General features: G+C 41.9%; 3 protein-coding genes, 3 long non-coding RNA genes and 2 pseudogenes across 6 annotated transcripts; 4 read left to right on the top strand and 4 right to left on the bottom strand.

The window, feature by feature from the left end:
• Window positions 1–18933: 18933 nt before the first annotated feature.
• Window positions 18934–19577, bottom strand: LOC115679344 (uncharacterized). Its single transcript, XR_004005495.2, has 3 exons — window positions 19430–19577; window positions 19244–19309; window positions 18934–19027 (listed from the first exon to the last, which is right to left on the bottom strand). It is a non-coding gene; the product is annotated as an uncharacterized LOC115679344 (long non-coding RNA).
• Window positions 19578–20304: 727 nt separating this feature from the next.
• On the top strand, window positions 20305–21819 carry LOC115679357 (AAA-ATPase At5g57480-like; annotated as a pseudogene).
• A 17354-nt stretch (window positions 21820–39173) lies between these two features.
• On the top strand, window positions 39174–40978 carry LOC115668313 (AAA-ATPase At5g57480-like). The gene has a single exon (XM_030589777.2). It carries the CDS (start codon window positions 39179–39181, stop codon window positions 40709–40711), a length of 1533 nt encoding a protein of 510 aa, XP_030445637.2. The 5' UTR covers window positions 39174–39178; the 3' UTR covers window positions 40712–40978.
• A 9600-nt stretch (window positions 40979–50578) lies between these two features.
• LOC130138038 (uncharacterized) lies at window positions 50579–52937 on the bottom strand. Its single transcript, XR_008816464.1, has 2 exons — window positions 51519–52937; window positions 50579–50914 (listed from the first exon to the last, which is right to left on the bottom strand). It is a non-coding gene; the product is annotated as an uncharacterized LOC130138038 (long non-coding RNA).
• A 1416-nt stretch (window positions 52938–54353) lies between these two features.
• LOC130137943 (AAA-ATPase At5g57480-like) lies at window positions 54354–114538 on the top strand. Its single transcript, XM_056310629.1, has 2 exons — window positions 54354–55988; window positions 114137–114538. The coding sequence occupies exons 1-2, from the start codon at window positions 54570–54572 to the stop codon at window positions 114281–114283; spliced, it is 1566 nt and encodes a 521-aa protein (XP_056166604.1). The 5' UTR covers window positions 54354–54569; the 3' UTR covers window positions 114284–114538.
• On the bottom strand, window positions 77991–79716 carry LOC115666857 (uncharacterized). The gene is made up of 2 exons (XR_008816388.1): window positions 79532–79716; window positions 77991–78542 (listed from the first exon to the last, which is right to left on the bottom strand). It is a non-coding gene; the product is annotated as an uncharacterized LOC115666857 (long non-coding RNA).
• LOC115666858 (pentatricopeptide repeat-containing protein At4g20740-like) lies at window positions 79726–81904 on the bottom strand (annotated as a pseudogene).
• LOC115679356 (AAA-ATPase At5g57480-like) lies at window positions 88120–88950 on the top strand. The gene has a single exon (XM_030602946.2). The coding sequence runs from the start codon at window positions 88123–88125 to the stop codon at window positions 88948–88950; it is 828 nt and encodes a 275-aa protein (XP_030458806.1). The 5' UTR covers window positions 88120–88122.
• Window positions 114539–144179: the final 29641 nt, after the last annotated feature.

Genomic DNA, 144179 nt, shown 5'->3' with positions numbered 1-144179 from the left:
AAGTCATTGACGAGTAAACACCTCATCACGGGTAAATGCAAACACCACTCAAATGGAATTAAGATCGCCGCCATTCATGCCCAGAGAGGGGCGACCGGCGCTCTTATGTTACGGGCAAAGCAAGTTCCGTTGTGCAAATCCTATGTACAAGTAATCGGTAAGCTAAAGAATTTGGTAATGTTGACACGGCCACAAAAAAGACCATTATACACTAACATTGGTTGACAGGATCTGAAGATATGGACAAAATGTGGATGAATCCATCAAGCACAAAATATATGAAGGAAGGGAGCAACTCTAATACTGGACCTGATACTCTTCTTAAAACAAATCAACACATAAATGCAAACAACACCCGCGCGACATACCTTGATAAAGCTGAGAGATGAGATGAGTTGCTGGTGATGGTGGCTTGAGATGGCAATGGAACTGGATCAGCAAAGCTGGAGCCGCTGGGAAGTCCGGCAACGTCTGTAGGCGAGTATAAAGAAATAACTTCGAAGAGTCCCGAATTTTCGTTCTCTTGGGAATCTCGTCGAGTACCTCATCGACACCTCTGGAAGACTCTGTACCGGTGACGACCGAAGATGTTTGATCGCGAATCAGGTCACTCCACTTCGCAACCTGGACGAGCAACAACAGATGTATAATCAAAATCGCGGCTAAAACATCTCTGGAATCGCAACAGAGGAAGAGGAGGAGCAGCAACGGAGTTTGTTTTTTTAGCTCCCTCCCCTGTTTTTGGCGTTCCCCTAGCGTGCCTGATTCTCCCTCTGCCCAACGGAGGAGACGATGCGCCAAGCTGCTCTATGCGAGTCTGATTACGTCCTTGTAGGCCACAGAGAGGAGGTTCCACTCCTCGACGGTGAGTTTGGCGGCCGGTTCGACAGCTTTTGCATCAACTGGACCATCTCTTTGTACCGCTCGGCTTAGTCGGCGAACTTCGCTAGGTACACGTACTGGTCCATGCTCGGGCTTCTCCGGTGCCGCCATCACGACTCTGACTCACTGAGTAGCTGCGGTCACATCGATCATTAGAGACTAGATAGTGGTGGAACAGAGAGAGGGATTTCCTCGGCCCTATTTTTATAATTATTTTTTATTTGTATGAAAAATGCATGCTTGACTAGCGGGCGAAAATTCAGGTATCAATATGCTTTCCAATAGTCAGGGCAATTCAATCTTCAAAGAAATGAAAATTAATCAAAGAATAACGTTCACATCTCTAATTAATGGAATATGTTAACTAGAAGTCCTAAATCTTGTCACGAAACTGCAATTGAGTCCTAAAACTTGCAAAAAGTACAATTAAATCCTAAAACTTGAAAATTTTGTTCAAATGAGTCATAAAGTTAACACCGTCAAACTTGCTAACGGAAAATGCTGACGTGGCTTATTTTAATATTTTCTCTCTCCTACGTGGCAATAACGTGGTTAAAGTATGAAACATAAGATTGAAATAACGTCGTTTTGGCTCAAATTTGATTTTTAATACTAATTTTATTAAATTAACTTTTTTTTTTAAAAAAAAGAAGAAGAAGGAGGAGGATAGGCGGGGAGGGAGGGCTTACCCTCCCCGCTGCCGCTGCCCCACCATCATTGGGAGGGGTCGGCGAGGGTAGGGGGACAGTAGACGACGGGTCGCGGCCCTGCCCCAGATCGGCCAAGGGTCGCCGGCCCTCGCCCAAACTTGGCCAATCTGGGACAGGGCCGATAACCCCGCCTGCCGTTCCCCCACCCTCGCCGTCCCCTCCCGGTGATGGTGGGGCGGCGGCGGCAACGAGGGTGGGGGGGGGGGGGGGGGGGGGTTTCCTCCTCCTCCACTTTTTTTTTATTATTTAAATTTTAGCTTATTTTTAAAATTTAATTTAAATAAATTAATATTAAAAAAATAATAAAAAGGCCACGTTAGTGCCACATTGGATAGAAAAAACAATTAAAAAAAGCCACGTTTGCATTTTCCGTTAGCCAAATTGGACAGTGTTAACTTTAAGACTCAATTGAACAAATTTGATAAGTTTTAGGAGTTTTTGCAAGTGTTAGGACTCAATTGTACTTTCGTGATAAGTTTTAGGACTTTTAGTAAATATATCCCTGAGATAATTGATCAAGTCACATTACGTAAGTGAAGAATAAAGTAGAAAATAGAATTTCTGTATATTTTTGTGTGTCTAATACTGATGATATATGAGCTTATTTATAGGCTGTTCTAGATAACTATCTAAAGTAACAAAATATTACAATATCAAATAAGATCAAGTATAATCAATCAGGGAGAATTGATATCTCTAATATTATCAATCAGGGAAGATCGATATCTTTAACATTATCAATCAAGGAAGATTGATATCTCTAATATATATATATCTCTAATATCCCCCCTCAAACTCAAGGTGACATAAAAGAGGTCAACTGAAGTTTGGAAAAAAGATCTTGAAAATGCCCAAGTGGATGTGCCTTAGTGAAAACCTTTGTCGTTTGATCAACCGATGTAATGGGAGCAAGACGAGCAAGATGAACAATACGTGAGAGTGTATGAAATGACAATCTATTTCAATATACTTGGTATGCTCTTGGAAAATATCATTATGTGCTATTTGGATAGCACTTCGGTTATCACAATAAATGGTCGTTCCACCATTTTGACGGACTCCTATGTCTTCCAATAACCACCACAACCATAGTAATTTTGATATTGTATCAGTAAGAGCACGATATTCTGCTTCAGTACTTGATCGAGCGATAGTAGTCTGTGTCTTGCTTCGCCAGGAAATAAGAGACTTTCCTAAAAAGAAGCAGTAGCCTATAGTAGATCGACGATCAAGACGATCGCCAGCTCAGTCAACATCAGAATAAGCTGTCAACTCTAAGGTTGAGTTAGCAGAAAAGTGAAGACTGTGAAATAAGGCACCCTTGACATAGCGAAGAATTCGAAGAACAGCAGCAAAGTGAGTCATTCACAGCACAATCAAATATTGACTTACGATATGAACATCATAAGCAATGTCAGGGCGAGTAACAGTGAGGTATACAAGACTGCCAACCAGCTATCGATAAAGTGTAGGATTTGGAAAAGGAGTTCCATCTTTGTCATCAAATTTGGCATTAGTCTCAATGGGAGTTGTAGCAGTTTTGTTATCAGTAAGACCAGCTCGAGAAAGAAGTTCAGTGGCATATTTTGCTTGAGAAAGATAATAGCCAAAGGAATATGACGTAACCTCCAAACCTAGAAAGTAACTGAGCCGTCCGAGATCCTTCATTTCAAACTGTTGACTTAAATACTGCTCAAGTTTCATAACACCATTATGATCATCGCCAGTAATAACCATGTTATCTACATATAATAGTAGCAGAATATCCCCACAAGATGTTTGTTGCACAAAAAGTGTATTGTCATAGGGACTGGATGTAAAACCAAGACGTTCCATGGTGGAACTAAACTTAAAATACCATGCACGAAGAGCCTGCTTCAGTCCATATAATGTACAGCGTAGGCAACACACTTTATTAGGAGTGTGAGTATATCCAAGAGGAGGCTCCATATAGACTTCTTTAGTGAGATCACCATTGAGAAATGCATTTTTGACATCCATTTGAAACAAAGGCCAACGCCTAATAGCAGCAAAAACAAGGAGGCTACGAACAGAAGTAAGACGTGCAACTGGAGCAAACGTCTCATCATAGTCAATGCCATACTCCTAAGTGAAACCTTTTGTCACTAGTCTAGCTTTGTAGCGTTCAACTGTACCATCTGCCTTTGTTTTGATCTTGTGCACCCATTTACAACCTATAGCCGACTTTTCAGGAGGCAAATCAACCAAATTCCAAGTATGAGATTTTTCTAATACTTTCAACTCATCCGCCATTGCTTGCTACCAAAGAGGATTAGTACGAGCTTCTCTATATGTGCGAGGCTCGTGAAAAGAAGCAATTGTAGAATAACAGTGAAAATCACGAAGCCGAACAGAAGGTTGACTTACACGGGTGGAACAAAGAACAGGAGAAGAAGAATCCGCGGATGGCACAGACATGTCAAGATCTGCTGAAGTGGGATTTCCAAAAATACGTGCATCAAGATTAGGAGAGGTCAATTCCAAAGAGGAAGATTTGATCGTGTCATCTTTTGGAAATAGATCTACAGAAGGATTGGCGAAGAAATGAACAGTTGAAACAGTTGGGGAGAATTCAAAAGGACAAAGGGACGAAAACATCTTATGTTCCCAGAAGGTAATATGACAAGACACACGAAGACGATTAGAGATAGGATCCCAATATCTATACCTTTTATGCTCAATGTCATATCCAAGGAAGCAACATAGACGAGTACGAGGTTCAAACTTCGTGCTTTCATTAGGGAAAAGATGTACAAAACATGCATTACCAAAAACTCAAAGTAGACTGTAATTGGGAACACTGTCTTGCAAATGCTCGTAAGGAGAATAGGTGACGGAATACGATTGATAGTATATACATCAGTATGATAGGCCTCTCCCCAAACTGTTCTGGACAATATGTTGAGATTAGAAGAGTTCGTATGATATCTAAGATATGTCTGTGTTTACACTCTGCTCGACTATTTTTGTGACATCCCGAATTTCGGCCCATTTTTGGGATTTATAAAACGTGTAATTCGTCAGTGCGCTTATAATAGAATCTCGCCCGGGAACTGATCACTCTCGGGTTCTTGTTTTTAAAATAGAGATTTCGCTATAATCGCACTCGATCGAATTTGGCCGTTATTTAGACTCCAAAACTTGGCAGTCGATTTTCGGGAGTTTCGGGACGAAATAAATTGGACGGTGTCGATATTGTTGTGGCCAGCGTCGAGATTGTCAGGAATAGTGGAAAAGTGAATTTTCGACCGGGTACGAATTTGGGCTAGTAGACCTCCGTCGTTATAGTTTGGTTTAATTAATTTGGCCTTTGTCCCTTATTATATTCGAGGGTTATTTTGGACCGGTAGATCGTTTTCGATTTTGAATTTGGGCCATCGGATCGCAATTAATATTTGAATGAAGTTTATTTTCTTTTATATATATATATATATATATATATATATATATATCTCTCTCTCTCTCTCTCTCTCTCTCTCTCTCTCTCTCTCTCTCTCTCTCTCTCTCTCTCTCTCTCCTCTGCGCGCCCCACTTCCGCGCACGTTTCCTTCCCTGCTTGCGTCCCATCTGCCCATACCCATGCAGACCAACCTCCTGACATTCTCTCTCCTCCTTTCTCTTTTTCTTTTCTTCCTTCTCTTCTCTTTCTTCTTCTCTTCCTTCTCCTTCGCCGCGTCTGGTTCTGCTTCGCCTCCACTTCTGCTCGCCCAGCCGACGCCTCCCGAGCCCGCCTGACCGCCGAACGACGCAGCCGTCGCCAGCAAGCTCGGACGCCGTCGCGCCGACCACCAGCCGCCGCCCCGGATGTCCTCTTCTCCTTCCTTGCTGCTGCTGCCCGTGCGTCTTCTGCTCTTGGCTTCTACTTCGGTTCTGCTCGCCGTCGACCAGCACCGCCGTGCTTTGCCACCGCCGTCCTCCTCGCGCCGTCGTCGCGCCGCCAGCGCGCAGCAGCTGCTCGACGCCGCTTCCTCCCTCCTTCCGAGCGCCCAGAGCTCGGCTGTCGCCGCTCGCCGCCGCATCCGGCGAGTCCCACCGCCGTCCAACCAGCTCCCCAGCACCGCCCCGACACCTGGACGTCGCCGCCGTTCTTTATTCTTTGCCCGGCGAGACCCTTCCCTCTTTCCCCGTTTTTCTCTCCCCGAAGCCTTCCCCCCCGTCTCGGACTTCTTCCCGCCACCGTCGCCCGTCGCGCCCGGCCGCCGCTGTTCGCCGGTGCCGTCGCCGTGGGCCGCCATCCCTCTCACCCCAGCCGGCAACCCCCCTCCTCTCCTCTCCGCCCCGTGAGCCTCCTCCCCCTCTCTCCCTCTCTGTTTTGGCCGTGAGAGGCCTTCCGCTGGAGGAGCTCCGCCGTCGCCGTTACTATTCCGGCGCGAACCTGCTGCCTCGCCCAGCTGTCCAGCCGCCCCATTTCTTCCCCTCTCTCTGGCCGTGTCCCTTCCCCCTCCCTAAGCCGCGGAATCGTCTAGTCCGTCGCCGCGCGTTCGCCGGAGTTGCGGCTGAGCCGAGGCTACTGCCGTTGCTGTTCCGGTCCCCCTCGCTACCCTTGCGCGGCTTGTTCTCGCTTAGGCCCGAGGTAAGCGACTCCCTAAACTCCGTCTAGGACTTTGGGTATTATTTGACTCGTTTAGGGGTTTATTAGTGCGGATTAAGGACTAATTTGGTGGCTGATCGTATGAGCTATTCATGGCTGGATTAGTTGGTGATTTATGATGGTTTAGAGGCTTGTTTAGTGGCCGTTATTGGCTGAGTCAATTGCTGGTTCGGCGGGATGATGTTGGTGAATCTATTGAGCGGAATGTGGGTTAAAATGTGTGGGAAATGGCGAGCGTTGTGACGGTCGAATGTTGCTTGATTAGCGGGCTGATTTAGTGCCCAATGTGTGTGTGACAATGGCTGATTTATGGGCGTATTGTGGCTGGTTTTAGGACTGAGTTAGGGTTTGTCATGAGCCGTGATAATGGCTAGTCCGAGGGATTGTTAATGAACAAGCTTTGGAGTGGAATTGTAGGATATATTGTGTCGGTGTAGCGTGCTAAGTGTGGCTAATGATTGCTTGATTTATGGATTGATTCCATGTTTGAAATTGGGTGCTCAAGTGATGTTTTGATGACAAAGTAGTTGCCATCCTTCGGATGACCGCTTGTTGGTGCGCAAGCGTGAATTTAATTGGTGGGATCGTGGCTATTTTTAATGTGCTAGTATGGTGAATTGCATTGTGGTTGTCTGGACACACTTGGGTGATATTTGAACGTGTGAATGCCATGAAATTGATTGAATTATGTGGCGTGTATGCTTGACAAGCCCGGATTGATCGGAGGGCTGCCAACCTGAGGGGTGTTGACCCGGGTTGTGAGAAAGGACTTGTGGGGTGTTGACCCGGGTCGTGTGAAAGTTTGTTTTTGAAAGGTCCTGTGGGGTGTTGACCCGGGACAGAGCCCGGATTGATCGGAGGGCTGACCTGTGGGGTGTTGACCCGGGTCGTGTGAAAGTTTGTTTTTGAAAGGTCCTGTGGGGTATTGACCCGGGATAGAGCCCGGATTGATCGGAGGGCTGACTTGTGGGGTGTTGACCCGGGTCGTGTGAAAGTTGGATGGATGCGCATGTGAAATGTGTTTGGGTTGAATTGGATGAACGTACGTGTGTATGGCGCTCGAATGATTTTGATGTGTTCATTGACTATTATTGCATTATTATGATTTGACTAAGGTGCAGTGTGGGCATGTGATTGGATGGCGAGGTAAGTCCATTTATGTGAATTATATATATGTAATCGGGTAGATTGCATGCTGAACTTGTCTGGGTACGCTTTGGCCTATGCGGGGTTTAGGGGTCTGCTTATTGAGATTTATCTCATTCCCGTTGTTAAACATTTTCAGGTTTTGGAAATGACGGTTAGTCGTCGCGTGCGGTCCAGAGACCAGGAGTACTTGGGCATTTGATGCCCGTTCATCTTTTGGATACCCCTTTTGTGTATAGTGAAGTAGGCCACCCAACCGTCGCCTCCTTTTGTTAAATGTGGCCTTGAAGCTAGTAACCTAGATTTAATGTTGTAAGTGACTGTCAGTTTTATAACATGCGTTTGTTGATTTGTGCCTATGCTATCCCGTTGTCATTGTCTTTTGTCTGGGTTGTTTCTATTTCGCTTCCGCTTGCCTTTATCGTTGGGTGTTTCGTTTGGGTTGGCGACGCGTCCTGGGACGTCGCATTCAATGATTGACCATCGAGGGGTGTCGCGAGCCCGTTGGGGTTCGGGGCGTGACATCCCTGTTGATTTGGTATCAAAGCAAGGTCAGCTCGAACCAAGATGGTCGAAACCTGGAGCGATAAGGAGCGATGACTTTGGGGTAGCCAGTTAGGGAGACTCGTGTGCCATGCGTACCCCAGACCGTGTGATTGTGATTGTGATTGCTGAGTGATGATATGCAATGGCATGTGAAATGCAGGTGCGTCGGGACTTGAGGTAAGTGCGTGAAACCTGTTGGTTGTGATTGAGTGATGTTGGTGATTTCTTTGCTCGCTTTGTGAATTGTGGTTGTGATTTGGTGTCATGGATGATTGGTTGGTGCTAAGTGAATTATTGTTTTGATTCACCGCCTAGGGCTTTAGACTGATATAGTTGGCCTAGGTCTTTAATTCCCGAGGGGAATTATAGCAGGTAAGTGGGTGGTGTGAACCCTGTGAGTATGAGTAGCCGAGGAAGGGGTCGAGGTCGAAGTCGTGTAGGTCCGCAAGTTGGAGTTGCAGAGGATCTCAGAATGGATGGAATTTTGAGGGCACTCGAGGAAGTTGAAATTTTAATGGGAAGGTAGACTGAGGAGTGAAATGCGACTGTTGCTACTGATGTTGAGGCCGCTGTTGCCGCCGCCAATGGAAATAACGGGAATCTTGGACATAATGGAAATGTTGGGAATTAAGGTCCAGAGCAAGTTAATGCAAACAGATAAATGCATTAGTTGGTTGGAGAATTTTTGAAATTTAAACCTGCAAGGTTTGATGGGAAGAGGTGACCCTGAGACTACATTACTTAGGATAGAGGACTTAGAAAAAAAAAAAAAAAAGGAGGGGGTGGCTTTTGAGGTATTCGGGTGCACTGATGAGGAAAAAGTGACCCTGGCTATATATCAACTCTAGGGAAATGCAAGTGATTGGTAAGAGGACCCTCGAAGTAGAATATTTCAGAGGGCATATTTTCAAGCTGGGGTGTCATTATTGAGGCCTTCAATAGGAAGTACTTTTTGGAGAGTGCGCGAGGACAGAAAATGACATAATTTCTTCGGCTTCACTAAAATCGGATGTCAGTCGATCAGTACGAGGTCGAATTTGTAAGGTTGCCTAAGTACGCACCAAGGATGGTCAAGGACCATGTGGATAGGACAAGGAGGTTTCGGGATGGATTGGAACCGGAATTCCGCAATCAGTTAGTACTTTTGAGTTTTAAGGGATTACAATGAGTTGTATGAGAGAGCCCGATGGTTGACATGGATATGAGTGAAAGGGCTGCCGTTTCTGGATCGCGGTACGCGCCGGCTAGGGATAATAGGAACTTTGGAAAGAAGCCTATGACAGAGAATCGGAGATTTGTTCCTCTAGTAAGAAAGAACTCTGGAAAGCCGAACTACTACTCCAACGCCGCATGTCGGTCTTGTGGAAAGGGGCATAGGAATGGCCATTACCAAGGTAGAAGTGGAGTATGTTGTGGATGTGGACAGTAAGGTCACCAAGTTGGAAATTGTTGGACCGACAGGTTAGGTCACTAATGCAATTGCAGCGACCGCAGAAAGGACATTAAGCAAGAGTTGCCCCGCAGATTAATCAGAATCGGCTAAGGACGTAAGGAAAAGTGTATGTTGTGGCTGAGATGGAAGCGAAGGATGTGCCTTGAAAGTCTAGATGCGTTATGAGATGGTATTTGGTACAATAAGAGATGATTTTGAAGTTATTACTTGAATGATCATGTACGACGTATTATCACTTATGGTGAATAGGTGTAATCGACTTAAGGATTTCTAAATTACTGACGATATTCTTGGACGAGTTGGGAAGGATGAGTGTTGCTTAGAGATTTCAGATTTTGTAAAGAACAGGAGCGATTGTTTTTAGGAGACCGTTGGATTGAAATTGGATGGATTGAGTTTTGTCATTGAGGTGTAGAAAGATAACTATATTATGATTAACTCGTTGGTTAAGGAGCCAAGGCTATAGGACATAGCCATGGTGTGCAATTTCCCGATGTCTTTCCTTAGGAATTGCCGGGATTGCCCCCTGATAAAGAAGTGGGGTTGTGATTGAGTTAGCCCTAAAGACGGAACCGATCTCGAAAGCGCCTTATAAGATGTCGCTGTCAGAATTGAAGGAATTAAAGGTTTAAATATAAGAGTTATTGGATAAAGGTTTCATTCGTCCGGGTGCGTCTCCATGGGGAACGCCAGTATTATTCGTGAGGAAGAAGGATGGGTTGTTGAGGTTGTGCATTGATTATAGACAGCTGAATCAGGTGACCATTAAGAATAAGTACCCGTTGTCAAGGATAGATGACCTATTTGATCAGTTATAGGAGGCGTCGATATTTTCAAAGATCGACTTGAGGACCGGCTATCCCCAATTGAGAATTAAGGAAGAGGGTGTGCCAGAGACGGTATTCAGGACGAGAAATGGGCACTGTGAGTACGGTGATGCCGTTTGGACTCACTAACGCCCCTGCTGCCTTTATGGATTTAATGAATCGGGTATTCAAGGAATTTCTGGATCAATTGGCAATTGCGTTTATAGATGATATCTGGGTATACTCGAAGAGTCCCGCTGAGCATAAGTTAAATTTGGAAAAGGTCCTACGGACTTTAAGGGAACATGTACTCTACGTTAAGTTCAGTAAATACAAGTTTTGGCTTCGTCGAGTGGCATTTTTAGGACAGGTGATATACGGGGAAGGAATTATAGTGGACCCGACAAAGATCGAGGCTATCATGAATTGTCTGAGGCCGACAACCGTAACCGAGGTTCGGAGTTTCTTGGGTTTAGCGGGTTATTACCGACGTTTCGTGGAAAGGTTTTCGGCATTGGCAATGCCGCTGACGCGGTTACCCAAAAAAAAAAAAAAAGGAAACCGGACTTTCAGGTATTCAAGGATGGGATTTTGAAGTTCCGTGGAACGGCATGAAAGTGGACGTAGCCACGCACGTGGCCAAGTGTTTAACATGTCAGTAAGTGAAGGTGTAACATTGCAAGCCGGGTGGAATGTTGCAGCCACTGGAAATTCCCGAGTGGAAATGGGAACACATCACGATGGACTTTGTAATGGGATTACCGAGAAGTCAAAGGGATCATGATTCGATTTGAGTGATAGTTGATCGGTTGACAAAGTCAGCACATTTTCTACCGGTGTGAAAGGATTTCGCCTTGGAAAGGTATGCCGATTTGTATGTGCGACATGTAGTCCGTCTTCATGGAGTACCAGTGACGATCACTTCAGACCGTGATCCTAAATTTACTGCCGCCTTTTGGAAAAGTCTTCATACGACATTAGGAACGAGATTACAGTTTAGCACGGCCTATCATCCCCAGACGGATGGCCAGTCTGAAAGGACAATTCAGACTTTGGAAGACATGCTGCGAGCGTGTGTGTTGGATTTTAAGGGTGGTTGGGAGGAACAACTACATTTGGGTGAATTCGCCTACTATAATAGCTACCAGCAGAATATCATAATGACACAATTTGAAGCGCTATATAGCAGAGTTTGCGGAACATCGGTTTGTTGGAATGAAGTGAGTGAAAGAAGCATCACGAGTCCCAAGTTAGTTCAGCAGATAGTCGAAATGGTCAACGTGATTTGAGAGCACCATGGAACCGAAGGTGCAGCATGGGAAAGCAAAGAGTTGATGCGACACCAATACCCCCATTTGTTTGAATAGTTGGGTTAGATTGTAAATTTCGAGGACGAAATTTTTGTAAGGGGGGAAGAGTTGTGACATCCCGAATTTCGGCCCATTTTTGGGATTTATAAAACGTGTAATTCGTCAGTGCGCTTATAATAGAATCTCGCCCGGGAACTGATCACTCTCGGGTTCTTGTTTTTAAAATAGAGATTTCGCTATAATCGCACTCGATCGAATTTGGCCGTTATTTAGACTCCAAAACTTGGCAATCGATTTTCGAGAGTTTCGGGACGAAATAAATTGGACGGTGTCGATATTGTTGTGGCCAGCGTCGAGATTGTCAGGAATAGTGGAAAAGTGAATTTTCGACCGGGTACGAATTGGGCTAGTAGACGTCCCTCGTTATAGTTTGGTTTAATTAATTTGGCCTTTGTCCCTTATTATATTCGAGGGTTATTTTGGACCGGTAAATCGTTTTCGATTTTGAATTTGGGCCATCGGATCGCAATTAATATTTGAATGAAGTTTATTTTCTTTTATATATATATATATATATCTCTCTCTCTCTCTCTCCTCTGCGCGCCCCACTTCCGTGCACGTTTCCTTCCCTGCTTGCGTCCCATCTGCCCATACCCATGCAGACCAACCTCCTGACATTCTCTCTCCTCCTTTCTCTTTTTCTTTTCTTCCTTCTCTTCTCTTTCTTCTTCTCTTCCTTCTCCTTCGCCGCGTCTGGTTCTGCTTCGCCTCCACTTCTGCTCGCCCAGCCGACGGCTCCCGAGCCCGCCTGACCGCCGAGCACCGCAGCCGTCGCCAGCAAGCTCGGACGCCGTCGCGCCGGCCACCAGCCGCCGCCCCGGCTGTCCTCTTCTCCTTCCTTGCTGCTGCTGCCCGTGCGTCTTCTGCTCTTGGCTTCTGCTTCGGTTCTGCTCGCCGGCGACCAGCACCGCCGTGCTTTGCCACAGCCGTCCTCCTCGCGCTGTCGTCGCGCCGCCACGCCGCGCGGCAGCTCCGCCGACGCTGCCTTCCTCCCTTCCCGAGCGCCCGAGCTCGGCTCGTCGCCGCTCGCCGCCGCATCCGGCGAGTCCCACCGCCATCCAGCCAGCTCCCCAGCACCGCCCCGACACCTGGACGTCGCCGCCGTTCTTTGCTCTTTGCTCCGCAAGACCCCGGTTCCCCCTTTCCCCCCGTTTTTCTCTCCCCGAAGCCTTCCCCTATTCCCGGACTTCTTCCCGCCTGCCGCTCGCCGCCGCGCCCGGCCGTCGCTGCTCGCGGTTGCCGTCGCCGTGGGCTCCGCCATCCCTCTCACCCCAGCCGGCAACCCCCCTCCTCTCCTCTCCGCCCCGTGAGCCTCGTCCCCCTCTCTCCCTCTCTATTTTGGCCGTGAGAGGCCTTCCGCTGGAGGAGCTCCGCCGTCGCCGTTACTGTTCCAGCGCGGACCTGCCGCCTCGCCCAGCTGTCCAGCCGCCCCATTTCTTCCCCTCTCTCTGGCCGTGTCCCGTCCCCCTCCCTAAGCCGCGGAATCGTCTAGTCCGTCGCCGCGCGTTCGCCGGAGTTGCGGCTGAGCCGAAACTGCTGCCGTTGCTGTTCCGGTCCCCCTCGCCACCCTTGCGCGGCTTGTTCTCGCTTAGGCCTGAGGTAAGCGACTCCCTAAACTCCGTCTATGACTTTGGGTATTATTTGACTCGTTTAGGGGTTTATTAGTGCAGATTAAGGACTAATTTGGTGGCTGATCGTATGAGCTGTTCATGGCTGGATTAGTTGGTGATTTATGATGGTTTAGAGGCTTGTTTAGTGGCCGTTATTGGCTGAGTCAATTGCTGGTTCGGCGGGATGATGTTGGTGAATCTATTAAGCGGAATGTGGGTTAAAATGTGTGGGAAATGGCGAGCGTTGTGACGGTCGAATGTTGCTTGATTAGCGGGCTGATTTAGTGCCCAATGTGTGTGTGACAATGGCTGATTTATGGGCGTATTGTGGCTGGTTTTAGGACTGAGTTAGGGTTTGTCATGAGCCGTGATAATGACTAGTCCGAGGGATTGTTAATGAACAAGCTTTGGAGTGGAATTGTAGGATATATTATGTCGGTGTAGCGTGCTAAGTATGGCTAATGATTGCTTGATTTATGGATTGATTCCATGTTTGAAATTGGGTGCTCAAGTGATGTTTTGATGACAAAGTAGTTGCCATCCTTCGGATGACCGCTTGTTGGTGCGCAAGCGTGAATTTAATTGGTGGGATCGTGGCTATTTTTAATGTGCTAGTATGGTGAATTGCATTGTGGTTGTCTGGACACACTTGGGTGATATTTGAACGTGTGAATGCCATGAAATTGATTGAATTATGTGGCGTGTATGCTTGACAAGCCCGGATTGATCGGAAGGCTGCCAACCTGAGGGGTGTTGACCCAGGTTGTGAGAAAGGACCTGTGGGGTATTGACCCGGGTCGTGTGAAAGTTTGTTTTTGAAAGGTCATGTGGGGTGTTGACCGGGACGAGCCCGGATTGATCGGAGGGCGACACTGGGGTGTTGACCCGGGTCGTGTGAAAGTTTATTTTTGAAAGGTCCTGTGGGGTGTTGACCCGGGATAGAGCCCGGATTGATCGGAGGGCTGACCTGTGGGGTGTTGACCCGGGTCGTGTGAAAGTTGGATGGATGCGCATGTGAAATGTGTTTGGGTTGAATTGGATGAACGTACGTGTGTATGGCGCTCGAATGATTTTGATGTGTTCATTGACTATTATTGCATTATTATGATTTGACTAAGGTGCAGTGTGGGCATGTGATTGGATGGCGAGGTAAGTCCATTTATGTGAATTATATATATGTAATCGGGTAGATTGCATGCTGAACTTGTCTGGGTACGCTTTGGCCTATGCGGGGTTTAGGGGTCTGCTTATTGAGATTTATCTCATTCCCGTTGTTAAACATTTTCAGGTTTTGGAAATGACGGTTAGTCGTCGCGTGCGGTCCAGAGACCAGGAGTACTTGGGCATTTGATGCCCGTTCATCTTTTGGATACCCCCTTTTGTGTATAGTGAAGTAGGCCACCCAACCGTCGCCCCCTTTTGTTAAATGTGGCCTTGAAGTTAGTAACCCAGATTTAATGTTGTAAGTGACTGTCAGTTTTATAACATGCGCTTGTTGATTTATGCCTATGCTATCCCGTTGTCATTGTCTTTTGTCTGGGTTGTTTCTATTTCGCTTCCGCTTGCCTTTATCGTTGGGTGTTTCGTTTGGGTCGGCGACGCGTCCTGGGACGTCGCATTCAATGATTGACCATCGAGGGGTGTCGCGAGCCCGTTGGGGTTCGGGGCGTGACAATTTTGATGAGAAGTTCTTGGACAAGAACGATGAATGACAGTACCATTCTGAGAAAGAATTCTAAGGAACTCTCTGTCCCTATATTCCATGGCATTATTAGTACGAAAAACCTTGATATCACGAGAAATTTATGTTTTGATCATGGCAGCAAAGTTACCATAGATCTGAGTAAGTTCATATCGATTCTTCATAAGATATAGCCATGTAAAACGAGAATAATCATCCACAAAAATCACAAAGTAATGAGATCCACCCATAGTGAGAGTAGGAGATGGTCCCCAAATATTTGAAAGAATGAGATCAAATGGAGTATAAGAGACATATTCACTAATATCGCATGGTAAAGCATGATGTTTTCCCAATTTACAAGGCAAGCAATCAAAAGTTTTATCGTCAACGGAACCTAAATGACCACTTAAAATCAAAGGACTTAATCTAGAATAAGAAGGATGACCCAAACGAGAATGCCAAGTTTCAGATGATACTGTAGCAGCACAACTAATGAAGGAATTGAGAAGCTTTAAGGAAACAAGTTCAAACAAGTGACCCAATTTACGGCCTGCCCCAATTGTTTGTCCTGTCCATGGGTCCTGCACACGACAACCATTCGAAAAGAAATGAATGTCAAAACCAAGTTCACATAGCTGTCCCATATATATCAAGTTTAATGAGAGTTTGGGAACCATAAATGTATCGGGCAAGGATAATGTGGATGTCAAAATGTTCCCTGTATGACTAACTATCATCTTAGAGTTATCGGTTGTATGAATAATAGGTGCTTATGAAGTGTATGATTTTGACTTGAATAAATGGGAGTTTGAGGTCATGTGATTACAACAGGCAGAATCAAAGAACCACAAATTTGAAGTATCTGGGGTGACTGATAGAGCAAAAGGACCAGAATTACCAGATTCTTGAATAATAGAACGAACTGTGGACTGAAGATCATCTAATGATAGAGTGACAAATGAACTGTTAGAGGAATCATCTATGGTAGCAGCAGCAGTGGATGAGCGGCGTGCATGCGGACTCTAAATTGGGATCGGTTATTTGTTCCCATAGGTTGTTTAGATTGTAACTGATAACAATTGGAAGCACGATGACCAGGTCGACGACAGTGCGCACAATAAGGCTTGCGCCATGAGGAGTAACCAGAAGTTGCAAGTACTGCACTTGTAGGAGTGGAGACTGATAGAGTTGCACGTTGCACCTTTAAAGTAGCCAGTCGAGTTTCCTCAGTCAATAATTTTGAAACAATTGCTTGAAGTTGAGGTAAAGGATCCCGATGTAGAAGTGATGCTCTCACATATTCAAACTCATCATTAAGAGCCATAAAAAATTGCATCACACTCATACGATCACGATATTCAGCAAACTTATAGGCATCAACAGTCGACTCCCAAGTTGGCTCAGATAAAGCTAGTTGATCCCATATAGCGTGCATGGAAGATAGAAAGTCGTTAATAGACTTACCTGTCTCTTGATACATGCGATGTAAATTCCCTAATAATTGATATTGATGAGCAATGTCCGAAGTGGAATAACGACTAGCAAGAAGATCACAGGCTTCCTTTTCTATATTTAGGCGACCGAACTGAAGTTTGATAGATAGAATCGAAGTATTTCGAAACCATGTGAGTATCTGATGATTCTCAATCCCCCACTCCTCCATACGTTCAGCAAATTTATCATCATTCTCATCAGGAGCCTAAATAGGCTCATAATATGTCTAGTGACATAATGCCATAGTTTACGTCCCCTTAGAAAACTTGATATTTCTTGAGCCCATAAAATATAGTTGGATTAATTCAAGATGGTCTGAATGGGCATCGAGACTTTTAATTTTTTCATGATATGCAATATACTAGTATAACCCAGTAAATTCTATCATGAATTCGAGGAAAACTAATACTTGCAAGGCTGATATGGAGAAATTAAGCCCAAAAATAGATTCATAACGTTGAAATACCTCAGGAACCGGTTTGAAAACAACAAGAACTGGTCGAAAAAGTGGACGAACCCGAGACGTGGCCACCTTTCCAAAAGAACAAAACAACACGCACATGTCAACATTTTCATATCCTGCTTACTAAATGCTTGCTCTAGTCGTGTGACTTGTGTCCACCCTCCTGCGTATTTTGATTGAATGAGATGAATTCACTAATTGGCTAGACAAAGATTATACATAGAACATACGAGCTTTATTTCCAATTTTTATAACAAGACACGTGTTCGGAGAATTTTATATTAGACACCGATATGTGTTCTCATTTGTCCATAAACGCCACAATTTACCAACAAAGCAAAAATCCCCATATGTTTCGGGCGGATCAAATTGCTTATTCATTTTCATTTCTAAGCAAAAAAAAGAAAGAAAAAGAAAACTGAGAAAATTAACTTAAAGAAAAGAAAAGGAGAACAAGAAAAGGACAAATTACTTTCCCCGTGGGGAGCGAAAGCGGAGGTTTTCGTTTGGAGATCTCTGGGGTGTGGAAGAAGGTAACGATCGAGAAGAGTGGGAGGGTGTGTGAGTTTTTCTCAGGGTGGATGATGATGGATTGGGTATTTATTTATTGAACGGAAGGAAAGTTGACGGAGAGTCGTCCACAACACAATCAATGTTGTGCATGGAGTGTATATATATGGAGAGAAGAGGCCATGCATGCAGGTCCGACTTCAAAGAGAGCAGCACACCACCACCCCCCCACATGTTTAGATTTGAGAGAGAGAAGGGACACCATCATTGGACTCAGCAAAGTGCCCAATGATACGATGACTGCGATGACTCGGATCTTTTTCTCCAGATCTGAGTGATGTAACTCTTCCCCTCTACTGCTGCGGAGGCAGGACTTCGAGCTAGGGGTGAATATGGTTTCATGTCCTGAAATCTGAGAATCAGATCGGTAGAAATCTGTTGATTTTGAATTTCAAGATATGCAGGGTAGGTTTTAATTTCTAAAAATTGAGGAATCTATTTCGACGGATAGATCCTAGATTCTAGGTAGGTGGAACCTGAAACCTGAAACTTTAAATAATTTTGTGTTTTTCTTGATCGATGTTTTCGCGCGATCCTGCGGTATTCCATGACATCCGATGATGAGCGTATAATCTGAAACCACTAGTCTGAACCTTCATTTTATGGTTAAGACTTTTACTTTGTTAATGTTTCATATTATTCGCATGTCTAAATATAAGTTGTAGTAATTGAATTGTAGCAGCAAGTGGTGGTCATGAAAGGTGATGATTCACGGTAATTGTTCAATTAATAATACGGGTGAAATCAGAGTAGACCCTGGAACCGACCCTGAAACCCGTGACAAGTTAGCTTCTAAGTTTCAAGGTATATAGATTAGCTTTCAGGTTCCAAAAAATGAGGAACCTGTTCTCACGGATAGGTTCCAAATTTTAGGTAGAATCTGTACGGAACTTGGAATCGCTCACCTTTATTCCGAATGGTGAAATCTGGTTGATTTGGAAAAATTAATTAGTCGAAAAGAGAGAGCATAAAGGAAAAAAAGAAATAAGAAAAGAAGAGGTTCTCGGAAGAATCGCTCCTATCACTCGAATCAAAAAAACATATTTACATAAGAACGTTTTCGCAAACGGTGAAAATTTATTTCTGGCTCCTTTATTTTCGTGAACGAAACAAGCGACCATTTTTCAAAAAATATTTTCTAAAGACAATAACGTTTTTTCGCGAAATAAACACACTCAAAATTATAATTCTTCATATCGCCCGTCAATTAAATCCCGATTAAGGAAGGGATATACGCAAACGATCTCGCGTGGTCCATTGCTTGCAACAGGGTGCATCTGCATCGAGAAGAGTAGAAATTGGTTATTTGGTTATGATAGGGACGTGTGCGCAGGAATGTTCCAGCGATTCTTCATACTATGGCAGGGTAAAGTCATCAAAACGGATCGCAAATTCATATTTTAACTAGGGGTGTCAATGGGTCGGGTCGGGTCGGGCTTCATGATATCCGACCCGACCCAACCCGAGACCCTGTTCAGCATATATTCCAAGAATATGATCGGGTCGGGTCGGTCCGTCCGGGTCGGGTTTAGGGTCACAACTGATGCGCTTCTTCGCTCGACAGTCCCCTCCCAGTTCGCCCATCAATTTGATTTGCAACGACGTCTCCCTCCACCAACGAATCCCTCGTCTTCACATCCTTTGCTGCTTCAGCATCCTCTATTATCTCTCCGTCTTCCACCTTCAATTTCAAGCAAGCGCATACATTTGCTTATCAGGAAACGGGCAATAATACAAACTAAGATTCACGCAAAGCAAGCAAATTGACTACACAACACCATCTCTCTCACCTAACCAGCAAGTACATCCACTTAAAGCAAAAAAACTGTTAAACACCCTCTTCTCTTTCCTTGATAATTTGATGACCGAACCCAAAAAAAAGGAGAAAAACACGAACCTTGACGACAGCAGACAAGAGGCGGCGCTTGGCAGGAGGCTGATCTTCGTTCTCAGTCCTATCGGCCTGAAGACCAAAACCCAGAGCCAGAATCTCAGCAACCCAAGTAACAATCCAAAACCACAAGCTCAAAAACACAAACCGAAGCCGAAAAGGGCAGATGAAAGATATTCTAATTCGTCTTACAGGGCGAACGAAACCACGTTGCCGAGCTCCATTGGCGGCCACGTTACGAGGGCCGGCACCAGGAAATCTCCCTCTGCGAAGGCCCCTCGGGTCGCGAAGCCTCTCCGTTATCTGCTCCCACACAACCCCACAAACACAGAACACCCAAAACACCAATCATCCACACCGAATCCCCCGTCTCTCCCCGCGCCATCTTCAGGTCCTCCTCCTCCTGATCCGCTGTCGGCCCTAGGGCTCCTCTGGAGTCCGGGTCGCGGGGCGAGACCCGTCGCCGGGGCCGCTGGCGCGAGCTGTCGCGGCGGTCGTCGTAGCAATCGTACGAGGGGCTGGGGCTGCGGCAGCGGCGATCGGGCTCGCGGCGGTCGTAGGAGTCGTAGGAGGGGCTGCGGCGGCGCTCGGCGGAGCGGTCCGATTCGGGGGTGTGGCGGCCGTTCTCGCCATGGGAACGGTCCCGGCGACCGGAGACGCCGCCGGAGTACGGACCTCCCATCTTCGGCTTCGGAGGAGGACGGGATTCGGAGCGGCGGCTTCGTGGCAAATAACAGAGATGTAACAGAGAGAGCGAAGGGGGGGAGAGAGAAGAGATTCACGGCCGCCAGAGAGAGACGAGAGCAAGGGGGAGAAAAGAAGGGTTATATTTGGTGCCGGCCCGGCCCGATCCTAATGAATACCCATATTTAAAATTCATACCCAGAGAAAATAAGATCTGATCTTAAAATATCCTAAAATTTCGGGTCGGATCGGACCGGGTCAACTCGGGCTTTTTTGACGCCCCTAATTTTAACCCGTATTAATTATAGTGGATTATAAACTGACCACTTCAATTGCGAAATGTGATTCATAACGAGTTGTAAAATGAAAAAGGCTTAAAACAGATGGGTTTAAGCAGGTCTGGGTTGAACTCGCTTTTCAACCCACATCCAACACGTCTTAGCCCACCTCCAGCTCAGACGTCTCAGGCTGTTGACATCACCGAGATCGACGACGCCAACACCAACGAGCTCTACAACTCCGGTCCAGCTCTACCTCAGCTCCTTCGTCTCCGCCTCCGGCAGCTGCCTCTCCCTCACCCATGCCGTCAGTTCCAGCGCCACCACTTTCGGCCTCTCAAACAACGACTGCATCAATGACGTCTTTGACGGTGTTGCCATCCGGTGGGAGCACGTGGTGACGCAGCACCAGTCCCAGAACTTCTCGCAGCGGCCCCTCCCCGACGAGAAGCGCGGCTTTCAGGCTCCAGATCAGGAAGCGCGACAAGGGCCTCATCCTCGACTCCTACCTCGACTACATCATCGACAATGCCAACGACATCCGCCACAAGAACCAAGAACGCCTCCTTTATACTAATTTGCACGGCGGGTCGCTCGATTCTCGTGGCCACCCTTGGGAATCGGTGCCGTTCAAGCATTCGAGCACCTTCGACACGCTGGCCATGGTTCCGGAGAGGAAGAGGGACATCATGGAGGACCTCCGCGACTTTACGGCCGGGCAGGCCTTCTACCAGCGGACGGGCCATGCCTGGAAGCGGGGCTACCTGCTCTATGGCCCGCCCGGGACAGGGAAATCGAGCATGATCGCCGCGATGGCCAATCTCCTCGGCTATGACATCTACGACCTCAAGCTGACCGAGGTGCACTCCAACTCCGAGCTCCGGAAGCTCCTCATGAAGACCAGCTCCAAGTCCATCATCGTCATCGAGGACATTGACTGCTCCGTCAATCTGTCGAACAGGTCGAAGGCACCCCACGCCTCCGTGGCCCGGGGCTACTACGACCTGGGCAGCCCTGACACCCCGCGCGGCGGCGGCAGAGTCAGGAACAACAACACGATCACACCCTCGGGCCTGCTCAACTTCACCGACGGCCTGAGGTCGTGCTGCGGGAGCGAGAGGATCTTCGTGTTCGCCACCAACCACATCGAGAAGCTCGACCCGGCATTGCTCCGGAGCGGCCGGATGGACATGCACATCTACATGAGCTACTGCTCGTACCCGGCGCTCAAAATCCTGCTCTGGAACTACCTGGGTGCGAGGTTGAGGACCTCGGCGCGACCGCGGCAGCGGCGAGGGAGCTCCGAGAGGTGGTCAAGAAGGCCAAGATGACGCCGGCAGACATAAGCGAGGTCCTGATCAAGAACCGGATGAACAAGGAGAGAGCGGTGGGGGAGCTGCTGGAGGTGTTGAAGGCGAGAGCGGAGAGGAACGAGAAGTACGGAGGAGGGATGAGGGAGGAGTGCGAGCTGAACCGGGTGGTGGTGGAGGAGGAGGAGGAGGAGGAGCAAGAGAAGCAAGAGAAGAGGGCTCTGGTTCTGGAGAGCCCCAAGGGAGCGACTGTGACGACGAATCTTCCAAGAAGGGGGAGGATAATGAAGCGAAGAAGAAAGCAAAATAAGAGGGAAACAAATCAATTTGTCCCTTTTTTTTCATCTTCTTTTCCACTCCTATTTTCTCTTTTTTTTCTCTCTCCTTTTTTTTTGGGGGCTTAGAAATGAAAAATGGAGCAGCAATTTTATCTGTCGGGAACAATGGTGATTTTGCTTCGTGACATGTGAGGGCAAATTGGTAAATTTCAATTTTTAAAAGCTCCGAATTCGTGTCTTATTATGGAATTTTTTTTTGGTCGGATGTCTTTTTGTGGAATTAAAGCTCGGATGACTCAGCAAAAATTATAAAAATTAGAAATAAATTTCGTACGACATGTTGACTTTATCCACTTTCGTGGGTTGTGCGTTTGTTTGTTCTTTATGAGATGGCCGGCCGGGCACATGATCCTATGTGTGGTTTTTTTTTTTTTTTTCTGTTTTTGGTCAAACTATGTTCGGTGTTAGGCGCGCAGCTTTTTGGAGATGTTGCAAACGTGCATAATGTGATTTTGGGTCGAAAATCTTAACTTAAGGAAAAGTAATTTTTTTAATTAATTCTTGCAAGCGTTGTTCACCATTGCTTTGGTCACAGACGGAAGGTATTGCCTATGTTCTGCTCACAGTCACGAGCAAAAAGATCGAGCAAGGTGCACGCATTTTTTTTCTTTCTTTCTCTCTTTTAAAAATATTTTCCATAAATTCCGTTCTTTATTTTTGTGGCGCCATTTATTCCTGCACTTTATTATTATGCTTATTAATTGAGATCTGTCTCAGACATTTTTCAGATTGTCTAAAAAAGATGAAAGCTTTTTCTTTTTTTTTTTTTAAAGAAGAAAAAAACACAAGCCCTTATGGCCTGTGCGCCAAGGCAGATAATCCCAGTTAGAAGAAGATGGTGAGCAGTGTGGGACTGGGTCGCGCCGCCATCATCAACGAAGAAGAAGAAGATCGATTGATTTCGAGCGAATCCAAGAATCTCGAGCATTTGGTCGACCAGCGGACGCGAGATCACATGTGACGTGCGCGTGCATCCAATAACGGACAAGGCGGGCCTAGCTTTTTGCCTTCTCTCCCGTATGGTGATGAACGACTGCTTTCGCTCCTGCATCCCCTTCCTAAGTGATGATTTTGGCGACGGGTGCTCTCAAGACCCACCTAATTCAGCAAACCCGAATCGAAGGAATTTACCGTCCAATTATGCGACCCCGGGTCATTGAGTACGGGCCGCCCTTCTCGGTCCCAAAATTTTTCACTCCAACTGCACTTACGTTGGGCGGATCGCCTTTCTCAGTCCTGAAATTTTTCTTCTCGGTTTCATTGGGTTACTGCCTCGGTCTGCAACAATGCAACATGGGGTCGGCTCTCTGACTGAGAACCCCGGCCGAATCACAACCACGTTGGTTCAGTCCGATAATTCCTGTGGCTCTACTTTGTAAGCCGTCTAGAGTAGAAATCGAGCCTCACGTCTCACATCTCATGCGCATGCTCATGTGATCTCATGTCCACCGGTCCCCCCCAGATGCTCGAGATGCTTGGATTCGCTCGAAAGTAACCGGGATTTTTCTCGGAGATTTAATTACCCTTTAAAGAGGGATGCGCCCGGCCTGGGCTTTTAAAGGGGGGAAAAAGGGGAGGTCATAATAGGATTTTGGGGGGACGTGATTTAAATGTTCACATCTCACGCCCATTTACCTTGTGGCGAATGGCTTCAAACGGCACGTGAGTGCGTATCACATGTGGACCGTATGACCGATCTCTCCCCGTTGGGGAAGGGGGGGGTTCGTAAAAGGTGTACCAAAACATAATTTGCCCTCACGGGTAAGGGTAATCGGTTTCAGACCTGAAATCCGAAACCGACCCTGTTATAATTAGGTCTTAATTTTTAGAACTTAAAACCTACTCTGTGTTGTTCAGGATCCTGTTTTGGAACCTACTTTATTTTTTCGGTCCGGTTACAGGATCTACTTGAGAATCCCTTTTTTTTTGTTTTCCTTTTTTTGGTTTCATTTATTCCGAAGTAGCAAATAGGAAAATTTATAACTCAAATCAAAGGTTATCAGTTTGACTATGCAAACAATCTTAAGTATTCATACAAAAGAGTATTATCTTAGTCTCAATAATTTAATGGACATGATAAAACAACATAAGTTCCAGTTGGATATTTAGTTTTTTCGTTACTGAACAAAAAATTTTGTGAAAAGGGAAATTGCTTCTTATAATGATTACAAGCCCTTGAGTTAGACTATCGGCAAATAATGATCACCTCCCTTATCCTTTTATGATAGTATATTTTAAATTCTGGCCATATAAAATTACAAATTGACCTCCATATAAAACCAGTCTGGATTGATTTTCACTTGGAACCGGAGACCGGATCGGTTCTAACCGGTTCCCAAAAAATGGAACCGGCTCAAATGAGAACCGATCCCTAGATCTGTTTTCCGGGTGGGCTGGTCCGATTTCAGTGTAAATCCGATTCGGTTACACACCCTTATTCACGGGCCTCGTAAAAGGTGTACCCAAAACGTATCGGTAATTGCGAGCTAAAATTCAAAGACGGATCCCCACGGACCCCCCGTGAGGGCAAAAGTACGTTCAGGTACGCGTTTTGGTACTTGCGGGCGAGGGCCCAACGCTAAAATTCAAAGGGCGGGTTCCCACGAACCCCTCCTTCCCCTATAAATCGAAGTAGGACCCGTTTGTCCCAGAAAAAAAAAAAAAAAACCAAATCCCCATTTCTCTTTCTCACCCTCCCACTCTCCAGAAAAATCTCAAACTTTTGAATCACGCAGAAAGCCACGAAATAAGAAATGTCTCCGAGTCTTGCAGAAGTGGCTTCCATTCTGGCATTCGTGGCCGCTCTCCTTGGCACCATCAACTCCGTCCTGGGCATCCTGCAGGCGGTGGCCCGCCGGAGCTCCGGTTCGCCGCCCTCGAGCTCCTGACCCTGGCCCTCCGCTGCTTCTCTCCTCCTACTGCTACTACGACATCACCGAGATCGACAGCGTCAACACCAACGAGCTCTACAACGCCGTCCAGCTCTACCTCAGCTCCTTCGTCTCGGCCTCCGGTAGCCGCCTCCCCCTCATCGTCATCAAGGACATCGACTGCTTGATCAATCTGTCGAACCGGTCCAAGGTGCCCCAAGCCGCCGCACCTCAGAGCTACAACTACCCCGGCGCGCCTGATGCCATGTGCGGCGGTGAGGATGGGAACAACAACACCATCACCTTCTCGGAGCTGCTCAACTTCCCCGATGGCCTGTGGTCGTGCTTCGGGGGTGAGAGGATCTTCGTATTCACCACCAACCACATTGAGAAGCTCGACCCAGCATTGCTCCAGAGCAGCCGGACGGACATGCACATCTGCATGAGCTAATATTAAACGCTTTGCACTCGTGTCTTACTATAAAAACAGAAAGGCTAAATACCACAAAAAATCCCACGGTGACACAAATACTTTTGATTTTTTTTGTCGCCAAAAACCCTAAATTTGCCTGGGCACAAATACCCCCAACTTCTTTTATGTCATGAAAATTTATACACGTGTGATATATATATATCATTTATTACAATTCCATAAAAGGTATATTTGTCACACTGGTATAAAGTTAGAGTTTTTTATGACACAATTTTCTCGGGGGTATTTGTGTCACAATGGACCATTTAAGGGTTTAAGTGACAAAAGAAAAGTTTGGGACATTTATATCACAATTGGCATAATTTGGAATTTTCTTACGGTACTAACCAGATAAAAATGAAGCTAGCTTATCGACTTGATTTGTTCTTTTGGATGGGGGGCCGCATCCCATGTTGTGTTAGGTGCAGCTTGTGGAGATGTTGCAGTGTGCATTATGTGATTATAGGTCAATAATCTTATTAAGAAAAGAATTCTGCTCCTGTATCTTAATTAAGGGAATGTTATTTCTTAGTTAATTTTCATTGCTTTGAAGATCAAATTGCCCCTACTTTCTTTGGAAAGATGATAAGAGATTTCATTCTACACCTAACTAATGGGAAGTACGTTCACACATGAATTTTTGCCGACATGTCAAGATACATTTTTCTTTGTAGAAATAGAAATTAGTAGTAAAATAACAAAAAACTTTATAATAAATAAAAATCAAATAAACAAATAAATAAATAACAAATAAAAAATGATGAATAAAATACCAACCTCACCGGCCCAGCGAACCAAAAACCCATGAAATTTGAGATGGAGCCCGGCCCATATATATATATATATATCTCTCTCTCTCTCTCTCTCTCTCTCTCTCTCTCTCTCTCTCTCTCTCTCTCTCTCTCTCTCTCTCTCTCTCTCTCTCTCTCTCTCTCTCTCTCTCTCTCTCTCTCTCTCTCTCACCATAACACATAGGGCCAAGCATATATCGTATTGTTAATTTATTGCTGATTTTGAAAGAAAATTTTCTACTATATGAAATATGAGATTGGAAACACCGTGAACATTTTACCCTCAATTAAAATAGATTATTGAAAAAAAAAATATTACAAATAAAATACGTCAAAAAGCAAAATTACCCCTGTTTGTGCTAAAAGTTTGCCAATTTAGTCCATCTAATTGAGAAAGGTACATAAACAATTAAAGAAAGGATAAATCGAAGTTATTGGATGTTTTATGGAAAGCAAGACTTCAAATGAAATTTAACAAAAAATCGTTTTGTTAAAAAGTGCATCCAGGCGTTTGTAAGTAATAACTGAAGAAAAGGACAAAACCTACAAAACAAAACAAAAAAACCCTAAACCTGCTCCCTTCGCTAAACTAATCAACACATAAATGCAAACAACATGCGCGCGAGATTCCTTGATACAGCCGAGAGACGAGATGAGTTGCTGGTGATGGTGGAAACCGAGAGTAGTGTGTGGTAATAGAGAGAGAGAGAGAGAGTCACGGCAATGAACGAAGCCTGAACGAGCAAACAACAGATGTATAATCAAAATCGCGGCTAAAACATACCTGGAATCGTAACAGAGGAAGAGGTTCAAGTTGCGGCCGAGGAGGAGGAACAGCAGCGCTGGAACCGGAGCATCGCCGGAACCGGAGCATCACCGGAGAAGATCGATGCGGAGCGATAGAAACTTCATGAGTTTTTGATTCACTGGGTCGATGAGGCTTAAGCTCTTCGGGCTGGACTGGAGTGAGAGGCCAAACCAGGCCGAGCTTGTGGATCTGGACTAATGGGCTGCACTTAATGAATGGGCTGATCCGATGGGCTTGGTGTGTCATTCGTCGTTTCTTATTTGTTTATTTTATTTATTCATCATTCCGTGCCTTATGCCCTAGCCCCCCGAGCCCGCATCCGTAAAAGCTGGGCTCGGGTCGCCGACGCTCGAGCTCTAATCCCCAGCACTTGGGAGCGGGTCCGCGAAAGCTATGCGTGAGTTCTCGGCGCTTGGACTCGGGTCCTTGATTAATGAGACGTTCGTTCTTATGAAAATATTATTTTAAAAAAATTACTTTTTTATTCAAAAATAGAATTTTGAATTATTTTTCCTTTTTCTCTTTCTTCTTGTTTCTTCCTTGGCCAGTCATGGCCACAGGTGAGTCTTGAGCTCGCTAGATTCCGGTAAGCTTGCCAGATTCGATGAGCTGGAGCCTCGCCCAAGGCTCCACTTCGCAAGTTGTCGGTCGCCATGGCCGGTGATCGGAAAAAGATAGAAAGAAAAGAAATAATAAATTTAAGAAAATAATTTTAAAAATTCGATTTTTTTGATATTTTTTCCCACGAAAATCTATTTTCCATGCCAAACAACAAAAAATATTTTCTAGCTTATTTTCATATTTCAGCTAAACACTGGATATTATTGTCATTTTCCAGACAAATGACTTACTGAAAAATAATTTTAAAAAATATCACACTTTTCATGAAACGAACGGAGCCGTGACCAAAGAACAACGTTCACGTCTCGAAAACCTAATTGACCAATACTCACACAAGGTACATTGCATGTCTCCAAAAGCTAATTGACCAATACTCACACAAGGTACATTGCACGTCTCCAAAAGCTGTCCCTAACACAACATGGAGATGGGACCACCCCGTCTAGAAGAACAAAACAACACGCGCATGTCGACATTTTCATATCCTACTTTGATAAATGCTTGCTCTAGTCACGTGACTTGTGTTCGGTCACATGAATTTTACGTTGGGATATCAAATTATAAATATGAACTCATATTTCGACCCTCCTGCGTATTTTGATTGGCTAGACAAATATTCTACACAGAACATCGAAAACCGTAACCGAAATTTCACATTACCAAACTAAAAATTCTCAAACTCATATGTCGCACGAGCTTTATTTCTACCTTTTATGATAAGAAATGCGTTCGAAGTGTTTTATATTAGACATCGAAATGTGTTTTCATTTGTCCATAAACCCCACAATTTACCAATCTACTCTCACAAATCACAAATCCCCATCTGTTTCGGACGGACCAAATTGCTCATTCAATTTCATTTCTAAGCCAAAAAAAGAAAACTGAGAAAATGACACAAGTAGTCCTTCAACTTTGGCCCAATAGGTAATTTGATCTTTGAACTGTTAATTTATTTAATGTGGTCCATGAACTTTAACCCAATGTGCAATGTGGTCCTTGAATTTTTAATTTGTTTAATGTCATCTTTGAACTTTTGATACTTATTAAATTTAGTCCCTGAACTATACAAAAATATTGAATGTAGTCTTTCCATTAATTCATGTTTAGAGACTTTATTGAACATTTTCATATAGTTTAGGGACTCAATTGAACATGTATCAAAAGTTCAAGGATCACATTTAACAAATTAAAAGTTCAGGAACCACGTTGAATATTAGGTTAAAATTTAGGGACTATATTGAATAGATTAAAAGTTTATGGACTACATTGTATATTGAACAAAAGTTTAGGGACTATTTATGTCATTATCCCAAAAGAAAACTGAGAAAATGAACTTAAAAAAAAAGAGCAAGAAAAGGACAAATTGATTCTTCCCTCTCATTTTGCCTTCTTCTCCGCTTCATCATCCTCCTATGTCTTCCACGATTATGCCTAAAAGGTAAGTGATAACTAAAGCCCCGTTTGGGTTAGCATTTTCAAGGGGCTTTTGAGACTAAAAGCCCCTTGGGGAAATGCTATGGCGTTTGGCAAGCATTCCTAATGGGCTCAACGCTCAAAGCTCAAAGCTGATCCGGATCAGCTTTAGGCTTTCAGCATTTGCCAAATGTTGAAACCAATTTTTTTCTTCCCAAACTACCCTTACTAATTCTTCATTATTCCGATTTTGCCCCTCGTTGTTACTGTTCATCTTCTTTGCACGAGAGCAGCCGGCTAGAGCTGGCGATGCCAGTTCGGGACGGCGAAGGGCCGGCGAGATCGCATGACCTCGGTGAAGGCCGCCTGAGGTTGCTCAACCCTCATCGGGGGTCGCTCGACCTCGGGCAATGGCCGCCGGCGCCAGATCTGGCTCGCCGGCGGCTGTAGCCCTTCGCTGGCTCCGGGGAAGGGTAAGATTTTTCAATAAAAAAAATCCTAAAGCCCTTTGCAAAAAAAGATTTGCCAAACACTACTTGGGCTAAATTAGTTTCACAATGGATATTTTACCAAACGCAATTTACATTTCCTTAAGGGGCTTTAACCTAAATGTATTTGCATTCTCCCAAGACTCGTTTGCAAACTTGAACCAAACGAGCCCTAACAGAGGCATCTGAGTCATCAAGAGAAGAAGGTGTAATAGGAGAGCTTACCTCAGGAATATTCTTAGGAGAGAGGTCGTTGAGTACTGAAGAGTGAAGGGTTTAGCAATTTGTGTATAATCATTGTTAATTCGTACTATTTCCCCAACTTTCTGCTTAGTGTCCTGCACAATGTCAATTTTATTTTCCTCAGTAACCACTGCTTTACTTTTTTCACTCACTAGACTGCCAGGTTGTCCAGTTTCGATTTGTAGTAGAGTGTCTTCGGATACAACACAATCCCACCAATTCTTCCTTTCAACTAGTATCTCCCCCTGAAATGAAGAATTGGATGCTGGTGACAAGAAAAAAACTTTCTGATTCCATGAAGGTTACTTCCATGGTGACATAGGTACGCTTGGTAACAGGATTGTAACATCGATATCTCTCTTTCTATGTGCCATAGCCCAAAAAAATACGATGAATTACGCAAGGGTCAAGCTTAGTATGTTGATTTTTTTGGAGATGAACAAAACCAACACATCCGAAAACTTGAGGAGGAATCAACAAAACAGAGGGCAGAGAAACATGGTTGGAAAGGACTTGTAATGGAGTCTTGAAATTCAACACCTTTGAAGGCATACGTTTCAATAGATGTACTGCTGTGACCACAACATCATCCAAGTATCTATTCGGTACATGTGCACCAATCAATAATGTACAAGCAATTTTTAAGTTATATCTATTTTTCCGTTCGGCAACTCCATTCTGTTGAGGTGTTTGAGTGTAGGAGGTTTCATGAATAAGACCATGATTCTTGAAGTAATTTTGAAATTTCTTATTAACATACTCTCCACCGTTGTTAGAACGAAGAATTCGAGTTTTAGCTAAAAACCGAGTCTAAATCATAACATGAAAAGTTCGGAACACGCCCAACTTCATCTTTGTGTTTCAGCAAGTATAACTAAGTCATTCGAGTACAATCGTCAGCAAATGTCTCAAACCAACGAATTCCGGAAATAGTAGTAATTGGAGAAGGTCCCTAAATATCAAAATGAATTAACACAAAGGGAATGTCACTTTTATGCAAGCTTATTGGGCAAGGTACATGATGACTTTTAGCCATAATGCAAGTTTCACATTTAAAAGCCAAATTCTGTAAGTTGGAAAATAAATCAGGAAATAAGTGCTTCATATAACTGAATGACGAATGTCCTAAACGACGACGCCATAGCCAAATCTGGCTCTCCTTGATACTAGTTGAGTATTGCATGTTGTTTGCTTTACCAAGACTAAAATCATCCATGTAGTATAACCCCCCTCTTTTAGTACCATGTCCAATGATCTCCTTTGTAAGATTATCGTGAAAAAGACAAAAAGTAGGATAAATTAGAGCAACACAATTTAGCTGTTCAGTGGCTTGGCCTACAAATATCAATTTATTTGAGAGAGATAGAACCATCAAAGTATTAGATAAGGAGAAAGAGGGTGAGAGAGCAACAGTCTCAACTCCTGTAATAAGCTATACGACCCCTTTAGCATTGGCGATACTACTTCGTCTTGGTTCAGTAATCTTGACAAATTCATTTGAGCTGAAAGTCATGTGGTCAATTGCCCCCAAGTCAACAATCCAACCAATGTAATTATCCTGATTGGAACTAGGCAATGCATAGTCATGATTACCTTGATCACTGAGAGTAGTTGAATCACTTGACGGTTCCACTTGTGGAATTAAAGATAAGTGAGGTTTTGCATTTACCAAAGAAGCTCGTCCCAACCCGTTATTATCATCTTTCCGTGCCTTGAGTTCTTTCCAACATTCTGGGTACCCATGTAACTTAAAGCAAGCTTCACGAGTATGCTTCATGTTCCCACAGTGTGTACAGCCTCCTTTCGACTGTGCCTTGGCCTCTAAGGTTGTATTTATCTTTCCACCTCCTGAAGGGGAAGAATCGGTTTTGAACATTTGGAGCATCGGTAGTCGTTGAGGTTCCGTCTTGACTCCTTTAGAGGCCATGGCAGCGGTATGTGTAAGTTCCGTGCCCAACATTATAATTGCTTGTCTTACATCCTCCTTTCGGACATGAGCATAAGCTTGTACAATCATAGGGAATGGTCGAATCTGAAGCACATCAGCCCGTATTTTATCAAGACGATCATCTAACCCATCAAGAAAAATATAGACTCCATCTTCCTGTAGAGCCGAGTTATACCTCTCTATATTAGTAGGACATTCCATCGGGTTAGGGCGACAGAAATCAATTTCTCTCCATAAACCTTGAAGACTATTATAATATGTTTCAGTGGGCCCTTCGGCTTGTCTCATTCTAGTCACACGTCTTTTCAAATCATACACTTGACAGGTGTCGTTCCATAAAAAAAATAGTTGTAGCAATTGAATTGCATACCATTTTTTTGGTTGGAAAACGAATAAAATTGCTTAGCAGGGCCAGGTCCGTGGAATTAATCAACCATCATTTCACAATTGCCATTTTAGTTCTCCATTTCTAAAAGGTTGGATATGTTGGTTGAGGCTGTGGAAAGTCCTTGTTGATATATCCAAATTTGCCTTTGCCAGAGACATACATCTCAACAACTTGGGACCATAAGGCAAAGTTGGTGCCATCCAACTTAATGCCAATCTGTGCAGCGGAAGAATCATTGTTTGACGCCTGGGTTTGAGTTTGATTTTGGGTCAAGACTTATGTCATTTGGGTCTCTAAGTCATCAAGGATGGCAATTGTTGAAGGACCATTGCCTTGTTATTGGTGCCCCACTAAATCAATTGTTTCTGCCATAGTTTCTAATCAGGTCTGGTTCCTCCTTTTTCTAATCTTTGGATCGTGGTCTGATCATAGCAGAAAACCCTAGGATCTTTACTCTTATACCATGATGAACAGAGAAGTTTTTCTCTCTATTTTTTTTCTGAATGAATACAAAAAACATGTAGAGTTGTATGGAAAAAAAACTACCATAAAAACTATTCTAGGCTATGCACTATCTTAGGTTAAGAATATAGTTGATCCTCAAAATAAAGACATTACACAATACAATTTTAGCAACTAATCAGCCCTATAATTTCTCCAATTAGTCTTAATTGACAACTCATGCCAACCATGACTAAGAGAGGCACTGCGTGACCGAGAGAGTTTGTGAATGAGAGGGAAAATCTATCTATTAGAGTTTGTGAAGTTGTGAATGAGAGGCGTGAGTTTGTGAATGATAAAGGGAAAATCTATCTAATTAGGGTTTGTAAGATATATATATATATATATATATAACCGATCCGGTCTGGATGGGTGGGTCCACACCAAAAACCGGGAACTGGATCGATTTTCACCGATTCCAATTTTATTGAATCGGAAATTCGGTTTGATTCGGGCAATTCCTTTTGTTCACCCCTTGTATAGATTCCAGAGGTGTTGATGAGGTACTTAGTTACATTTTATCTTTAAACTTAACAAGCAAGATTAGCATGTAAGTTTGACATACATTCACCGCTACTCTATCTAGCAAACCCAAACCCCACGAGCGCGCAACATCCTGCAATGGTCATTATGATGCGATGTCCCAGAATGCGTCGCCTACCCAACATTTTATCTTTTGATTACACATGCTGAAGCTAAACAAAGATTCACCCAGACAATAACAATAAACAAGGATAGATAGGAAAACGGTTTACAACATTGAAATCAAAACACCATTTTAACATTTACTTGATTAACCCTGGGAACATTTTTTACAAGCCCATTTCGGGCATTTCCATAAAAGTCTACAAAAAGATGTCAGGCTGGGGTCAATCTACTTCACCAAAAGTCAGCTTCCAGGCACCCCGAGCCATATTGGGTGTATCAACATGCTAAGGGCCTGAAAAATGTTTAACAATCACAAATGAGATAAAAATCTCAATAAGTTAACGCCTAAGCCCCGTTTAAAAGGCCAACTCACCTCGGGGGTCCTTAATCACGCGACCATGCACTAGACATAAATCATTAACCAATCACAGGCATCATTACCTTGCCTTGGCACGCATATTATGCATAACATAGATAGTCATATGTCACAGCGATGCATCAAACATATCACATACCCAAATAATGTAATGAGATTTCCCATGCATCAATGCATCACAGTCGCGCGTGTCTCGATTGTAAGGCAAAATCCACTTGGGCATGTCTCATACCATGCCTAGCAGTTTCTACCCCATAATCAAACACTATGCATCACACGTATTTCATTTGTTACGACCCTTCTTGGCCACTGCACATCAAGCGATACGCAGCGAGATGGCAGTCTTCCGGCATAATCGAGCATCGTCCTGCCCCGTCGGGCACGACAACGTCAAATGATACACAGAATGACGGCATTTCAATACGGCAGCATCAAACGATACACAGTAAGATGGTATCCCGTAAGGAGCATCGGATCCACCCTCGGGCCGCGATCCGGCATCTAGAGTATCTGCAATCCAGATAATCTCCAGGCATCCGATAAATCAAGTATTGTTAAGCGATCTATAGCAAGACCTCGATAAATCAAGTATCGTCAAGCGATCTACAGTAAGACGGCTCCAACATGTGACCACACGAGCACACAAGCATTCAGGCCAATTCTTATTTTTTTCATTTAGCTAATGCATCCATGAATCGTGCTCACATCAATGCCACACAACAATAACAAGTGGTCACACATGCAAACGGTCAATCAACTTTGTAAATCTCATTTTAAAACATGAATTTACAAAAGCATTCAACATCGGATCACAGCCAAATAAACATTATTGAAAAGTTAGGTAATTATGGTTACTGTCTCTATTAGGCCGAAAATCGAAAGCCAAAGATTTCAAGTAAAGACCGGCAGATTATGGAATTCTAGTAAAATTGGACAGATTTGCATGATTTGGGAAATCAACTTCAAAAGCATAGCAAATGGTTTCCAAAAATTATAAAATTTGAATATGTTATAAAAAAGACCTTCACAAATATTTTCCATGAAGAACACAATCCCAAAATCCTTATACAAAGATCACTTTTGATGGCTTGAAAACAATCCAGAACTGGTCCGTCGGAACAGAGGGAACCGAACCACAAGAAATACTCGTTTTACAAACAACCCAAATCCTTTCAAAACACTTTGAAATTTTTATACGCTGTAGACATGGATTTCGTTTATAATCTTGTGAAGGAAGTATGGTCGAAATCGAACTGAAAATTTTTATAAAAATCTGAGAAGGCACGAAGGTCACGGAATCTACAGTATAACAGTTCTGATTCGGTAAGAAATTGGACCTTCGTGTATCCCATTTGAGCTCAGAAAAATCTGAAATTTAAGTATGTTATAGATCAAGATCTTGTGAACAACTTTGATGAGGGACACTTTTCAAGATTCTAACCACAAAAGGCTCTATAAAAATGGAAAAACAGAGACGTACAGTAAAATCAGTTCTGAATTCAAGACAAAAACTCCAAGAAACGCCTTCAACTTTGAGATCCACCACTTCTCAGCCATGAAAATACCACACCAAGAGTTCAAATCATATCCAACATCTATTTCAACTTAGTTCAGCAATCAAGACTCACCAATGCTCATTCTATAAGTATAAACACACTAAAACAATAACTAGCTAAACTACCCTACGCAAGTTAAACATTCTAATCGAGGGATTAGATGTTAACTTACTCGTCTAAAAACGACGACAACACGAGGACAACGGCAACGACATGAGTTGTCCGTGGTGGCCTCGGCTTGACACGGCAAGCGGCAAACGACGGTGAATGGCACACGACGATCCATGGGGCTCAAGGGTGATGGCGTGAGGATGAGGAGAGAGTGGCGTGGGAACTCTCTCTCTCTCTCTTTCTCCCTATTTATAATAGCCCAAGCAAAGAAAAGACAAAATAGAATCATTACCAAATCTTCCTTCATTAATGGCTAGATGTGGCCATCATTACCAAATCTTCTTAAAATCTTAACCATTAATGAATATGAGTCAAAAGTCATGATGAAATGATCTTGAAAATCTTGGTCATTAATGAAATGATCTTGAAAATCTTTGCATTAATAAATAAGAGCCAAAATATCATCATGAAATGCCATTAATAACTTGATGTTGGAAATCTTTGCATTAATGATAATGGACAAAATAACATGATGAGATGCCCCTAAAGTCCTATGGCCATTAATGCATGTCATGATGGTGGTGCCTCCAAAATCTAACTAATTAATGCAAGTCATGATAAAGGAGACCTCAAAGTCCAAGTTCCATCCAACGGTCAAGATCAAGCCTTGCTCTCCAAGTTCCATCCAACGGCCAAGATTTAATCTAACAAAGAGGTTTCTAGAAAGGCAAGTTAGCAAATAATTTTCGATGGCCAATTTGTAAAAATTATGAGGCGACGTCCTATAGTTCGGGTGTGATATCCTTGAGCACTCGACACGCAACATCAGATCATAATTTGTGGCTGAAATCAATCAATCGCAACTATAGTTTATCTCGAACTAATGGGCGGCTGCTAGAAATAAATTCTTCGATAGCCTTTCCCCTTTGGTTAGCATTCCCTGGGTGATCAGGCCAAAGCGAGAATTAACTAATAGAGCGTCGATGAAATCACTATTTCATAAATCACCAAATTTGATCGAATTTTCAGGATATCACAGTGAGACTTGTTTTATATAGAGAGAAATGGGTGAGTGGAGAAAATTGGGTCCCTTTTGCTTGTTGATTGAACTTTTCCTTCGAACGCGGGGCTTAAGTGGGGTTGGGAGAGCTTGTCAGCATGCAGGTGACGATGTTGTGATTGAACTTTGCTTGATGATATAGAATCTACATATTGCAAAATTGAGGATCTCCCAACCCCAACTCCCCACTAACCTATTTGAGGCCGGTTAGAAGAAGTCAAGTAAAACACGGGCCATAAATATCGGGGAGTGAGGACTTGATTATGCTATAATCTATTAGCATTTAAATTTGGTACCCTTTCTCGTTATTTTGAAAAAAACATTGGTAGTGTAATTTTGTCCTTTTTTAATCCCTACGAACATCCATGCATGGCAACTTGCACAAGAATATTCATCAATCACACAACGACATGATATTAAGATGTACGGTAATAAAAGACGTAATGGAAGATGCGAAAAGTAAAATCATGTATAGTGTTGGATAAAAAATATACACTGCCACGATGTTAAGCCTCGGGCAGGACCCCGTGAAGTAAGCTCTAATCTAAACATGCAACTATCTCTAATCTAAATGATGTAAACTTCCTAACTTAAAGACGATCATGGAACACTAGTAAAAAACAGAGTATAACGAAACATGAATCAATCGAAGCTGTGACATACAACTCTAAACTAAATGCAACTTTCATTTTATTATCATTTTATTTATCTTTTTTTATTCATGGTAAAAATGGTTTAAAGCCTAATTATCCTGATTGCATATCGGAAAGTCATAACCTCAATGCTATGCTTAAAATCAATTCAAATGCAATGCAATCGTGTGGATATGGCTTAAATTAATACAAACACGTAATGAGGCCGGCCCAGAACCATCGAGACCACTTAAGGTCACCACGGAACACCATCCGAAGTGTTTCAACCGCTCCCCACCAAAACTGAAACCACCATGACCCGGCGGTCAAAACCGAGTCATTCATGGTTCGGCGATCAAACCCGAACCAAAGGGGGTCTAGCATTTGGTAGGTCGGCTCCTGAGCCTTCATTTGTCAAACTCTTAATTGCCGGGTCCAAGGTCATTAAAACTTTGATGCCTCTAGTTTATATGTCCAGAAGAAATTTGACAGAAAAAGACATGAATACGAAACATCGGGATATCGAAACGATAGCGTTTTCTTCTTCTAATGAGGGGTCGAATCTTGACGTCATTGGCGAATTCGATTCTTAGATGATTTTCTTAGAAAATACATGTTTGGGCTCACCGGCGTAATTCAAGTGTCGACATGGCCTTTTTGATAACATTCGGAGGGCATTGTTACGTTGGACGCCTCTGCCGACCTTTGCATCTTATAAAAAGAAACAAAAAAAAGTGTCACAGTCTTCAATAATTGAACTATCGGTACGGTGTTACAGACCAATTTGGCAACGTTCGTCCTCGATTGATTATTAATTTTTGGCGTGCGGATCACTCCCTTTATTTCATTTTTTAGTCTACGAAAGGAGTGACGACAAAGCAAATCTCACATCGTAATACCAAAACGTCCAATGATTTGGGCTTTCGGACGAACGACGGTCTTTTTATTTATTCACTAAATAACTTATTTTTATTTATTCTCTCATTGCCCGATTTCTCTTTAACGTCTTCCTCTTTATATATTAGATTCTCTTTTTCTCCTCTCATTGTCTTATGGCATTTTCATATCAGCGTAAAAAGGAAATAAAATCTTATGATTTATTTCTAGAGCTAATACCACGAAAAACGTTAAACTGATACAACCGTAACAAATTTACTCAAGCTAATTTTTTTACTACAAAAAATTCCAAACCAGTACGCCTATGATAATTTTACATTCCGTTAAATTTTATCATCAAATTTTTTAATTAGATGACGCATGACAGCTGATGGATGTATCGATTTGGATTTTTACTTTCTGTTTGTCATAGGTGTACCAGCTTGTGATTTTTTGTAATATTAATTCAATTTAACGGAGGGTAAATTTATCACAAATGTACCGGTTTGGGGTTTTTGATGGTCAAAAAATTAATTTGGGGTAAATTTATTGCAGATGGACAAGTTTGGGGTTTTTGGTACTCAAAAAATTAATTTTTGGTAAATTCGTCATTTATGTACCGGTTTGAGATTTTTCGTGGTATTAACCCTTATTTCTACCAACGATTGAAAATGTCCTTTTTTTTTTTCTTTTTGGGGTTTAACTTGTGTTGACTTACAAAAAAGAAAGATTGAGGATTAACCAAAAGAAAAAAAAACAATCTTTGGCCCTTTGCTATTGAATAGTTCTTCCAAATGGGAGCTTAACTTCCTACGATGTCCGTGCGAGTTGGGTGCAGTAAAGTAGCCGCTGCGACAAATTACTAAGCATCAACATAGAAGTACGATATCTTAAAGCCTAATAATTCTCTAAAAGAAATTCAGCTATAAAAAATAAGTCTCAATTTTATTCGGAACTTTCATTTATCTAAAAAAACTATTAATTTTCATTCGATGTTTCGAATCCACCTCCTTTGCATTGCCATCTAAGATCGTCCTTAATTGTCGCAATTGCACGTTAGCAATAAGTCCCGCATCTCTTGCTGACATGAAATTTTCGTCATCGTGTACTGTCCTATCTTTTGGTGTCTTTCCTCTTTCTCTCGGTTTTTTTCATTTTCTTTCTATACCCTCACCCCTCCATCTTCTTTGCCCTCATGCCTCCTCCATCTTATTTTCTTATCCGGTAAATGCCATAAATAATTTTTAAACTTTAGCCGAATATTTAATGTGATTTCTGAATTTTAAATTTATTTAATATGATTCACAAATTTTTAGTACATGCTTAATTTATTCTTTAGACTATGAAAATTCATATTATTCCATTAATTAAAGTCGAAGACTACCGCGTGTAAGTATGTGAGCCACACATTTTTCTTTCATTGAAACACCACAAACCACGACCACTCCCCTCTATAAATATCTTCCTTTCCTCATAAAAAACTCACTCCCGATTCTTGCTACACCCTGAGATCAAACAGAACGGCAGAAATGAACGAGTCGTGGACATCTCTGGTCTCCCTTCTGGGCATCCTGGCCCTCTGCCAGAGCCGCATCCAGGAGGTGATCCCCACGGAGCTCCGGCTCGCCTTCCACAATTTCCTCAAGCGGGCCCTCCGCTGCTTCTCCTCCAGCTGCCACTTCGACATCGCCGATACGGACGGCGTCAACACCAACGAGCTCTACAACGCCGTCCAGCTCTACCTCAGCTCCTTTGTCTCTGGCTCCGGCTCTGCCAGCCGCCTCTCCCTCACCCGCGCCCGCAACTCCAGCGCCACCACCTTCGGCCTCTCCAACAACGACTGCATCGCCGACGTCTTTGACGGTGTTGCCGTCCAGTGGGAGCACGAGGTGACGCAGCGCCAGTCCCAGACACCCTCGTGGCGGACCCTCCCCTACGAGAAACGTAGCTTCAAGCTCCAGATCAGGAAACGCAACAAGGACCTCATCCTCAACTCCTACCTGGACTATATCATGAGCAAGGCCAATGACATCCGCCGCAACAACCAAGAACGCCTCATTTATACTAATCCACGCAACGATTCCCCGGGCCGCCCTTGGGAATCGGTGCCGTTCAAACACCCAAGCACCTTCGACACGTTGGCCATGGACCCGGAGAAGAAGAGGGACATCATGGAGGACCTCCGCGACTTTGCGGCAGGGCAGGCCTTCTACCAGCGGACCGGCCGGGCCTGGAAGCGGGGCTACCTGCTCTACGGCCCACCTGGGACAGGGAAATCCAGCATGATCGCCGCGATGGCCAATTTCCTCGGCTATGACATCTACGACCTCGAGCTGACCGAGGTGCCCTCCAACTCCGAGCTCCGGAAGCTCCTCATGAAGACCAGCTCCAAGTCCATCATCGTCATCGAGGACATCGACTGCTCAGTCAATCTTTCAAACAGGTTGAGGGCGCCCAAAGCCCCCGCGCCTCGGAGCTACTCGGACCCTGGTGCCCCTGACGCTGAGTCCGGCGGCAAGGAAGGAAACAACAACACGATCACCCTATCGGGACTGCTCAACTTCACGGACGGCCTGTGGTCGTGCTGCGGGAGCGAGAGGATCTTTGTGTTCACCACCAACCACATCGACAAGCTCGACCCGGCGTTGCTCCGGAGTGGCCGGATGGACATGCACATCTACATGAGCTACTGCTCTTACCCGGCGCTCGAGATCCTGCTTCGGAACTACCTGGGTTGCGAGGCCAAGGACATCGGCGAGGCGGCGGCGAGGGAGCTCCGAGAGGTGGTCGAGAAGGCCAAGATGACGCCGGCTGACATAAGCGAAGTCCTGATCAAGAACAGAAGGAACAAGGAGAAAGCGGTGAGCGAACTGCTGGAGGTGTTGAAGGCGAGAGCAGAGAGGAATGAGAAGTACGGAGGGTTGAGAGAGGAGTGCGAGCTGAACGAGGTCGAAGAAGAGGAGGAAGAGAAGAGGGCACTGGAGAGCCCCAAAGAAGGGAGCGACAGTGAGGACGATTCTTGCAAGAAAGTGGAGGATGATGAAGAGAAGAAGGCAAAATGAGAGGGAAAACTAATTTGGCCTTTTCTTTTCAAACCCTCCAGATTCGTGTCTTATTATATGGATTAAAGCTCGTATGACTCAGCAAAATTGTAAAAAAAATAGGAATTAAGCTCATACGACATATTGAGTTTATCCACTATTGTGGTTCTGTGTTGTTTTGTTCATTTGGATGGCCGGCCACGTCCCATCTCGTGTTAGGCGCGCCTTTTGGAGGTGCTGCAATGTTCATAATGTGATTTTGGGTGAATTATCTTGTTAATAAAAGAATTCTGCTGTATGGAAAAGTACAAGTGAAAGTAACACAATGTGTTAGTCAAATTGCTTCACGTGCCATTAAAAGGGTCGCGGCCCTCGCTTGATCGGCAAAGGTCACTGGCCATTGCCAAGGTCCTCATGACCCGCGGAGCGAAGAAGATACATAGGAGAAAAAAAAGAAAGAAAATAAAAGGAAAAAAAAGGAAATATTCAATTACTTTAAAATAATAATTGAAAAACGTCTTTTGCAAAACAAGTGTCATGTCTCGTTGAATTTTCGGCACTCGTGGTAAGCATTTTTTTAAATTTATGGCACTAAAATGAACCTTTTTAAAAAATTTATAGACATTTAAGTGATCAAAAAAAATTTAAGGTATTCAAGTAAACGCAGTACAGAAATTACGCAAGCGAAAGGAAAGTCCTACTTAACAGTCTTTGTATAGGAACTTGTCTTGCTTGCGGTAAAAACATCTTCAGGCACGTTCATGGCATAGCATTGTATTTTGCATGTTTTATTTACATTTTTAAATCATAAAAAATCTCGTGCCATATTTTGCATTAGGAAATTGCATATTCTTTTCTCATTAGAAGTCGGAAGTAATATTCATTCTTCGTGTTTAACCATAGTCAAACAAAAAATATTTTTATTGTTTAAGAAAATTTTAAGATATAAATTGCTATCAACGATGAAAATATTTTCCATTAACTAATTATTTCAAGCAATACAAGCCATCATTTTTTGGAAAATATTTTCCAAATCATTCAATTTTCGCGAAACAAACAGAGCTCGAGGGAACTTGACAATTTGGAAAACATTTTTCAAAAAATGATGTCTTGTTTTGCTTATAAAAAATCGATGAACAATTTTTTTTTATTGTGTATGAAAATGTTTAGACATAAATTATTGTCGATAATGAAAATATTTTTCATTGACTAATTATTTTAAGCAATATAAGTAATTATTTTTAGAAAAATACTTTTCAAATAATTTATTTTTCGCGAAATAAGTGAAGGCTAAAAATCCGGCTTTCCATGTTGTAAAACACTCTCTCAACAACATATGCAATCCAATGCTTTTGTCTTCATTGTGGTGGAGAAGCATTTGTAGACTCGTAAGCCAAGTCCTAACATCTCCCTCATAAGAACTTGGCCTGCACTTAGTCCAATATTTCCAACATCAACTTGTATTCTTAGATGTAGATGGACCAACATCTGGATGAACATCGTTACTTCCAGGCAGCTATAAAACATATTTGTGTTATATCCAAACATAACCATGATAAAGAAGACACCCAGACTTTTAAGGGCTTGGAAAGCTTCGAATCTTTATGCCTTCTTTTAATTTTTATTTCTTTAAGTTTTACACATGGATAATAAGTTGTGACAATTTTTTAACTTATTAGATGAATGGGGAAAATACCAAAAAAGTTCTAAACCTATTGCATCTGTGCTAATTCAGTTCTAAACATTTCAATTGTGTCAATTGAGTTATAAACATTTTCACATTTTTTCGGCTTACATGTCACAGCCGATGTCTACGTTAGCGCTTTCCAATCAAAATTGACTAGATTGACTCAATTGGCAAAATGTGAAAATATTTAAGAAACAATTGGCACAATTGAAATGTTTGTGATTCAATTGGCACAAATGTAATAGATTTAGGACTTTTTTGGTAATTGTCTCTCACATAACAAACTTATGTACATTTTAAAGAAATTAATTATTTACAAATTGGCTTCATATACTTATCTTTTTTTGGCGGTTTTATTTAGTAAGAGTGGTTTCACCTTTTGCAGAAGAAATACGTTCGATTAGATAATTTTAAATAAAACTTCTAATTAGAAGCAAAAATGAGACTTATTTTATATAGAGAGAAATAGGTGAGTAGAGAAAATTGGGTCCATATTGCTAATTGATTGAACTTTTCCCACAATTGCGGGGCTCCAGTGGGGGTTGGGAGAGCTTGTCAGCGTGCAGGTGATGGGGGAAGAACAGCAGAAGTGCCAAAAATTGTGTACAGAGCTCACTTTGGTGCCAAAAGTTTCATTTGGATCACTTAAGTGCCAAAAGTTTACGCCGGCGATCACTTAAGTGCCAAATCGGAGAAAAAATAATCACTTAAGTGCCAACGACGAGAAATTCCGACCAAATTTAATACGTGACTTTTATATTTAAATTTTAATGACACGTGACATTTCCACGTGTATAATTCAATTTTTTAAATATTTTTTTCTGATTTTTTTCTTTCTTTTCTTTTTTCTTTTTTCATTTCTTTTTTCTTCTACCATGGCCGGTGGCCGGAGGCCAGCCACCGGCCATGGCCGGCCTCGCCGGTCGTCGTCTTCCTCCGGGCGAGGCCCGGCCTCGCCGGATCTGACGAGGCGAGCCCTCGCCGGGGCTCGCCCTGCCCAGGCGAGGTCTGTGTGACGGCGAGGGTCGGCGAGGGCGAAGCTCGCCATGGCTGGGCAAGCTCTGCCCTCGCCGCCACTGGGCGAGCTCGGCGTCGCCCAGCTCACCCAGCGGTGGCGAGGGCAGAGCTCGCCCAGCCATGGCGAGCTCCGCCCTCACCAGTCCTCGACAGTGCTGACGAGGGCGAGCCTCGCTGTCGCGCAGCCACGGCGAGGCTCAACCTCGCCAGACCTGGGCGAGGTCGCCGTGGCCGGGCGAGCTCGACCTCGCCCAGAACTGGCGAGGTTGAGCTTTGCCGTCGCACCGCGGCGAGGCTCAACCTCGCTAGATCTGGGCGAGGTCGCCCTCGCCGGCCGCTCGCCATGGCCGGGCGAGCTCGACATCGCCCAGATCTGGCGAGCTGGGCGACGCCGAGCTCGCCCAACGGCAGCGAGGGCAGAGCTCGCCCAGCCATGGCGAGCTCCGCCCTCGCCGGCCCTCGCCGTCGCACAGCCGTGGCGAGGCTGGGCGAGGTCGCCTCGCCTTGCCCGGCGACGGCGAGCCTCCCCAGTGGACCTCGTCGGCAAGCTTCCCCCTGGCCGGACTGGCCAGGGGGAAGAAGGAAAAGAAAAAAAAAAGAGAAAGGAAAAAAAATCCAAAAAAAATATTAAAATATTGACACCGGCGAGGTCGGCCCTCGCCGAGGCCATGGCGACCTCGACGGGCCTTGCCTGGAAGAAGGCGACGCCCGGCGAGGCCGGCCATGGCCGGTGGCCGGATGCCGGCCATCGGAAATAAGAAGAAAGAAAAGAAAAAAAAAAGAAAAGAAAGGAAAAAAGAAAGAAAAGGAAAAAAAAAAGAAATGTCACATCAGCCTCCGACGAGCCACATCAGCTTGAGAAATTAATAAAAAAATGTTAAGTCGGATTTCCGGCGAAGTGGCACTTAAGTGATCGTTTTTCACAACTTTTGGCACTTAAGTAATCCGATTGAAACTTTTGGCACCAAAGTGAGCTCCGTACATAACTTTTGGCACTTCTACCGTTCTTCCCCCTGCAGGTGACGATGTTGTGATTGAACTTTCCTTAATGATAATAAAATCTAAATATTGCAAAATCGAGGCGCTCTCTCTCCCTATATTTATTAAGGGTAATATCATGAAAAATTTCAAATTTGTATATTTGTAATAAATTTATCTTAAATTAATTTTTTGACCAAGAAAAATCCAAACTGGTACACCTGTGATAATTTTATCCGGAACTAATTTTTTGACCACAAAAAACCCTAAAATGATACACCTGTGACAAATTTACCCTCTATTAGTTTTCGTTAAATTTTACTGTCAAATTGTTGAGTTTGTAGTAGTTGACGAGTATATCAATTTTGGGTTTTACCCATTTGTTTGTCACAAGTTTATTAATTTTTGGTTTTTCATGATATTAATACCATTTAACGGAGGGTAAATTTGTCACAAGTGTACCGATTTGGAGATTTTGGTGATCAAAAAATTTGTTCGGAGTAAATTTGTCAAGTGTACCAATTTTGGATTTTTTGTGGTCAAAAAGTTAATTCGGGATAAAATTATCACCTGTGTACCAGTTTTAGGTTTTCAGTGATAAAAAAATTAGTTCGAAATAAAATTATCATAAGTGTACCAATTTTGAATTTTTCGTGGCATTAACCTTATTTATTATTTATTTATGCCACGTCGCTAAAACTGCAAAATTCAATAGACCTCCTCCACCTAATCTCATAAAAATTTCATCCAAGATGTTAGTGGCCTAGTGATTCATGACTATATTTTCCAACTAACAAGCTTAGGAGGTCGAACACCGCTCGCAGTAGTAATGCGCGATTATCATGCCGATCAATAAGTTTCTGGACCTCTAGGGCTTCCGTGCCTTTTTGACAACATTCAAAGGGCATTATTTAAGTTGGTCCCGTCTCCCAACTCTTTTATTTTATAAAAAGGAAAATAAAAGTAGCACAATCCTCAATAATTGAACTATCACTACGGTGTGATAGACCGATTTCGCACCATTCATACTCAATCAATTATTAATTTTCGCGTGTGGTCAAACCTTGTTGCCATTTTTCTTCGTTTTTATTATTACTCGAAAGATGTGACCATCAAAACATCGTAATATCAAACGACAATCCCGTATAGAATGCAAATTATTTTGATTTTTTGTTCAATTATTGATGTTGAAAAGGAAGTCCAACATGCAGCCAACCTATCTATCACCACAATCTTCGACTTCTTCTTTTGTCTTTTTCGGAAAATTTATAGGAAAAAAACAATCAAAAACTCCAAATTAGAAAAAATTCCAAATAAAAGCCTGAAATGCTCTCATTTTTTCAAATAAGGGCATGAAATGAATCTTGTTTCAAAAAAAGCGCCTGAAGTGGTCATAGCAGTTTCAAATAAGGGTCTGATCTCGTCAGCTGGCTAAATATTTCGACTGATGAAGGGCATTTTCGTCCAAAGACAATTTTACCTAAATTTTAGTTAAATTAGCTTAAAAATTAAGAAAACTACATCTTAAAAAGAAAAAAAAATACAGGCGGGGTTTTTTTTCTTCTGTGCATTTTCTTTTCTTTTTTTAAAGTTTTAGCTTTTTTCTTCTTTTTTGAGTTTATCTTTTTTATGAATTTTTTTTAGATTTTTTAAACTAATTTAATTAAGATTTTGTATAAAAATTCGGATTCAGATAAAAAAAACAATGTCGTTTATAACTTTAGTTAACCTTAACGCGATGCAAGACACTACGTGAGAGAGATAAAATATTACAAAAAACAATAATGTCAGCAATTCTGTTAGTCAAATTGGACGGAGTTAGCAGAATTATTCGATTTTTACAAAATGAAGTCCTTGACCGGGGCCTGCAAGCCCTCGCTAGCCACTGGCGAGGGTCACCTTGTCCAAGTCCTCGCTAGCAACGAGCGAGGCGACCCTCCCCTAGATCTGGTAAGAGCCAACCTTGCCTGTAGCCGGCAAGGGTCGCCCAGGCGAGGCCCGCCCTCGCCTGTGACTTTCGAGGGCGGCCTCTCCCGCTCTTTTATTTTATATAAAGGAAAATAAAAGTAGCACAATCTTCAATAATTGAACTATCACTATGGTGTGATAGATCGATTTCGCACCGCTCATCCTCAATCAATTATTAATTTTTGCGCATGTGGTCAAACATTGTTCCCATTTTTCTTTCTTTTTTATCACACGAAAGATGTGACTGTCAAAATATCGCAATACTAAACGACAATCTCGTATAGAATGCAAATTATTTTGATTATTCGTTCAATTATTGATGTTGAAAAGGAAGTCCGACATGCAGCCAACCTATCTGTCACCACAATCGTGGACTTCTTGGAAATTTTTTTGAGAAAAACCTACAAAAAAACTTAAAACTATGCCTATTGTGACACATTTACCTTAATTTTTTTTGTATCATAAAAAAATCTCAAATTATCCATATGACACATTCACCCTCCGTTAAATGAGCACCATTAAAAATCCTATGTCAGCACAACGAAATGCAAACGGCGCTAGCCTTGCACTCATGTGGATTAAACAAAAGACTCCCTTGGATATTAACAAAACTATGCCATGCTCTTCATCTCTTTCTCATTCCTCTAGCGTCATGATTTGGTGTTAAAATATATCTCGAGTTTGAGTTCGATAGACAAAACCTGATCCGAGATTAATTATTATTTGTGATCTAAATATTCCGAATTGGATATTTTGCTGACGTTCGAAATCGAGCAAAGCGAAAATATGAATTTCGGAATTTGGAATTTAAAATAATAATTATTCCTTCTTGGTTGATATCTCTTGTTGGAATTCAAGTTGGAAAAGGAAAGCAGAAAGAATAATTTCCCGTGGAAGTCACTGCCAAAGTTTCTCTATCTGAAGAGGAAAGTTCATCAAGTTTGACTGGCTGACCAAATCTTTTGGACGCTGGACGGGGGTTACTTTCTCCCTGAATATCTTTTTGTTTATTTTCGAATTAATAAACAAAATGAGTGGACCCATAACGCTGTACCTAACGTTGTACCCTATCTATCCCTTTTGGCCTTTTTGTACCCGCACTAAAAATGGGGGGACCCATAACTTTCTCTCCTTCTTCCTCCACCTCTCACCACACCAGAGAGAAAGGGACAGGGAATATCATGACTCGTATTTTATCAGTTCTCTATTTTCTAGCATATTAATAAAGAAAAAATTCTAAAAAAGAGGCCGAATTATAGTTATTTTCTTAAATAAAGGCCTGAAGTGAATACTGTACCAAATAAGGATCTAAAGTGGCCAAATCGTGTCAAATAAAGGCATAAAATGATCAAATTGTCTCAAAAAAAGACCTTTGGCCGGCTAGTAACTATTCCGTTGCTGGAAAAGGGGTAATTTAGTCAAAAACATTATAAGTATATTTTTTATTTTTTATTTTACTTTATTTTCTTTTTATTTTCCTTTTTCTTTTTCCTTTTTTCTTCTTCCCTCCTAGCCTTTACTACGCCTGGCCAGCGACCTCCGCTGGCTTTAGGCGAGGTTGCCCAATGCCAGCGCAGGCGAGGGGCGCCCTCACTTGGGCTAGCGAGGGTCGCCCCCACCGACGTTGGGCGAGGGTTGCCTTGCTTGGGCTGAGTGGGCAAGGGCGACCCTCGCCCTGGCCTGGCCTCGCCAGCCCAGGCGAGGCCAAGGGTTGCCCTCGCCGGCGTCGGGCGACGATCTCCTCGCTTGGGCTAGCCTCACCCTTTCAGACGTCGGGCGAGGGCGGCCTTGCCTGAGGGTGGCGGAAGTCACCGGCCAGGTGCAGTAAAGACTGGGAGGGTAGAGAGGAAAAAAATAAAGAAAAGGAAAAGAAAAGGACGAGGAAAAGAAAAAAAAATAGAAAAAGAAAAAAAAAGAAAAAAATTAAAAGTAGAAAATACCCTTTGGCCAGTGAGGTTAGGTCCTTATTTAAAACTGATATGGCCACTTCATGCCCTTTTTTGAGACAAGATTCACTTCAGGCCTTATTTGAGAAAATGAGGGCACTTCAAGCCCTTATTTGAGAAAATAACTCCACTTCGAGTTCCTTTTTGGAATTTTCCCTTTTAATAAATGCATCATATAACATGTCTAATATAATGGAAACGCACCTTGTTGATTTTTTTTAATATTAAAAAATACAAGACTAAAAGAAATTTTTTTTTGGGTGAAGATCAATTTAGGAGGGAGGTTACCCCCATACGAAGGCCAGGGCATACCACTAGTTTAAAAGGTTTTATAGTGGATTTACACATTAGCTACTAAAAGGGACTGCTGGTAGCGGAGTTCGAAACTAGGCATAGTGTGCAAAGAGATCGAATCTTACCAATTGAGCCTACCCACTTTGGCAGACTAAATAAATTAACTTTTGCTTTTGATTTTTTATTTGATTAAAATTTTACGGGTTCGTGCATTTTGACTCTTTAAGTGGGAAATTTATTAAATTTTCATAGTATTCAAATATCGACACATAAATTCACGTGTTATATATATTCTTATGATTGACCGAAATTTGAATAACAATTAGGTTTTCACGGGAAAGCAAAAAAAATGATGGGCTTTTGATAATTGTAACCACTGTATTCGTTGATATTTTCTGTATTTCAATATCAAGGTGTTCGAAATTAAACCAAAGTCAAATTATAAATGCTGAAAAAGTAAACTAAAATTTAAGAGCGAGAAAAGCAATTCCAAGAACACAATGTGCAACGTAAAGGCTTTGTCTCTTCCTTCAAAAACACAGCAAATAACCAAGTAAATGAATTTGCAATCTCATTCAACATATGCACAGCCAAACGGAGTATTATTCCAATTGTGATTAACCCCAACAAAAGATGCACGTATCATGTTATAGTTGTTAGTATGATACGTGGTGTCAAAAATCATCACATCATCGAAACATTTCCAATCAAATTTGGACAAACTATTTCTCAAAAATAGATTTGTCAATCTACCATTTTGATCTACTTATACAGTATAAAAAAAAACATTGGATTTTGCATTTGCATGCATTAAAAATGATTCTAAAGACTCTGACAATCTCCCACACTTATATTATTTGATCTTTTAGTCTACAAAAACTTTTGACAATCGCGCATGATGAAATCCAAGTTTTGGTTTGTGAAGAACTTATATTCCATAGCAACCCCCCCCCCACCAAAGTATTAGGAATCATTATTCCATATTTTATCAAGTGCTTTTGATGTTCCGATAGAAATTTATAATTGGGAACATACTTCTATGAATGTCATTCTCAAACTTAAATATGACAAAAGCAGGATAACCACCTCTAACTTTAACTTTAAGTCTTTCATATTTTTTTCTTGATCAGATGAGTTCACAGAATACCTCTCAAAATTACACGCAAAAGTCTGTCGAGTTATTACTCCTTTGCTGTTTTTTCTAATCTAAGCCTTCCTCACTCCAAATTCGTTGCCTATTGCATAGACTAATGTTTATGATATGCTTCAAGGCCACTTGCAAAACTCATTCCTACTATAAGGATGTGTTCGTTTGCGGAAAAATATTTTCCGCGTTTTCCGGTGTTCCGGGGTGGAAAATATTTTCCGTGGGAAAACATTTTCCTTCCCCACCCCCAAATCCTTCATTGTTTTGGGGAAAATGATTTCCTCTTTTCACAAAGAGGAAATCATTTTCCCCCAAATTGAAGGCAAAATTGCCCATAGGAGGGAAAATATTTTCCGTGAGAGAGGAAGTTGATCGCCGGTCACCACCGTTGGCTGCCGGTCGATGGCCGCCCGCCGCCGCCCGCCGCCGCCCGGCCGCCCGCCGCCACGGCCGGCCGCCGCGCCGCGGCGGTCGCCGCTTGCCGGGTTGCGGCCGCCGCCCGCCGCCGCCGCCGCCCGTCGCCGGCCGCCGCCGCCGCCGTAGCCGGTCGCCGGCCGCCGCCGCGCGCCGCCGGTAGCCGGTCGCCGGCCGCCGCCCGCCGCCTTGTCGCCGGTGAAAAATATTTTCCGAAACTTTTTCATATTGATCGCTGAACACTGGAAAATTATATTCCGGGAAAACATTTTCCAGGAAAATGACTTCCGGGAAAATATTTTCCAAAAGGAAAATATTTTCCGCCAAACGAACGGAGCCTAAATTCAAAATCTTTTTCTAAATAACGGATTACATGTGCTAGATGGGCAATTTCATATATAATGCAAGCAAAGAAAAAAAAGTAATTAACATTGTACTTTACAAGCAAAATAATATATCATCCATTTCTAGAGAAAGCAAGTATCTTTCGCACAGTATAAGTTCAGGATGACTTATTTAGCCCTCGGATAACCTTATACGGGCGAAGTAACTAACTAACCACGAGCGAACCTTTGTTAGCCAGAGTTTTTGTAGTTGAATCGAGGACAGACTCCACGAGATGGAGCAATGGAGCACCAGCAATCGAGGGCACGGCCTAATCGAGGACTAACCTTCTTGCTCAGCCTTCGCGAGCACAAACGCCATGACAGCGGGGCTCCTAGAGGAAAAGCCACCGATGGGGCTTTGGAGGCGGAGGCGAGCATTTTCTTAATCTGCAAATCAAGATATCTTCGATGAAAAAGAGGTTTCATGTCCATCTACACAAATTAATGGCAGGAACCACACCATGAGTCCCCATGTCAAATAACCGGAACAGTATGTATCTAGACAATACAAGAAATTGAACAGGAGGCCTGTTGAATTTAGTGCAAAATGACAAAAAATGGAACCTAGAAAACAGCACAAGACATATGAATGGAAACAAAAAATCTACGAAGGTAGAAACATCATAGGCCAAATTAAACATCCGAAGCAATAAAGGTGGGTCAACATGTCAACAATTTCACATAAAAATTTTGGGAAGACAAATCAAGGACAGGGATTTGTGGGAGACGGAAAAGCATATCAAAAAGTTGGACAATTCTTCAGAGCCAGGATAGAATAACCATCTACGGAGACTAGACTGAGGTCACCGACATAAAAAACTGCATTGTTTATCGATACCTGACAAACAATAAAGGGCTCTATTCTACTTAGGTGAATGCATCTGCAATTCTGCACCATACAATGTATAATAACAATCATCTAGAAGAAAGGCTAGCAGCTGTGAAACGGAGCAAGGATGAAAACTTCTTCAATTGCCAAAGGGTGTGATACCAGTAAGTGAGCACTCTCGGTCTCAAAGCTCATCAGGTTGAGCTTGCCACTCTTCCCTATACATCTGCAACAGCCTTCTCCGACTGTTAAAGGAGAAAAAGAGTTAAAGTAGTTCCCAAGACAAACTTCGCAGACGAAGACCTTGAGTGCACAATATAAGAGCAAAGACTCAAATCATCCCCATCATAAGTTTGAGCCAGCTCTGCTCTAACTTCACCCTCCAATCTGGCAAACGATTCCTTTTCGAGTGCTTCTTGGGCCTCTGCAGCCTAAAATGAGAACGAGAGACAACCAGCCAAAAAATCAACCAGAATAAAGCTTGTGAAGTCAAAATAGGAAAGATATGAAGAATTGACACCTTGCTCTCAACTTCTAAAAATTCATTAACAAGTTCCTCTAATCGCCCAGCGACCGGCACGGGCTCTCGGAAGAGTCGTAGCCACCAATGGGGCTCCCGGAGGCGACGTGCAGGAGGCAGATTGAGTTTGGGAGAGAGAGAGAGAGGGGCAAATTTTGCTAAAAAAGGGAAGAGAGAGTATATCTTCAACGAAGGGAGAGAGGACGCAAAGTGAATTTTGAAAAAAAATATGAAGGCAGAGAGAGTGCGTCTTCAATGAAGAGAGAGGACCCAGAAGTTCGGAGAAAATATTAGGTACCACAGTGATGCCATGTCGGATGTGCACAGTCCATTCAGCGTTGGACACGTGTCGTCACGGGCCGACTGCCAGAAAATTTTTCAAACTCATTGCTTTGGCGGCGTCTCTCTCTCTCTCTCTCCTTCACGGCATCTCTCTCCCTCCCTTGTCTGAGAAAAGCGACGCGCTCTCTTCCCTTTCTCTCTCTCCTTCTCGAGTCGCATTCAGCTCTGCAACTCTCCATCCCTCCTGCTCGGACTCTCGACGAAGCTCTGCAACTCTTTGTCCCTCCCGCCCGACTTGCAATTCAGCTCTACAACTCTCCATAAGTCTCTCGCTCTCCCTCCCGACTCGCATTCGGCCCTGCAACTCTCCATCGTTCCCGCTCAATCTCAACCTCCCGCTCGATCTCACCTCCTCGATTTCAAAAGTCAAGGCCTTCGACAACACCTGCTCTCGTGGCAATGGCATCTTCGCTCAAGACTTCAGGTAACCATGGGGACGAGCTCAAAGCTCAAGTGGCCATTGCCACGAGCTCGAGCGGCCAAGGCGACCCAAGCTCCGGGTTTGAGGTCGAGCTCCGTGGCCAAAGCAGCCATGAGCCTTGGGCTTGAGCTCAAGCCATGGTGGACGCAAGAGGAAAGAAAAAAAAGTAAGTGCTAAACAGAAAGAGAGAGAGGAGAGAGAGGAGGGACGAATCTGAAAAGAGAGAGAAAGAAAGAGCAGAGAGAAGAAATCTGAAATTTTCTGAAATGTGGGCTCGCGACACGTGCCCATCGCTGTATAGACTAGCGCACATCCCACGTGAAATCATCGTGGTACCTAATATTTTCTTGGAAGTTTTTATGAAAAAAGAGGAGAAAATTACCAATTCAGTCCTCAACCTATTGCATTTGTGCCAATTTAGTCCTAAATTTTTCAATTTGGCCAATTCAGTCCTAAACCTTTTGCAAACCAGTCAATTCAGTCCTTTTGGGCGGCTGGCGCTGACATGGCCGTCGGCCGGCTGACGTGGCGCCGACGGCGTCCACGTGACAATATTTTAATATTTTTTTCGAATTTTTTTCTTTTCCTTCTATCCCTGGCCTGTTCGGCCAGGGGGGAGGCTCGCCGGCGAGGCGGAGCTCGCCCTGCCATGGCGAGCTTCGCCTCGCCAGATCTGGGCGAGGGCGGAGCTCGCCCAGCCATGGCGAGCTCCGCCTCGCCAGATCCTAGCGAGGGCAGAGCTCGCCCATCCATGGCGAGCTGGGCCCTCGCTGCTCGCCCAGCTCGCCATGGTTGGGCGAGCTCCGCCTCGCCGGAGCTGGGCGAGGCGGAGCTCGCTTGGCCGGGCGAGCTCCGCCTCGCCTAGATCTCGGCGAGGCGGAGCTCGCCATGGCGGGCGAGCTCCGCCTTGCCGGAGCTGGGCGAGGGTCGCCCATCGGTGGCGAGGCGGAGCTCGCCTTGGTTGGGCGAGCTCCGCCCTCGCCCAGCGTTGGCGAGGGCCCAGCTCGCCTCGCCGGAGCTGGGCCCTCGTCGGCGAGCCTCCCCCCTGACTGGATAGGCAAGGGGGAGAAGGAAAAGAAAAAAATTCAAAAAGAATAATAAAAAAATATTAAAATATTGCCACGTGAACGCCGCCCGGCGCCACGCAGCCGGCCGGCGGCCATGTCAGCGCCGGTCGGCCAAAATGACTGAATTGGCTGGTTTGCAAAAGGTTTAGGACTGAATTGGTCAAATTAAAAGGTTTAGGACTGAATTGGCACAAATGCAATAGGTTGAAGACTGAATTGATAATTTTCCCGAAAAAAGAGAAAGGGATCCAAAATATGTGGCGCCACGTGTCATTTATTGAATGATTCGGCCCATGGTGCCGGGAAGGGGCCGGACCACCTAATATTTTCTGGTATCTAAACGTCAGAGTCCACAACCCGAATCTTCTTTCCTCGGACAAAACTCACTCAATCCCATAATAGAATACAACAGGCCAAAAAGTTCCTGCAAAACTCGAAACCCAATACCCAACCGGGCCCCAAATCTCTCTCTCTATCTAAAATCTCAAAACTCCGAAACCCGTATCTTTTCTTGTTGTTATCTTCACCAGCTGTCCTGTTTTTTACCTTCTACTTAAAAAGGAAACATTATTTTAGCCTGTGCCCATCCCTCTTATCCCCAAAACCCTGAACCAACCATTCTTTCTCTCTATTTCTCTCTCATGTTTTCTTAAGACTGTTTTTGCTTTCTTCTCTCTTTTTCTCTCTATAAATAATCTGACACCCATTTGTCCCATCTTCCTCAGACAAACTCACTTCCCGAAAACCCAAATCCCCAATCTCTCCCTCACCCTCCAGGAAATTCCCACTCTCCTTCATCGTCTCCTCCTTCTACGCCCAGACATCTCCAGAAAAACATCTCAACTTCGACACTCACACACAGAATGGCAGAAATGAAGGAGTCTTGGACATCTCTGGCCTCCTTCCTGGGCATCCTGGCCTTCTGCCAGACCCTCCTCCAGGTGGTGTTCCCGCCGGAGCTCCGGTTCGCCTCCCTCAAGTTCCTCAACCGGGCCCTCGGCTGCTGCTCCTCCTACTGCTACTTCGACATCACCGAGATGGACAGAGACAACACCAACGAGCTCTACAACTCCGTCCAACTCTACCTCAGCTCCTTCGTCTCCGCCTCCTGCAGCCGCCTCTCTCTCACCCGCCCCCGCAACTCCAGCGCCACCACCTTCGGCCTCTCCCACAACGACTGCATCAACGACGTCTTTGACGGCGTTGCGGTCCAGTGGGAGCACGTGGTGACGCAGCGTCAGTCCCAGACCTCGTGGCGGTCCCTCCCCGACGAGCAGCGCAGCTTCACGCTCCGGATCAGGAAGCGCGACAAGGACCTCATCCTCGACTCCTACCTGGACTACATCACGGACAAGTCCAACGACATCCGCCGAAACAACCAAGAACGCCTCATTTATACTAATTCGGTGCTCAATTGTCGTAGCCGCCCTTGGGAATCCGTACCGTTCAAACACCCGAGCACCTTTGACACGTTGGCCATGGATCCGGAGAGGAAGAGGGACATCATGGAGGACCTCCGTGACTTCGCAGTCGGGCAGGCCTTCTACCAGCAGACGGGCCGTGCCTGGAAGCGGGGCTACCTGCTCTACGGTCCGCCCGGGACTGGAAAATCCAGCATGATCGCCGCCATGGCCAATTTCCTCCGCTATGACATCTACGACCTCGAGCTGACCGAGGTGCCCTCCAACTCCGAGCTCCGGAAGCTCCTCATGAAGACCAGCTCCAAGTCCATCATCGTCATTGAGGATATTGACTGCTCGGTCAATTTGTTGAACAGGTCGAAGGAGCCCAAAGCCGCGGAGCCTCGGAGCTACTACGACCCTGGTTCGCCTGATGCTGCGTGCGGCGGCAAGGACGGGAATAACAAAACGATCACCCTCTCAGGGCTGCTCAACTTCACGGACGGCCTGTGGTCGTGCTGCGGGAGCGAGAGGATCTTCGTGTTCACCACCAACCACATCGACAAGCTCGACCCGGCATTGCTCCGGAGCGGTCGGATGGACATGCACATCTACATGAGCTACTGCTCGTACCCAGCGCTCAAGATCCTGCTCCGGAACTACCTGGGCAGCGAGGACGAGGACCTCGGCAAGGCGGCGGTGAGCGAGCTCCGGGAGGCGGTCGAGAATGCCCAGATGACGCCGGCGGACATAAGCGAAGTCCTGATCAAGAACCGGAGGAACAAGGAGAAAGCGGTGAGCGAGTTGCTGGAGGTGTTGCAGGCGAGAGCGGAGAGGAACGAGAAGTACGGAGGGCTGAGGGAGGAGTGCGGGCTGAACGGGGTGGCGGTGGAGGAGGAAGAAGAGGAGCAAGAGAAGAGGGCTCTGGAGGAGCCCCAAAGAAGCGAGCGACTGTGACAGACGACTCTTGCAAGAAAGTGGAGGATGATGAAAGCGAAAAAGGCAGAATGAGGGAAAACAAATTGGTAAAAAGATGGGGTTGGACCAATGAGAACACGTATGGGTGTCTAGTATGTTTTTTTTTGGTCGAAATATGGTGTCTAATATTAAACGCTCCGAATTCGTGTCTTATTATGAAAATATATGTAAACCTCGTGCGACATCCCATGTTGTGTTAGGTGCAGCTTTTGGAGATGTGCAATGAGCATAATGTGATTTTAGGTCAATTATCTTATTAAAAAAAGAATTCTGCTCTTTTATCTTAGTTAAGGGGACGTTACCGACCAAAAAAAAAAAGTTAATTAAGGGGATGTTATTTCTTAATTAATTTTTTTTATTCTTTCAAGATCAAATTGTCCCTTCTTTCGCATGAAATCGCATTTTATATTCTTTATAAGATGAGAGATTTCATTTTACACCTGACTAATGGGAAGTATGTCGACACCTAATTCTTGTCGCAAGTCAAGTATTTATTTTTTTGTAAAGAGAAACAATAAAAGAACAAATAAAATGATAATTAGAGAAAATAAATAAATAACAAATAAGAAATCATGAAAAAAAACACAAAAGATTAAGAACAAACTCTATTTGGATTTCTCTTCTCATGTCCAGTACTGATCCTCCACCGCTGCGCCTCTTCCTCCGACTGGTCCACCACTAATCACTTTGGTCTCTGATTCCGTCGCCACGCATCGATCTTCTCTGACAACTTTTCAGTTCCGATGTTGTTCCTCCTCCTCCTTGGCTGCAACTTCGACCTCTTCCTCTGTTACGATTCTAGAGATGTTTTGGCCGTGATTATGATTATAAATCAATTGTTGCTCGTTCAGGTTGCGAAGTGGACTTCCTCTAGGGTCTTTAGGGGTTTAAATTAAGCATTGTATTACATATCTAGGTGTGAGAAATCTCTCATACTCATATTTACTATTGTGAATCACAAGTGAATGTGAAATGAAAAGCCTTTGAGGCTAGGGGTGATCGGTTCCCACCCAAAAACTGAAAACTGCTAATACCTAATTTTTAGCTCATTTTTTAAATTTTTTTAAAAATTACAAAATTAGGATTAAGAACCTTGACCAAGCTTAGGAACCTATTTCTAAACCAAAAATAAATTTTTTCAAATTTTCCTGAATTTTTTCTTAATTTCTTTTAGTCAAAATAATAGAGAAAATCAAGAAAAATAGCAAATGGAGTCCAAAAATTCCATAAAAATAGTCATTAGTCTTATTTTAAATCCAATTTCATTAATACAGCATCAATTTTATAAAATTTTAATTTGGAATGTGCTTTTCCCAAAATTGGATAAAAACAAGCCCAAATTGAATCAAAAATTCAATTCAGTCATTTCTAGTCATTTGTAGGCTATAGTGTCTTCACGACAAACGATTCTGGAACCTTGAATTACATAATAGTCAGTCCAATTGAACAATTACCAAATAAATCGAAAAGTCCCAAAATTCAATTGAAAATTAGGAATTTTTAGCCCAAATTAGGGATTATGATCAATTTGAAATTGTCGAACCTTGAGACCATAATTTCTAGGGTTAATCAGTCATGGGTAATCCAATTTTGGCATCATTTTTTCTCAATCAGGTTATTTAGGTACTGGATTGAATAAAACCCTAGTGATCCGGATTTTAAAATTTGAGAATTTTTGGTTTAATTGTGACATAATTTAGGGCAAATCTCATATTTTGATGCAAAATGTGCCAAGGAATTCAATTTTGAGGTTTAATATGAAAAAATTAGGTCAAAATCAGGCTTAATTTGCGATTTTAGACTAACCCGGGTCTGCCGAGTCAGCCAAGTCAACCCGACCCGACCCAAGTCGGTCTCCTTCCTTACCTGACTCGCCCAGAACGTGATAAAATCCAGAAAAATATCTCCGGCCCCGCCACTTCACTGATTCAATCCGATCAAAATAGCACGTGTTAAACTCCGATTCCAGCTGGTGTCTGTCGCGACCTAAAAAAAAAAATCGGGTTTTCGATCTTAGGCTAATGGATTACTAGATCAATTAAATTAACTAACCTAGCTCGAGTTCTCCCAAACTCTACCAAATCGCAACTTAGGTCCAATTGTGAGCATGCAAATATTTTCAATGGGAGTCGCCACTAATCATTTAAGATAGGTTGATTAGAAACCTAAATAAAATAGCGGGAGTACTATTTTATTTCTGCGAATCAGAAATTATAAATTCGGGGACTTGGTTACGCTAGATTCCCTAATGTCCTTTCGGTACCAATTTCAAGAGAAATACTCAATTGGACAATTTTGATAAATCCTGACTTAGAGTTCAAAGGTGCAGAAATTTTCTTTTTTGATTTTTTATTTATTTAAATGAAAGCTAACCTATATGTAATGACGTGCAAAAATTGACATGTGATTAATGCAACCTAACATGCAAACTATATGTCATGCGACGACGTGATTTATTTCTAATGACGGGCATATTATTTTTTTTTGTATTTTTTCTTTAATGAAATTCGGAATTAAAAATGCCAATTATCTAAACATGCAATTTTAAACTAAAGAAATTAACCTATTCTAGAGTAATCTTTTTGGCATTTTTTTTAATCAAAATTCGAAATTAAAATCAAGTAAAAAAATATAACCGCTAAATCTTTCGAATTAAGTTTCGATCTGAAGCCTGACAGATCGATCCTAAAATTCGAAATACCCGCTATGGAAATAACTCTATCTAAAGCCTGATAGATAGATTTATTTTCACGTGTGCGGTTGCGGATTAGGAAATTTTCCTAATCGATCAAATCTTGAAAAAATTTAGATATCTCAAATATCTTGGATATATTCAAAGGATTTTGAAAATTTTAGATTCTATCCAAATTTGATAAGTAATAGATATCTAAGATTTAAAAAAAAAGAGGAAATAAATCCTAATTGAAATATGCCTATTATTCAAATATGCAAAATTAGATATCAATCAGCACAAATTAGGCAACAAAATATTCAAATTAAATCGGGATAAGATAATTACCTGATTTGCAGATTTGTTTCCAAATTTGAACCGGTGATGGACAAACTCGAACGGCGGCCGGCGGTGGATTCGCGGTATGGTCAGCCGCGGTAATGATCGACACCTAGGGACCGACAACAGCAAAGAGATATCGACCTACGTTGGTGAGGGGAATCGTCAATGATAGACTGACTAATTGGCCGCAACTTCAACAAAACTTCCAGAGAAAATAATGCTCAGGGAATAAGCAACAACGACCAGAAGACCAGCAAGTATCAAAGAAACCAATCGTAGAGTAATAAGTGATCTCCGAGGAACACTAGAGATATCGTAGTGCAGGGACTAGCTCGTTTGATCGTCGGCTTTGCAGGTTCGGCAACAAAGGTTCGCTGGTGCTGATCGCGTGGGCTAGCTAACACCGAAAACAGCAGGCTATCGGGTGTCGAGGCTCTTTCACGAATGCCGCATCGCCATTGATGAAGAGCCACAGCACGCCAAAGTGATTGGAACTTCTGTGGACGACCGAAAAAAAACTTTGTTGTATCTCCAGACCAAGAAAAAGAGAGCCCCCCCTCTCTTTTGTCTTTTCTTCCTTCGATCGTGGCTGCCAAGGGGAGGTGCAGCTCCTCTCTCCTTCTCTCTCGTGGCTTTGTGTTTCAATTACGTAGCTCCGACTTCTCCGAATTTCTGTTCTCCGAAAGTTCTGAGACCCCCTTTAATTATGACACATAACGATATATTTATAATGTAAACCTAGGTCAATTAGCCGGGTTTTCTAGTCCTAATGGGCTTAGGCTTGAGCTTAGGCTTTAATTATCATTTAATTTCAAGTGGGCTGAATTAATGTGAGCTTTTATTTAATTAAGCATAATGGGCTAATTTAAGCTCAAATTAAGACAACCAAGCCCTTCTGACTTGTAATTTTCGGCCCTTGCCTTTCGAGTGAGCCGAGTCTCGTTCGATGTCCGAGCTCAATTTACATGACGAATTCTAAGCTCGCTTGCCACCGCCAATCCGATGCGGAATGCAATTAATCTATATGAACCTAAACTATATGCTATGCAATTTTAATATTTTTGTTTAGGGGTTAAAATTTAATCCCTAATTTTCTATGCAATTAACCACTAAATGATGCGCCGAAATTTAGGTGTCAACAGCGTCGGAGATTCGTTACAATCGATTCAGAGGTCGGTGATAACCAACTTTGGGCGGGAAAACGAGCTACAAAAAGGAGAAGGAACATTATCAAACGCAGACGAACTGCTCGAGAGAATTCTAGAGAGAAGAGAGAGAGTTAGGGAGAGAAAGAGAGAGGAATCAGAGAGAGTAGGGAGTTGAGGTCCATTGATCGAGTGTCCGGTGCCGACGGACAGAACGGTGCTGGTGAATCGATCGTTCAAGGAGGACCTCCTCCTCAGACAATCAGTACAAGATTGATCGTGAACCCCTGAAAACAAGTCTTGGTCGGAGAATCTCGAGCTTTCCTGAGGAAACAGCAGTCGTCCCCCTGAAGAATAAGTCTCGAAGAATCATCCTAAAGCCTTCATCAAGATCAGAATTTCCAATTTGTGCTTCGTAAAAGAAGGTAAAGTTCAATCCTACACACGGTCTAGCGAAAATCCAAAATATATGTTTAGGCTTCATTATGCTTTATCATGCGAATTTCTTTTTGATTTTGAGTTTCTGGATGTTCAAAAGCTGATTCTGATCTCAAGTTTTTCATCGTTTGATTACATTTTCGATCGAAAAACCTCCCTAAACCGAGTCGGTCGTCCATTGAACCCCATCGTCGGAGCAGCCCTTACCTCACTGGAGCGTTTCTATGGTCTTAGGCCATCCAAGTTAGACATTTATGATCTTATTTCATGCTCTGATGGTTATTTGAATCGGTTTAGACGGCTAGGACGTTCTATAGGTTGACCTGAGCAAATAATCAATTTGTTTAGGTCAATGATGGTTTAGGATATTCAGATCGGTTTTTCGCCGGCCGGTATTGGTCCGGCGGCCAATTAGTAAGCTGAGGCTAATAGGAGGTGATATGAACTATATATTGAACTAATCGAAACGGTAAAAAGGTCACCAGAGGCTCATCAATGGCGAGCTCAAACCGGCGGTCTTAAGAACCCAAACACAGAATCGTGCCCACCACCTATTCAGCGCAATGCAGCAGCGAGCAAAGGGGCAAAACGGTGTCGTTTTGGCACCGTGCTCGCCGGGAAAGGCGACCAACATCGATGGCGACCGGTTCGGCTTGGCCAAACCGGTCTAAACTGGCTCAACCCGGTTCGATCTCATCGGCGGCAAAATTTAAAAAATAAAAAATTAGGAAAAATTTAGAAAATAAGAAAAACCCAAAAATCATATGAAAATTCTAGAAAAACATAAAAAAATAGAAAATTCATAAAATTCATAAAAAAAAATTAGAAAAATTCTAGAAAAATATAAAAAAATAAAAAAATTGAGAAAATTCATAAAAAAATTAGAAAAGTTCAGAAAATTTATAAAAAAATAGAAAATTCAAAAAAATCCTAAAAAAATTAAAAAAATCATAAAAATTTCAGAAAATTGATAAAAATTTGAAAATTCTAGAAAAACCATAAAAATATTAAAATTTTGGAAATTCCAGAAATACAAAAAAAAAAGTAAAAAAAATAGCTCTTGGGAAAATAGATTTTCAAAAAAAAATAAAAAATTCACAAAATTCATAAAATGACCCAAAAACATTGTGGCCAACCTTTGCAAGTGAAATTAGAATTTTTAGAGGTGCCTATACGGCATTTTTAGAAAATCCTTAGGTTAGGGGTTTTTGCCCCTAAAAAACCTAAACCCTAAAACAATACATATCATTGAATGAATAAGCCTTTAGGGCTTTACTAGGATTTGGGTGTTTTGAATTGATTTTCATTTTAAAGACCCAAATTAGGATTGTTTTGTTTGATTGCAATTGATTGTGCTGCTTATATTGATTGATTGAGTTCCCACTATTAGAATGGTTAGAATTAGTGCATAAACCTCGGAAACTCATGTGACACGTTAGACACATCATATCGTTTTAGGTACCGAAAGGGCATTAAGGATCTCGATTCGGGATTATTAGCTTAACCAAGTCCCATATTCAGAATCTCTGATTTGCAGAATTGTGGTATTTCTCTTGTACTCCGATTAGGTTTCTAGTCAACCTACCAATAATGACTAGTGGCCACTCCAAATCGAAAACATAGATCAAATAGAAAGATAAAAAAATCACAACCCGCTGTCATGTGAGATATAGTCTGGGAAAGGCCCCCGTTTGTCTAGTGATGGGATGTCTGTGGGACATTTGAGCGAAATATTCGTATCGGACCTAGTAGCTCATTCGGGGATAGTTTCTCCATTCATGACAAATGGAAGTATCTCCTTAGCGTGCCCAAAAAGCGCGGCGCGATAGGAATTAGATTGGCCAGACCGGTTCCCACCCAAGAATTAGGAATCGGACTAGACTGACTGGTCCAATTCAATTCCCGGGTGGGTAAATAGAACCGGTGGCAACAACATGGTCATTCTTGATCAGCCATAATTCTCTTCATAAGTTAATTGCATTCTTAACAGCCTCATTTTGGGAAGTAATACGAGAACTTTGTTAAATAAAATCAAAGAGAGCTTTGTTATGTAGCCGCCTGAAAAATCATAAAACAAAGAAACCATCCAAAACCCACCGGACCAACCACTTGAGAAAATCACAAAAGCCGCAATTCTCATTGTTCACCACAGAGAAGCCGAGAGTGAATTGAATACCAGCTCCAATGCTCAAGCAAATCAGTGCTCTGAAACACATCATCAACTACTCTACCATCAATACAGACGCAAAACCCTGAGTCCCCCAAAACCATCTTCACTAGAATGGAAGAAAAAAACAAAGCATTGGATATTTACCTCCATGAGATGAGATGCGATTGATCGACCAAAACCAGAGCGAGAGTGACGCGATAGGCAGGCATTGAGCGAGAGGGACATGAGCGACTCAGGAGAGAGGGCCGAGCAAGAGGATCTGTGAGAGGCGTGAAGATCTGTGAAGAGTAAGCGTGAAAGAGTCGAGCGATTAGGTTAGGTCTAGTTTTTACTTTTTAATATTTTACAGAGTTGTAAGTAACTAAAAAAATAATCAGTCTGCGTGGGCGATTCCACCCTTGAAACCAGGAACTAGACCGAAATTAGCCGGTTCCAATTCTATGGAACCGGGAACCGTACCAGTGACACCAAGAACCATCCAGAATCGGCCAGTCCGGTCCAATCCAGGCGGTTCCTTTTACTCCCCCTATTTGAGACTTGAGATCGAGATTGTATTCTGGAGAGTTGGGTCTGGAATAACCTACCTTTGTACTTAGATCTGATTAGTGGATTTTGGGGAAACCCCCCCAAGTGGATTCGGGAAGTAGAGTAGATGGGAGCCGAAACACTAGAAATCAGCTTAACCTTTCTCTATCTCTTTTAACTCTTTGATTGTACGCATACCAAGTCATCTATAAATTGGTTACTCATTCTTTGTTCTTAATTGTTGAATAATTTGATTTATTTATTGGATTATCTAGGCATCAAATAATTAATGTTAGAGCTAGTGCTTGAAAATTTCGTGGGTGTTTCGCTTGTGATTGATTGGATCATGGCTTAGAATGTTGTTGGTACCGCCGTGGGCAAAAGACAATCGATTGTTAGACCCCCTTTGTTTTAGGGTGTGAATTATAATCATTGGAAAGCGAGGATGAGAACCCCTTATTAAATCGCAGGATTCTATGATTTGTGGCGTGTTATTACAAATGGGACCCATGTGCCCACTGAGAACGTAGATGGAGAAATGGTACCAAAAAAGTGAAATTGAGTGGAATGCAAATGATGCTGACCAAGTCCAATTCAATGATAAAGCTGTGAACTTGCTTTGTTGTGCTTTTTGACGCTGATGAATATTGAGAAGTTAGAAGTAACGTATAAAGGGGGCCTAATTCCCTAAAAACCCTTAATATTGGGTCTAGTCCCAACTCTGTCCCGAACTTTTTTATATTTTAGAAAAAATCTCAAACTTTAGGTTAAGTCTCCAATAAGTCCCGGATTTTGTTGTCTAAAAACAATCACCAATTGTCAATCTATTTTCAATTCTACATGGTCCAGTCCTAACTTGACGCGGCATTTCTGTGTTGAAAACAAATCCACATCAGTGAGGTGACATGAGAAATTATCTCCAAAATGAAACCGATCTAGAATATGAAAATAAGGGATGACTGAGGGCGATTTTTGGAAAGAGAGCTAATGGGGGCAGATTTGGGACTAAAGTAAAAATTGGTGATTTATCTCTTGACAAAAAAAAAGTTCAAAATAGATTTGGGATTGGACGTAAAGTTGGAGGTTTATTTTTAGATAGAGAAAACTTTGGGGCAAATTTGGACTAGACCTAAAGTTTGGGATTTTTTTCTAGACAAAAAAAAGTTCAAGGAAGAATTAGGATTAGACCTAAAATTGAAGGGTTTTTTTTTAAGAAATTAGGCCTTATAAAGGAACCGATAAAGTCAAGAAGTCTAAGATAAGCATTCTCACCCACTGGTTATGAAGAGTAAAGGTATAGTTACTTCTAAAAGGTGTTTATTCTTCCTCTCTGCCACCCCATTTTGTTAAGGGGTGTAAGGGCAAGAATTTTTATGCACAATTCTCTTTTCCAAGAATTACTATCACAAAATTTTATTGAAATATTCTTTCCCATTGTCACTCCTAAAAATTTGGATTTGCGCTTGGAATTGTGTTTATATCATGATGTAAATTTTTTTGAAAACAGTCTCCATCTCAAATTTCTCTTGCAACAAGTATGCCCAACTCACCCTCATATGACCATTAATAAATGTAACAAACCGTTTCTTTTCTAAGAGTGTAGAGATTCTAGATGGGCCCCAAATATCACTAGGAATTATGGAGAATGGTTTCGACAGCTTGTAGGTTTGTGAGGGAAAATTGGTTCGATGATGTTTAGCTAATTCACAAAATTCATACTAAAATGAAGATGGACCTTTATTAAAATAAAAAAAAAACATCTATGGGAATGAGAACTTTAAATATTGAAAATTCGAATGACCTATCCTATAATGCCATAACTTAATATCATCATCCTTATGAACGATAACACATTCGAAATAGCTACCTTGAACTTGTCTACTTGAACTTGTTCCATCTTCAAAGAAATAGAATCCTCTACTTTCTTTAGCAGTGCCAATTGTCCTCCTCGAGGTCAAGTCCTGAAACTCAGGATGAGATGAGAAAAAATTAGCTTGACACTTTTGATAAGAGGTTATTTTACTAATGGGACAACAAGTTACAAGATAGCTTTAGCACATGTCACGACCTCACCTCGAGGTGCATCACCTAGGGGTTCGGCTAATGAATTATTAAGCCTAGCACATTAGGCAGTAAAATATTTAAATCAATACCAGATAAGATTCTTACCTAATTTAGGGATAATTTCCAAGTTTGAACTCGACACTGGGTCGAAATTGCGGATCATGGGATCGGCCAGCGATGGTGCTCATGGCGGCGAGGAGGGTGGCTCAGCGACGGCTCACGGTGGGTTTCACGAAGAGGATGCTCGCGGGGGCGGATTCCGATCAACCTACAAAACAACGACACATGTAGCGGCAATGGAGGGATGTAGTGACCACGGTTGCAATCGGAAACACGAGGCTGAGTTGATAGCAGTGTTAAGCAGTGAGCTCTCGGTCGTGTAAGTGCAACAACAACGAGGTTCATCTGCAAGGCTTCGTGGCTAACCGTCGGGGCACGGGATCAACAGGAGAAACGGACTCGTCGTCTCCTTTAAGGGTCGCCACTGGGGTCTTCTGCGAGGCAGCAACGTCGCACGTGGCTTGACGTGGCAGCAGCTCGATCGGGGTTGCAGCAGGTTGGTGAGCAGCACAGCAGCACTGGGGAGGCTCGTTGATCGTCCAGGGTAGCGCGTCACGGCCAAGAAGTGGCTCGACGATCCGAGACAACAACAGCAGCGACGTCGCTCAAACAGGAAGCGGCAAATGCGATCATCGTCGGGGGATGGCAAGTCAGCGAGCAGCGCGGGGTTGGAGCTCGTCATGTTAGAGGGCAGCAGCAGCCGAGTCGGCTCGGCAGTAGGAGCAGGACGATGTCAGGCTTGGCGAAGCAGGGCACGACGGCAAGGAAAAGCCACACCGGGCTCAGTGTCGTCATGGGATTAGTGGTTGGCATTGCGGTGAAGCACAGCCACAAGAGGCTAACCAAGGGGGAACTGCCGTAGAGGGTCTCTGCCAAGGTTTGGCTGAGAGACTCCTTTTCTCTCTTTCTTGCGTGTGTTGCTCGTGTCTCTTCTGAATTATGATTGCTGAACTCGAACCAAGAGGCATAACCATCTATATATAGTGTTAACCTAGGTTTATCTCTATTAGTGTTTGCGGAAGCGTGATTTGTTTTGTAAGTGAGTGAGTGATTTAGTGAGTGCAAGTGTTGGTACGTGGACTTGGAGCAACAATAGAACAGAACTTTTGATAGTGGAAGACAAGTAGGGAGCAAAGAAGACAAAAGGAGTATTGTATTATGAAGGCTTGTACAAGGGACTTAGTTTTTTCTTCTGACGGGCATATCCTTCAAGTGGAAAGGGGTTGGCTATTTATAACCCTCTTCCACCGCCATTAAGGAAAAATCTAAAGCATGTTACATAGATATTTTTCTAGAATTTTCTACATATATCACATTAGTCTTTTAGAAATATCATAGATATTTTCTCGAAACTCTTCTAGAAATATCTTAGATATTTCTCACAAATTTCTAGACTATTCATATAAATATCTATTCTCCAAAGATCTTGAGCATGCTAGAAACTTCTAGAAATTGGATCACTATTTCAACACTCCTCCTTAATCCAATTTCGTGGAACTCCAAGCATGTTTCTTAACATTTCGAACTTGACCAGTGGTAGTGCTTTAGTGAATATGTCCGCGACTTGATCTTCGGTCTTACAATATTTGAGCTCGATCTCTCCATTATTTTGCACTTCACGGATGAAGTGATATTTGATGTCTATGTGTTGGGTTCTTCCATGGAAGACGGGATTTTTTGATATGGCGATCGCGGACTTGTTGTCACAAAATATCGGAGTTGATTCCGTCTGTGCTTCTCCAATGTCTTCTAGAATTCTTCGAAGCCATATTGCTTGACTAGTAGTCGTAGCGGCCGCGATGTATTCAGCTTCTGCAGTAGATTGTGCCATTGAGTCTTGTTTTTTAGATGCCCAAGAGAATATTCCGGAGCCCAGTGTGAATGCATAGTCAGTGGTGCTCCTCCTATCGTCAGCTGATTCTGCCTAGTAACTGTCGGTGTAGCTAATGAGCTTAGCAGTTGAACTTGGCCGGTACCAAATGCCATAATCTATCGTTCCTCGTAAGTATCTTAAAATTCTCTTGGCAGCTCCAAAGTGAATTTGACTCGGACTTTGCATGAATCATGATAGTAGACTTGTTGCATACATGATGTCCAGTCGTGTAGCAGTGAGATATAATAGACTGCCAATCAGACTTCTGTAGAGGGAGGCGTCGGCTTTTTCTGCTCCATCTTCCTTTAATAGTTTCTCATTTGTCACGAGCGGTGTCGAAACTGTTTTGCAGTTATTCATCTTGAATTTCTTAAGGAGGTTCTCGGCATATTTCTTCTGTGAGATAAAAACTCCTTCATTTTGGTTGATCTCGATGCCGAGGAAGTAGCACATAAAGCCCAAGTTTGTCATCTCGAATGACTTCATCATTTCTTCTTTGAATTCTTGAATCATCTTTTCATTGTTCCCTGTATATAGTCATGGCCACGGGCCGGTTTCGGCTCGGAACCGACCCGGTCAAACCCGGGCCCGGCCCGTTGACCGGGCCCGCAGTTCGGAACCGGAACTGGCCCGTGGCCTACGGGCCCAGTTCCGGTTCCAAAAAAAAAATTAAAAAAAATTTAAAAAATTTAAAAAAACCTCGCAGCCGGGCCTCGCACGTCTGCAGGCCCTGTCTGCGGCCCGTTGCCAAAGCAGCCTTTGCAGGCTGCCTTGGCAACGGGCAAAAGTAAAAAATAAAATTTAAAATTTAAAAAAATTAAAAAGATAACCGTTGCAATTTTGCAACGGTTATCTAGGTTTTTTTTTTTATCCTATAAATTCTCTAAAATTCTCTCATATTCTCTCAATACTCTCAAATACTCTCAATTCTCTCAAATTCTCTCAAATTCTCTTCTCTCAAATTTTCTCAATACTCTAAATTCTCTCAAATTCTCTTAAATTCTTTCAATTTTCTCAATCCGCGCAATTCTCTCTTAATTCTCCCAATCAATCCGCTCAATTCTCTCAATCCACTCGAAAAATGGCAAGTGGAAGTCGAGTGCCAACTGGTATAGGTAAGAATATCATGACAGAATCCCATCATTCTTTTGATCCTCGTGATTATGCAGATTTTGAAGATGATGAAATCAACATTTTTCCCGATGTGGAGCGCGTCCCGACGCAAGAAAGTCTTCATCCTCCTGCCGAAATATCTACAACAAAGGAAGCGGAGCGGGAACTTACATATGACATTTGGGATCACTTCACGAAAATGGAAATGTTTGATATTGGTGAAAAAAGGTATGATATAATTTGTAAACATTGTGGGAAAATATATAAATATATAGGTGGACAAGGATATGGAACATTCAAACGACATCTTAGGAGCAAACATCCAACCCAAGCGGGAATCGATATCAGGCAACAACAAATTTCCGGGTACGTCAATCCTAACACTTCCCCTTTATTTCATTTTAATGAAAAAACTTATAAGGAAGAATTAGGTAAATTTATTTCCGTTGAGCATTTATCATTTAATTTTGGAGAAAGATTTTGGTTTTAATCAATTTGTACAAAAAGCATGTGCTCCACAAGCAAAACGTGTTCCTAGAAATTCACTTAAACAAATAATTAAAGATCTTTACAAAAATGGAAAAAAGGATTTACAAAATTTTTTTATGCAATTTAATGGATGCGTGCATATAGGTAGTGATATTTGGAGTGATCATTGGCAAATGCATTCTTACATGGGCATAACATGTCATTGGATAGATGACGATCGGAGTATTCAAAAAATAGTTATTGCATTTAGAGTTTTCGATGGTAAGCATACGACAAATAATATTTATAGAATGATTAGGCAAATTTTAGAAGAATAGTATTTGCTTAACAAAATTTTTTCAATTGGTTTTGATAATGCCGCGGCAAATACTGCTTCAATTGCCGATTTAGAAAATATTTGTAAACCCGCTTTTGGCGGAAAATTTTTTCACGTTAGATGTGCTTGTCATGTTTTAAATTTATGTGTACAAGATGGTTTGAAAACCCTTGATATTTTTCTTGAACCAATAAAAACGGCGATTCAATTTTTATGAAAACATCCCCAAAAAATGAAAGAATGGGGTAAATTTTGTAGAGAAAATGCCAAAAGGCCAAAAAGATTTCCAAGAGATGTTCCAAGTCGTTGGAATTCTACTTTCCACTTGCTTAGTGAATCTTATGAATATAAATATTTATTATGTGCATTCATTTCTAATAATATACCTCAGATTAATTTATACCCACAAGAGTGGGGTATTTGCAAAAAAAAATTTAGATATTTTAAAGGTTTTTAATGATGCAACATATAATTTGTCCGGTGTTTATTATCCTACTACGTATTTATTTTTAGTAGAGTGTATTAATATTGTCGGAATTTTTGACGAATATGAAAATGATATTGAATTACAACATACTATAGTAACAATGAAAATGAAGTGGCTACATTATTATAGCGAAATTCCCATTATTTATTTAGTTGCTTGTGTTTTTGATCCGCGTTGCAAATTAGATGGTTTAAGTGATTATTTGCATATGTATTATCAATGTTTACATTATGATACGGTAAATGTTACAACCATACTAAGTGAGGTTAAAAACATAGTAATAGAATTATATAATGAATTTTATACTAAATATAATTTAGGTGATATTGGATCTTCTCAATCTACCGAGATATTAAATGAGAGTACAGGTCAAATTAGTAGAGGGTACCAACTTTTATTAAATAGACAAAAAAAAAATAAAAGGGAGTAATAGGAAATATTTCTGAATTAGAGATTTATCTAATCATTTCCTTTGAGTTTACTGAATCCGAAGGTAGTACAGGTTTTTTAATTTTGGATTGGTGGAAGAGGCATGCAAGCCAATACCCAATCAATTCTCTTATTGCAAAACAAATTTTTGCAACCCCTTGTTCCACAGTTGCGGCCGAACAAGCATTCAGTGTCGGAGGTAATATTTTGGACGAACATCGTTCAAGATTAGCTCCAGAATCAGTGGAGATGCAAGCTTATGTCGATGATTGGACGAAGGCTCAATACCGATAACAAGAGATAGATCGGAATAATGAATCCGAATTCTTTAACGACAGAGATAGCACCGGTACCGGTACCGCTACCGGAACCGGAACGGGTAGCGACGACTGAGGATAAAAGAACTGTTGGAGTTGGCAAATATTTCGGGGACTCTTGTTTCTCATACCGGGCACGCCCACGTGAGCTTAGGGAAATCGAAGTATAATTCGACGACATGTGACCCCTGCGCACGGAATGCGGGGGTTCGGATAGGCTTAGGTTTTTGGGTCATTTTGGGGTATATATATTGTGCTCCTTTTTTTTTATAGATCATTGTAACGAATTGTAAGGCGCTTAATGATAATTTATTAAGTTCAAGCCTCCTCATTCTCTCTTTTTGTCCCCAAATTTGATTACAATTTATATTGAATAATTCATTATTTCATAATTTCATTATTTTTTTTATTTCATAAAATTTTTTTAAAATTTTAAATTATGAACCGGAACCGGCAGGAACCGGAACCGGCCCGGAACCAGAACCGGACCGGAACCGCCCATGGCGGTTCCGGTTCCGGTTCATACATGGCCAGGAACCGGAACCACCGGTTCCTGAACCGTGGCCATGTCTACCTGTATATATAAGATCATCCACATATAGAGAGATTATGAGAGTGTCGGACTTACCTTGGGTCTTGATGTAGAGTGTTGGCTCGCTCATGCTCCTCCTGAATCCTTGCTTGGTAAAGTATTCGTCTATTCTGCTATGCCACGCTCGTGGTGCTTAATTTAACCCATAGAGGGCCTTCTTGAGCTTGAGGACTTTTTCTTCTTGGCCTTTGACGATAAAGCCTTGTGGTTGTTCTACATGGATTTCTTCTTGAAGATATCCATTTAGGAATGCTGACTTTACATCTAGTTGATGAATCTTCCATTTCTTTTGTGTTGCTAGGGTTATGAGTGCCCGAGTAGTATCAAGGTGAGCAACATGAGTTTCAGTATAGTCAATACCTGGTTGTTGCAAGTATCCTTTCGCCACGAGCCTTGCCTTATGCTTCTGAATTGATCCATCTGTATTGAGCTTTGTCTTGTAAACCCACTTGATGCCAATGATTTCTTTATCGTCAGGGCGATGGACGAGCTCCCATGTTTCATTCTTCTCTATCATCTTGATTTCTTCCTCCATGGCCTTAATCCAAACTTCTTCTTTGGCAGCCTCTTCATAGTTCTCTGGTTCTAAATGTTCAAAGTTGCATGCTTTATAAACTTTTCTAAGAGATCTTACCCTTAAAATAGGAGATTCTGAAGTAGATTCTTCTTGCGTTGCGCCAGGAGAGGATGATGGTGTTACGTCTTGAGTGATTGAATCTGGCACTTCACCTTCTTCTTGTGATGTTGAATCCTCTCGAGCAGGTTGTACGTTTGGCAAGGTGACATACTTCTTCTTAATTTTTTTGTCCTCCCAGTTCTGGGTGACATTCTTGTCAAACTCGACGTCTCGACTGATCATGAGCATCTTAGTTCTTAGGTTGTAGAGCCAATAGCCTTTTGATTGGTCGCTTTAGTCGAGGAAGATTCCATTTTCCATCTTCTCATTGAGCTTGCTCGTCTTTTGAGCAAGAATGTGGACGTAACATATGCAGCCAAACATCTTGAGATGCTGCGCTGAAGGCTTCCGTCCGCTCCATGCTTCAACCGGAGTTTTATTTTGGACTGCTTTAGTTGGATATATGTTTAAGATATATACCGCCGTATAGACTGCTTCTGCCCAAAACATGTTGGGAAGGCATTTCTCCTTTAGCATAGACCTTGCCATCTCCATGATGGTTCTATTCTTCCTTTATGCTACTCCATTTTTCTCCGAGGCGTACCAACAGTTAGTTGATGATGGACTCTTTCGTCTTCACAAATTTATTGAACTCCTTTGAATTGTATTCCGTGCCTCTGTCGCTCCTTAGGACTTTAATTCTGCGGCCACTTTGATTTTCGATGTGGTTCTTGAATTTTCTGAAAATAGAGAAGACCTCCAATCTTTCTCGAAGAAAGTAGACCCACGTCATTCTTGTGTAGTCATCGATAAACAGGATGAAATATTTATTCTGACTAAGTGTGAGGGTCCTCATTGGATCACACACATCTGTATGCACTAGCTCCAATGGCTTCTAGCTCTCCATGCACCTCTAGATGGGAAGGACTGTCTTTGTTGTTTTCCAAGCATACAGTCTTCGCAAACATCTGAAATTTCTGAAATAGCTGGACATTCTCTTATCATATTTTTCTGATGGAGAACTTTTAACCTAGCGAAGTTGAAGTGGCCAAATCTTCGATGCCAAAGCCATGAATCATCAAGTTGAGCTTTCATGGCTATATCTCTGATATATTTCCATCGAATAGGAAAATTCCTATTCTCCATTTTAACAGAGGCAATGATATTTTTATATTTATCATAGATAATGCAGGGATCCTCTCTAAAGTATAGAGAATAACCACTTTGTATCATTTGGCCCACGCTCAATAGATTTTGAGCAAGACTGGGGACAAGATATACATTATGAATATATTTTGGGCCTTTATTTGTTTCAACAGCGATAGTGCCTTTTCCTTTCACTTTGACCAATGTGCCATTACCCAATTTCACTTGGGATTTCACCAATGTATCAATATCGGTGAATATAGATTCGTCCCCCGTCATATCATTGCTACACCCACTATCAATGTACCACGTATATGTATCATCAATTTTTTTTATTATTTGCTGCTTGGCCTGCGTAGAATGTGTTGTCTTCACTTTCTTTTTCTTCAACATAGTTGGCTCGATTATTTATTTTCGAGCGACAATATTTTTCTACGTGGCCATATCTTTTACAAAAGCGGCATTGTGGTTTATTTCTAAGCCAGCAATCTTTCTCCATATGATAAGTATTCTTGCAAATACCACAAGGTGGCTATTTTTCCTTTTGGATAGTTTCTCCTCTTTTACTTTTCCATGAGCTCCTTCCACCATTTTTAGATTGATGAGACCGTATATTCATTTTAGATTGAAAGGCACTTTCAACTGAATCTTCATCTTGTGCCATTAGTCTTTTCTCATGTGCTTCTAGAGAGCCAATTAATTCACTTATTGACAGGGTCGTTAAATCTTTAGTTGCTTCTATAGTTGTCACAATAGGATTGTACTTTCTAGTAAGTGACTAGTATTTTTTCTACGACCCTTTGATCAGCGATTTCATCTCCATAGGCTCTCATTTGATTAACTAGTTCTTTTAATTTTCCACAGTATTCTTGAATGGTCTCATTTACTTTCATTTTAGAATTCTCAAATTCTCTTCTTAGAGTTTGAAGCTGAATAGTGCATACCTTTTTTGATCCTTGGAATTCTTCTCGTTGTGTTTCCCATGCCTTCTTTGCCGTCTTCGCTCCAATTATCCTCGAAAATACTGTTTCCGAGAGTGCTTGCTGAATAACACATAGTGTCCTTGCATGCTTTTGTAGTTGATCTTTTGGAACGCTTGCACCTTCTTGTGGAGCCTCATAACCCTTTTCTACGATGTCTCATAAATCTTGGGCCATCAAGAAAGTAGTCATTTTAATGCTCCAATAGTCGCAGTTATTCCCATCGAAAATAGGAATGGAAAATGAGGATGATGTAGAGTTGGCCATAGTTTAGTTGTTGGATGGTTGAATGGGTAGTTTTAGGAACGGGTGGTTCGGACAAACGCCCAATACCAGCCAAAAACGTGGCTCTGATACCAATGTTAGTGTTTGCGGAAGCATGATTTGTTTTGTAAGTGAGTGAGTGATTTAGTGAGTGCAAGTGTTGGTACGTGGACTTGGAGCAACAATAGAACAGAACTTTGATAGTGGAAGACAAGTAGGGAGCAAAGAAGACAAAAGGAGTATTGTATTATGAAGGCTTATACAAGGGACTTAGTTTTTTCTTCTGATGGGCATATCCTTCAAGTGGAGACGGGTTGGCTATTTATAGCCCTCTTCCACCGCCATTAAGTAAAAATCTAAAGCATGTTACGTAGATATTTTTCAAGAGTTTTCTACACATATCATATTAGTCTTTTAGAAATATCATAGCCCTCTTCCACTGCCATTAAGGAAAAATCTAAAGCGTGTTATGTAGATATTTTTCTAGAGTTTTCTACACTTATCACATTAGTCTTTTAGAAATATCATAGATATTTTCTAGAAACTCTTCTAGAAATATCTTAGATATTTCTCACAACTTTTTAGACTATTCATCTAAATATCTATTCTCCAAAGATTTTGCGCATACTAGAAACTTCTAGAAATTGGATCACTATTTCAACAATCTCACTATCGCGGGCTTAAATTAAGTATTTTCCAATGTGATGGGCTCGAATAACCTAAGGCTAACTTATAATTAAACTTCAATGGGCTAAATTAAGCTAAAATTAGGCCAACTAAGGCCTTTTTCGCCTTATGAATTTCGGTCACTACTCCTTCCCCTTGCTAGGCCGAGTTTTGGCCTCTTGTCGCGGGTCAAACTTGCTCAATTAGAACTCAATATCATTCCTCGTCAATCCAATGCATCATGCAATTAAACTATACAATTCTAAACTATATGCTATGTAATTTAACTTTAGTATTTTTGTTTAGGGGTTAAATTATTAATTCCTAATTTTAAAGGTAATTAATTTCTAAATGGTTGGCTAAAATTTAGGTATCAATAGCACATGAAGAACATTATGAAATGTGAGGGCAGGTGAAAGCTTGATGGATCATGTTCCAGCTATAGCCGAAAAAAACCATATGTAATTTTGATTTATTTATTTCTTATACATGGACTATAGGTAAAATAGAGTTTTGAACAACCTGTCATATGATTGGTTGCTCCAAAATCAAGAATCCATGGAGTAATTTGGTGTGAATTTTCTATGAGGAAAGCAGTAGAAAGACAATTACCTTTCTTGGCTAAAGAATAAGATGGATTTAGAGAAGGTTGTGGAGGTTGTAGGAATATGTATAGGTGTTCTAACTGTTTCTTTGCGAATGAAACCGAATATGACTTGATTTTCTCTTTCCTCATTTATTGCTTAAAATGCATGACCATCACTACTACTCCTTCTCTTCCAATCTTCTTTTTCCCAATTATGCAGTTTCCCATGAATTTTCCAGCAAGTCTCTTTGGTATGCTATGGCTTATTGCAATGTTTACATCATGGTTTCTTCATCCTGTCTTCCTCGGAATCAGGCCCGCGAGATACAAGTGCAGAATTTTTGGATATAGAGTTGGCACTTGTTTCCAGATCACGTAGCATGATTCGCCTCCAAGATTCCTCCCTTCTAACTTCGGAGAAAACCTCGCGGATGGATGGTTGAGGTTTTTGACCAGGGATTCTGCCTCTCACCTCATCCAAGCTTCAATTAAGGCTTGCTAGAAACATGTATACTCTTATCATTCTCTTCTCTCTTCATTTGACTCTTGCAATTTGCCAAACTTTCCCATGTATTATCATAGTATTGAGGGAAAATGTCAATTAATGACCCAAAGTGGGTCTCTTTTTTAAAAAAAGGACCCCAAGTGGACAATGTTTCAATTAAGGACCCAAACTAGTCTCAAATAAGGACCTAGCTCGCCAGCCGGCCAAATGTTTGCCAGCCGGCGACCGTGAGACATTTCCGGCGCCGGAATAGGGGCAATTTTGTCTTTTTCTTTCTTTTTCCTTTTTTCTTTTCTCTCTTCCCTCTTGTGGCCATCACCGGCGACGTCCGTCGGCCTCAAGCGAGGGCCGCCCTCGCCGGCGTCGGGCGACGGCCCCCCTCGCCTGGGTGGGCGAGAGCTGCCCTTGCCCTCGCCAGATCCGGCGAGGCCGAGGGCGGCCCGACGTGGGCGAGGCTGAGGGCGGCCCGACGTGGGCGAGGCCGAGGGCGGCCCTCGCTGCAACCCTCGCTACCCCAAGTGAGGGTGGCTCTCGCAAGCCCAGATCCGACGAGGGCCGCCCTTGGCCTCGCCAGCCCAAGCGAGGGTTGCCCTCGCTGGCGTCGGGCGAGGGTCGCCCTCGCCAGATCCGGCGAAGGCAACCCTTGCCTGGGCTGGCAAGGGTTGCGGTGAGGGCCAACCTCGGCCTTGTCGGCGTCGGCCGAGGATTGCGACAAGGGTTGCCTCGGCCTTGCCGGCGTCGGGCGAGGGTCGCCCTCGCCTGGGCTGGCGAGGGTCGCCCTCGCCTGGGCTGGCGAGGGCGTTCCTCGCTAGATCCGGCGAGGGCCACCCTCGCCCGCCCAGGCGAGGGCGGCCATTGCCCGACTCCGGCGAAGGCGGCCCTCGCCTGAGGCCGACGACGTCACCGACGATGGCCACAAGAGGGAAGAGAGAAAAAAAAAGGAAAAAGAAAAAAAAGAAAGAAAAGGACAAAATTGCCCCTATTCCGGCGCCGAAAATGTCTCACGGTCGCCGGCCGGCGAGCTGGGTCCTTATTTGAGACTAGTTTGGGCACTTTGGGTCCTTAATTGAAACATTATCTACTTGGGATCGTTTTTTGAAAAAAAAGACCCACTTTGGGTCCTTAATTGACATTTTCCCTAGTATTGATCTAATTCATGTCACAAAGTCACTATTTCATTGTAGTAAACAATGACCTCACAATCTGCTTGCTTTGATTTTCATAGCTTTGTCTTCAGTTCACAGATCTGGGAAGAATTTTCCAAATCATAATATGTTTTTCTCTCAATGTCCCACACATCTTTAGCGGTCGGAAGGAATAGATGCGGTTTTCCAATTGCTGGCTCCATAAAATTAATCAACGGGCCAATTACTGAGGAGTTCTCGGATATCCTAGTCTTCCAATACGGATTACTTTTTGTTGGTTCCTTCACCTCGCCTATCGAGTAGTTTAGCTTCCCTTTGCCATCAATTGCTAGTTTCACGGATTGGGCGCACTCCATTCAATCGGTGAACTATTAATAGCATGTTGGAATTCTGGGAGAATTGCTCTCCACCACTGCTCGATTGTGCAAAGTGATTAGTTGGATTGTACTCTGGCACTGACACCTAAAGCAATGTTCTTACTAGCTCCAGTCTTCGCCATTTTCACCATAATAGGAGCTGACTTCAAAACCTTAGCTCTGATACTATGCAGATTTCAATGAGCAAAAATGGTTTCTTTTGTTTTTTATTGCTTATTAGACTTTCAGAGAACAGAACGTATAAATAGGGCCTAAGACAGCTAAAAGATAGAAAGAAAATAAGAGCAGATATAGTAACTAATTTCCTATTTTCTAATTCTAGTGATCTACTTCCTAATTCTGAGGGTTCAGAAATAAAAGCAAATAAAATAAATGAAAACAAAATAATTTCATATCCCGAGATTTTCTCCTAATTCTTCGACACCTCCAACCACCATAAGACGATGGTTGATTGAGTGACTGAGTGGAATGCAAATGATACTGAACAAGTCCAATTCAACGCTAAAGCTGTGAACTTGCTTTGTTGTGCTATTGACGCTGAAGAATATGGGAAAAGTTAAAAGTAGCTTATAAAGGGAAGGTAAAGTCAAGAAGTCTAAGATGAGCATGCTCACTCACTCGTATTAACTTTTCACTATAAATGATGACGAGTCTAGTGTTAATTACCATATTCATAATGCAAGTACGTGCAATATAAGATCGATTCGAAAACTAAAACTAAAAGTGAAACTGAAAGACATTGCTACAAACACAAAGGAAAAAGACTCGAGACGAAAATTTGACAGTTTTGACATAGCTTGAGTGTCCGTGCTCCTTCTGCATTCCTTCTGTTTATAGACCTTGAATCCCGTTCAACGGTTACTAAACTTCTCGACGCGAACCTCCAATCATTCAACTACTCCCGTGTCTCCGTTATTGTTTCTACTTCCACGAGCTTTGACAGCTGCCCTGTTTCCGAGACTTCCTCATTGGCCCGCTCCATCGTGCTTGAATCCGCTCGCACTCAGCAACAGTTCCCGCTTTTGAATTCAAACAAGTTGAACTCCTGTTCCAAGCCCTTGGTAAATTGAACAGCTTTTACAGGCTCTAGGTCAGGCCCGGACTTCTCATTTTTTATATAATCCATTCCTTCTGTCTTTGACCTAATACATGAACAATTTCCCCCTTTAACTGACTGATCATGCTACGCAATTTTTCCATAAGAGAAAAGCACTATAATCAAATAGATGAAAACTTTCCCTTGACTATGTTTTACACAGTAATTGAAGCTGATGGCAACATATCAGCCAAAAAGGGATGGCATCCAGCATAATTCTTTAAAGCAGGAACTTTCTGAATCTTGTTACGTGTAAAACCAACTCAAAGAAACAGGTACGCATCTTCAATCTCGAGACGCACAACATGATTAATTTGAACTCATTTCTGGTGGTGCTCCCAATGGAAACTGAAAATGCAAGCCTTCGAATTCTATACAAACTACAGCCGAATAACAGCTAAATGTTTTTTCCCAGGTACTAGCTTCCATGCTCTGCAGATACCTCCTCCTATATTCATACAGTTGAAACTATCGTTGCCCTAGAGATCAATAAATCAGCCCATGCTCATGAAGATCATGACTATTATTAGTCTATATTGATCTCCAATAGGACTAATTTATTAGTCTATTCCATGATTTGCAGATACCTCCTATATTCATAAGGTTGAGACACTCATTGCCATAGAGATCCATGAATCAGCCCATGCTTGTCGAGATCACGAAATTATTAGTCTGTATGATCTCTAGTGGGACTGTTAAACTGTAGGTTATTCATGCACTATAGCATAGCCTCCAGCCATTACAACATATGCATATAAGGTAATCTCCCTACAAGGCCCTACACAAGACGTCAAAACATGGGGCAAGACATGCGAATAACCATAACTGTTAAGTTTAGTTGGGAATGCAGCGCAATCAAACCCGGTAAAATTGGGCATTGATCCGGATCAAGGAAAAGATATATTTTACACCTTACAGTCACAAGAAGCTGGAGAAAATGAGGTGAAGGTCATAAAAGGATATTATTCATGTCAATTGAATAAGCAAACCATTTCCAGGCAACACATAGGTAATTTCAAATTCAAGTTGGCTTACCTTAAGTGATGGTGCAATAGCAGCAGAGATCAACCTCAGGTCAACCCTCAATAAGAGGTTACTGGCATAGGGCAGTTGAACAATGTGCAATCACAAGGATCCAGAAACTGCCTTGCATTTCATTGAGGCCTTCCCTGTGATCACAAAGCTAGGAAGCCCATACCATCTGGCATTGCGAAGAAGACTTTCAACATCAGGTCTGCTGTCTTCTTCTCCATGTGTTCAACCAGCATGTCATCGTATACAATCACATCTGATTCCTTTAAAAGCTTGCGTTCTTGCATACTTGAAAAAACTTTTCTAGCTTCTTCTATTGTCCCGTCTTTACACAATCCAGAGATGACAGCAGAGTATGCAACATCACTAGGAGGGAAGCCCTCTTGCACCATCTCATCCAGGACTTCAACCACCTTCTCAGCCTGCCCTGACTTACTCTCATGGACAATCGTCAGAGAGTATTTAAACTCCATGGGTCCACTCGTGATATTGGCCAGGCAATCACGAACAAGCATCATAGTAGCATCAATCTCGCATATTTTGCTAAGTCCTTTAGCGAGAGCACGATATGCATCTACAGTGGGAAGACTGCACATTCCCATTATCTTATTATAACATGTGCATGCCTCTTTTATTTCCCCGATTGCAACAAGACATTCGATGGCAATACTGTAAGTCAAGGAATCGGGCTCGATTTGGGTGTTCTTCATTTCATCAAATAGAGACATTACCAATTTCACATCCCCAGACTTTTTCAAAGCCCCCATCAAGATATTGTAGATCGACACGCTGCAGTAACCTTTTACTTTCAAGTCCCTGAAAACATCTAAAGCTATTGGCATCCTCTCTTCCTCACAAACAAAATATGAGAAAAAACTGGAGAGATAGTTTATCACGGAAAAACCAAACTTCTCCATCTGTATCAGCAACTTGCTGAAATCCTCCGTTCTTCTCATCTCGGCATAAGAAACCAGAATGGGATTGACTGTCCCAAAATCTGGCTGGAGATCCTCCTGCAACGTTATAAAGAAAAGCTTGTGAGCCTTATCAACCTGCTTGACATTACACAAGCCTTCAATGAGAGAGTTATAGATCCGCAAGTCAGCTCGATACGCTGAGTCAATTAAATCCTTCAACAGGCCGCAAGCATATTCAACTTTGCCACCTGCAACAAATGACTCGACTAACACGCCATAAATCACCCGATCAATCAAAAACCCTTTTGCTTTCATCTCCTTAAATAGCTCAAAGGCCTTGTCCATTCTCTTTCCTTTACACAATCCCGTAACCAAGGTTCCATACGCCATAACATCAGCCTTGACACCATCTCTCTTCATTTCTTCCCACACCCGTAAACATCCGTCTAAATTTCCTTTCGAAACCAATATCTTAACCATTGCCGTGTATGCAAAAATATCCGGCTTGCACAAGTTTGCTCTCATTTTAGGCAAAATCTCCATCATTTTATTTATCCTCCTCGCCTCACACAATCCTTTTATCAAGATCATGTAAGTGACACGATCCTCAACCAGCCCGTCATCCCTAAAATCATCGTAAACTGACAATGCCAGATCCAAATAATCAGTCCTCACCAACCCATCAATAATCTTGTTATACAAGAACACATGTGGCTTCACGCCGAACTTCTTCATCTTCTCATACACATAGTAAAGCTTCAATCCCCTATTGGCATCCGCATGCATCCTAATCAAAATCTCGAACTGCTTCTCACTAGGCGGCTTCCCCTGCAAGTCCATCAACTCGGGCAGCTGGTCAGCTGCTCAGAACTTCTTGTTCCTATTCAAGCAATAAGCAAATGCATTGTAGGCAGCATAGTTATGCCTATAACCCTTTTGCCTACCTGCCCAAGCAAATAACTTGGAGGCAACCGCGGCGTTATTTTCCGCCTTGAGCACCTCCGCAACGAGGCCGGACGTCACGCGGCGGAGCTTGCCGAGCTCGGCGACGACGGGCGGGCCCCAGTCGCCGCGGTTCCGGCGGAACGCATTGACAATGAACCGGGCGATCGGATAGAGGCGGTGGGAGGCGGTGGGAGGAGGCAGGAGGCGGCGAGGGAGGAGGGAGGCTCCGGCGCCACGGGCGGAGACCGGAGGGGGCTGCGGTGGTTTGGGTCCCATTTGTGGAGGTGGAAGGGAGGCGGGGGGTTTGTGGGTCTGGGGCTTTGCCGCGCAGGGATGGTCTTGCGGGAGGAGAAGAGGCCGCCGTAGACGACGGGGCGCTTCTGGGAGGGCTTGCGGTAGTCGTAGAAGAAGTATGGTTTGTAGGGCTTCGGCGCCGGAGGGTGGTTGGGTGGCATTCGTAGTCTTTTTTGGGGCGTCGCCGCCGTCGGACGGCGGAGAGATCGGCGGAGAGACGCGCCGCAAGTGTCGATAGAAAATAATGACTGAATTAGAGGGAGAATAGTATTTTTGGTTATAGTCATTTGCTTCTTCATGTTTTGTAGTTTCTAAAATTGCAATGTGCACCCTATATTTTGGAGTCCGTTTCAAATGTACCCCTTGCCTATTACTTTTGGCCAAATTTTCACCCATATTTCAATCAAATACTTTCTCGTTAATGGTGTTTGTTGCGGAGGCAAATCCATCCAGCAAATTCGGCAAACTTATATTTTAGGTCTGCCACGGACCATCATTACCATTCTACCATTTTTCCTCCTCTTGTCTAGTTTGCTTCCTTGTTAATTTTTTTCTTTTCATTTTTCCTTCGTATTATGATTAATTTTTCGGATTTTATAATCAAAGTAAGGACATGGCAAAGAGTTTTTAAAGATCAAGGGCACAATGGGTGTGTTTGGTTCAGCATTTTGAAAAAGTTTGGAAAAATGCAAAGACTTTTAGATCAAATGTGTTTTGCAAAATGCTAGTAGTATTTGATTGATTGTAATTTAAAAGTGCATTAAGAAACAACTTTAAATCACACTCTGTAAAGTGCTTTTTCTTAAAAAAAAAAGTCAAAATTGATGAAAGACTCGGTGATCGTTGGGCACATGATGAGGCCAAATCTAGCCGTCGACAGCCTCGCCTTAGGTCACTCGACCTCAGGCGATCGTCACTTGGATTCCTCGCGGGACTCAGGTGAGGCTGCCGCTGCCAGATCTAGCTTGCCAAGGAAATTGGCCATGGCGGCGATCATGCTCGATTTCCCCGTCCTGGGTGGGCCGTAGAGTGGTAGCCTAGCTTCCAGGCTCGGCCCATCCGTTGGTAGAAGCCCTTCCCAACCTTGAAGTCCCGGAGATCCTCCATGATGTCCCTTTTCCTCTTTGGGTTCATGGGCAATTAGAGGTGAGTGGTTTCATGTTCCATACAAGTTCCACCTGGAACCTACTCACGAGGTCAGGTTCTTATTTTTTGGAACCTGTAATCTACCCTACATACCTTGGAACCTAAAAACTATCCCGTCACAGGTTCCAGGGTCGGTTCCAAGATCTATCCAAGTTCCACCTGTATTATTAATTGAACAATTGTAGTAAATTGTCACTTTTAATGACCACCACTTGCTTCTATGATCCACTAACCACAACTTATATTTAAACACACGAAGATATTTGAAACATTAACAAGTCATAAAATGAAAACTCAAATTAGTGGTTCCATATTATACACTCATCATCTAACACCATAGAACATCGAAGAATCACGCGAAGACATAGACCAAGAAAAAGTACAAAAAACTTGTTTGAGGTTTTGAGGTTTCAGGTTTCAAGTTCTAGGTTCTAGGTTCTACCTATCTAGAACTTAGAACCAACTCGTCGAAACAGATTCCCCAATTTTTGGAACCTGAAACCTACCCTGCATACCTTAGAACTTGGAACCTACAGATTTCTACCGTCAGGTTCTCAGGTTCCATGTTCTACCCTAGAATCATGCTCACCCCTATGGCCAACGCGTGGAAGGTGCTCGGGTGCTTGAACGGCACTAATTCCCATGGGTGGCCCTGGGAGTAGTTTTTAGAGTTAATACCACGAAAGACCTCAAACTGGTACATTTGTGATAAATTTACCCCAAATTAATTTTTTGACCACTAAAAACCTCAAGCTAGTACACCTAGGATATATTACCCTCCGTTAGTTTCCTTTAAATTCTACTGTTAAATTTCTGAGTTGAATAACACATTACAGTTGACGAGTGTACTAGTTTAGAGTTTTACCCTCCATTTGTCACTGGTGTATCAGTTTGTGATTTTTCGTAGTATTAATCCAATTTAACGGAAACTAACGGAAGGTAAATTTATCACAAATATATCAGTTTGGGGTTTTTTATGGTCAAAAAATTAATTTAGAGTAAATTTGTCATAGATGTACTAATTTAGAGTTTTGATAATCAAAATTAATTTAGAAAAAAATTATCTTAAATGTAGTAATTTATAATTTTTCGTGATATTAACGCTAGTTTTTAAGGCCGGCCCTTGCTCTCAAAGATGAGAACAGTAGCCTTTAAGGCCAAATCCATAAGTACAAAAAAAAAAGCAAGTCTGTACTAACTTGTGTGGGTCCAATTAGCTTCCTCTTTCGCACCTCGTCCGTGTCAAAACCACACCAAGAGAGATCCATTCATTCGATTTCCTGTATATAGTATTCTTGATGAACATTTCCATGCAATTACAACCGGACGTGTTGTTCGAACAAAAAAAAATAAAAACAATTGGATGTGCTGGTGCTGGATTGGCCGTCTTCGCCATCGGACTCCTCCCCGAGCTACCACGTAGGATAGTTGGCGCTGACTAGACCGTCACGTCAGCGATTTCTGATCAAAATTAAAAGACTTACGACTGAATTAATACAATTGAAAGGTTTAGGTCTGAATCGGCCATCCTACAATAAGTTTAGAACTTTTTGGACAATTTTCTCTAATAATAAATACAATCAATCTTCTTTTCCAACCTTTGAGATTTCACCATTAGCCTTTGACTGTGAATGAGAGAAATCTGAAATGAAATAGACCTCCGAAGGACAACTTAAATTCACCGTAGCCATATAATCCAAGGTAACTGTGTTAAGGAATGTGCTTGATATATGGTCGGTCCGCTCAAGACATTATTCACTAAAGTATATGATATCCCTTAGTAAAAAAACACATATTTTTCATTTTTTTTTCAAGCTGTTCACGGAGGAACTCAACATTAAAGTATATGGCTATGGAACTCATCTTTTAATTTTTAATTAAGGGGTCCTGAACTTGGCTTATGTCACTATCCAAACCTTGCAACTCATTCACATGAAGAATCTCCCTCATTATGACCTTCAATTTCATAGAGCAAAAGGGTAACATGTTGAGAGCCATTTGATTTAATCCCTTTCAAAACAAACACTAATATTATAGTCCGTGTTGATTGAATTCGGACACGGTTTGATTTTGAAATCTCCTCTCGAGCTCCTTGTCAGCTTCAATAATCAATTAATCATATCAAGCTCAAGCACTAGGCCAACTGGTAAACTACTAAACAAAAATGATAAAAAGAAGTTGTGAAGTCTGCACCAAAAAGAACAAAATTGAACATCTATTTGTGGGACCCAGGTTTTCTAAATTGGTTCCAGCAAGTGTAGGAAAAACAGCACCTAAGCTCCAATTAATCAGAATCCACAACCCCCTTTTCTAAATTGGTTCTGGCAAGTGTAGCAAACATCTCCTTACAACCGCACCTGTGGTTGCTTGCATCAGTATTCAAGTACCACGTATCATTTTGTCCTCAATCATTTTCTTTGAATGCCAATAAAAGAACTTGGTCGGCATCATTCACCAAGTTTGCCTTTTCGCCTGCTTCACTACTCTCTTTGTTCCAACAGTCAGAAGCATAATGGCCAAGTTTATTGCAATGATAACATTGAATTTTAGATTTATCATATCATTGCCCTCTCGAGTTCTGTCCTCTTTCACGATCACCTCTTTGATTTTGGTATCTACTGTCATTTCGAGCAATATCTCCTCTGCTTCGTCCACGACCTCTTCCTTGAAAGAGACCTCGGTTTCGACCTCAATCACGATCTTGATTAGTCCCTTGAGTTTGCACTGGATTTCTACTTTGCCCCTTCTCGTCTCGGATGGTCAACCGAGTTTGGAGTACTTCCTCCACAGGTTCATGCTTGTTTCTTCTGAATCTTTCTTCATGGGCTTGCAATGAACCCTAAAGCTCATCGATCGTCATGGCATCCAAGTCTTTGGGCTCTTCGATTGCAACGCCAATATGATCATACTTTTTGTCTAAGGATCAAAGAATCTTCTTGACAACAAAAAACATCTAAAACATTTTCTCCATTTCTTTTCATTTGGTTGACAATTACTAAAACTCTTGTGAAATAACGACAATCAATTCAGATTCTTTCATGTGGATTGCTTCAAATTCACCTCTCAAAGTTTGAAGGCGAATCTTTTGAACTTTTTGCACTCCTTGGTGTGTGTTGTGAAGAATTCCCCATGCTTCCTTAGAAGTAGTAGCGTTCGACACCTTTTCGAACATCGAATCATCTAAAGCTTGATAGATGATTGACAAGGCATATTTGATCTTTTGCTCAAACTTTCTCCAAGGCTTTCCTCTAGTTTGATTTAAGGTGGCGTCATCCTCTGGCTCATCATAGCCGGTGTTGACAACTTTCCACACACTAGAGGCGCCGAGTAGAGCTTTCATTCTAACGGCCCAATTATCATAGTTTTCTTTGGTAAGACGGGTATTGAAGGGAAAGCTGATTGTTTGTTGAGGACATGATCATAAATCGTGTTCTCTGATACCAATTTGATAAGTAATTTTGAAGGTGAAAACAATCACAACTCACAGAGAAGAAGGAGATGGATAGGCTTCTTTGTCCACTGTTTTTCACCATGTCGGAAACAATTACAAGACTTGCCAATTTATTGGCTAGTTACATGACTCTTACTCTTACTTTTAATTAACTCATAAATGAACTCTACCATTCCAATGAGATAGATTTATATAAATTTACAAAACATTAATTAGACATAAAAAGTCTAACAGACTCCTTGAAAAAATAATACTACAATAAAAACTCTTCTTGAACGTGTGCACCGAACAGTCTTGGGAGTCGAACGGCCATCGATAACTTGTTTAATGAATTGATAACTTCCAACAAATTTGGTTTAATTACTAACATGCTTTGACACGCGCGCGCACACACACTCTCTCTCTCACTCAGCACACATTACTCTCGGTTTCCATTATCACCAGCAACTCATCTCATCTCTCGGCTTTATCAAGGTATGTCGCCCGAGTGTTGTTTGCATTTATGTGTTGATTAGTTTTAAGAAGAGTATCAGGTCCTGTATTAGAGTTGCTGCCTCCATGCAGAGTAATAGATCTTGTGCTTGCTACGGGTATCTTAATTTTGAACTCATTTGAGCCTTGACCAAGAGTCCCTCTCTTCTAGTGCTATGATCGACCATCTCATGATGTACTTCTGTTCACGTACGTCTCATTTGTGGACTATTGGGTGTAGTTATTGGGTGTAGTTGGCTTGTACCCAACCGAGAGACCCCTGGTATGTCATGGATTCATCCACAGTCTGTCCATATCTTCTGATCCCGTCAACCAATGTTAGTGTATAATGGTCTTTTTTGTGGTCGTATCAACATCAGAAAATTCTTTAGCTTACCGATTACTTGAACGTACGATTTGCACAACTGAACTTGCCTCTGCTCATAACATAAGCTTGCCGGTCACCCCTATTTGAGCATGAATGGCGGCGATCTTAATCCCATTTGAGTGTTGTTGCATCTGCCCTTGATGAGGCGTTTATATGTTAATCCCATATATAGCATGATTAAGCATTGTTTGCATAGGCAAAAAGGTGGCTGTGTACGTCGTGTGCTTGCCGGTTGGTCACGGCCAAACTTGAATTTTGACGATTATGAGAGTTCAATACTTTGGTTCCCTCCTTACCCAAAAAAAAATACTTTGGTTCCCTTAAAAAAAAAAAAAAGGTTTGCATGTTGGGGGTCACAATTTCAAATCTTTTTGCCGATGTGGTATGGTGGTCGAATAACAAATCCTGGCCCAATGTCGAAAAATTGCCTTCATGAAACACTGGGTTCTGATGTTTGATGGAGCCAATTTGTGAAGAGAGGGGGTGGGGGTTGGGCTTCTGATGTTTCATGTAAGGCAATTTGTGAAGAAGGGGGGGGGGGGGGGGCATGTTTGAAGGCAATTTTTGAAGAGAGAGAGAGAGAGAGAGACAGAGAGAGAGACAGAGAGAGGGAGGTAGGTTTTGATGTTTCCTGGAGGGTTTCGATGTTGCATGAAGGCAATCCATGGGGTGTTTTTTGGAGAGACAGAGAGAGCTTGTGTCAGCACAATCAATGGAAAAAAGTAAGGGGTTGACCACAAGGGCGACTGCATTTGAGCAAGTAAATGACCAAGAAAGGCCGAGGAAATCGGAAATAGCCCTTCAAAACCCACAACCCCCACTTTCTTTCTTCCATATATACTCTCCAGCTCGCTTCCTCAGAAAAACTCACACCCAAAATGCCCAAATCCCCCATTTCTCCCCGCCCTCCACACCCCCATCTCTTCTACATCGTCTCCTTCTTCCAAACCCGGGAGATCTCCTCAGCTTTCACTCACGCAGAATGGCAGAAATGAAGGAGTCTTGGACATCTCTGGCCTCCCTTCTGGGCATCCTGGCCTTCTGCCAGAGCCTCATCCAGGTGGTGATCCCGCGGGAGCTCCAGCTCGCCTCCCTCAAGTTCCTACTCCGGGCCCTCGGCTGCTTCTCCTCCTACTGCTACTTCGACATCACCGAGATGGACGGCGTCAACACCAACGGGCTCTACAACGACGTCCAGCTCTACCTCTGCTCCTTCGTCTGCAGCTCCGCCAGCCGCCTCTCCCTCAGTCGCGCCCTCAACTCCAGCGCCACCATTTTCGGCCTCTCCAACAACGACGTTTTTGACGGCGTTGCCGTCCAGTGGGAGCACGTGGTGATGCAACGCCAGTCCCGGACCTTCTCGTGGCGTCCCCTCCCCGATGAGAAGCGTGGCTTCACGCTCCGGATCAGGAAGCGGGACAAGGAACTCATCCTCGACTCCTACCTGAACGACATCAAGGACAAGGCCAACGACATCCGCCGCAACAACCAAGAACGCCTCATTTATACTAATTCGCACAGCGGTTCCCGGGGTCACCCATGGGTATCGGTGCCGTTCAAGCACCCGAGCACTTTCGACACGTTGGCCATGGACCCGGAGAGGAAGAGGGACATCATGGAGGACCTCTGCGACTTCGCAGCCGGGCAGGACTTCTACCGGCGGACAGGCCGGGCCTGGAAGCGGGGCTACCTGCTCTATGGCCCACCTGGTACGGGGAAATCGAGCATGATCGCCGCCATGGCCAATTTACTCGACTATGACATCTACGACCTGTTGGCCACGAAAATGGCACGCCCAGGATCACCGTAATCGGAAACCGCCGAAACACGTTAATGGAGAAATTATCGATTCGCGTACCTGGTTTGGAATCCATCGAACTTGACGCGGAATTTGCGACAGTTTCCGAACACGAACTCAAGTGCATCTCACCTATACCCTTCGTCGGACACTGGCCTAATGAGATTGTCACTCACGAGAAGAATTTCCTCTCTAGATCCGTATGTGAGTCAGATTGTGCATCATCAGGTTAGGGGAGGGACTTGAGCGCTACTTATAGAGTCTTCGACCACGGGCCCTCTCATTACGGGCCGGGCCGTACTCGGCCCACACTAGCCAGCCCCATATTAGACTTATTAAGAACCCACATATCTCACATTTATTAGACTAAACTAATTCAGTTAATTTCAATTAATGAAGCCCACATTAGGAAATTCTTACATTCTCCCACTTGGGCGATATTAATTGAAACAGAACTGTGTGCGCATCATTATATTGGTCTAGAGATTATTCTTAACAGTCAATCCGATCCCATAAAGTCTCGAACACCGAATCATAGCGGTAACTGCATGTACTCACGCAGAGCTTTCCATGGTCACAAGTGCTTTCAACTTTACTGATATGGATTCAATATGGTAGTGTGTCAAATGGACAATACCTCATAATGAGTGATACTTCATGTGTTGTCCATTTTGTCAGTCCAAATTCTCTCTCCTTAAGTGTCACAAAACCTAGTGTGTCACCAGATAATATCTTTCATGGTTCCAACGAACCTGCATATGTCTTACCTTTATAGTTAACTGTACCTTATGTGTAATAAGACATATCGATAAAGCTAATACCAAGAATGCCCGTAGCCTGTACTCGAGGTTTACACAATGCCTCGAGATTTTCATCAAATATATATATGTACTCAACATGATAAAATTACATTCACAAAAACCTCATTGAATGCAAAAAGTTGATACATATCCAAATGCTACAAAATGTAACATAAAATCATATACAAATTGCATAAGAGCAACACAAGACTAAACAGCTCCCACTAATAAACAATATCCCATGATACTCCTAAGCCCATGTTAATGACATGTCGATCAAATACACAAAGGCGAAGGCCTTTAGTTAGTGGATCTGCAATCATATCATCTGTCGAAATGTGCTCTACTGCAATGTCACCATTATGAACTTTTTCCTTTATAGTCAGGTACTTGACCTCTATATGCTTAGACCCCTTGAGACCTCTGTTGTTGTTAACAAACATCACTGCAGAGTTATTGTCACAATACAACTGTATGGGCCTATCCACAAAATCCAATACGGTCAACTCCTTAATGAGGTTCCAGAGCCAAATTGCTTGAGTAGCTGCCGAAAAGCATGCTACAAACTCCGCTTGCATGGTAGAGGATGTCATTGGTTTTTGTTTCTCGCTTTTCCATGATACTGCACCTCCTGCTAACTTAAAGATGTAACCTGTTTTCGATTTCTTTTCATCCTGACAGCCAGTAAAGTCTGAATCCGAATACCCAATCGGTTGTAGGTCCTGAACATGTTTGTAAATCAGCATATAGTCTTTTGTCCTCTTTAAGTACCTCAAAACCTTCTTGGCAGCAACCCAATGATCGTGTCTTGGATTTGACTGATATCTGCCTAGAAGTCCTGCTGCAAAAGCAATATCTGGTCTAGTACATACTTGAGCATACATAATACTCCTAAGTGCACTAGCATAAGGTACATTCTTCATTTGGGCTTTCTCAAAATCTGAATGAGGACATTGTGACAGACTCAACTTATCACCCTTACTGACAGGAGCAATTCCTGGCTTGCATTGCTGCATGTTAAATCTTTCTAAGATACGATCAACATATGCCCTTTGAGATAAACCCAATAGTCGGTGAGAACGATTCCTATGAATCTCAATGCCAAGGACAAAAGATGCCTCACCAAGGTCCTTTATATCAAAGTTCTTTGACAAAATCCGCTTTGTCTCATGCAGTAAACCAAGGCCACTACTCGCAAGCAGAATATCATCCACATAGAGTATAAGGAAAATGAATTTCCTCCCACAGACCTTGCAGTATATACACTGATCTACTTTGTTCTCAACAAAACCAAATGAAGCGACAACACTATGAAACTTCAAGTACCATTGTTTAAAAGCTTGCTTGAGACCATAAATAGACTTTTTCAGTCTACATACAAGCGTACCTGAATCATCTGCCGCAAAACCTTCGGGTTGCATTATATAGACTTTTTCATTAAGGTCTCCATTGAGAAAGGCAGTTTTAACATCTATCTGGTGTAACTCCATATCGAAATGAGCTACCAATGCCATGATCACTTTGAAAGAATATTTAGAAGAGACTGGAGAAAATGTTGCTTCATAGTCTACTCCTTCTCTCTAAGTGAAACCCTTGGCTACCAGTCTTGCTTTAAACTTCTCAATCTTTCCTTTGGAGTCCCTTTTAGTCTTATACACCCATTTGCAGCCAGTGGGTCTATGATCTTCAAGTAATTCAACAAGTTCCCAAACACCATTATGCTTCATAGACTATATTTCATCTCTCATTGCATCCAACCACAGTTCCGACTGAGGACAAGAAACAGCTTCCGCATAAGTCACTAGATCAGCCATAGAACCGATATCGTAGTCTTGCTCTCCTATATAGACTAAATAGTCCGGTGGTATAGCTGATCGTCTCTCCCTAATGGATCTCCTTACTGGAGCAACAACAGCCTCATCCTGCACCTGAGAGCCTTGAGGAACTTCATTAGGAGCTGTCTCGATAACAGGATCTTGAGCCTCAACAGGTTCAGTCTGTGGTGTGGGAGTCTCCACAATTATCTGTATAGGAGGAGAAAAAGATACAATATTACCCACCGTACTATTATCTTTAATAGTCTGTGAGCAGCTACTTTCTTCGGCCACATCAAACTCCAGAAATTTCGCTGTCTGTGATTCCACAATTCTTGTGCCTCTATTGGGATTATAGAACCGATATCCCTTCAAATGATCCGGGTAAGATACAAAGTAACACCGAGTAGTTCTGGAGTCCAATTCACTTAATGTTGGATTAGATAACTTCACTTCTGTAGGACATCCCCAAACCTTAAGATGGTTTAAGCTAGGCTTACGTCCAGTCCATAACTCAAAAGGAGTCAATGGAACAGCTTTAGTAGGTACACGATTCAGAATGTACAAAGCTATTTTCAAAGCTTCACCCCACAAAAAACCAGGTAAATTTGTCATACTGATCATACTCCTCACCATTTCCATAAGGGTGCAATTTTGCCTTTCGACTACACCATTTTGCTTTGGACTCCCAGGCATAGTAAACTGAGCCACTATCCCAGAATCCTCTAAGTATTTGGCAAATGGCCCCTTAAGCTGTCCGGCATCGCCATGCTTGCCATAATACTCTTCACCTCGATCAGATCTAACAACCTTTATGACCTTTCCCAACTGTTTCTCGACTTCAGTCCGAAAATTCGTGAACTTGTCAAGAGACTCAGATTTTTCTTTAATCAAATACAGATAGCCATATTGAGAATAGTCATCAATAAATGTGATGAAATATAAATTTCTACGCAAGGTTGCCGTATAGGGTCCACTTATGTTAGTGTGAATGACCTCCAACAGGTCAGAACTTCGGACTGCAGTTTTCTTCCGTATCTTGGTCATTTTACCTCTACAACAGTCTACGCATGTCTCTAGGTCATCTTTAAGAGCAGGCAAGATGTTAGTCTTTATCAACCTTTCTACTCTATCCTTAAAGATATGACTAAGCCGTTTATGCCACAATGCATAAGACTGTTCCTTAGGTAGTGGTCTCTTGGAAACAACCTTTTCAGCCGTATAAGCGACGTATATATCATTGGGAGACAAACACAATCTGTACAATCCGTTGGACATATTACAGCACCCAACCTTATTTGAATTAAGAAACAAAGAAATAACATTGTTCTTGATTTCAAAAGAGTAGCCATACATGTCCAAACACGATACGGAAACTAAGTTTCGTCTAAAAGAAGGTACATAAAAAGTGTCTTTCAACATTAATCTAAAACCAGAGTCTAGAATCAAGATAACATCTCCCACAAACACAACATCGGCTTTCTCGTTGTTTCCCACAGTGAGTCTTGACTCATCCTGATTTGGCTTCCTCCAGTTTATGAATCCCTCTATGGTAAACGCAACATGATTAGTTGCACCGCTATCGAGCCACCAAGAACTGGATGGTGCTTTTGATAGGTTGGATTCACAAACAAGTGCCAAAGAATCATTACCTACAGGCTCACGTTTGGATAACTAAGCCTTGAACTTTCCACAGTCCTTCTTTATGTGACATTTCTTCTTACAAAAGAAGCAGCGATCACCATCCTTCTTGAATGATGTTTTCTTTGGACCCATATTGTCATATTGACCGGTAGTGTCATGAGTATCTTTATGAGTATGATTTCTGGATTTCTTATCCTTCCTTTTGTGGGAACCAGAAACATATAAGGCTAGATGCCCTTTTTCCTTCTTAAGTTTCTCTTCCTCTGCCACCACCCTTGCTATCAAATCATTAACTGACCAAGTCTCATCTTGGGAATTGTAATTTGTCTTTATAATCCCAAAATCAGGTGGAAGGGTGTTCAGGGCTTGATGCACAATGCAAGCATAAGGAATGGAAACATTAAGAGCTTCAAGCTTCGTCTTTAGGTCTACCATCCTAAGGACATAATCTCTAACCCCAGCAGTACCATCATACTTCATATTGAAGAGCCTTTGAAGAAGTGTACCAACCTCATCATTAGATGAAATGCGGTTTCTAGCCTCTAAGGCTGCCATCATTTCCTTAGCAGTACAGTTATCAACCAAATATATATCTACCAAATATAGGGTAATCAATTTTAGAAGATTTGGAATCTTATCTTTAGAAATTAGAAAGTTTTTGTATTTTATTTATTTCTTTCTTGCTAGTAAATCTTCTAGAATGTACTCTTGGGTATTTATATACCTCAACTAAGCTTAATGGAAATATACAACGATTTCTGTTTCAACATGGTATCAGAGCCATCTAGGGCTAACGCCTCTTTTCAACCCTAGCTTTCTTCTTCTTCCTCATCATCATCTTCTTCTTCTTCTTTTTTTCTTTGGTGGTCAATATGGCCCTAGAGAATCCCCCCACCACCACCACCATAACTGCTATTACAAACCCATCTTCTACACTTCCTCCATTCGGATCTGCTCATCACTTTCTTTCCTTACGTCTCACGGCATCCAATTACTTGCTATGGAAAGCACAGGTTATCCCATTTCTCAAGGGACAAAACCTCTATGGTCATGTCGATGGAACCAAACCATGTCCCTCTGATGCGGCTGAAGCAGCTCTCTGGCAACAACAGGACGCTTCCATCATGAGTCTTCTAATTGCGTCCCTCTTAGAATCAGTTTTACCTCTCATTATTGATAAATCAACCAGTAAAGCCATTTGGGAAGCTCTCAATGCCTCTTTTGGCTCAGCTTCCGCTACGCGTATGCTCTCTCTTCATCTTAGTCTCCAACGTCTACAACAAAAACAGGACGAATCAGTTATTGATTTCCTCCAGCGTGCTAAATCCATTGCTGATGAGATGGGTGCTGCAGACAAGCCTCTTGAACCGGAGGATTTCAATGTCCACATCTTCCGTGGTCTCCGATTTGATCTCCAAGACATTGTTCCTACATTACTTGGCCGTTCTGAACCAATCTCGTTTACGGATCTTCAAGGTCTTCTCCTTAGTCACGAGAGTATTAAGGCTTTCCAAAAGTTGCAGGTCTCTAAGCCTTCCTCTCTGGCTAACTCTGCTACAGCCAACTCTGCTCAACGAAATGCCATCAACCATCCTGGTTTCTCTTTCTCTAGCCGTGGTCAGTCCAGAGGTCGTGGGGGTCGTGGTGGTCGCTTTGGCCATGGTCGTGGTGCCCGTGGTGCTCAACAAGGTTAGTTATGGTGTTCCATCTGTCAACGTACAAATCACACTGCTGCTACATGCTACTATCGCCCTTCAGGTATGCCTTATTACCCGACCCCAACACATACCCCTTCGAATACTTCATCTTATCGACCCTCTTACTCTCCCAATGCCAACCTGAGCCATGCTCTTCCCCCTCTTTTACCTACACCTACCAACATTGTACCTTGGTACCCTGACACTGGTGCCACTTATCTGTCTGCAAATCCAGTTTTCCATGCTCGTACCAAACATGTTGAAATTGACTTCCACTTTGTTCGTGATCGTGTTGCCAAACGACAACTCAGTGTGCAGTTTATCTCAACAGCTGACCAACTAGCTGATGCTCTCACCAAAGCTCTTCCCAAAGCACGTTTTGCATTTTTACGAGACAAGTTGAAGATTTGCAGTCTCGCTTCTTCAACTTGAGGGAGTGTATCAACCAAATATATATCTACCAAATATAGGGTAATCAATTTTAGAAGATTTGGAATCTTATCTTTAGAAATTAGAAAGTTTTTGTATTTTATTTATTTCTTTCTTGCTAGTAAATCTTCTAGAATGCACTCTTGGGTATTTATATACCTCAACTAAGCTTAATGGAAATATACAACGATTTCTGTTTCAACAACAGTCAGCTGACAAACCACTTTTCAAGTGTTCTTGAATGGATTTCTTCATTGTCAATAAGCAAATCCAACTGCTCTTTTCCCAAGCAGCATAATGCGCTTTCTCATCTTCAGTACTGGTGGCCATGATATCTGCCGGCTTATCCTTTGTAAGAGTAATGTGAACATCCGCCAGTTCTATTCCAAATAGAAAATCCTCTTTCCATTTCTTAAAGTTCAACCCAGTAAGGACCTCAATGGAAATGGAATTGCCGTTTACAGAAAAGGTGACTGGAAAATAAACAAACAATACAATCAGCATCATGTGAGTACTTATCCAGAGAGTTACATACATCATCACATAATCACCTTTGGGCAGAAAATATGACATGCAGTTGTACATTCTCCACATGACAGTGGCCATGAGAACATATTCTCATCTTTCGTGAAATCACCACCTTTGGGTGTATGAACCACTAAGATCAATCATTTCTCAAGCACATGCTATACATGTATCCCTCCATGAACCAATACAAGATCACCTCCTTTGAGAGTATGATCACGCAATAGAATAGGAGACATCCCACTACAATATGAGATCGATATTTCTCAAACCCAGTCAAGTGTGCCACTTTGGCGGTCACTACCCAACTGAATCCTTGAAAATCTCTCATACTAGGGATATGAGCATTATGTATCACATTCACTGTATATATGTAATTCTAGATTTAAGGACAGGGGCGTTTGTATCTAAAATTACATGTCATGCTAATTATATTGTTCAATTCATTGATAGATAATGAATTACACTCTACACATTCCTTATGTGGAGATATACATATGAGCTACTATATGTATTTCCGAAACCATAGAAAAACACAAGAAAATACGCAAAAATACCCTAAAAATACCTCGGATGGAATTGAAAAAGAGGATATATATGACACGTATGTATAAGTTTGGATTTTTTGTGATATAAAAAGTTTGGAGTATTTGTGTCACAATGAGTAAGTTTATGATTTTTGATTATAGAAAAGAAATTTGAGATATTTATTTCACTATGGAGATAGTTTGAGGTTTCCTTTCTGGTATTTGTCCAAATAAAAAAGTAATATGATCTGTTGGAAACAGATGGGGATTTTGCTTTGTTGTGTGGGGGGATTTGTCGTTTGCGAGGGCAAATTGGTAAATTGTGGGGTTTATGGACAAAAGGTCACACGTACGAGTGTCTCATAGGGAACGCTACAGATTCGTGTCTTGTTATGAAAATAAAAATAAAGCTAGTGACATGTGAGTTTATCCCACTTTTGTGGGTGTGTTTTTTCGTGTGTGTTCTTTTGTTCTTTTGCATAAGTGGTGTTAACGCCTCTGAATTATTGCTGGCAAATTGAGCATGCATTTTTATTAAAAAAAAATAGAAAATAATAATAAATAAAAGAAAAGAAGAAAGAGAAAAGAATAATAAACAACAGATAGGAAATAATAAATAAAGCGCCAAACTCCATTAGACCACAAGACCAAGGACCGGTCCATCGGATCAGCCATTGTTTGATTATTGCTTTGCTTAATTTTGGTTAACTAAGCGACCCTCGTATGATAATCTAGATTTTCCTGTTTTAGAAAAATATAAAAAAAGGATAGCACACCTTACCAAAAAAAAAAAAAAAGGATAGCACTTTTGTCACTTTGGCTTAAACACTCTCTTTCACAGTGATATGACCTTTGCTTTTTCCATCTTTGGCATAACTGTATCCCCACTAACTCAAATGCGGGACAACATGTTGTCCCTCTTTTTTTATTTGTTTCTTCTTTTTATTTCTTCCTCTCCTCCCTCCCCACACTCTGTTTCTGTTGCTTCTCATCTTCTCTTCTTCGTTCCCTTGCACATACAAAATCCGAAACTTGTTCAACCCTTCTCCGTCGTCTTCTTCTACTGGTTCTAGGTTTTCTTCTTCTAATCAGGTCCTGTGCCAACAAGTGTTTGATAGAATTCCCCTTGAAGTCTTATTTCTTGCGTGCTTTTTCCTAGTTTCTGGGCTGTAGTTTTTTCTTTTCTTTTTTGGTTGTTAGTGTTGTGCTATTTGTATTGGAGTCGTTCTTCTAGTACGGGAACATCTTCGGGGTCGTCCTCCTTCGACCTCCAGAACTCGCGGTCCGGGGGGGTGTTTGCATGAGCATAACCTCGGCAATTAAGCGTCAATAATCTGCCCCTTTACTCTTCGGCATTGAAACATCAGAAACTTGAATCTCACTATCCTCTTCGAGGCCGGAACCGATTTCTTATTCCTCGTAACGGTGGATAGCTTTGATTTCGGAACTTTCTCGGGAGCTTTCTTTCCTGATGCCTTGTTCGCGCTTGCCGAGTTGCTCTAAGTTCCCGATGTGGCCTAGTTTCAGACTGTGATAACTCTTCTTTCCACGGTGCAGAGAATAAAACAAAACGGGAGGTGCAGACCAAGGTCGCTGAGTTGTTGGTGTGCATGGAGGTCTCGGGGGAGGGAAATAAAGAAGCGCCAGCGAAACTATTCCAACACACAAGTAGAGCAAGAATTATGACCGAAAAAATAAAGGATTAATACTACGAAAAATCCTAAACTGGTACACCTGTGATAAATTTACCCCAAACTAATTTTTTGACCATAAAAAACTCAAATGGGTACACTTATGATAAATTTGTCTCAAACTAATTTTTTGACCACAAAAAATCTCAAACTGGTACATTTGTGGCAAATTTATTCTCTGTTAGTTTCCGTTAAATTAGATTAATACAAAAAAAAATCACAAACTGGTATACCTGTGAAAAACGGAGAGTAAAACATAAAACCGGTACATCCGTCAATTGCCGCGTGTTATTTAACAAAGCAATTTGATAGTAAAATTTAACAGAAATAAACTGAAGGTAAATTTGTCACAGGTATACCAGTTTGGAGTTTTTTGTGGTAAAAAAATTAGTTTGGGGTAAAATTATCACAGATGTATTAGTTTGAGAATTTTCGTGGTATTAACCCAAAAATAAAAATAGTACAGCAAGAAGGAAAGTAAAAGAACGAGAAGAAACAAATAAAAAGAGAAGGACAACAAATGGGCCCTACATTTAAGTCAGTGAGGGACAAGCCTGCGAAAGGTGAAAGGGCAAGGGATAAAATGGTTAGATCATTATAAACTAGAGTATGTGAGCCAAATGAAGAGTGGAAAAAGCCTTACCCTAAAAAAATTAGAGGGTCAAACAGAAGCGTTTTTCTAAACAAAAAAAAGAAGAAGAGAAAAAAAATAGAAAAACAGGAAAATAGAACGGTTAACATTCCCGCTCTAAGTGTTCCTTTTGTCAGTTTTGGATATTGGTTTTCTGAACTTTATATTAATATTACTTCTAAGTGTTGAATTTCCATATTCCTTTATGAATTATGATGCTGACAAAACGGGGGAGAATCTTTGATGCAGATATTGCAGAAACACTGAAGATATATATATATATATATATATATATATATATATATATATATATATTGATTTATTATCAGTTATGATATCTTGAATACATGATGTATCGCAAAAAGCAAGATGTGTAGTCCTTAAAGTTCTAATTCTTTTTATCTTGCAGGAAATACTGAAGTATACTCAAAACTAATTTATTACACTCTGTCGTATACCATTATTATACAAAGTTTATAAGAAACTACTCAAACTTCGTTGCAAATATTCACTCAATTCCCTTATAGAAATAGTCTCGCGCTTATTGATGATATCTAGTGCTTAGACTATATCAATTTGATTGCTTATACTAAGTTTTTAGCTTTATAAGTTGCAAGCAATCTTCAATCAATTTTCAAAAAATTATCTTGTTATCTGCATGGAAGGTTTTGTCACCATAAAAAAGGAAGAGATTATTGAAAAAACATCTTAATAGATTTTCAAGTTGACAAAACAATCCATGAGTGTTTACGAACATGATATGTGCAAGTGTTGTTTTATGCCTTAGGTAATATCTGCCTTATGGGAACCTAGATATGCAAAGTGAAAAGATTCGTCATAGCTGATAGAACCTACGTGAACAAGTCTAGAGGAATGGGGAGTTCATAAAGATTTAGAGGTACTACGGTTGACAGGCAAAAGGATCTATATCACCATCGTGCTCAAAATACTTAGTAAGAAGCAGTTGAATATATTCAAAATTCTTGATATAACCAGAGCATGATATCACTAGAAGCTTGATATGAGCAGAAAACTAATATTAGAAAGAAGCATGATATGACCAAGGACTGCTAATATCACCAGAAGCTTGATATGAGCAGAAATATGATATTAGCGGGAAGCCCAATGTGAGCAAAGGCTGTTGATATCACCAGATGTTTTATATGAGCAGAAGCCTGATATCACCAGCGACTATACATATGCATGGGGCGACAGTAAGAACTTGAGACAACAACCTTGTCACGTGATCTTATTATGTTATTTGGAAATATTTTGCATTATTTCTAACATCTAGTGATCTGGTATGGATTCCCATTTTGGAAGGAAATGATTGATTGACAATCATCCCAAAGACAGAAGACTTTCCACAAGTTGAAGTCACTCTATTTTTGGAAGCCGGAGATTTGATTGTATAGGCGACCAAATCTACGATAACTCATATTGATTGACTCCAACAGCTAAATTGATCTTCTAATCAATAGGCCAACGGATAGATTGGAAATTCATCCTCATGAAGATTTTTCAAATAGGAAGTTTGGATCTTGAGTGCAAAACCCAAATTCAGAGAGCTCTACATTCTTACATCTTGTCTTTTGAGCATACTAATATTGTAATCTTTTGAGAGGTGTTGGCAGTGTGTAGTTTGTGCTTAGGGTGAGATACCTTGAGTATAAGAAGCACTTGCTTTGCGAGGAAGCGTTTGGACATGAGTTGCACATTCGACTGTAACTTCTCAGCAATCATTAATGGAATTTTAGCCAGTAGGCTGTTAGCTTGGGAGAGTGGACGTAGACTTGCACTAAGCTAAACCACTAGTTCTCTGCTCATCTTGTTATCTTGCTTGATAGAATCGCACAACGCACCTTGATATAACCTGATCCTGCATATATCACTCACTGTTCATATTCAGTTAACGCTTGTATCAAACTTGATGTGTTTTAATTCCGCATTTTCTGTCAAGTTTCTTAAAATCACCTATTCTGCCCCCTCTTGGTGATATTGTAGCCACATCAGGTAGAACCTTGACAAAAGCATTAGGAAACAACATTCGTCATTCTATATTACATAGGGCTCTATCTAATCTCTAGAAAACTTGAGCAAGTCCCGACCACTTGGGTTCTCTCTAGGTGTATTTACAACCTGTGAATCCTAGATCCAACAAATGACAGGAATCAATCCAGTTCCTAAATTTATTACATCTCGCTATAGAGACAGGAGCACCACCAAATTTCTCTTGGGGATAAGCAATTTCATTAAAATCGCATGCAAGCAACCAGGGCATAGTCATGGAGTTGGCAAAATCTGTAATAACGGGCCACAACTCTTGTTTCTTGCTTTCTACAAGATTTGCTTAAATAGCTGTGAAGCACCAAGTGCGCCTATTCTCAGTCAGTTTGAGGTGAGGAACTTGGGGGTAGAACAGATAAAATCCACTCGTAATGAATTAACCTTCCACAAAAACCAAATACCTCCCAAGAAATCTTGTGCATCTATTCTGATAGAATGATTGAATTCCAGTTTTGCAATAACTTTGACAGCTTTATCACCACTAATTCGAGGTTCCAACACAGCAAGAACATCCAACGCATGTAATTTGACAATATCCCTTATTGTGAGGAGAAACTTTTTATTTCTAGCTCCTTGAGAATTCCAAACTAAAATATTCATATCAAGTAAAGTATTAAAAGATAAATAAGGCAATGTGGTCAACTTAATTCATGTTCACATCAAAGGAATCAGATATCAGTGAAGCTAATTCCTCCGTATCATCATGAGGATCCCCATTATCTTTAATCAATATGGGGTCAGGAGGCTTACGTTGTTTGCAGACATTGGACAGCAAGGTTCCATTACGATGTCCAACCATTTCCTGTTCCATCGGAATAGAAACCTCATAGTCAACTAGTGAAATAGCTTTAGTTGCAGTTACAAGCTTTCCTTCTTAATTATCATCTCCCTTTTTACGAAGACGTAACCTTTTCGGTCTGGCAACCCCTATTTCAGTATTCTAGGAATGATGCTGATTGGGAGTTTTATATTCCCGAGCAAGTTGGTTAAGTAGCTCATTATCACTCAAATTAGGCTTCAGTCTAGGAGGAGCAGGATGAATACTCAGGGCTCGTGAACGCACTGGAGCCTCAACTCCCACGTTTTCTGCATGTTCTTCCACTGATTGGGGCTGTAACGCAGCAAAGCGAGAACCTAGTTGATTTTCTTTAGCACTATTCCCAAAACCTCGACGAGTTCGAGGCATTCGCGTTTTTTGAACCACCACCTAGTCTCCAAATTACTCATTTTGTTTTGGAGCATCAGAGGTTTCGGTTTTAGTTTAACAATTGCGTCAGGAAACCTTTCTCCATGCTTAGATACCTTCGGGACAATATTTTCTTTACACTCTTCAGTTCGATGTCCATAACAACCACAGTGAAAGCAAGTGAGGTGTAGGCCTTCATACTCAATCTTGCAGCAACGACCACCAATAGTGAGCATGGGTACAAGAGGTTGAGAGAGATCAACTTGAACACATAGTCGTGCATGATTTCCTCTTTCCGCAGCGAGTGTTGTAGCATCCACCTTCAAGGGGAGGCCAATATGGTTGCCTAAAGCACTAAAAAGTCCTTGTCAAAATACTCTATCAGTAAACGAGGAATGCAAACCTAGATAGCCACTTTGTTTGCGGTAGCCGTATCTGGATCAAAGTTAGGAATCCAAGGTTGAATCGCCAGGTAGTGATAAAAAATCATCCAAGACCCATTACTCAAAATGGACTAGCGATCCTCAGCCAGATTAAATTTAGCAACAAAAAAGCCATTACCAACATCAATGACCGACATTTCCCCTCTCGGCTTCCACAATGCCATTAAGCTACGAATGGGAAGGGAGTATCCAATTTTCCATCCAAGCAGTTTGATAATCAAAGCTTTACACCAAGGGACACGTAGTCGTTTTTTCTCCTCCCGAAAAATTTGAACTATTGGGCAGTCAAAATCATCCATATCTGAAACCTCCTCATCTGAATCAAACGCAATCAGTGAACTCCCCTAATGCACTTATATTGACGAACTTGGAATGGGCTGAAATTTGGTCGGCTGTGTGGAAATGGGCCGCTGATCAATACTCACGCTTCGCCATGATCGACATCGTTTTTTTTTTTTTGCGTTTCGGAGTCGTTCAGATGGGTTTTTAGGCTTTTAGGTTTTAGGCGGTTTTCGTTATTTTAATGGCGTTTTCGTAATTTTCGCGTTTCCTATTGTAATTAGGTTTAACACCATATAAAAGGGTGTCTAGGGTTTCATTTTAAGCATAATTGGAATTTTTATAATCACACCTGAGAGGACGAATTGTTCATCTATCAAATATTCATGTTTAGTCAATTTTCTATCGCGATTCGGCATCATTTGGTGTCAGAGCACAGGTTGCTTGAATCAATGGCTAAACAGAATAGCGTTGGTCGTGGACAGCGGGCTCGTGGTGGTCGGGAGCGTAGAGTCGTTCCTGAAGCAGACGAACAACCGCGTCTAAGAGATTTGCGAGACGTAGAAATTGAAGAACAGAGAAGGCAAATCCAGGATTTGGAGCGACAACTTGCGGAGGCGAGGTTGGACGTTCAATCCGAAGAAGGAGCGGAATCGGAGGATCCATCCGATGATGAAGGGGAGGACGTCAACCCTTTCGGGGTTCTGAACCAAGAACGGAATCGAGGAGTATGACCTGGAAATTAGCCCTTTTTTCATAATTTCGGGATGAAGATCGAGATTCCTGAGTTTCACGGTAAGGTTCATCCTGATGAGTTTATTGACTGGTTACATACAGTAGAGATGATCCTTGATATTAACGATCTGACTGAAGAGCAGAAAGTTAAATTAGTCGCTATTAGGCTATGAAAACATGCCTCGATATGGTGGGAGCATGTGAAAAGGTAGCGTGCCAGAGAGGGGAAATCAAAAGTGAACCGCTGGGATAAGATGAAGAAATTGTTGCAAAAGAAATTTTTACCTACTCATTATAGACATGAGGTGTTTATTGAGTATCACAACGTTAAGTAGTGAGATTTAATGGTCGAGCAGTATACCGAGGAGTTTGATCGATTACGGATGAATTGTGCTGTGGTTGAGGAAGACGAGTAAACAATTGCTCGATATTTGGCGGGGCTGCGGTATGAAATTTCTGATGTTGTCCAATTATAGCAATATTGGACCTATGAGGATATGTGCAGGTTGGCCTTGAAGGTGGAAGGTCAGTGTAAAAGGAAGGACATGGGTTCCAAATTTCAGAATCGATAGTTAGGCAAAGAATCCCGAGATAAAAACGGGAACATTTGCAACCAATTTGACACCAGCTGCAGTTAAGGTTGCAAGTTATAAACCTGCATCCAAGGAGGGACAGAGTAGTGTTGGAACTAGCAGGGGAGGAGCTGCAGCCAAGCGATGTTTCAAGTGTTAGGGATTCGGGCATTTTGCTGCTGATTGTCCTAACCGACAAATTGTGACGCTTGTTGATAATCCAGTCTTTGATGAAGGTCTAGTCTATGATGAATCTGAAGGCGAACAAGAGGATGTGAATGCGGAACAGGAAGGGATTATCTATGCTGATTCTGGTGAGTCCCTAGCTGGTAGAAGAATCTTAAATGCTGCTGTGGCAGACAATGAATCGTGGCTTAGACATAATATTTTTCATATTAAGTGCACTAGTGGGGGAAAAGTATGCAGCATGATAATAGATGGGGGGAGCTGCGAGAATATGGTGGCCACTATTATGGTGGAGAAGTTGGGGCTGAAAACAGAATATCATCTTCAACCATACAAGCTGTCGTGGCTCAGGAAAGGGAACGAGGTAAAGGTAAGCAAGAGGTGTCTTGTGCAATTTTCGATTGGGAAAAATTACATTGATGAGGTGTGGTGTGGTGTGATGTGGTCCCAATGGATGCTTGTCGTATTCTATTGGAGAGGCCGTGGCAGTTTGACAGAAAGACGTAGCATGATGGCTTTAGAAATACCTACACCTTCAAGAAGGATGGCCAGACCATTACCCTAAGTCCTTCAGATTTGAGAAAGAATGTGAAGAATAATCTGCTGTCCAAATCAGAATTTCAAGAAGACACAGTGAACGCGCCTGAGCTTTTTGCCATTGTGGTGATGGAGCGGAATTCTGACAATCCCGAAATTCCTACCCAAGTTCTGCCCTTGCTTGAGGAGTTTGTTGATGTTGTACCGGAAGAGATGCCACCTGGGTTTCCGCCCATGAGAGATGTTCAGCATTGTGTTGATTTCATCCTAGGAGCTATTATTTCCCATAAGCCAGTTTACAGAATGAGTCCCAAGGAACATGAAGAGCTACAGAGACAAGTGCAGGAGCTGCTAGAGAAAGGCGCAATCCGAGAGAGCATGAGTCCCTGTGCAGTGCCGGCCTTGTTGGTTCCTAAGAAAGATGGGTCGTGGAGGATGTGCATAGATAGCAGAGTTGTCAACAAAATCACAATCAAGTATCGATTTCCTATCCCAAGATTTGATGATTTGATTGATCAGTTACATGGGGTGACTATCTTTTCGAAGATAGACTTAAGGAGTGGTTATCATCAGATTAGGATGCGACCTGGATATGAGTGGAAGACGGCGTTTAAGACTAGAGATGGTCTGTATGAGTGGATGGTGATGCCCTTCGGGTTGTCTAACGCGCCGAGCACTTTTATGAGGCTGATGAATCAGGTTTTTCGTCCTTTTATTGGCCAATTTGTTGTCATTTATTTCGATGATATTTTAGTTTTTAGTGCTTCGATTGAACAACACTTGCAGCACTTGAGAAGAGTATTTGAGATCTTGAGGGAGCAGAAATTGTATACCAACACCAAGAAGTGTCACTTTTTAACTGATCATGTGACCTTTTTGGGTTATATTGTGTCGAAGGAAGGCATTCAGATGGATCCGGTTAAGGTTGAAGCCACTACGAATTGGGAGGTTCCGAAGAATATTCATGAGGTACGCAGCTTTCATGGGCTAGCATCCTTTTATAGGAGGTTTATTCGGGATTTCAGCACTATTATTGCTCCTCTTACGGATTGTCTGAAGGGAGGCAGATTTGTGTGGACCAAAGAGGCAGACGCTGCGTTTCAGTTGTTGAAGAAAAAGGTGACTGAAGCCCCAGTTTTAGTGCTTCTAGATTTTGGTGAGGTTTTTGAGGTGCATTGTGATGCTTCAGGCGTTGGTATTGGGGGCGTCCTGAGCCAGAAAAATAAACCTGTGGCGTTCTACAATGAGAAGTTGAATGAAGCGAAGAGAAGATATTCGACTTATGACAAGGAGTTTTACGCCATAGTGAGGAGCTTGGAGCATTGAAGGCACTATCTTATCTCGAAAGAATTTATTTTGTATTCTGATCATGAAGCCTTGAAGTACATTAATGGGCAGCATAAGCTGAATGCTAGGCATGCAAAGTGGGTGGAGTTTCTTCAGGTTTTCAGTTTTGCCATTAAACATACGGCAGGAGCGCTGAATAAGGTAGCAGATGCATTGAGCAGAAGACATTCTCAGCTGTTTACGATGCTGGTGAGAGTTTTGGGCTTTGATTCTTTTAAGAATTTGTATGTTGATGATCCTACTTTTGGGGATATTTGGAGGAAGTGTAAAACAGGGCCCTTTCAACAGTTTCTGATTGTTGAGGGTTTTCTTTTCAAAGGCAACATGCTCTATATCCCTCAGTGTTCTTTGAGGGAATCCATTATTACTGAGAGTCATGCATGAGGTCTAGCTGGGCACTTTGGAGTGGATAAGACGATGGCCTTGCTATGTGAGCACTTTTATTGGCCTCGAATGGAGCGTGACGTGACTCGATTTATAGAGAGGTATAGAGTATGTCATGTGGCAAAAACCAGAGGTACCAATGCTGGTTTATATATGCCTCTACCTATTCCCGATGCTCCCTGGGAGGATGTCATCCTTGATTTCGTCTTGGGATTGCCAAGAACACTGCGGAATAAGGATTCCATAATGGTGGTTGTCGACAGATTTTCGAAGATGGCTCACAGGTTGGTCGATTATTTTTGCAAGAGATTGTTAAGTTACATGGAGTTCCCAAGTCCATAACTTCGGATCGTGATGTGAAGTTTGCGAGTCACTTTTAGCGCACTCTTTGGAGGCACATGCGAACCAGATTGCAGTTTAGTTCCTCTCACCACCCCCAGACTGATGGGTAGGCCGAAGTTGTCAATTGAAGCTTAGGGAACTTGCTGCGAAGTTTGATTGGAGATAGCCCGCGGCAATGGGACTTGGTGTTACCTCAGGCTGAATTTGCCTACAACAGGTCACATAATTGAACTACAAGCAATAGTCCTTTTGAGATAGTCTATGGGCATAATCCAATTACTCCTCTGGATCTCACACCATTGCCAATTCACAAACAGTTCAGTTCAGACGCAGATGAGCATGCCAAGCAGATGAAAGAGCTACATTCACATATCCATAATCATATCAACAAGCAAAACATGAAGTATAAGCAGCGAGTGGATAGGGACAGGAAAAGAGTTGTTTTCAAAGAGGTGATATAGTGTGGATTCACCTTAGAAAAGAGCGTTTTCCAGCTAACAGGTTTGGCAAATTACAACGTAGAGCTGAAGGACCATTCAGAGTTCTTGAGTGAATTAATGACAATGCTTATAAGATCGAGTTGCCGGGTGAGTACAATGTATCCGGGACTTTTAATGTAGCAGATTTGTTTCCTTACCATGCAAATGAGGAAGAACCTGAGGCGATTGATATCAATGAAGATGAAGCTGAAGCAGATTCGAGGGCGAATATTTTTCCTAGCAGGGGAGGATGATGCACTTAGATTGACGAACTTGGAATGGGCTGAAATTTGGTCGGCTATGTGAAAACTGCCCGCTGATCAATACTCACGCTTCGCCGTGATCGACGTCTTTTTTTTTTTTTGTGTTTCAGAGTCATTTAGATGGGTTTTCAAGCTTTTGGGTTTTAGATAGTTTTCGTTATTTTAATGTTATTTTAATGGCGTTTTCGTAATTTTTGCGTTTCCTATTGTAATTAGGTTTAATACCATATAAAAGGGTGTTTAGGGTTTCGTTTTAAGCAGAATTGGATTTTTTATAATCACATCTGAGAGGACGAATTATTCCTCTATCAAATATTTATGTTTAGTCAATTTTCTATCGCGATTCGGCATGACCCTTCCAAGTCCACAGGAATATTAGTATTTTTTTCCTGAAGGGTTTCAAGGTGAGTGGGTTGATCCGTCGCCCCCTAGCACCAATGGCAGATTCGAAACACAATTTTGCTTTTTTCTTACTCCTTTCTAGTTGGTTTATCTCTTGTTGAGAAAGGACAGGGGAATGTTGAGGTGGCGGTAGTAAAAAGGACATACCTTCCCTAACGCCATTAATTCCTCGTGAACAAAGCTCAGAGACGTTATCTCTTGTTAATGGTGCCGTCGCTCCTTGCTTTGTTGTTGCCCTAGCAGAGAGTTTTTTCCCTCGCTCTTGTAAGCAAGCGATCTTAATCGAACGGTGCACGGTGAGGATAATGGCTTGTGACGATTTCTCAACTTGTTAAATAATACAATTATTAATAAAACGCAGTAAATTAAATGATCTGTCTCGGACGTCTAAGACAGTCTAAGGACTGGGAACATCCCTGCACACACCTGCCGTTCTCGATGGATGGATGAGAGAGCAGATTGAAGGGGTCAAGCTCTTGACCCTTTATAAACTAGACACCTGTAAGCCAAAAAATATTACAAAAAAGGTTAATTTTTTTTAATAATAATCACCAGGTAAATCGCAGTTTAAAAGGGCTTTAAAATAGGGTGTTAAATCCAGGAGCAAGTTGCATGGACCCTTTTTTGAAAAAGAGACGGTGAGGAGGACCGACTCGCAGAGAGGAAACACCATTATCTCTAAAGATAGATTAATTGTCAAGGAAGGGCTTGAGATCTTGTTTCTCGGCCAAGAGGCTCCAAGCGAAAAAAAAAATTGAGAAAGAGGGGTCGTTACCGTTCGAGCAAATTGAAGATCATCGGATCAGAGAGAACAGAATCTCAAGCATTCAACGATGACCAGCAGAACGGATTGTGCATTGCCTTCCTAACGAGGATTTTGATAATGGGTGGTTCTCAAGGACCCTAATTTAGTAAAATTTTTCATACTAAGGCTCTGTTTATTGATGTAATTACCATGTCAACTAGAGTACTTGTTATTGGCTTGGTATACAAGGGGGAAGTTTTCCAAGTGCCATCCAGTGAAAGTGTACATTAAATACATCTAAACTGCAACACAGGGGGAACAAATATCGTACTTTCAATCACAGTCAACTGTAGGGATGAACCCGAGCACGGTGCCGTGATCAGGGGCGAATTTTCCCCGATAAAAAAGAAGGAAAGGGAGAAAATTGAGAAGACGGGGCAATTGGTTTTGACCTTGGCTGAGAAAATATTACATATAATTGTGGTGCCCCATCACATATGCAATAGTCTACTTACTGTATAACACGTGTCAATATAGGCCTACATGTTTGAAAGTCTCTATCCCCTCTCTCTTCACTCATCACTCTTCACGCTCCACACACTCTCTCTCTCTCTCTCTCTCTCTCTCTCTCTCTCTCTCTCCCCACTCGCGATTCTGCTCTGCTCTCTCCGTCCCTCCCGACTCGCGACCAAGAAGCCCTAGCTCTGCTCTCTCTTGTCCGACCCCCTCCGCCTCCTCCGGTGACCCAACAGCTCCCCTCCAAGCGAGGATGAAGTCCCCTTCACGCCCTTGAGCACTCCAATCCTCATGTCTTTGTTCCATCAAATTCTTGCCACGAGAACTTGTCCACTAGCGGTCAACGATGGCCGTTGACCTAAAAAAATCCAGCTATGGCCGCCACTGACCCTGGTTGACCTCAAATCAACCTAGATTCGAAGTTGAGCTAAGCTATAGATCCCTCAGTTTGACCTCAAATCAACCTAGATTCGAAGTTGAGCTAAGCTATAGATCCCGAATCTAGGGCTCGCTCGAGCTTAGATTGAAACTCTGAGGCTCAAGTTCACCGACCGAGCTCGAGCTCGAGACGGCAAGGACGAGCCGCAACTAGGCTAGTGGTGATCAGAGGCGAGGGTTCATCAGCCGAGAGCAGAGGCTTTAGTGGTGATCTGTTGGGAGGGGTTGGGGGAAACAGAGATCTCATTGGCAGTTGAGGGTGGAAGGATGGTGTTGTGGTGGTGGAAGGCCACAAGGTGGTGATGAACGGAGGATTAAGACGGCGATGAAGTGGTGGTGGAAGGCAATTCACAGGGTTGAGTTGACCACGAGTATGAGTTGAGTCTGTTTGTTGGAAGAAGAAGGAAAAAGAAAGAAAAAAAAGTAAAAATATATAATTGACACGTGTCACACACTGAGTGGATTATTATATAAGTGACGAGGCACCATAGTTATATGTAATATTTTCTCGGCACAACGATCCACCCCCACCAATAAAATGTTTATAAAAAGTATATTTCATATATGTTTTACACAAAAATATTCTTTACACATTTCATTTGTATATCTCACATATTTGGGGATGTGATATTAAGATCATATCTCCCCCATTTACTTTGGTAGACTTGAATGGCGCGTGCATCAAAGATTGGACCGTATAATGTTCCTATTGACCACATCCATTCCCAATCCCATGGTTCCTTCTCAAAGACCTTGATACATCACACCTCTCTCTCTCTCTCTCTAAAATCTCAAAAACTCCAAAAACCCTTTTTCCTTTTCTTGTTGTTTTCTTGACCGGACTGTTCTCCCTTGTACTAAAAAGGAGGTATCATTTTAGCCAAAACGCAAATCCAGCCTCTCTCTCTCTATCTCAAGCTTTCTTGGGACCTTTTTGCTTTATTCTCTCTTTTTCTCCACGGACTCCCCAGTTCCAACACGCAGCTCTTTGAAAAATCGGATGATTGATGCAGACCAAGATTTCTGGGGAGGGGGATGCAAGTAAGTTTTCACTAAACGCAAAACCAGCCTCTCTCTCTCTCTCTATCTCAAGCTTTCTTGAGACCTTTTTGCTTTATTCTCTCTTTTTCTCCACGGACTCCCCAGTTCCAACACGCAACTCTTTGAAACATCAGGATGATTGATGCAGACCAAGATTTCCGGGGAGGGGGATGAAAGTAAGTGTTGTGAAAATATGTCAGACAAGCGAATCAGATAATAGGTAGAAGGAAGGAAATAAATTTGCTATTAAATTTACGTGGTTCGATTAGAATATTAAAATCTGTGATCACGGGAAGAGCAGTATAGAATTTCATCACAGAACAAGCAAAACACAGGAGATTATAATAACTCAGTACTCAAATACTCTCCAGATGTTTCCCAACCGTTAATTACACTCAATAACTCACTCAGTAATTAGCCTCTCACAATTACAAATGAAATCTTGCTCAAGGAATTACACAAATTCTAATCACAAAAACTTAATTTGCTAAATCGCTACAAGGTATAATTACAACAAGCAAAACCCTCACGAGAAGAATTCTTTGCACAATTCCCTTCTGTGCAGTCTCAGAGTTCAATCTTCTCTCGGTGCTCAAAGGCACACCTTCAACGTTAAGAAAACTCCTCTATTTATAACCAAGAGAAGCCTCCCATCATTCATTGCAATTTGCAATACGAGGAAGTCTTCTTCAGTGGGTTGAAAACAGCAGAAAGTATCATGGGAGCTCCACCTATTCTTTCCCTCTTGTGCAGCTACGCTTGAAGACAGTTATAAAGGGACAAAAGAAGCCCATACCTTTTCATCAATTATTCAATCCGCTGACCCCACAAATAAATAAATAAATATTTATATAATATGTGAGCCCTTCTTCTGTGTGAACAAAAGAAGTCTTTCTGCGGCAATAAAGTCAGCATGCCAAAGAATCCAATGTGCAAGACAAATTGGACTTGGAGAAGGCAACAAGTTACTCGCAGTCAATTGTCTCACGCATGTTGAAATCTCGACCAATAATTCTCGTACGCAAGTTTTTGACTCGGTAGTAGAGTTCACACATTTTTAAGTTGATTTTTGTTCAATGAACTCAAATTCGAGACATATTTTAACAGTAAAATACCACATGTATCAAAGATTGTCACAGTCACTATTTCATTCCTTCTGAGAGAGAGAAATTAGAAGAGAACGCGCACAATAGACCAATGCAATGTCATTCATCTCCCTAAAATCCACTCCACCCGTGACCCCCCATAATGGGCCAATCAGCCACACTCATCCTACCCATTCTCCTTTTATTCTTATTAAATAAATTCATCGTCAAGGGGATCGTTCCTCAGTGGACCAAGTCCACGTGGACTCGACCCATCGTAATCATTGTATTATATAAGCTTACGTCAGACCTCGCAAAATCGATGGATCGAGCTTACGTGAACTCGATGCATCTTCGAATTTCTTGCTACTAGACCGGACTTGCAAGAGCAATCGCGACATGGAACATGTGGCAAAAAATTGAAACTTTATGAAACCCCCGTTGAAATAGTTATTTTCGAATCATCGATCGGATTCCTTTAGTCCTGATTTTATACATGGGTCCTGTCGACAGTTGGACGACTATCGTAGAATTCTATGGTTTGGTTTTTTAACAAATGTACCCGCGACACACTTTACAAAATCCTTTACATATCTAACGGTCGTGCCATGGAATTGAGCGGCCATGTTCTTGGGCACTTCCAAGAAGAAAAACAAAAATGGAAGAAGAAAAGAGAACCACACACTTACTGAGTCCAAGGATGGTGTCTCTTCTCTCTCAAATTCTAGAACGTGGTGGTCGAGAAAATATTGCGTTGCGGGGCCACCACACTTTTCACTTCTACTTTCACCCATTCCGTCACTCTCTCTTCTCCGTTACAGTCTCTCTACACCTTCTCCTCTGTTGCAGGCCTATGCAACATTTTCTCCCCATAAAAAGCTCACCCCCAATGGCCTCCGCCAACCCCAACCCCGACTCTTCTTGATCGTCTCCTTCTACCACACCCAGAGATCTCCAAGGAAAACCTCAACTTTCACTCCCACTGAATGACGGAAATGAAGGAGTCTTGGACATCTGTGGCCTCCCTCCTGGGCACCCTGGCCTTCTGCCAGACCCTCCTCCAGGTGGTCCTCCCGCCGGAGCTCCGCTCCGCCTCCCTCAGGTTCCTGAAGCACGCCCTCGGCTGCTGCTACTCCTACTGCTACTTCGAAATCGCCGAGACCGAGGGCGTCAACACCAACGAGCTTTACAAGGCCGTCCAACTCTACCTCAGCTCCTTCGTCTCCGTCTCCTGCAGCCGCCTCTCCCTCAGTCGCGCCCGCAACTCCAGCTCCACCACCTTCGTCCTCTCGAACAACGACTGCATCGCTGACGTCTTCGACGGCGTTGCCGTCCAGTGGGAGCACGTGGTGACGCAGCGCCAGTCCCAGCCCTCCTCGAGGGGCGAGGCGCGCGTCTTCACGCTCCGGATCAGGAAGTGCGACAGGGACCGTATCCTCGACTCCTACCTGGACTACATCATGGACAAGGCCAACGACATCCGCCGCAAGAACCAAGAACGCCTCCTTTACACTAATTCGCACGGCGGGTGGGGACCGGTGCCGTTCAAGCACCCGAGCACCTTCGACACATTGGCCATGGACCCAGAGAGGAAGAGGGACATCATGGAGGACCTCCGGGACTTCGTGGCCGGGAAGGCCTTCTACCAGCGGACAGGCCGAGCCTGGAAGCGGGGCTACCTGCTCTACGGCCCACCCGGGACGGGGAAATCGAGCATGATTGCCGCCATGGCCAATTTCCTTGGCTATGACATCTACGACCTCGAGCTGACCAAGGTGCACTCCAACTCTGAGCTCCGAGAGCTCCTCATGCAGACCAGCTCCAAGTCCATCATCGTCATCGAGGACATCGACTGCTCGGTCAATCTGTCGAAAAGGTTGAAGGCACAACAAGCCACCGCGCCTCAGAGCTACTGCGACACTGGCGCGCCTGATGCTGCGTGCGGCGGCAACAAAGACCGGAACAACGACACAATTACCCTCTCGGGACTGCTCAACTTCACCGACGGCCTGTGGTCGTGCTGTGGGAGCGAGAGGATCTTCGTGTTCACCACCAACCACATCGACAAGCTCGACCCGGCATTGCTCCGGAGCGGCCGGATGGACATGCACATCTACATGAGCTACTGCTCGTACCCGGCGCTCAAGATCCTGCTCCGGAACTACCTGGGCTGTGAGGGCAAGGACCTCAGCGAGGCGGCGGCAAGCGATCTCCAGGAAACTGTCGAGAGGGCCAAGATGACGCCGGCTGACATAAGCGAAGTCCTGATCAAGAACCGGAGGAACAAAGAGAAAGCAGTGAGCGAATTGATGGCGGTGTTGAAGGCGAGAGCAGAGAGGAACGAGAAGTACGGAGGGATGAGAGGGGAGCGCGAGCTGAACAGGGTGGAGGAGGAGGAAGAAGAGGAGCAAGAGAAGAGGGCTCTGGAGATCCCCAAAGAAGTGAGAACTGTGACGACGATTCTTGCAAGAAAGTTGAGGCTGATGAAGCGAAAAAGAGAAAATGAGACGGAAAACAAATTGGTAAAGCGTGGGGTTTGACCAATGGGGACACGTGTGGGTGTCTAATATTAAACGCTCCGAATTCGTGTCTTACTACGAAAATATAAATAAACCTCGTGCCATCCCATGTTGTGTCAGGTGCAGCTTTTGGAAGATGTGCAATGTGCGTAATGTGATTTTAGGTCCATTATCTTATTAAAAAAAGAATTCTGCTCTTTTATCTTAATTTTTTTATTCTTTGAAGATCAAATTATCCCTTCTTTCGCATGAAATTGCGTTTTATATTCTTTATAAGATGACGAGAGATTTCATTTTTCACTTGACTAAGGAAAGTATGTTGACACATGAATTCTTGCGGACAAGCCTAGTATACATTTTTTGTAAAGATAAAAAAAATGACAGTAAAAGAACAAAAAATTGATAATTAAAAAAATAAATGAACAAATAAATAAATAAGAAATAAGAAATCATGAATAAAACACCAATCTTCCCTGCTGAGGAAATACTCTCTCTCTTCCCTACTGGAAGCCCACTGCTCTCTAATAGATAGATTGACCGGAATGGCAACGCCGGAGAACCTGAGCATGGGCCAATATGTATACTTAGTAGAGTTTACCAAGGGTACGAAGAGATGGTCCAATTCATCGCGAGCGTCCCTCCCAGCCTCCTCATTGGACGCCCCTTGTTTGCCGCCGAATCGATCCACTGGAAAGTTGCTGCCGGGCAGCGTTATTAGGATCTCGGTCTTCGATATTGCGAAGGAGGAGTTAGCGCCAACTCCGTGCCTGGAGCTTCGAGACGCCCACCTGGTGGACATCCGGGGAGTTCTCAATGTCACACTTAGAATCCATCAAGAATAGAGGAATGACGCGGCTGTCCTTCCATCCGAATGATACAGACTCAAACACAACCAACAACTTATTATCAAAAGAAATATATACATCTCCAACTAACAACTAAACCTAACAAACTCATCTCAATCATATACGGTTTAGAAATATACAACTAACTAAGCCCATCATCCACAAAAGAAAGCCACCAGCATAAAAAAGGGGCGACCTTTTTGAGCGGTTTCCCATTCTTGAGAAATGGAAATTGTGGCCAACAACGCCGTCAAATCATCTTGGATGAAGGTGCCGTAAATTGCTAGCGGTTTCCATAAGAATATAAGTCTCTCTGTTATTTGATGTGTGACTTGGGTTCTTATTGTGGTACATCCATCCGAATGATACAGACTCAAACACAACCAACAACTTATTATCAAAAGAAATATATACATCTCCAACTAACAACTAAACCTAACAAACTCATCTCAATCATATACGATTTAGAAATATACAACTAACTAAGCCCATCATCCACAAAAGAAAGCCACCAGCATAAAAAAGGGGCGACCTTTTTGAGCGGTTTCTATTCTTGAGAAATGGAAATTGTGGCCAACAACGCCGTCAAATCATCTTGGATGAAGGTGCCGTAAATTGCTAGCGGTTTCCATAAGAATATAAGTCTCTCTGTTATTTGATGTGTGACTTGGGTTCTTATTGTGGTACATTGAAATCTCATTATCATAATCGCCTGGTAAGCGGCCCACTTACAGTACACAATTTGATTATGTTACATAAGTGAAACTTACGGATTTTTTGGACACTCCCGATATCGATGGAACTATCATTTGTGATAATATCGCCGTCACAGGCTCCCGTGTTTTGGACTTGCTCTTGATAGTAAAAGGAAATCACATAGTGGAAAAGCAACATACTTCTACAATGAACTAACGATATCGCTCTGTACTTTTTATTTTTTTTGGTCGGTTACATCTCCCTGTACTTTTTTTTTTGATCGGACATCTCCCTGTACTTGAAGTCTTTCTTATTTGTGCAGCGAGTATTAGTCAAGACCAATTGCGAGCAATTTAACGTCTTCCACTTTTCCCAATACAAAGAGACGAGTTATTTGCCATAGTCCAGTTATTTGAGGAGGAACGTTCGGTCGAAGCTAATGGCACCAGCTGGTAAGGAGGAGTCAACCTGGCCTTTGCCCTTTGGACCTAGCTTTCAAAGAAAACCCTGAAAGCCCATTTCGATTATGTAAGATCCGATTTGCCGGCCCAAGTAGCTCATTTGGCGAGTTTTGGGCCTTAACCTTTTTGTTCAATTAAGTACCTCAACTATCGAGAATCAACTTGATGTTGTATTTTGGTTAAATCAAGCCCCATGTCGTGTTTTCTGCTGGTGTGTACTATCATCTGAGCAGTTGTTAGAGAAAAATAATGACGCAGTCAAATGTGTGGTAGTGGTGGTTCTCAACATGTAGTAGTGGTGGTGCTCGATTCACACCGGTGGAAAACTGAAATCACAGTTTGCATGTAGATGATGAAAAAGAGAGATGACATGGATGCATCTCGATCGTAGGATGTGTGTTTGGTGACTTAGCATAAGCTCAAGACTTGGTGTCCAACTACTGGCAACTTAATGGCATACTCGTCCATGTTAGTAACATTAATAATTTTTGTTAATTGAAGGACCAAACTGAGCTGATTTTCAAGAGTTCAGATTTAAAAAAAAATTGGGTAACAGTTGAACAACGAAGACAACTTTAGTACTTGTGGTATCGCTACACCTTAATAAGATTTAAATGTCAAATGGAACTAAAAGTGCCATAACTTTTGTACGGCGCTCACTTTGATGTTAAAATTTTTCGTCATACCACTTAAGTGTCACTTTTTAAAATAAAACAATCACTTAAATAACAACTCCGATTGGGAATGCTAAAAACCCGACGTGGCAATTTTTTTTCAATTTCCCTAAATGTGGCTCGCCGGTGAGCCCAATCAGAATTAATAGCCCCTAAATGATGTCGTCTACATGTTTTGCCCCAAACATAAATCCTAATTCAGACAAATCAAGACATTTCCCAAATTGTTGAAACCCTAATTCGGTAACCCCAAAATTAAGAGCTAAATCTTGCAACGGAGAGCAGAAGCAGATTAAGCGGCTCCAATTTGTTTGAACAAAGTGAAGGTGAATATTATTGCTATTGTGGGCTCAAAAGTGCAAGATAAACATTTTGGACTAGGTTGAATCCCGAAAGAAGATTCCATGGATGCGCTAGGTATAAAGAAGGGTCGTAGTGCAAATATTTCAAATGGGTTGATGCGAAATTTTTAGGCCGAACAATAGAGGTGATCTCAGAGGTACTTTATGGACGATATCAACCTACACCTTCATTAACGAACAAGTTGGACGATGTCGACTCAGTGCAAGCAAAAATGAAGGCTTTTGCATCTCTGGCCAACCATTTGAAGAAGAACGTTTTAAGGATGAAAAGTGAAAGAAAGTTCTATGGAGTGTTGATTGTGTTGTTGTCTTATTTGGACTATTTTATGCTCAAATGTAAACTAAATGGTGAGAAAAAACTTCTCAGTTTACTTCAATTAAAGATCAGTGGAATGGGTAATTGTTTTGGGGCAATGAAAGCTAGTTATTGCCTTGTTTTGTACTTGAAATGTTGCTTTGTTGCAATTTCTGCTGCAAGGAATAATTAGGTTCACGAGTGATTGTTTGAGTGCCAAACTTTGTTAAAAGTGATCATGTGAGTGCTAATTTTTTGTTAAAAGTGATCACTTGAGTGCCAATTGTTGTTGAAAAGTGATTGTTTGCGGTTTTTAACTTTTTAAAAAGTGATATTTTGGTTTCACTTTCGGAATACTTGCATTACCGGCTTACAAAGAAACATGAGGACCATTTGCTTGACAATACACATTTTATACAAACTTCAAAACACATAAAAAGCAAGACTGCACCAGTATGGACCAATTTCAACAAGTCTAGTGTAGTCTTGTACTTGTACCATCAGCACAAAACTACAATAGCACGTTTTTAACAAGTTTAGCACAAGACTAGCCAAAATGCAAAGAAAAACATAACAACCATATGTAGCACTAGCTTTGACAAAAAAAAATGTAGCATTAGCCAAAAGCAAGACAAAAATTGGAACTGCCAAAAGTATAGAAAAAAAATTATTGCCTTTACATGCAAGTGCTTCTTTATATTGAGTTAATCTGAATATAACAAAAACATCCCAAAACCAACTAAAGTCTAGATAACACCATATGCATCAACGGATAAAAGCAAGACAAGAACATAACAAGCCCCATCAGTCAATTTGAATATCCCCTCCCACCAAACAAAACCATGTGCAGCATCCCAAACAACAAAACCAAATTCAGCACCCTTACACCAGTTTATCTCAACAACCCCCCATTTCCTTTTCCTTTTCCTTTTCCTTTTGATGGACTTTTGATTTGATTCATAATTTTTGCACTCTTTCTAATTTGAAATGGAACTGTAGATAATTGAACTAGCCTTCCTTTCTCACATTTTATCTTCTTTGCAGCAACCATTCTCGTTCTAGGAGATCGAGACTAAAAGGTCATTTGGGGGGAGCTCTCTCTAATTGATATTGGCTTTGTGACAGTGGTATTAGGGCCATTGTTGGTGTAAGGATCAGTTGATTGAGATGAAACTGGTGTTGGGTTCTTTGTTGGTGGCTATTTTGGAGCTCGACCCGGTGTCATCTTCTATAGAGCCTATTCTTTGGAGCTACCACTTGTGTTTTTGGAGCTGCCCCTTATGCCGTCTGTTTTGGGGCACCATTTTGTTGATTCTTATTGGATTGTGCTCCACTTGCCGTTGGTTGGTTTGTTTGGGCTTGTCCTTGGGATCTTCTTCTTGATGGAGTCATTGATTCTTGATTTGGGCCACCTTTAGGGATTAGCACCTCTAAACTTCTCCCAAGTTACAACAATATAATCATATTCTCAACAGGATCAAATACCATAAGTTAAATGCACAAGACCTACAAAACTTACATTCAAAATGATCATGCTAGTATTAAAGTATGTAAACAACCCATAACTATATAGCATTATCCTTTTGCCAATAGCCCCTTTTATTTGTTGTGGTGTTAAACTTTCAAGAACATATTCATATTTTCTTCTTCTCACCTAAGAAAGACATAACAAACTTAAACTTTGCCAACATATGGACAAACAAGAACACTAAGACAAATTGTACAACTTACTTGTCATTTTTTCTTTGATTGTGCAAAAGTCGACTCAATGGTTGCCCTGCACCTGGCCCTACATCAGGCCTTATAGTTGGCCCTTCAGCTGGCCTTGCATCATGCCCGTAGTTGGCTTTTCAACCGGCCTTGCATCAGGCTAACAGCAGGCCCTACATCGTTGCATTCTATTGTCTACTATTGATATTGTTGCTTCTTCAATTCACAACCTACCTTTTTATGCCATTGCTTATGGCAATATGAGCACTGAACTTTTTCACCAGACCTACTCATCATCTTACTTGTCATCTCAAACTCCTACATTCTCCTTTTTCCTTTTTAGCCTGCCTACTAGATTCTTTAGCAGCAAAGCGTGAGGGGCTTCATGATTTGTTGGATCCTAAAATTTGCTATTTCTAACAGGTTGTAAATGAATTGGTACGAAACAACATATGTGCTTCTCTTATACCAATCTTCTATGTAATCCTTAGGATAGGGAATTCTAGCTATTTGCCAGGCTCGACATGAACACTTTCTCCTCTCCAGGTGTACAAAATACTTATTAATATTGTTCATGATCTCATATCCATTATCTACATTCCAAATTGGATGACAAAACCTACTAGTAGCCATGTTGTCAATTAATCTCTTGGTATTCCCAAGAATGCAATGTCTAGTCCACTTTACAACCTCATCTCTCAGTCTTTGCATCATAGTCATGACCATCACTCGTATATCTTCAAGCATGTTGATGATTGATTTGCACCCGGCCTCTATGATTCGACCATTTAATGCTTAAATAAGGTTGTTATTGACTATATCACACTTGAATTCTTCACTGAAAAAAGGCTTTACACCAATGCTTAGTTTCAGTATGGAATAATGCTTAAAAACCTTCCCTTGTCAACTTAAACAATCCCTTTTTGTAAATTCTTAAAACTATCATATATGTGCTCCTTGCGATGAGCCAAATTGCTTCTACAATTATCCCCTTTGTATTGACTCAACTAATGCAAGAACAAGCCCATACAATAATTCAGACCAACAAATACTTGTAAGCAATAATATGTGACTAATGTTAAAGAGATAACAATTGACAATGACATTGCCTTTTATTGGTCATTTATGAATGCCTAACCTCTCCCATCTGTTATCTCAAGAGTAGCCATTATATTTTTAAAGAACCAGGACCAAGTGTCCTTGTTTTGTACCTTCAAACAGCCTAGGCTATTGGAAATATCTAGTTATTTGTAATTTTTTCAAGGCAGCGAATAACTCTCCTTTACATAAACCCTTTAAAAAGCATACATCCAACCCAATGACTCTTCTACAACTAGCCAAGAAGCCCTTTCTGCATGCATCAAAGCAAATATACATTTTATCAAACTTAGTACCACAGTGAAGCACTACCCTCTCAACAACCTTTATGTACACTCTACTGGATGGGTTCTGAAGCCTACATTCGTCAACATAATCCTAGGTATGTGCATATTCTTTCTTGTACCTACTCATCAATGTACTCATCACCTTGTACTTGGCTATTTTGTATTGATTTCTACACACATTAACCCCAATCTGCTCTTTCACTAACTATTTTAACTAACAAATCTTGATCTTTGGCATGACCTTGATAGTGTTGAAGGAGTTCTTGACCAACCATACACCAGTTACCCTGTTATTGTCAAATACAATGGTACAAGTATGTTCCTCCTAGAATGATTTTATCTAGAAGAGCCGCTCTTTCCATTCAATGCGCCATATATCTTCCACAATTTTTTTGTGAGCACTTTGCTCTCACAAAATTCCTTGGTATTTCTAATGAATTAAACATTCCTCTGTTGAGCAATTGAGTACTTCAAAATGGCATTTTTGAATTGTTTTGCATCATCAAATTTCATAGATACTCACAACATAAGATATGGAACAGTCGGATCATAAGAATGATACTTATTTTTCCTTTTCTACATAGCTAATTCATCATCTTCATGGCCGCTCTTTCTATTCAATGCGCCATATATTTTCCACAATTTTTTTTGTGAGCACTTTGCTCTCACAAAATTTCTTGGTATTTCTAATGAATTAAACATTCCACTGTTGAGCAATTGAGTACTTCAAAATGACATTTTTGAATTGTTTTGCATCATCAAATTTCATAGATACTCACAACAGGGGACGGGAATAGTCATATCATAAGAATGATACTTATTTTTCCTTTTCTACATAGCTAATTCATCATCTTCATTCTCATTCTCTAAACTACTCACTCTCATCATCATTGCCGCTTTCTTCATATTTAGTCTCATTACCATCAGCTACTAGAGCTCCTTAGTCCCTATTTACTGTTTGAGGTTTATGCAATCCCCCAAGTGCTACAAATTGTTTTTACTGAAATTTCCTCTGGTTTTGCCTTGACTATGCAAGTTCTTCATCATAATCATCACTTGGGCAATTTGCATTTGGCAAAGATTCATCATTTTAATTCACTAGACAGAGTAGCTTCCTAATCCACTCCAGTTAATTTTTCATCACCTATGTGTTCTCCAAAGACTCTAGGACATTTCCTCGTTTGCTGAACTCTTTCTAACACACGACTTGTTTGCCTTGCCTCTCTCTCTTATGCTTCTTCTTCTAAAATATATCCATCCCCAACCTAAGTACCTATTTGATACCATCTCCTACTTATCCTACATGAGTGCTTTCATTGTCATAATTACCGCAATACTCAACATACATGTAAACTTCCTCATAATGGAGATAATGGTAAACAAGATCCCTAATACCATTATCATCATCTAGGTATCTCGAATTGTCCATAGTGCAATTTTTCTATTTTGCATCCTATCTGTTCCACTATATCATTCACAGATTCTTTATATGACAACCTTCTAAGATTGACACGGACGATACCGGCATTTTCACCAGCATATTCCCACTCATCGCTACACAATAACAAGTTCTCCACTATGGTAAACAATGATGGGTGCCAAAGCTGCACCCAAGATAAAAAAAAAAAAACAAGCAAATTACGTTCTGGGACCACAACACATAAAGGACGACAACTTCGCATGAGGTCTCCACAATCGCCTAAATTGAATAAACAATCACCGACTTTGTTGCTTAGCGGACTAAAAATAACAATGCATATCTCACCAAATACAATAAATCAGTCACCTTTTACCTCTCATGAAATTCCTCTCTCTTGCGCAGAGCCCCAATTTTTTCCTTCCAAGCACCAAGCCTTAATTTTTCCCTCCTACAGATTTCAAAGAAGAAAAGTGGTGTCTTTTGTTTTTTATTATTTATCATACTTTCAGAGAATATAACATATAAATAGGGTGTGACATCCCGAATTTTTGCCTCACCGAATAGTAAGCCAAGGAAATTTATTTTGGTGTCGATTATCGAATTTATTTAAATGACGCATTCCTAATGGTCATTTAAAGAGTTGAGGGACAATGGCACTTAACTTATGCCTTGTCCGAATATTATAAGAGCTTAAGTTACATGATATAGAACACAGTTGGGACATTTATTCACCTATTGCATGGCCGGCCACCTAAGTCCAATTTACATTCAATTTAATTGATTTTTAAGCCCTATAATCTTTGGGGCCGCCCACCTTGCGCAATGAACTTTCATGCGAGGATGAGAAAAGTGTTTAACACTCTAGCTAGGCTCATGATGAGAGCCAAATCTCATTTTCTCTCCCCCTCTTCCCTCACCTCTCGGCCGAACCACTTCCCCTCTCCCTCTCACTTTCATTTCTCATTTCCACTCTCCCTAATCCCTCACACTCTCGCGGCCACAGCCCTCTCTTCCTCCTCATCTTCATTTTCTTCACTTTCCTTCCTCTAGAGCTCACGGCCAGCACTCAAGGAAGATAAAATTTAGTTCTAGCAACCTCAAGACAAGGAGAAGTTTCTAGTTTCTACTCCCATTGATCTTCTCAATACTCGATTTTGAAGCGTTTTTGTGTCGTGGTTCGTTTTCGTCGTGCATGTCCCTTGGCCGACTCATATGTGCGAAGAAAGTGTGTGTGATGGCTGTTAGTGAGCTGTTGAGTTGAGATTTGTGGAGCTAAACTCTTGCATGTAGGATTCTAGAGCTCCTTGGGCGTTGCATGTGATATTCGTGGGTTTTAGGTTGTGTAATGAGCTTATTTTGTTGAGTCTTGGTCGAGATGGCTTGTGCATGTGGGTGTTAACTTCTGGTTTGGATGATTCTTGAACAAAAAAATTCGAATGGTTCAAGTTGGGGTTGATCTATGAGCTTGTGAACTGATTTCCAGATTTGAGACAGTTCAACCTTCACTGTTTGCCAATTTTATAAGGCTCTTTGTGTTTTGAATCTTGCAAAACTTCCCTCATGAAAATTGTGCAAGACATCCTGTTTTACAACATACTTTAATTTAGGATTTTTCTGAGTTGAAAATATTTGCACGAAGACCTGAATCATTACCGTTTTTTACCTTTGCACTGCAGTACAAATTGCGAACTTGTGTACTTCTGATTTTTTATAAATTTTTCAAGTTCGAATTTAGACATCCTTTCTTCGCAAAAGTTGTAAAAGTCATCCGTGTTTAGAACATATAAAAATTTCAAAATGTTTTGAATAGGTTTGTGTTGTGTGATGATTATTTCTTGAGATGCATCAATTCTGTTCTAGAGAACCTGTTTTGCCTCACTTTGAACGACTTATTGGCATTTATGTGAATTGATTTGGACGTAGTGTCCCTCAAGAAAAATGTTAATTATGGTCTTTCCTACAACATATTAAGTTTTCATGATTTTTCAAAATTATTTACGAAGGTAATGGTCTTGATTTCTAATATTACTCAAAACTGTTTTGTTTCACCTATTGTTAGAAAATCATGAATTACTACTTGAGGATGATTGAATCTTGATTCCTTGTCTACTGGTGATAGAAACCATACTCATTAGGCTTTCTAATGATGCCTGTTTGGTTTTGATCCAATACCAAATGCTTGTGAAACTTGGGCCATCTCCGTGAGCTTGAATTCTGGAACTACTAGTTGTGTTAAACTTGAATAGTTAACGACACACATTATCTTAGTGTGGCATAGAACCATTTCGTGTGGAAGTTGTGCTGAATGAGATGAGTCACATGGTGTATGAATGTCATGTCATTGCATAAGTGTGATATGCTTGAAATGTGTGAGAAAGGAAGATGTTATATGATGCCCAAGGTTAGCAAACCTTGGAAGTCTTGGCTAGCAAACCAAGAACCTCGATGATGCCAGGTAGGGTGTTGAGATGCCCAAGGCTAGCAAACCTTGGAGGCCTTGGCTAGCAAACCAAGATGCCCCGGAGCAGGGATTCCTGAGGCTAGCAAACCGTGGAAGTTTGGCTAGCAAATCGGAAGTGACCCACACGGACCGGCTAACAAACCGATTGTACCGTAAGATGGAGGTGGACACAATGACATGACAAGTTGTGAAATGAGACGTGTGATGTATCAAATACTTGCTGGTGTTGCGTGTATAACCACTGCGTGAGAAGTGGTGAATTGGAATGTGTTCTGGCTTTGCATAAATAATCATAGAATGATGCATTTGAATTGTAGTTCATACTCATCTTAGTATACTTGATGTCTTTCATGCTAGAAGTGTCCTAGGAATCGAGCGTTAGATGGATCGATTGGTTTATAAACTAGTTATTTCTCTTGTTGAGCATTAGCTTACTTCTATTGTTTTTACAGATCATCAGCCATGCCTCCTATTCCCGCGTCTCCTATTTCTCGCTATGGCATGCCCGTTGATTTCGAGGGCGAATTGTATGAGTTTACGGATCCTGCCTTTCCTTCTGTGGTGTTTGTGAGATACACCCTAACTCTTTGGGTGCATATTAGTTCACTGGATGGCCATATACCGTATCATTTTGTCTCGATATATGTTCTGGTGGGTGGACGACTTGTTGGGCTGACACTGTATCCGGATGATAGCAGCAGCGAAGATGGAGGAGATGGTGAGGAGTAGTGGTTAGGGAATGGTGTAGAATGTATGGGAGAATGATTTTTTATTGCCAAAGTCGTAACTTTTTGGCTTGGGCTATGAAGTTGGGTAACAATGAGTAGTGGCAGCCGCGGGGCATCACGTAGTGGTGGTTAGGGAGTAGTACATCTTTTTTATCCTCCCAGATTTAGTTCCTTTTGTTGATATCATCACATCACCCAATGTATGTAAATAAGGCTAATGAAATGGTTATGTGATGTTCCCCTTCAATTAGAAACAATGTGTTTGTTTGTACATAATTCATGTTATAAATGCTTAGAAATGATCACTATCTTTCACTTGCGTGACAATATAAAAGAAACTAAAGGATCGCCTTAGTGGCGTACCGGGACATCACATAGGGCCTAGGACAGCTAGAAAATAGAAATAAAATAGGAGCAAAAATATAAATAAATTTCCTACTTCCTAACTCTAGTGATCTAAATCCTAATTCTGAGGATTCATAAATAAAAGGAAAGGAAAGAAAATAAATAGAAACAAAATAATTTTCTATCCTAAGATTTTCTCCTAAGTCTTCGACACAACCCCTCAAATTGGTGTATAAATATCTACCATGCTCAATTAGCTGATGAAAGCCTCGAAGCTAGGTCTGAACAGTCCGTTTGTAAGAATGTCAACTATTTGTTGTGTTGTTGGCACAAATGACATACAAATAACTATTGCATCAATCATCTCCTTGATAAAGTATGTGTCATCTCAATATGCTTAGTTGTGTCATGTTGTACTGGATTATGCGCAATGTTGATTGCAGCCTTGTTGGCACAGTACAGCTTTATAGGCATTTTCACTAGTACTCGAAGTTTTTTTAGTACTCGTGTTAGCCACAACATCTCACAAATCTCGTGGGTCATTACTCATGTGATATCCTGAAAATTCGACTCAATTTGGTGATTTATGAAATGGTGATTTTCTTTACACTCTATTAGTTAATTCTTGCCCTGACCTGACCACTCAGGGAATACTAACCAAAGGGGAAAGGCTACTAAGGATTTATTCCTAAAAGCTGCCCGTTAATTTGAGATGTACTATAGCTGCGATTGATTGATTTCAGCCACGAATTATGATCTAATTTTGAGTATCAAATGCTCAAGGATTTCACATCCGAACTATAGGACGCCGCCTCATAATTTTATGAGTATGCCATCAAAGAAATTTCAATTCTAGAAAAAGATTGAAGAATTGGAAATTTGACGTGAAAAGTAGAAGTGTGTTGAGCGAAGCCCATTGGGCCTCGCGCCCAAGAAAGGCCGGCCATTAAGGCCCTATAAGGTTAAGTCGGTCCGTAATTCGGTACTCGGGCCGAGGATAAAATGGCAATTTGGGGGACAAAATTTAAGAAAAATTGCAAAAAGGAAATTGGAAGATTTTTTTTTTGGGTAATGATGGAATCCACCCCTCTTCTCTCTCTTCCTTCTCCTTCCCCGCTTACTCCCCCACCAACTCTACCCACTCCCCCCCCCATGATTGACTTTTCTTTGGCTTTTGCAACTTCGCTGCTATTGCTTCTTCCGCTTATGCTTCTTTTCTTCGGCATTTGCTGCCGCTTGCTTCTACTGCTTCTCACTTCTTCATTTCCAGCTCACCGACCAACCATTTTCGCCAGACCAGCCACCGCCAAGAGTCGCTCCACCCCGCCACCGAACCACCACCACCCCAGCTCCTCCCTGGCTGAGCAGCACCGCCCCTGCTGCCTCGGAACAGCCCGTCGCCGGCTGTTTTCCAGCCAAGGCGAGTTGCGGCTCTCACCGGTCCAGCCGCCATCTGCCTCCGCCGCTTGTCGCCACTGACCCAGCTGCCGGGACACCACCACCAGCTGCCATCCCGTCCCCGGTTCAGCCCCCAAGTCGCACCGAATAGCCACTCGTCAGCCGCCCACAGCCGCCGCTCACTGCTTGCCGAGCTCGCCCGCCGCTGTAACTGCTGTCCACCTAGCCGCCACCACTAGCAGCCATTTCACGCCTGGAACAGCCTCTGAGCAGCCACCGAACAGTCCCACAGCAGCCGCTCTCTTTGTCGCACTTGTTCGCCACCGTTCGTCGCCTGCCAAGCCCAAACTGGAAAGCCCTGCGGATAGCCATGTCGCCGCCATCGCTCTCATGTAATCGCCGTAGTTAGACGAGTAAGTTAACCCCTAATCCCTCGTTTAGGGTGTTAAACTTACTTAGGGTAGTTTTAGATTAGGTTGATTGTGATTAGTTGTTTGATTAAGTGCGATTATGGAAAAGTAGAAGTAATAAGGTTATCGGCGAAACGATAAGTTATCGATGATTTCGGTGATAAGTTATCAAAAGAAATGGTGATAGGTTATCGATGTTTAGTTGATAGGTTATTAGTGATATTAGCGATAGATTATCGGTAATTAATCGATAAGTGATCGATATTGAGTGATAAGCTATCGGTGTATGGGCGATAAGTTATCGCAAATTTGATGATAAGTTATCGATTATTTTATTATTAATATTTCTTTTATTGAATAAATTAATTTCGGAATTAAATAATAATATTTTATTCTTCAAAAAAATATTTATTAATAAAATATTTAATTTCCAAGAATCAAATATTAATATTTTCGAATGATTTTTAATATCGAGTTGTGATTGTTTTATGCATAAATTATGATGCCAATGTTGGATTTCGCCGTATAAGTTGGCATATATGGCCAAATGATTCGAATAATTATGTTTCGAGAAAAGAATTTGAATCTTTGAAAATAAATTATTTTATAATTATGTTTGAGAAAGGAATTTGAGCCATTGAGAACGAAAAGCATGTTTCGAAATGACGATTTACAAAATTGAGCGACTGTTTGCATATGCGATCACGTGAAAATGGTTATGTGGCATTGATTCGAGCACAGTTCATGTTTGCATTGGCTAATTGAAAAGATAAAAATTGGCTTGAATGCTTGTGTGTTTGTGTGGTCACATGTCGAAGCTGTCTTGATGTAGATCGCTTGACGATGGCCAATTTATCGAGGTCTACTGCAGATCGCGCTCGATTTTGTCGGATGCCTGGAGATTATCTGGATTGCCGATACTCCGAATGCCGAATTGCGGCCCGATGGCGGATTCGATGCTCCTTATGGGACACAATCTTACTGTAGATCATTTGATGTTGCCGTATTGGAATATCGTCATCCCGTAGATCGTTTGACGTTGCCGTGCCCGATGGGGCAGAACGATGCACAGTCATGCCGGAAGACTACCATCTCGCTGCATATCGCTTGATGTGTAGTGGCCCAGAGGGATCGTGATAAATGGAACACGCATGTTGCATAATGCTTGATTATGGAGTGAAAACTGCTTAGCATGGTATGGGACATGCCCAAGTGCGTTTTACTTTATAATCGAGACACGCGCGAGTATGGATGCATGATGCATGGGAAATCTCTTTATGTGTTTCAAGTACGTGTTATGCTGGATGCATTGTTGTGATATTTGTTGACTGATGTCATGCGTGACATGTGCGCCAAGGTGAGGTAAGGATGCTTGTGATTGTTAAACGGCATGTGGTGGATCCGTATTCGATGTGTGGTTGCCTGACTAGGAACTTTGAGGTGAGTTGCCTCCTAAGCAGGGCTTAGGCCGTTAACTTATTGAGATTTTATCTCATTTGTTGTTGTTAAACCTCTTTCAAGACCTTAGCATGTTGACGCACCCGGTTTGGTCGAAACCTGTTTCTCAGGGGTTAATCAAGTGAATATTAAAATGGTGTTGTTGTTTGTTTGTTGTGAATCGCTTTCCTACTTATCCTTGCTTATTATGGCTGTCTGGGTGTTGGTTGTTATCGCTTCCGCATGTGTAATAAAAAGAAAGATGAAATAAAGGGTCGGCGACAAGTCCTGGGACGTCGCATCATAACGACCATAGTGGGATGTTGTGTGCTCGTAAGGTTCGGTGCGTGACATCTCCGTTTAATTGATATCAGAGCAAGGTCAGCTTGATCCAAGTTTGGTCGAGACCTGGACTGATAAGGGGCGATGGGTTTTGGGATAGTGAGTTAGGAAAACACTTTGTGCCTGTGTTTGATTGTTAGATTTCTTGTTCTTAAGCGGGTTGTTCATGATTTCTAATTCCTTGTTGGAATTGGAAAGCAGGTTTCTGTAAAGATCCTGCGACATGAGCAATCCTGACCTGAGGGCCCCTAGGAGGAGGGCCGCGCTAGGTCAGATTGGTGCCAAATGGAGAGCACCAGAGGATCCTAGATTAGACCGGATCCTGCAAGCCTTAGAGACTTTGGTAGGGCAGCAAACACAGAACTAAGCCGCCATCGCCGCCGCCGCTGCTGTGCCTACGCTTGTACCTATACCTGTAAATGTTCTGTTGGCTGGAAACGGAAATGGGAATCAACCCATGCATAAGTTGGTGGAGCAATTTCTAAAGCTCAAACCGCCCAAGTTCACTGGCGCGGGTGATCCTGAGGCTGCAACCCTCTGGATCAGGGAGTTGGAAAAGGTTTTCGCTTTACTGAGATGTTCGAACGAAGATAAGGTGATGTTGGCAATCTATCAGTTACAAGGTAATGCCAGTACTTAGTGGAAAGCTACCCAAAGGAGGGTGTTTCCCGAAGGTACGACCCGGGTGTGGGGTACCTTCATAGAAGCTTTTTACAACAAGTATTTCTCAGACTGCACCAGGGAATAGAAGGTGAACGAGTTTCAGAGTCTCTGGTAGAACCAATTGTCGGTATACGAGGCAAAGTTTGCCAAGTTGTCCAAATATGCGCCGAGGCTGATTGAGGATCCAGTTGATAAGGCAAGGAGGTTTAGGGATGGATTAAAACCTGAGATAAAAAATCAACTGGTGCCCATGAATTTGAAAGATTATGATGAGTTGTACGAGAGGGCACAGTTAATAGAGAGAAACTTGTCTGAGAGGACAACCGCGTTTGGATCGCGATTTGTGCCAAATAAGGATAATCACCGGTTTGGGAAGAAACCGATGATAGGGAGTAGATTTTTGTCCCTCCCAATAAGAAAGGTGGCGTGAAGAAACCGGCATACAATCCAAACAGTATGTGCCGCTTTTGCCATAGGAGTCATGAAACAGCCCAGTGTCCTATGAGAACGAGAGCTTGCTTTGGATGTGGCCAGCACAGTCACCACATAAAGGACTATCCACGCCAGGTCGTGGGAGCACAAGGATCAGCGCAGCACGTAGGACAACCTGCAAGGAACGCCCCACCAAACCAGTTGAATCGACCTCAAGTACAAGGAAGGATCAATGCTGTCACAAGGAAGGAGGCGAAGGATTCGCCCGCTGTAATTACAGGTAGGGTCTCATTACACGACCATGCTCCTAATGCTTTGTTTGATCTTGGAGCTACGCATTTGTTTGTGGCTAAGCAATTTGTAGAGCTAGTGGGGTTAAGTCTGAAATCGCTAGGAGTGATTTGTAGTATTTCTACCCCTTTAAAGGATAGCATAGTGTCTGCAGTAGGTTGTGTTGGTTGTAAATTATCTGTTAGTGGTCGTGAGGACATCATAGATTTAATTGTCTTGATGATGTTTGACTTCGATGTGATTATTAGAATGGATTGGCTCACCAAGCAATGAGCTTTAGTAAATTGTTATCGTAAGACGATTCAGTTTGAGCCTTTAGGGAGTGTTGGGTTTGAGTTTGTAGGGAATCAAGGAGGGCTATCGATTCCTTTGATCTCGTCACTTGAAGTTACTCGATTGTTGGACGAGGGTTGCCAAGGTTATTTGGCAATTGTAGTTGACACTCTGGTAGAGAAATTGAGGATGCAAGACATCGCTGTAGTACGAGAGTTCTCGGACGTTTTCCTTGAAGAATTGCATGGATTGCCCCCATAAAGGGAAATAGAATTCGTGATTGAGTTAGCCCTCGGAACGGAACCAATTTCTAAGGCACCTTACAGAATGGCGTTGTAGGAATTGAAGGAGTTAAAGGTTCAGATGCAAGAGTTGTTGGACAAAGGATTTATTCATCCTAGTGCATCAACTTGGGGAGCGACTGTCCTGTTTATAAGAAAGAAGGACGGGTCGTTGCGCCTTTGCATCGACTATCGGCAACTCAATCAGGTGACGGTTAAGAATAAGTATCCATAACCGAGGATAGACGATTTGTTTGACCAACTTAAAGGAATTTCGGTATTTTCGAAGATAGACCTGAGGACAGGTTATCACCAATTGAGGATTAGAAAGGAAGATATACCGAAGACGGCATTTCGAACACGCTATGGACATTATGAGTTTACCGTGATGCCGTTTGGTCTGACAAATGCGCCTGCAACTTTTATGAACTTGATGAATAGGGTGTTCAAGGAGTATTTGGACAAGTTCGTGATCGTGTTCATTGACGACATTCTAGTGTATTCGAGGAGTTATAAGGAACACGAACAGCACTCGAGGACAGTGCTGCAAACCCTTTGAGATCATAAGCTGTATGCCAAGTTTAGTAAGTGCGAGTTTTGGTTAACTCGAGTGGCTTTTCTTGGACATGTGATTTCTGAAGAAGGGATTTCAGTAGATCCAGCCAAGATTGAAGCGGTTATGAATTGGCCAACACCAACAACGGTAACAGAAGTTCGAAGTTTCTTGGAATTGGCTGGCTATTATAGGAGGTTCGTGGAAAATTTTTCTGCGATAGCTATGCCCATGATGCAATTGCTGAAAAAGGACACGAAGTTCAAATGGACGGATTAGTGTGAGCATAGTTTTCAAGAGCTTAAGTAGAAGTTAACTACTGCGCCTGTGTTAACGTTATCGTCTGGTTCAGGAGGTTATGAGATTTACAGCGACGCGTCATACAAAGGATTGGAATGTGTCTTAATGCATCATGGAAGAGTTGTGGCATATACGTCCCGAAAATTAAGACCGCACGAATTGAATTACTCGATGCATGACTTGGAGCTAGCAGTGATCATTTTCGCACTAAAGATCTGGAGACATTATTTGTGTGGGGAAAGGTTTCATATTTATACGGATCACCAGAGCCTAAAGTATTTGTTCTTACAAAAGGAATTGAACATGAGGTAGCGCAGATGGATGGAACTGCTTAAGGATTATGATTGCGATATTCTATACCATCCTGGTAAGGCTAACAAGGTGGCCGATGCATTAAGTCGGAAGTCTTCAATCGTTCATATGATGTTTCAAGAATGGCTTTTGCTTGAAGGAATTCGGGACTCGAATTTCAAGTTCGAGGTAAGTCACCTCTCGAGTTTAATGTCTACTCTCAGGATTGAGCTCGAAATGCAAACCAGGATTAAAGCAGCGCAACCTTCGGATCCTGAACTGCATAAGATTCTGCAAATGGACGCAACTAAGACTTTCAAGTATCCGAAGATGAGATCTTGAAGTTTCGTGGATGGTTGTGCATGCCCAACGATGAAAGACTTAAGCAGGAAATTTTTGCAGAAGCTCATCGCAGTAACTACAGTATCCATCCAGACAGCACGAAAATGTATCAAAATCTGTGTCATATTATTGGTGGAATGGCATGAAGGGGAATATTGCTAAGCATGTGGCTAGATGATTAAAGTGTTAACATGTGAAGGCCCAGCATTGTAAGCCTGGTGGACTACTGCAACCGCTGGAAATACCAGAATGGAAATGAGAGCATATCACGATGGATTTTGAGATAGGCCTACCGAGGAGCCAAAGAGATAATGATTCTATTTGGGTCGTGGTGGATAGACTCACGAAGTCTGCTCATTTCATTCCGGTGAGAAAGGACTTTGCCATGGACAAGTATGTTGAGTTGTACATAAGGCATATAGTTCGCCTTCATGGTGTGCCTGTAACGATCACGTCGGATCGAGACCCTAAGTTTATAGCCACATTTTGGAAGAGTCTTCGAGGCGCCATGGGAACAAAACTGCAGTATAGCACTGCTTTTCATCCGCAGACAGATGGACAATTCGAGAAAACGATTCAGACTCTCGAGGATATGCTGTGAGCCTGCGTTCTGGATTTCAAAGGAAGTTGGGAAGAGCAACTACATCTTGTTGAGTTCGCGTACAACAATGGTTATCAGCAAAGTATTAGAATGGCACCTTTCGAGGCGTTGTATGGCAGACCCTGTAGGACTCATGTCTGTTGGAACGAAATTGGAGAACGAAAGATTATGGGACCTGAGTTGGTGTAACAGTCGTCGGATGCTGTTAAAGTTATCAAGGATAGGCTAAGGACGGCCTAAAGTCGCCAAAAAAGTTATACAGATAGGCAACGCAGACCATTAGAGTTTCAAATCGGAGATCATGTGTTCCTCAAGGTATCACCAATGCGAAAGTTATACGCTTTGGCAAGAAAGGCAAGCTAAGCCCAAGATACGTAGGACCGTTCGAGATCTTGGAGTGAATTGGATCGTTGGCATATCGCCTAGCTTTACCACCAAGGTTGGCTCAGGTACATGACACATTCCACATGTCAATGCTAAGGAAGTACGAATCAGATCCGACCCACGTTCTGAATTACGAAGAGATAGACGTGGATGACAGAATGTCGTACGTGGAAAGACCAATGAGAATTGAGGATCGAAAGGAGTAGGTACTACAAAACAAGACGATTCCTCTAGTCAAAGTTGTGTGGCAATACCATGGAACCGAGGGAGCCACATGGGAAAGTGAAGAGATAATGAGGTGCCAGTACCCCTTTCTTTTTGAGGAATTAGATGTAAATTTAAATTTCGGGGACGAAATTTCTATAAGGGGGAAGAATTGTGATATCATAAAAATTCGACCCAATTTGGTGATTTATGAAATGGTGATTTCCTCGACACTCTATTAGTTAATTCTCGCCCTGACCTAATCACTCAGGGAATACTAACCAAAGGGGAAAGGCTACTGAGGATTTGTTCCTAAAAGCCGTCCGTTAGTTTGAGATGTACTATAGTTCCGATTGATTGATTTCAGCAACGAATTATGTTCCGATTTTGAGTGTCGAATGTTCAAGGATTTCACATCCGTACCATAGGACGTCGCCTCATTATTTCACAAGTATGCCATCAAAACAACTCCGGAAAAAGATCGAAGAATCGGAAATTTAATGCGAAAAGCGGAAGTGTGCCGAGTCAAGCCCATTGGGCCTTGCGCCCAAGAAAGGCCGGCCATTAAGGCCCGATAAGGTTAAGTCGGTCCGTAAATCGGTACTCGGGCCGAGGACAAAATGGCAATTTGGGGGACAAAATTTAAGAAAAATTGCAAAAACGAAATTGAAAGATTTTTTTTTTTGGGTAATGATAGAACCCACTCCTCTCTTCTCTCTCTCGTCTCTCTCTCTCTTCCTCCTCCTTCCTCGTTGACCCCCCACGCCGGCTGACCTTCCCCGCTGACTCCCCCACCAACTCCACCCACGCCCCCCCATGATTGACTTTTCTTTGGCTTTTGCTCCTTCGCTACTGCTGCTTCTTCCGCTTCTGCTTCTTTTTTTCGGCTTCTGCTTCCGCTTGCTTCTGCTGCTTCTCGCTTCTTCATTTCCAGCTCACCGACCAGCCATTTTCGTCGGACCAGCCACCTCCAAGAGCCGCTCCACCCCGCCACCGAACCACCGCCACCCCAGCTCCTCCTTGGCCGAGCAGCACCGCCCCTGCTGCCCCAGAACAGCCTGTCGCCGGCTATTTTTCAGCCAAAGCGAGTTGCACCTCTCGCCAGTCCAACCGCCATCCACCTCTGCTGCTTGCCGCCGCTGACCCAGCTGCCGAGACACCACTGCCAGCTGTTATTCCGTCCCCGGTTCAGCCCCCAAGCCGCGCCGAACAGCCGCCCGTCAACTGCCCACAGCCGCCGCTCACCGCTTGCTGTGCTTGCCCGCTGCTACAGCTGCTGTCCGCCACTATCCAGCCACCTAGTCGCCACCACCAGTAGCCATTTCACGCCTGGAACGGCCCCTGAGCAGCCACCGAACAGCCCTACAGCAGCTGCTCTCTTTGCCGCACTCGTTCGCCGCCGTCCGTCGCCCGTCGAGCCCAAACCGGAAACCCCCGCAGACAGCCGTGTCGCCGCTCTATCACTCTCGTGTAATCCCTTGTTTAGGGTGTTAAACTTACTTAGGGTAGTTTTAGATTAGGTTGATTGTGATTAGTGGTTTGATTAAGTGCGATTATGGAAAAGTAGAAGTGATAAGGTTATCGGCAGAACGATAAGTTATCGATGATTTCGATGATAAGTTATCAATAGAAATGGTGATAGGTTATCGGTGTTTAGTTGATAGACTATTGGTGATATTGGAGATAGATTATCGGTAATTAATCGATAAGTGATCGATATTGAGTGATAAGCTATCGGTGTATGGACGATAAGTTATCACAAATTTGATAATAAGTTATCGATTATTTTATTATTAATATTTCTTTTATTGAATAAATTAATTTTCGGAATTAAATAATAATATTTTATTCTTAAAAAAATATTTAATTTTCGAGAATCAAATATTAATATTTTCGAATGATTTTTAATATCGAGTTGTGATTGTGTTATGCACAAATTGTGATGCCAATGTTAGATTTCGCCGTAAAAAGTTGGCATATATGGCTAAATGATTCGAATGATTATGTTTCGAGAAAAGATTTTGAATCTTTGAAAATAAATTATTTTATAATTATGTTTGGGAAAGGAATTTGAGGCTTTGAGAATGAAAAGCGTGTTTCGAAATGATAATTTACAAAATTGAGCGACTGTTTGCATATGTGATCACGTGAAAATGGTTATATGGCATTGATTCGAGCACAGTTCATATTTGCATTGGTTAATTGAAAAGATAAGAATTGGCCTGAATGTTTGTGTGTTCATGTGGTCACATGTCGAAGCTGTCTTGCTGTAGATCGCTTGACGATGCCCGATTTATCGAGGTCTGCTACAGATCGTGCTCGATTTTATCGGATGCCTGGAGATTATCTGGATTGCCGAATTGCGGCCCGATGGCGGATTCGATGCTCCTTATGGGATACCATCTTACTGTAGAATGTTTGATGTTGCCGTATTGGAATGCCGTCATCCTATAAATCGTTTAACGTTGTCGTGCCCGACAGGGCGGGATGATGCCTGATCATGTCGGAAGACTACCATCTTGCTGTGTATCGCTTGATGTGTAGTGGCCCAGAGGGGTCGTGATAAATGGAACACGCATGTTTCATAGTGCTTGATTATGAGGTGAAAACTGCTAAATGTGATATGGGACGTGCCCAAGTGAGCTTTACCTTATAATCGAGATATGCGCGAGTATGGATGCATGATGAATGGGAAATCTCTTTATGTGTTCCGAGTATGTGTTATGCTTGATGCATTTTGTGATATTTGTTGACTGATGTCATGCGTGACACGTGTACCAAGGCGAGGTAAGGATGCTTGTGATTGTTAAACGACATGTGGTGGATCCGTATTCGATGTGTGGTTCCCTGACTAGGAACCCCGAGGTGAGTTAGCCTCCTAAGCGGGGCTTAGGCCGTTAATTTATTGAAATTTTATCTCATTTGTTGTTGTTAAACCTCTTTCAGAACTTTAGCATGTCGATGCACCCAATACGGTTTGGGGTACCTCAGGACATGGAGACTGTTGTTTCCACGCACGTGTTCCTCGACCAGCCGTACATTTTTTAGCGCCATCGGACGATAGTTTGGGTGGATGAGGGACTGACTCATTGGGTTCCCCACCGGTTCCAGGCTTGGTTTGTTAGGGAAGGTGAGGATTTGTTTGGTCCTATCAGGGGGTTTGACGGTCCTCTGGAAGAGGGTCCTGGGAACGAGATATGGGATCCTATGGAGATCGACATCTGACGGGTCAGTAGAGGATCCTGAGCTCGAGCCCGACCTTATTCCCGAGGACCTGTCGGATTTTGAACCATTGGAGCACGACCCTGACTCACCCTACTTTGAGTCACCGACCCTCTACATGGATAGCCCATGAGAGACCTGCCTATAAGCTGACTTTTTGACTGACCCACTGATGGCGAAGTAGATTAACCCCAGCCTAGTATCTTTTTGTGGGCTTTTTGTGGAAATGCCCGAAGTGGGCTTGTAAAGAAAATATTTCCTAGGGGTTAATCAAGTGAATATTAAAATGGTGTTGTTGTTTGTTTGTTGTGAATTGCTTTCCTACTTATCCCTACTTATTGTGGTTGTCTAGCTATTGGTTGTTATCGCTTTCGCATGTGTAATAAAAAGAAAGATGAAATAAAGGATCGGCAACGAGTGCTAGGATGTCGTATCATAACGACCATAGTGGGATGTTGTATGCTCGTAGGGTTCGGGGCGTGACAGCTTAGTATTCTGCTTCTTTGTTGCTTCGTGCCCCCACATTCTGCTTCTTACTTTGCTAAGTACCCAAGTTTCTCCATATATATGTACAATATTCTGAAGTCGACCTTATGTCAGTAATAGACCCTACCCAATCTGCATCCGCGTGTGCTTCAATCTCCTGTTGAGTAGACTTTTTGAATAGCATACCCTTTCCAGGTATGCTCTTTAAGTATCTCAGGATCCTATACACAGCCTCAAGATGTTTTTCATATGGAGAGTGCATAAATTGGCTTACCATACTCACAGTGAAGGCAATATTTGACCGAGTATGCGATAAATAAATCAGTTTCCCTACTAGCTTATGGTATCTCGATGTATCAACAGGAGCCCCATTTTTGTCATTTTCAAGTTTTATATTAGGGTCTATTGGAGTTTCTACCGGTTTAGAACCACTCATTCCAGTCTCCTTTAGAAATTCCAGGACATATTTCCTTTGTGAGACTACAACTCCCTTTTTCGACTAAGCTACCTCCATTCCAAGGAAATACCTTAGAGTTCCCAAATCCTTATCTCAAACTCAGGATCAGACATTTTTTCAACATGTTCATCTCAGCAATATCATTCCCGGTGAGAATGATGTCGTCCATATACACTATTAGAATTGCAACCTTCATATCACAAGAATGCTTTACAAACATGGTATGACCATTTTGTCCTTGAACATACCCTTGTTTCTTCACAGACTGAGTGAACCTCTCAAAATAGACCCCCGGCAACTATTCCGATCCATGTAGTCACCTCTTCAATCTACATAACTTTGATATAAACCTTCTATCAAAGCCTGGAGGGGGGAATATATATATATATATAGACACACACACACACCATAAGTGTCCTAGGATATGGAGATTATAAATTAGAGAAAGAACGATATATTAGAAGTGTTCTAATATTAACTGGGGATTATAAGTTTTACTATCGGGACCACATCAAATGCAAATATCCACAGAAAGATCTACACGAAGGAAATCATCTTAACTGCTGAATAAAATTAGAAAGAGTATCTATATCTACCCCTTGGCTCTAATACAATAAGTGTCCTAGGATCTAGGGATTATAAATTAGAGAAAGAATGATATATTAGAAGTATTCTAATGATATGTACGTCTTCTTTTGAAGAAAGTGGATGAATATGAATCAGAACAAGATGTCTGATAAAGTTCTATGGTTTGTATTAAATTATCAAAAAAATCAAAAAAATCACTAATAGTTTCGATATTTAAATAAAAGAGATCTATGGTTACGAACAAAATAAAACTAAATAAAAGAGCGAGCATTAAGATGAAAGGGTAAAATGGTAAGAATAAATACTCTTTCTAATTTTATTCAGCAGTTAAGATGATTTCCTTCGTGGAGATCTTTCTGTGGATCTTTGCGGTTGATGTGGTCCCGGCAGTAAAACCTGGTGAGGTAGTGAGACCATTGGTCAGCATCATATGGGATCTATTGAAAGAAGAAAGTAGTCTTTTGTAGAATGAACTTATTAAGAATATCAGTGTCTTCTTCTAGTTCTATATCACAATTATCCTCAGATCAAGGACAAATAAATAGAGAAGAAATTAGTATAGAAGATTTTAATAAGTCTATTGAAAACTGGATCATTCCAAAGGTAAAATTTAATCAGATCTACGAACATTCTAATTTTAAAATTTTCGGGAAAAATGATTATGTAATAGTAACTGAAGAAAGGGATGTCCCTCTTTCTAATTCTTTTGCTTCAATACAGCTTTTGCTTCAATACAGCTTTTGAATAAAGATTATATGAAAAAACATGGCCAGAAGTGAAATTATATTCATATAGGTTTAGTCCAAGTAGTAGTCAAACCTCTCACTAAAGAAGGTTTAGACACTTCTTTACTCCTTGTTTTAAGAGATGCAAGACTTTTAAAATATGATGAATCCATTCTTGGAGCTGTAGAAACCAGTCTCTGTAGTGGCCCAATCCATTTTGATAGACATCCAGGATTCACTGTTTCCCTAAAAGATAGAAATATTTTGAAATCTCTAACTCTTCAAATAAAAACTCAAAACTATTCGATAGTTGAAGGATAAATTCCTATAGCACTTGTCTACAGAGTTTATTACAAAGTAATGAATTCTGCTTTTGGTAGCAAAGCTTTTAAACTTAACTCCAATAGAGAAACAATTTTATTACAAACTGATATTTCAAAAGCCAATATCACCATTCCTAGAACAATTCTGTGGAATCAAATAACTCTTCCTGAACAATGGGAATTAGAAAACCAAATTTCTCAACAAATTGTTCATAATTCTGATCCTACAAATATTATTCAACATCCTGAAAGAAGAGTAACAATACAATTTTCTAGGAGATTTGTTGATATTCCCAGAAGATTTTGTGATATTCGATCCATTCCTTCATGGCATTCCAGCTCCTCCAGGAGATCGGTAGATTTAAATCGAGATTTACCTCCTATAATCACTCCAGAAGTAGGACAACCAAGTGCTCCAACTCTTACCAATGTTAGTGGCATAGATAATAGTTCAGGAATATCTAGACCAATTTACCAACAAAGTCCAGACTATCCTGAACTCACACTCTCTGAAATGGAAGATCCTGAAATCAATATCTTAGAAAAAGATTTTGAACCAAACAAGGTTTTACTAAATCAAGAATTTAATTCTTCCAAAATAAAAAAAATCAGAGAATGGTTCTTTATAAATTTTGAAAGATCATGCTAAGCAGATCAAAGAAGATTTTTATAAATATATTTATGAAAATGAAGTTCAATTATATTTTTTTTGATTGGTTTGAAGAAGAATTTTTACAAGAAAAACAAATATGCGTTTTAGATCAATTTTATAAGTGGAAATTAGATAATGGCCAAATCACTGAATCTAATCACCCCCCCCCCCTTTGAAAGATAAAATTACAGCATAGAGAAACAGAAATTGTTGTTTTTTTCTTTTAAAACATCTTCAGAAATGGAAGGCATAGGTATAAAAAAGATTGTTGAACAGAATAATTATTCTAATCAACATCTCTACACCATAGGAAAATAATTAGATAAAATAGAATCTTCTATTCAAAACAACTCATCCAAAATCATTTCTGAATCAAAAAATTTAAAAAAACCTCTTTTTAAAAATTTTGAACTTCCTAAAAATCCTAGCATAGAACTTGCTAAAGCTCTAGATGAAAGGAAAAAGATTATTAAGGGAAAAACGATTTTCAAACCAGAATCTTCATTAACCTTAGATACTCTTATAATGGGAAATTTTGTTAAGGATACTCTTGATCAGATTAATGCTCTAGATAAATATGATACAGAATCCGTTCCAGAAATAAACAAGATTACTTGGAACGACCCTCAAAAATTATATTTTTCCGGAGCAACACCTCCTGATATAATTATGGAAGAATCCTCTTCAAAAATACATAATAAATACTCTTCTGATGTTATTTATGAATGGAACATAGATGGTATCTCTGAACAAAACCTAATAAATGTCCTTACCTAAATGGTTATGCTTGCAAACATGTATAAAATCATTCCAAATACTACCGGTCATTCTGTAGCATATCTTTTAATAGCAGGATTTACGGGACAACTGAAATGTTGGTGGGATAATTATTTAACTGATGAACAGAGAAATCAATTCTTAATGCTTATAAGTTAGATGATTATGGTCAAAGAATAGTTGATGAACAAGATCAACCCATCCAAGATGCTGTTAATACTCTTATATTTTCTATATCCCAACATTTTATAGGAGATTCATCTCACATTCGAGATAAGAATCAAGATCTTTTATCAAATATGAAATGTAGATCTTTAGGAGAATTTAGAGAATACAAAGAAATATTTCTACAAAGAGTTTTTCAAAGAACAGATTGTAACCAGCCATTTTGGAAAGAAAAATTTCTGGCTGGATTACCCAAACTCATAGGAGAACAAGTTCGAAATAAGAGAAGAGAAGATTATGGAGAGCACATTCCATATGACCATCTTTCTCATGGAGAACTAACCTCTTATGTCTATAAAATTGGAACACAATTGTGCACTAATAAAAGACTTTAGAAACAACTTTAAAAAGAGCAACAAAATTCTAATAAAGGACTAGGAGATTTTTGTGCCCAGTATGACCCCTCTTTTAAATTTGAAGAAAACTCCAAAAAATCTAAATCCAGATGCTCAGGAGATTGCACACCTAAACAAAAAACTAAGAAAAAATTTAATAAAAAAGGTCACACTTCTATATATTGCAAAATCAGCAAAAAAATAAACGAATTAGATTTAGATGAAGAAACTTTTAATCAACTAAGTCAAATCATGGTTGAAACTGACAACAGTTCTTCTGATGAATCTATTGAAGAATATGGTCTTCAAGTAAATGAAACAGAAACCACTTCTTCCTCTGAAACTGAAAATGAAGAAACCACTTTTGAATTTAATGTTCTAACCAAAGAGGAGGAAGTCCTCTTACAAATCATTGATCAAATTACTGATCCTGAAATGAAAATTAAATACTTAAATAGTCTTCAACCTCCAAAACCTACTCCTTATTCTGATACTCCTTATAATATTTCAACTATCCTTAATAAGGGAAAGAAAATAGTCTATAGACCAGTTTCTATAAGTGACCTTTACTAGGAAATTAATCACCAAAAACAAGAAATTCAAGACCTCAAGATTGCCCAAATCAAAATAAAAAAAGAAATTTTGGAAATTAAATCTAGTTTTATAAAAGGAAAAGAAAAAATAGAAGAAGTTGAAGAAACTAGTCATTCTGATCCAAACTTTCTATTAATGCTTTCGGAAATAACATCTAGAAAATGGATAATCAATATCACTATAAAAATTAATAGTGAATTTATTTTAGAAACAACTGCACTTTTTGATACTGGTGCAGCAGACCTCAATTGCATTAAAGAAGGTCTTGTACCCACAAAGTATTTAAAAAAAAAACAACCCAATCACTTAAATCAGCATCGGGAAACAAATTTTCTGCCTTTATTATATATCATTACTTCTTCTTACCGTTTTACCCCTTTTTCTTAATGCTCGCTCTTTTATTTAGTTTTATTTTATTTGTAACCATAGTTCTCTTTTATTTAGATATCGAAATTATTAGTAATTTTTTTGATTTTTTTGATAATTTAAACCATAGAACTTTATCAGACCTCTTGTTCTTATTCATATTCATCCACTTTCTTCAAAAGAAGACGTATAAGTCATTAGAATACTTCTAATATATCATTCTTTCTCTAATTTATAATCCCCAGATCCTATGATACTTATGGTATCAGAGCCCGTTGGAGCCGGATAAACTGAATTGATACATATATATTTAAATATATATCATTTTTCTCCAAATCTCCATTTAGAAATGCATTCTTCATATCTAGTTGCTGCAAAGGCCAGGCAATGTTGGTTGCAAGTGACAGGAGCACTCTTGCAGTGTTTAGTTTTGCAAATGGAGTGAAGGTATCTAAGTAATCAAGTCCATAGGTCTAGTGAATCCTTTGACAATCAACCGAGCCTTATACCTTTCAATGGATCCATTAAATCTATGCGTGGTTGTGATACACACTTGTATCCAACTGTGATCTTTCCCTTGGGTAGATTCCCCATATGCCACGTTCTATTTTTTCTTTCGAGAGCTTTCATCTCCTCAAGAATTGCTGCCTTCCACGTAGGAATCTTTTGAGAATTCTGCAAAGTTTTTGGAATCTCCACACAAGACAAGATTGAGGTAAAGGCACAGAAATTGGGTGAGAGGTTTTTGTCATAATGAGACATAGGATGTTTGGTACAAGACCTAACTTCTTTTCGAATAGGAATAGGTATATCAAGTTCATCAGCAAACTCATTTTTTTTTTTTTACTAAAATCAGGTTGGACAGATTGAGTTGGAACATTACTTGATGACTGTATGGAGTTGTCCTAGTTCGGACTCATGGCATCTTAAGGGAGCAAGAGACTCATTTATTTTAGTTTTGTTTCTTTTCGCGTAGACTTAAGGATATGATAGAAGCTCTGTTTTATTGGTACTAGTTCAATACATGTCATGTTCACAAGTAGGATGAGATGCCAATATAGGTGGACTCGAATTTTCATTATTTAAAAACATTAGTTCAAAATCAGATATAAGGATTGCGGAAATAGGATTTTAGGAAGAGGATTTTCAAGTTCTGCAAGATGAAAGGACTCTATGATGGTGTTGTACAAATATGCACTTTTTTTCCCTCCGAAGATGAGCTCCAAAGAAAGGTGTTAACTCAAAAAAGGTGACATCCATGATGACAAACATTTTTTTTAAAATCGGGTCAAAGAATTTATACTTATTTTATTAGGACCAACAAACACAAACCGTTTTGCTTTAAGATCAAGTTTCCATCAATTTCTGTCGTCGATGTGGACAAAGGAGGTACGATCGAATAGTTTTAAGGGGAAGGCTGAAACAAGTCTAGAGGTTGGGTAGGTCTCCTGAAAGATTCTCAGGGGTGTTTGAAGCTTTAACACTCTGGAAGGCATCCCATTGATAAAATATGTGGATATAAGAAGAGCTTTACCCCAAAGGTATGTGGGAACTTTAGTTGTCAAGAGTAGAGCTCTAGTTAC

Source organism: Syzygium oleosum, unplaced genomic scaffold (genome assembly GCF_021117445.2).
Source record: "Syzygium oleosum isolate NSW1041296 unplaced genomic scaffold, Sole_v2.1 Sole_v2.04, whole genome shotgun sequence".
NCBI lineage: Eukaryota > Viridiplantae > Streptophyta > Magnoliopsida > Myrtales > Myrtaceae > Syzygium > Syzygium oleosum.
The sequence above is the reverse complement of the archived record's forward strand: the minus strand, read 5'-3'. Positions and strand labels throughout refer to the sequence as shown.

Coding starts and splice junctions, on each gene's coding strand:
- LOC115679356 (XM_030602946.2), top strand. CDS start 88,123: ATGGCAGAAATGAAGGAGTCTTGGACATCTCTGGCCTCCCTTCTGGGC.
- LOC115668313 (XM_030589777.2), top strand. CDS start 39,179: ATGAACGAGTCGTGGACATCTCTGGTCTCCCTTCTGGGCATCCTGGCC.
- LOC130137943 (XM_056310629.1), top strand. CDS start 54,570: ATGGCAGAAATGAAGGAGTCTTGGACATCTCTGGCCTCCTTCCTGGGC. Junction 55,989..114,136: donor AGGAGTGCGGGCTGAACGGG/GTGGCGGTGGAG, acceptor AGGGTGGAGGAG/GAGGAAGAAGAGGAGCAAGA.